This window comes from Mus musculus, chromosome 18, assembly GCF_000001635.26.
Source record: "Mus musculus strain C57BL/6J chromosome 18, GRCm38.p6 C57BL/6J".
In the NCBI taxonomy this organism is placed as follows: Eukaryota; Metazoa; Chordata; class Mammalia; order Rodentia; family Muridae; genus Mus; species Mus musculus.
Window position 1 is genome coordinate 89,787,877 of NC_000084.6, and position 144,179 is coordinate 89,932,055.

The window sequence follows — 144,179 nt, forward strand, 5'->3', positions numbered from 1 at the left end:
GGAGAGAGGGGGGAAACTTGATCTGGATGTAATATATGAGAGAAGAATAAGTAAAATTAAATAAAATAAAGTGTACCAGATTGTCGCAGTCTCCAACCCGCAGAGACAAGAACGACGCAGACACCAATTTTTTCATTTCTAAAAACCAATATTTTGGGGAAATGATATAATTTTAAAATATCATTTGGTATTTCAAGTACATCAAAAAGGCACACATGTAGGTATGAAATGTACTATCTAAGGGAGATACATTGAGATATTACCTTTACTTGTTTTCCTACTTTCTGAAGCTTTATATGGTTTGTTTTATGAATTTAAACTTTTATATATTATTACTGTATATGATTTTATGGTGTGTGTGTGTGTGTGTGTAGAAATATGGAGGAGAGAACATTTCAGGAGTTGCTTCTGTTCTACTTTTTTGTTTCATACATAAAAATAATTAGAATGATTGTGGATTATTCACATATTTATACTTCTCCTTAGGCTATATTCACATTATAGGCAGTCCCCTGAGTTGAAAACTTACAGACCCTTGTGAAATATATATGTGATATGTATATTACATCCATGTCTAAAATAAAATGCCCATATAACTAGGATGATAGTTAAATACTAGCTAAATGTAATTAGTCTGAACTTGAAATGTTATAAATACGACCTTGGTTGTGTTAAAATATTACATTTAAATATTTGAATGCTATACAGTATCATAGAACATTTGAATACTATTTATAGGGTAGAGTGACATTTAATTCATAAAAGTCTGTCATTTAACAATGTAAGAAAAAGGAACAGATAAACATGACAAACAAGGTTTTGTTCCTACAGAAAGAATGTTCCACTTAATAAATGAGAGTATGACACTTAAAGACAGTTTTTCCAAAATTATAAAGTATTGGTTTTAAGGGAAAATAAGACATAATTTTATTGAATATTTTATTTATTTACATTCAAATGTTATTCCCTTTCCCAGTTTCCCCTCCAGAAACCCCCTATTCCATCCTCCCTCCCCCTTTCCCACCCACTCACTCCTACCTCACCACCCTGGCATTCCCCTACGCTGTGGCATTGAGTCTTCACAGGACCAAGGGCCTCTCCTTTCATAGATGCCCAACAAAGCCATCCTCTGCTACATATGCAGCTGGAGCCATGGGTCCCTCCCTCTGTGTGTGTGTGTGTGTGTGTGTGTGTGTGTGTGTACTCTTTGGTTGGTGGTTTAGTTCCTAGGAGCTCTGGGGGAGCTGGTTAGTTGCTATTATTGTTCTTCCTATGGAGATGCAAACCCCTTCAGCTCCTTCAGTCCTTTCTCTAACTCCTCCCTTGGGGAGTCAGTGCTCAGTTCAATCGTTGGCTATGAGCATCCACCTCTGTATTTGTCAGGCTCTGGCAGAAACTCTCAAGAGACAGCTGTATGAAGCTCCTATCAGCAAGCACTTCAAGGTTATTCTTAAGTAAACAGCACAGAGACTTCAGGACCTTCTTTGCTTTGTAAATACCCCCATGTTATTTCAGGTAAGGAGAGACTTTCATTCTTTGTGAGTTCTTAGAGGTTCTATAGACAGCACCATGGAGTTTTTTTTTAAAAATGTTTCCCTAAAAAAGCTACACTTTCAAATTGAAAACTTCTACAGAATTGGATAACTCCATAGAACAAAAATGATTATGAAGAATTTGAATTATTTTGGCTGTCTTTAGCCCCTAAATTAGTTATTCTTTTCCAACCTCTTATTAGACCTGAGATCCTGTGACTAACAGATAAAATCGTTTGGAGTGTATTAATTTAATAAAATCAAATTTTTACAAACTAAAGGGTAGAGTCATTAGCATCTGAAGCCCATAGCTGAGTTTTTTTTTTTTTTTCTATTTTTCTCTAACCACTGCTTATTTGGTGTTTCTACATAGATATTTGAAACCTGCCAGGATTTATACATTTTTTTTTTTGCTATTTTTCTTTACTATAAAAACTTCATGAATTTATGTCACATTAGAACATAGAATTTGGGGTAACTAAATTCTGTATTCCTAGTACATGGTCACTCATATTTGGCTACAGAATGAACTATCTCTTATCCTTTATGTTGTGAACGCTATGTTTTCATTCCAATATTATGTTTCAGAGAAACAATTTCTCACCAAGGCTGTGCAAAACTTGATTTGTGAGTGCCTTTCTACTCTCAAATTCTAACAATATTACAGCAATTGCTTTGACCAAAGAGCTTGTTCAAGCTTTTAGAACTCTAGATGTCAGTTAGAACTAGTTTCTATTAATAGACAGGGGATAGCAAACTCATTGAATAATATACAATGTAAGCAAATAAATGAAAGGTATATATGTGGAATATATCTAGAAAGGGTCTGGGTTTTTTGTTTTTGTTTTTGTTTTGTTTTGTTTTTGGGGTTGTTTGTTTGTTTGGGGTTTGTTCGGTTGGTTGGTTGGTTTTTTCTTTTTTTTGTTTGTTTTTTTGTTTTTGACAATTTTTTTTAATTAGGTATTTTCCTCGTTTACATTTTCAATGCTATTCCAAAGGTCCCCCAAACCCACCCCCCCCCAATCCCCTACCCACCCACTCCCCCTTTTTGGCCCTGGCGTTCCCCTGTACTGGGGCATATAAAGTTTGCAAGTCCAATGGGCTTCTCTTTGCAGTGATGACCGACTAGGCCATCTTTTGATACATATGCAGCTAAAGATAGGAGCTCCCGGGTACTGGTTAGTTCATATTGTTGTTCCACCTATAGGGTTGCAGTTCCCTTTAGCTCCTTGGGTAATTTCTCTAGCTCCTCCATAAGGGGCCGTGTGACCTATCCAATAGCTGACTGTGATCATCCACTTCTGTGTTTGCTAGGCCCCAGCATAGTCTCACAAGAGAGAGCTATATCTGGGTCCTTTCAGCAAAATCTTGCTAGTGTATGCAATGGTGTCAGCATTTGGAAGCTGATTATGGGATGGATCTCTGCATATGGCGATCACTAGATGGTCCATCCTTTCGTCACAGCTCCAAATTTTGTCTCTGTAACTCCTTCTATGGGTGTTTTGTTCCCATTTCTAAGAAAGGGTAGAGTGTCCACACTTTGGTCTTCGTTCTTCAAGACAGGGTTTCTCTGTATAGCCCTGGCTGTCCTGGAACTCACTATGTAGACCAGGCTGGCCTCGAACTCAGAAATCCACCTGCCTCTGCCTCCCAAGTGCTGGGATTAAAGGCCTGCGCCACCACCACCCGGCTGAAAGGGTCTGAACATTCATAAATATTCTATAATATCAGACCCATGGAAACTAATCAGGGGGTGGTGTTTGGTAATTTCTTATGAAATTTTGAAGTATCTTGAAGTAGGTCAAGGATCCAAATAAAAACAACTTAGGCTTTTTTTTTTCCAAATGGCAAGTTTATAATATTTTTTAAAAGTCTTATATCATTCTTGGGAATGCCACCAAAATGACATATCTTTCTGAGTTGTTTGTGCATCAGTATGTTTTCAAAAAAATGTCAGTACTTACTGTAATATACATTATATTTAATCATGCTCATTGCATAAATTATTTTGTGATGTTATCACTGTCTTAAATATTTGATTTAATGTGCTGAGCACTCCTTTAGAACAAGGGTGATGCATAATTTTCCTTTTCATTCATGCAGTATGTGTAGTGACTTGGTATCATACATGTTTAATATGAAATTCCAAAATGAATTATTGTGACAAATTTTATAGCCTCAAAAACAAGAGGGAAAAGAAATCTCACAAAGGAACCAACATTTTTCTCATTTTCTATTTTCTTTTATTTGGCACATATAGAATAACAAAATAGAACTTGAGGGGCTAGAGTATAAACTTATTGGAAGGTGACTCAGTCAGGGTTTCTATTCCTGCACAAAACATCATGACCAGGAAGCAAGTTGGGGAGGAAAGAGTTTATTCAGCTTATACTTCCAGATTGCTGTTCATCACCAAAGGAAGTCAGGATTGGATGGAACTCAAGCAGGTCACGAAGCAGGAGCTGATGCAGAGGCCATGGAGGAATGTTACTTACTGGGTTGCTTGCCCTGGTTTGCTCAGCTTGCTTATAGAATTCAGGACTACCAGCCTAGGGATGGCACCACCCACAATGGGCCCTCCCACCCTTGATCATTAATTGAGAACATGCCCTTACAGCTGGATCTCATGGAGGACTTTCCTTAAGGGAGGATCCTTTCTCTGTGATAACTCTAGCTTGTGTCAAGTTGACACACAAAACAAGCCAGTACAATTGACCCCTTGTCAACTTGACACACAAAAACATCATATTGAGCACTTTTTTACTCATCCCCAAGATATAAATAACTTTAAAAGTTCCACTATCTTTACAAATTCTTACATATTAAAATTTCAATTCCTTTAAAATATCCAATCTCTTTTAAAATTCAAAGTCTTTTTACAATTCACATAAGTGTGGGCTCCACTAAAATACTTTCTACCTTCAAGAGTGAAAAATATCAGGGCACAATCACAATCAAAAGCAAATTCAAACTCTAACCTTCCAATGTCTGGGATATACTCAGGATCTTCTGGACTCCCCCTTGGGTTACTTCTCTCTACCCTTTGTAGCACACTCCTTGTCTTCTAGGATCCATCTACCTGTACTCCACTGTTGCTACTGTTCTTAGTGGCCATCTCATGGTACTGGCATCTTCAAAACACAACTATATTACATTGCAACTAGACTTCACCAATAGCCTCTCATAGGCTCTCTTCATGGTGCCAAGCCTCAACTCCTTTGCATGACCCCTTCAGTCCGGGGCCATCAATTGCAACTGAGGCTGAACCTTCACCCATGGCCTTCCATGGCCTCTCACAGTGTTGAGCCTCAGCTGCTCTTCATGACCCCTTCATGCCTTCAAAACCGGTATCACCTGGGTGACTCATTACCCAGTACACGTTACCAAGTCCAGCTGCAGCACTAGGTACAATCTTGGTCATCTCTGGAACACAGCTTCTTTGTGCACTCAGAAAACACTTCCAGAAGATTTCACCTCAGTGGTGTTGGTCTCTTCTTAATTACCACTAATTTCTTAGTTCCAACTAACCAGAATCAAAACTTCCAGTAATGCAAAGGTTTTATTTTAATAGTTCTGGTATCTTGTTAATCACAGCTGATTCTTCAGCCCCAGCTAACCAAACCACAGAATCTTCAAAATCAAAATAACAATGGTCCTGAACAGGATCTTTAATCTTCCCTCTGAAAAGTCACAAGCCAGGCTTTCATCTTCTGCACTGTTCTCAACATTATCTTCCAAGCTCCTACAGAGCATTCCACAGAGATCTTAACAACCAATGGCTCTTCTAGCCCAAAGTTCCAAAGTCCTTCCACAGTCCTCCCCAAAACATGGTCAGGTTGGCACAGGAATATCCCAATATTCTGGTACCAATTTGTCTTACTTAGGGCTTCTATTCCAGCACAAAACATCATGACCAGAAAGCAAGTTGGGAACAAAAGGGTTTATTCAGCTTATACTTCCACATTGCTGTTCATTACCAAAGGAAGTCAGAACTGGAAGGATTTTCACTATCTCTTCATTATCAAAATAAAAAGGATATTATAAAGGATATTATTTTATCTTGAAAAGAAGCACATTTTTATTTATAGCAGGCTATCTTTGAATATCTATGTAGCCCAAGGAGAATTACCATAAACTCTTGACCCTTTTGCTCCTACCTGTCAAATGCTTGATTAAACGTATGTGATACTATACCTGGCTGAAAAAGAACATTTCTAATATTAAAATTAACATGATTGAGAAGTAAACTGAAGTCCTCATTCCTGTGTGTCATGCTCACTGGCAGTTTTACTTGCTTTTAGAGCCAACATTTTTTTTAAAGTATAGAATAGAGATTATTCAGGACATGGGGAGGGGAGTTAAGATGGTAGTAGAGGCAGAGAAAGGGAGAGAGTAGAGAAGTATAGGCCAGCCATGACCATGTGGAGAGAGGGAGAGGGAAGGGAATGGGAAGGGGAAGCAGAGAGCAAGAGCACAAGAGAAGAAGGAGCAAGAGATCAACAGAGAACAAGAGTAGAGCCACCATTTTTAACAATAATACTGGACTTTGAGAAAATTTGTCATGTTGGGTTAAGCACAGAATTAAACTTTCTTGAGTGTAGTTTGGTGCAGAACACATGGCTTCTCCCTTATGGCTGGGTATCTGGTGTGAATGTTTTTAAAACTATTTTTATTGAGTTTTATTGATTTTGACAAAAAAAACCTTAAGTATGAAGGAGGAGAAAAGGTCTTCCATATGTGTACTATTGGTTGAAATCTAGAAACATTGTCTGTCAAAGAATTGAAACAAAGTTAAAAAAAAAAAAGAATCAGCTGTTTCTTGAAAAAAAAATCCCTGTAGAATGTATTTGGAGTCATGTTCAAGGCTTTGTATAGTAAAACTACTGGTTTATATCTAAAATGTATATCTAAAATGTAATAATAAGTATCACTGATTTCTGATATAAAATATAGACATATAAAAGTAAGTGTATTAAAGAGAAAACCCATGATTGACAGAAACTTTGGTAGAGTATGGCTTGTCTTGTATAGCAAAAGCATCTAGCCAAACCACTATATAGAAATGATCCAGTAAAAAATATACACACAAAAACATATGCTTATTGTAAAAGAGAGCAGTATGAACAAATGAAGAAAACACAGACAAACTAAAGCCAAGGGAAAATCGTATGTGATGTATCTAGTGACGATTTCACTAGCTTAGTCTGTTTTCAAATACAATTTTAGGATTCGTTGTTTCGTTAATTTAAGATTCAATATCATAATGTCAGTACTTGTCTTGTATAGCAGTTTTCTTCCAGACTGAATCATTCCATCTTACAGGGAAGCTGCTTAAGACTGAAAGTAAACAATGTAAAATACATTCAGAAAGTTCTTCAAACTGACTGACAGATTCACTAGAGTTCTCTTTCACCCAGAGTATTTAAGCAGTAAATACTGATGAGAGTCACTGCCAGAAAGCCAAGCTGTAAGAAGACAATATGAGGAGTCAAGAAGCCTGAAAGAAGGAGAGACCTGCTGAAATGCCTGGAAGAAGGTTAGGCTAGCTGAGCCATCTGTAAAGAACACTACAAATGTTTGAACTGCCTGAAGACTGTATAGTAGCTGTTTCCATCTTTTGTGACTTTTGATGGCTTTTGTGATCCAGCTGTCTTTGAGTCACTTCTGCTCCTATAAGTAAGTCCTCATCTATAGTCCTAGAATTTATCTCCCCAGAACAAAGGTCTCTGCCACTTAGGAAATAGTTCTTTGATGTCTTCACCCACCATAATTATCATCTTCCATGTTCCCCTGTTCATCTCTACCAAACCCATTTAATTCACCTAAAACAACACTAGCTCTCACTCCATTTTGGTTCTTGTTTGTTTGTTTTGAGTCAAGGCTTCAAGTAACCCAAACTTGCCTCCAATTCACTGTGTAGCTGAGGATCATAAACTTTTCTTACCTCCATCTTCTAAGTGCTGATATTAGCACCATTTACTACCACAATCAGCTGATTATTCTCCCTTTTAAAACCTTCTCCGAACTTTTTCCCTACCTTGAGTTTGCATGTTGTTGCCTCATGCTTTGTCTGTTTTTACTTATCAACGTATGCAACCCTCTTGCTCCATTTTTTTTTTCTAATTTGGCTTCAGGGTTCAAATAACTCTATTTTCTTAATTCACAGATAAGTAATTAAGTCCATATTCTTAATTTATTACTGATTATGATGAAGCAGAGAAGATATATGATAACACTGTTCATACCTATATACATCTAGACATGAATTGAATTGATTCAATCATAAGACAGTAGCTTTTTAAACTGCTAAAGTTTTGGTGATATTACAGCCATTATTTTCAGTTTATTTGAATATAGAGTTTTCCTTGCTAGGATGATGACTCATTCAGAAACACACACACAGACACGCACACACACACACACACACACACACACACACACACACTAGATACCTGAGTTCAGATGGAGCAAACTCATATTCAAAACATGGGATAATAGCACAGGCTTGTAATTCCAGCACTGACAAAACAGAGTAGGCGTGTGTGTACTCCAGACTTGGTGAGAGAACATCTCCAAGATTATGGTAAAAATGACTGAGGGTGACACCAGCATTGATCAACACACACATGCGAGAGAGAGAGAGAGAGAGAGAGAGAGAGAGAGAGAGAGAGAGAGAGAGAGAGAGAGAGAGAGAGAGAGGAAGAAGGAGGAGGAGAAGGAGGACAGAGGGATGGAGATGAAGCGAGAGGGCTAGGGAACGGGGAGAGGGAGAGGGACAGAGAGAGGGGGAGAAGAGATAATCATCTACTCTGGAACTGTCCACCAGATGAGGCAAGCTAAATGGATATTTCCATGCCCAGCACCCACATTTAAAGCTTTGGGTAATAGCACAGATTGTAATGCTGTAGAAAACTCTGAAAACCTCTCAGAGTTATAGAAGTCCTGGTAAATTGTAGGAGTTAAGGTGTTAAGGAAGCAAAATTTACAGTGCTCTTCTAGTAAGGTATGGTTCCCCAGTTTCCATCTGTTTCTCAGAAAAAAAAAAAAAGCTCTGTCCTTAGAAATATCACTTCAACATTCAATAGTTTGTCAGATGTCAAGATAGACAAAATAATGTCACAACCTGGGTCCTGTGTTTTCCTAGTTTTCAGATATTATCCCTCTAATATATAGCAGGGAAAAGCATTTGATTTACACATGACAGCTAATTTCAACATAGAAAACAGTGATTAGGAAAGGCTGACAAATACCTATCTCTGAAACAAAGCAACAAAAAGGGTCACTTATAGTCCTTTCAAAGCTAAATTTTAGGCCTGCTAAAACTGATGAGTCACAAAAATGTTTTTTAAGTGACTTCTGGTAATAACCTTTGATCTCATCCTGAATCTTATTAAACAGGTTAAAGATTGAAACCTTTGTAAAGCCTAGATGTTCTGAAAGGCACCATTACATCACAGCATACATATTACTGCAGTGGGGACCTTTCTCACTTCTGTTCCACTTTCCACTGATAATTAATTTGTTCCTTTATGATTGTGAATGTATTAGCACTGATATTAGGACAATCTTTGCCACAGTATTAGAGTCACAGGGCAGTTTCTGACTTTTAGCTGAAGGCACACATTCAAATGTGATAGCATGTTACTGTGTAATAGCTACATTACCCACCTTCTAGCATCTTAGTGCTCTACACTAGGGATCATGGACAGTAGTATCTTTGTCTTCTGAAGCACTTCTTGCTCAGCCCTATCTTGTTTCACTTTCTAATAATTCCTGATAGTGTTGGGGTAATCAATACAAACAAGTCAAAACATGCACTAATACAACTTTCTTTAGGAAATGAGAAATAAAAGCCCAAACATCAGTCTTTGCCACTCTGTTCTTGATATTTCACATATGCCTTATTATCTACTTATAAAACTGAAAGTATTATTCCAGATTAATTCAGAGAGTTGATCTTATATGAAATGGCTTGGCCAAAATCTAATTGTGTCTATCATTCTAGCCAGTGTATGAGCTCCTTAATATTTCCCTGCTATTCTCCTCACAGAATGACACCAAGGCAAGTGCAGAGGGCCTGCTATATGGCTATTGTGATCCAGAGAACCTCAAAGGATTGGTAAGTGGTGACTGCTGACAAGGAATGTGCTCTCTCATCTTCTTTTACTTTCTAGCCTGGGTTTAAACCACTTTCCACGTGTGATGTAAAAATGTCTGTATATTTACTCCAGGGATGAAAGGTATGTTTAACTCCACAAACAGTGGCTATTTCCATTATTACTGTTTTGTGGAAAAAGTTCTTACTTAGCATGATCTGTTTGTTATACTCATATAAGGCAAATTTAGATTGGACACAAACAAGATGGTTGACAATAGACCTTTAAGGCAAGTTTAATGTTCAGTTTAAAAGCCAGACTTAGAAACTGTAAAAACAAAGAACATTAATACTTGCTTATCTGGGGCACAAAGGACTGGGAATGAATTAATTATAATTTAGGTTACAAGTGATAGGTCAGAATGACAAGCTTGAAGTAAAGATGGAGAAATGAAGCCCCCATGTTGTGAAATATGAAGAGTGTGGAATCTACAGCATGGAGGTAAACAGACAGTTGGCTATGCATGAAATACCTAGATGGTGTGGAGTTGGCTTATGTTACCTTTATTTTGTTATATGCCTTTTTATTCAGAATTTTAGCACTTGTAAATTAATTATGTGTTTTTTTATTTGGTGCCTAGAATACTCCATCACATAGTAAGTTTCCTATAAACATTTATTTAATTGAACCTTTACTCAGTGTCTAATGCAGAGGCACTCAACATTTAAGCATTTGTATATAATTTTTATACAAGGGGCATTAAATTATAGTAGAAAGAACAGGGTATTTTGACATTGGCAAACACATGTGTGCACTCTTGAAGGTTATTTTTAAAAGCCCATTATCATTTTCTTTAAGAGGGCAGTAAATTCTGAAAGCATTTAGCCTCGTTGTTCTTCCAAATGAAAAAAATTCTAAAAAATAACAAAAACATAAGCAAAAACAAATGATCATAGACTTTGATTTTTCACAACAAAAATAAGAAATTGGCATTTTGCTGGAATCTGTGGGGAAGTGAGTTCTAGATGTTCTATTTTGTTAGTGGGTATGTTTTCTCACAAAATACTGGACCAGTAGGAAAGAGAGGAGTCACATTGAGATAGAAATGTTTATGATGCTGGTAAGATAGAAATGGACTGAGCTGTGTATTCAGGAAGATTTCTGAAAAAAAAAAACTGAACTAAATTCAGGAAAAACATGAAGTGAGAAGTCTCACTACAGTCGTGTTTATATTGTGTAGCCAGGACAAATCATATTTCCAAATTCCCTTAATAAATCCTTGATATATCAAAATTAGCTCCCATCAAGAACTCACCAACATGACCTCTCTTTCTGTCAATATGAAGATCAAGATACATTTCAATATAGTTGACTATAGGTTATTTTCCATAAAAGCCGTTAAGTTGTTATTGAAGGTCAAGGGTTAAGCATGAAACAAGATTCACAGTATGTCACTTTACAATTATATAGCACATTCCAACATTCAAACAGTACAGACTTGAGGGGTTTTTGGACTTTTAATATAGAGACCCCATAGCCTATCATTAGACTATTATTTCTTGTAGAGACTATATATTTTTAGAACCAGCAGTTTAAACTACCTCAAAAATATCTTCCTTTGTTTACTGGTTATTTTATTTACATTTAAAATGCTATACCCCTTCCTGGTTTCCCCCTGCAAAACCCCTATCCCATCCCTGCCCTGCTTCTATGAGGGTGTTCCCCAACCCACACACCCACTCCAGCCTCACCACCCTTAATGACCCTGTGCTGGGTCATTAAGCTGTCACAGGACCAAGGGCCTCCCCTCCCATTGATGCCAGATAATACAATCCTCTGCTACATATGCAGCTGGAGCCATGGGTCCTTCCGTGTGTACTCTTTGGTTGGTGGTTTAGTCCCTGGAGCTTTGGGGCTATGTGTGTGTCTGGTGGTTGATAGTGTTGTCTATCCTATGGAGTTGCAAACCCCTTTACCTCCTTCAATCCTTCCCCTACTCCTCTATTAGGGTCCCTGTGCTCTGTCCAATGGTTGGCTGAGATCATCCATATCTGTATTGGTGAGGCTCTGGCAGAGCCTCTCAGGGAACAGGAAGGGCTCCTGTCAGCAAGCTCTTCTTGGTATTAGCAATGGTGTCTGCGTTTGGTGTCTATATATGGGATGGATTCTTAGGTTGGGCCGTCTCTGGAGGCCCTTTCCTTCAGTCTCTGCTCCATTCTTTGTCCCTGAACTTCCTTTAGGCAGGAATGATTCTGTGTTAAATATTTTGAGATGGGTGAGTGGTCCCGTTCTTCAACCCAAGCCATGCCCCAAATCTGGATATGGGATCTACAGGTTCTCTCTCCCCTTTATTGGGTACTTCAGCTAATTTTATCCTGGTTGGATGCTGGGAGCCACTTGCTTTCCTGGCATATGGAATTACTGCCCTCAGCTACCCACCCCCACTGCTTCGTTGGTCTGTGAGTTGCATTGTGGTTATTCTGAATTTTTTCCTAATATCCACTTATCAGTGAGTACATACCATTTGTGTTCTTTTGACACTGGGTTACCTCACTCAGGATGATATTTTCTAGTTTCATCCATTTGCCTAAGAATTTCATGAAGTCATTGTTTTTAATAGCTGAGAAGTATTCCATTGTATAAATGCACCTCAATTTTAACATCTATTTCTCTGTTGTGGGACATCTGGGTTCTTTCCAGCTTCTGGCTATTATAAATAAGGCTGCTATGAACATAGTAGAGCATGTGTCCTTATTATATGTTGGAGCTTATTTTTGGTATATGCCCAAGAGTGGTATAACTGGGTCCTTGGGTAATACTAAGTCCAATTTTTTGAGGAACCTCTAGACTGATTTCCAAAGTGTTTGTGCCAGCTTGCAATCCCACCAGCAATGGAGGAGTGTTCCTCTTTCTCCACATACTTGCCAGCATCTGCTGTCATCTAAGTTTTTGATCTGACTGGTTTGAGGTAGCATCTCAGGGTTGTTTTGATTTGCATTTCTCTGATGACTAAGGATGTTGAACATTTCTTTAGGTGCATCTCAGCCATTTGGTATTCCTCAGTTGAGACTTCTTTGTTTAGTTCTGGACCTGTTTTTTAATAGGGTTATTTGGTTCTCAGGAGTCTTAACAGTTCAGTTTTATTCAGGTCTATCTTTGATTGCCACATTTATTTACCCAAATTGATAGATTCAATTTTTTCTCATATTTTAAATTCAAATGACTGCCCCTTCCCTGCCTTTCCTATTACAGATGAGGCCATTGGAAACCATGCAAACATCATGACTGATTATTAGTAATGTATTAGGCATTGTACTGGTCTCACACAAACTAGTTTTAAAATTCTGTGCATGACTGACATAACAAAGGTTATAGATCTATTACAATTTTAGGCCTTCAGATGCGAAATTTAACCTGGATTACCTGGAAGAACCCTATCTAATCTTCATTTGCTAAAAGCACAGAGGATAACTGTTGAGATGTAAGGTTAAAAAATGAAATCTACCATTTCTTGACTTTGAGGATGGAGGACAAAATACACAATACAGATGTTGAATTCTTAGAGCCTAGGACTATTTCATACATATATGAGCACCAGAGAAATGGCATCAGTTCTATACTTTGAAGCTCTGAATCTCACAAAAATCATGGCTAAGCTAAAGTAAGCTGAAGATTCCCTGAGTCCTACAGAAAGAAGCACAAGGATGTTGACTCCTGGGTTTGAGTGACATTTCAGGCCTTCTGATGAACAGAACTGAAAGATAATGAATTTACTTTGCTTTAAGCTACTGTGATGATGATTTGGTATTTCAGCATTGAGAACCTGGGCCAACTATAAATCTTTGACTAGAAAATACCTGGGCATATACACAGAAGATGCTCCAACATGTAACAAGGACACATGGTCCACAAGGTTCATAACAGCCTTATTTATAATAAGCCTTATCTATAATAGCCAGAAGCTGGAAAGAACCCAGATGTCCCTCAATAGAGGAATGGATACAAAAATCGAGGTACATTTATACAATGGACCACTATACAACTATTAAAAATAATGAATTTATGAAATTCTTAGAAAAATGGATGGATCTGAATGGTATCATTCTAAGTGAGGTAACCCAGTCACAAAAAAAACACACATGATATGTCCTCACTCTTAAATGGATATTAACCCAGAAGCTCAGAATACCCAAGATACAATTCACAAAGCACATCAAACTCAAGAAGGGAGACAAAAGTGTGGATACTTCGATCCTTCTTTGAAGGGTGAACAAAATACCCATGGAAAGAGTTACAGAGACAAAGTGTGAAGCAGAGACTGAAGGAATGACCATCCAGAGACTGCCCCACCTGGGGATCCATCCCATATACACTCACCAAACCCAGACACTATTGCAGATGCCATCAAGAGCTTGCTGACAATAGCCTGATATAGCTGTCTCCTGAGAAGCTCTGCCAGTGCCTGACAAATGCAGAAGTGGATGCTCACAGCTATCCATTGTACTGAGCACAGGGTCCCCAATGAATGATCTGGAAATAGTACCCAAGGAGATGAATGTGTGTGCAGCCCCATAGGAGGAACAACAATATGAAATAACCAGTACCCCCAGAGTTCCCTAGGACTAAACCACCAACCAAAGAAAACACCTGGCTCATGGCTCTATCTGCATATGTAGCAGAGGATGGCCTAGTCGGTCATCAATGGAAGAAGAGGCTCTTAGTCCTATCAAGGTTCTATGCCCCAGTATAGAGGAATGCCAAGGCCAAGAAGGGAGAGTGGTTGGGTTGGTGAACTGGGGAATGGTGGTGAGGATAAGGGGAGGGGGTTTTCAGAGGGGAAACCAGGAAAAGGGATAACATTTGAAATGTAAATAAAAAATATATCTAATAAAAAATGAAATTTAAATGATGTCCCAGAAATCCTATAGTGGCTTCAACACTCTATGTAACTACAAGTGTTTGATAGATTCTCTCCTCTCAAAATTATATACCTTCTCTTCCATATTCACACACATCCCATAATATCATGACCTTCTACTTTGAGAAAAGAGAGGCATTTAAAGATACCTGGCTGCAGTTTTCATGCTGTATCCACCTACATTCTGGGATAAAGCCTACCTCAGGATTGAAAAATATGTTTCTTTCTGTTAATCAGAAATGCAATCTCAATAAGACAAATTGTTCTCAGGATTTTACTTTCTGTTTTCTCAGTTTCACCTGAACTTCTTATTGAACTTGTGTGTGTGTGTGTGTGTGTGTGTGTGTGTGCATTGTAGAGTTGTAGATGTGCTTTATTTGAATCCCCATTGACAAAGTAGGTTTTTCATTGTCGTCTATCATAAGTAAATCCAGCCAGCAAATCTTAATTTCAGTGCAAAACATCTACCCCAGAATACATGATTTTGGCATCCATGATCTCATTCGTTCCTTGATTTTTCTTGGCCAGGTCTCCCTTCTAGGTATCTCCAGTTTTCATTCCTGAAAAGCAGACAAGATACAGTAGCTAAGGATGCTCAATGAAAAACAAGAAGATATAAATTACAGTGTACCTGCTTACTTCTGTGCTATTTGGCATTTAACTATCTCTTATTTGTGCATTTTTGGTGATACTTGGAGATGACAGTGTTTATCACATCAGGTTAGATAACTCACACTCATCATATGTTATTTATGAATATATAGAATTTATATATGAAAAGCAGCTATACATTTTTTGAGGCAGGATCATACTCTTCTGTCCACACTAACTTCTAGTTTATTACTGTTCTTGTAACTGAGCTTTCTTTTTTTTTTTCATTTTTTATTAGGTATTTAGCTCATTTACATTTCCAATGCTATACCAAAAGTCCCCCATACCCCCCCCACTCCCCTACCCACCCACTCCCCCTTTTTGGCCCTGGCATTCCCCTGTACTGGAGCATATAAAGTTTGCAAGTCCAAAGGGCCTCTCTTTGCAGTGATGGCTGACTAGGCCATCTTTTGATACATATGCAGCTAGAGACAAGAGCTCCGGGGTACTGCTTAGTTCATATTGTTGTTCCACCTATAGGGTTGCATGCAGTTCCCTTTAGTTCCTTGGGTGCTTTCTCTAGTTCCTCCATTGGGGGCCCTGTGGTCCATTCAATAGCAAACACAGAAGTAACTGAGCTTTCTAAGAGCTGGAGTTACAGGTTGTTCTCCAAATCTTTAACGTTTGTTTGGGTTTGTGAGCTTTCGATATATAACTGCCTGGTTTTAGTATTTGTTTTCAAGCTTTAAGCCTTGCCCTAGAACTTCTAAGTCAAAATTTTCCAAGCTTTAATGACTAACAATGATTTCAGTGTTAATCAGCAATCTCCCCAGAACTGTTCTTTGGAGTTCTCAAACTAAATTAAATGTAATTGCAAAATAAATTTTGATAAATCAGTATTTTATCAAATCTTGTTATAGATCTCCAAACTCAATCTCTGTCTTCTGGTAAGTTTTGACATTTTGTGCATCAAAGAAATGATCTTTTCTCATCCTTTGATAGTAATAGTGAATATTTTGATGAAGTCACCATCACTTCTACATAGGATAAAGGTACTCATTATTTAATATTTTTATTACTATTATTATTATTATTAAATATGTTTTGCAGTCCAGTCATTATCCCCTCCCAGTATGCCCTCCAGCAGTTTCCCATCCCATACCTCTTCCCTCATCTCCAAGAGGATGTCCCCACCCCCTCACTCCCACCCCACCAGACCTCCCCACTCCCTGGGGCCTCAAATCTTTCCATTTAGAAGATGTTAGGTGCATCTTCTCTCACTGAGGCCAGACCTCATCTGTATGTGTGTCAGGGGTCTCATATCAGCTGGTGTATGCTTCCTGGTTTGTAGCACAGTATCTGAGAAATCTCAGGTGTCCAGGCTAGTTGAGACTGCTAGTCTTTTTATTGAATCACACTCCTCCTCAGCTTCTCCCAGCTTTTTCCTTTAATGCTATCAAGTGTATTTCTGTTAACTATGAACTTTGAGATTTACGTGTATTTTATGTATCAATATATTAAAATGAAATACTCCTTTCTGGAGTGGGGAAAGCAGTTTTCTAACACTTGTGAAACTCAGAAATCTCTGAAAACTACCAGATTCACAATGACTTTCCCCAAGGTTAAAGAAACAGTAAGCAATTCCAAGGAAAGTGAATAATCTCTTCAGTGAACTTCTACTTGTACACGGAACTCTATTGATACACTTTTTGATTTTTTCACTCATGCTGAAGAGACCTTTTATATGATTTAGCTTTGAGTCTACACATTCCTAATAGTACTCTCTTATCATGTTCTTATATATAATCTCAATGAACTGTTCACCAACTTATACTTGGGTGGGAGGAATAATTAGTTTGCTTTCCATTTCTTATTTACAGTAAATGAAGGTAAGAAAAGTCACACAACACACAATACTAGCACCATAATTAAAAACTATGGAAAACTTTAAGACAAATATCTTAGTAGATCATAAGCTATTTATTTAATGATATATATATATACATATATATATATATATGTATATATATTGAAATTGCAAATAAAATAAAACATTGCTGTGAAGTTTTTCCATTTAAAGATAGATAATAGATGTCCATGCAGTAAGACAAATGATTTGGTTATGTTTGGTGTTTCCATACCCAAGGAATTACAGTTGCAGTGAATATGATGTACATCCCATTCCCACAGAGACTTCTATCTACTCATTTAGAATACATTTTCTTTCTGCTATCCTCTTCCCTAGGTAATGACCATTCATCCTACATTTTGAATAAATCTTCCGATGAACCAAACATGTATTCTTCAGTTGTTAGGTATGCTTTATAAACCACTATCACACTGAAATAGTTGTTTTTCTAGCCTAAATTTTAATTAAATTGTGCAAGCGATTGGGAGAGATTGAGAGAGATTGCTGAAGCATTGTGCCATTATAGCATTGCAATGTAATCTTCATTGCAAAATTCTGCCCATTTTTATTTCACTATTTTGAAGTTTCTGTTAGTACCCATAGACATATTAACATATTGTATGGTCATACAACAACTTATCATTTTTGCCATCATGGAATAAGCCTCTTTATCTTAGGTGAACTACTTCATCTTGTAATCTCTTTTACACAATGGGAAAGTAGTTTTCCCAATAGCTCTAACCTTATACTCTTTTTAAAAAAATGTTTTAATTTATTATTTTCTTTATATACATTTCAAATGCTATCCCGAAAGTTCCCTATACCCTCCCCCCACCCTGATCCCTTACCCACCCTCTCCCACTTCTTGGCCCTGGTGTTCCCTGGTACTTGGGCATATAGAGTTTGCAAGACCAAGGGGCCTTTCTTACCAATGATGGCCGACTAGGCCATCTTCTGCTACATATGCAGCTAGAGACACGAGCTCTTGGGGGTACTGATTAGTACATATTGTTTTTCCTTATACTCCTTTTTTATGTGACATTTTTCTTCACCCATTTACTTCTAATCTGTCTCATTTTATTTAATGCATCTTTTCTTGTAGACAGCTTATATTAGACTCAATTTTTGTTATATCATTACTATTTATCTAAGCTCTAGAAATAAGAATGGACAAAATGACCTTTCATAGTTAATACTTAGAACTATTTACCATTTTAGTAAATTTTGTGGCATTTCACCCATCTATTCAAGATCTACCCTCACTGATCTAGATACTTATTATTTGCATTATATAGACACAAACTGAAAGTGCTAGCGAACAATGTTGCAATATAATATTTACTATTAAATCTTCTATATAGTTTCCTTTTTTGAGACAGGATTTCTCTGTGTAGCTCTAGCTGTCCTGGAATTTGCTCTGTAGGCAAGACTGGCCTCAAAACCTGAGATCTGCTTGCTGGGATTAAAGCATGTGTCACAATCAGTAAATCTATATATTTTCAGGGAGTAGCCTTTTTAAGTAGAGATTATTAATATAGTTTTATTCATCCATTCTTAAATTTCTATATGATATCTTGAATATTTTTCTGTTAGTGTGAAAAAAGCCTTTTATTTATTTTGTTTTTTTTCTTTACAGTGTTTTAGATGGAGAGCCAGTTATGGAGCTTATCCTTGAGAGAGACTAATTCATTCAATGTGGTGCTTGCCTTTCATTTAGGTTTGCTGGCCAGGCAGCCTCTCATTCCTACTGTCTTTGAATCCTTCCTACTACTCCAATATTATGGGTACAAATGTATATGGCCCTGCCTGCCTTTTATTGCAGATTCTGGGGATTTGAATTCAAGTTCTCATGCTTATTTACGCAAGTATCAGTGAGCACCTATTGAGCTATATCCTTAGCCTCAGAATTTTGAAATTTCTTTAGAAGGTTTGGCCATCATTACTATTCTAACAATGAGGTTATGGGATCTATCCTAGGCCAAAATTTTCACTATAAATATAGAAAAGTTACTAACACAAACTCACTCAAATCTGCCTCTTTGTCATATGTTCTTACTAATATTAAATCTCTTGACAATTGACATTTAAAAATATTTGGTCCAGTGTGTTTAGTTTTCATCAACAAGGTACATGGAGTAGTAGATTTAAGCCACTTTGTCAGAACTACCTTGGCATACTTTATAGGATGATAAAACAGAAACAAGAAGTCAGCTGCTGAAAAAAAGAATGAGAAGCCCACTATCCAAAAATCAACCATTGATTCCTAGCCCATTCCTCTGGCTTTATTTCACTTTTAACATGCAACTGTCTGCCTTATATAGTGTGTTTTCCACTATCCTCAATGGTCTTAACTGAAACTCATAATACAGGGATATTATATGGATCTTGTACAGACATGGACAACTAGTAACTTTAATAACTAGACAACTAAAAATGTATTGAGGATGCAAAGAGTTTAGACATTTCTTTGGCAGCATTACTTCCTCAAATTTTTGAAGGGTAATGTCTTTCATATCTCAAAACAGCTATGTGAATTTAATTATAAATGTGTTTTTGAAGCCTGATGAATTTTCTCTTATATTATGTGGCTTATGTTTGCACAGCTTTCTCTCTGCCCTCTTCAATTTAATGCCATTTATTTTTTTGTCACATGAAATAATAAACTCTCAAAAGAGGAAATGCTTAATTAGATGGTTACAATTGGGATGGCTTGGAGGAAATTTTATCTCCTGCTCCTTGGAATATATATCAATTGGCTTTTCCATTCTCATGAACTGTCAATCACTGGACTCTCAGTTATTTTAAATGTCTTTGCCATGAAGCCTGTATTGGCTTTCATTTTTACCAGTGACTAACGAGTCTGGCCTCATCTTATGTTATATAAACAGCCTACACTCAAATGAACTTTTCAATGTGCTAGCTACAAGTTTCTTATCAAAATTTATACTCCCAGTTCACTATTTAATTTTACCTTCAACAGAAATTCATTTAAACTCTTTCTTAACTTCATATTCAATCATATGCTATGTTCAAATATTTCAACTTTAATTAATTCTCAAATATAATATAATTTCTTATCTCCCTATAACCACTTGGACAAACTGTTTTAAAGAATATGGTATGAATGCAGAAGTAATTTACAAAATAAATTATATTTGGACGGACAAAGTAAATTCTACCATAGTCAAGGTATAGTTACATACTATAACCATGTTCTCAGCTTAAAAATAGTCTCAGTTAGCAATTTCCCAATACTGATATCCAAGTGCATAAAATATGAGTGATACATTAATTTGTGTAAGTGTATTTCTAAAAGGATGGACTCTAGACAGTCTTTTATTTAGATTCCATAAGTGACTATGAATATGTTACCCAGCTATGGTAATGAAAAGCAATTGCAACATGGTGACATATTGGTGCTGAGTGCTTGGTGCTATTTTAGACACAAACACTTGCCTATGTATTTAGTGAATTTTTACTTGTGTTGAGTTCTTGACAGTTACACTCTGACACTGTCTGTGTTTACACAGAAAGAAGGTAGACTTGGAAATCATGTCTGATAAGATAGATCCTGAGATGATGGACAGACACATGTGAATATGTACTTTTAAACCAGAGAGTGCTCATGGTAATGATACCACAGATTCATCACATGAAAGGATGCAACATATGGGAGAGTTTCTTTACACGGGGCTGCCAAATCTGACTTTTATTTGCTTGCTCATCTTAATATTTGTATATTTTATTGACAATTATTTTGTTTCCCCTTCAAAAAGCACTGAAGCATCCACACTTTGGTTGTCCTTCATCTTTAGCTTCATATGATCTGTGAATTGTATATTGAATATTCCAAACTTTTGGGCTAATATCCACTTATCAGTGAGTACATACCATGTATGTTCTTCTGTGACTGGGTTACCTCACTCAGGATGATATTTTTAAGTTCCATCTATTTGCCTAAGAATTTCATGAAGTCATTGTTTTAATACCTGAGAAGTACTCCATTGTATAAATGTACCACATTTTCTGTATCCATTCGTCTGTTGAGGGGCATCTAGGTTGTTTCCAGTTTCTGAGTATTATAAATATGCTATGAACATAGTGGAGCATGTGTCCTTGCTACATGTTAGAGCATCTTTTGGGTATATGCTCAGAAGTGGTATAGCTGGGTCCTCAGGTAGCACTATGTCCAATTTTCTGAGGAATCACCAGACTGATTTCCAGAGTGGTTGTACCAGCTTGCAATTCCACCAGCAATGGAGGATACATCCTCACCAGTATCTGCTGTTACCTGAGTTTTTGATCTTAGCCATTCTGACTGGTGTGTGGTGGAATCTCAGGGTTATTTTGATTTGCATTTCCCCAATGACTAAGGATGCTGAACATTTCTTTAGGTGCTTCTCTGACATTCGATTATTTGTAGGCTTAGATGTTCTCAAAACCTACTTTATTTTGGTTTCTTAAACACTTCAACTTCCCTTCTAACCCACTGACCAGATGTAAGAAAAAAAAGTTAATAGGAAAAGGGTGTTGTGGACCTGTTTAGAAGTAGATCCTTGGGGTGACTTCACTCTTCATTGTCAGGATACCATACAATAATAAACACCAAACACACATCAGTAGCAGAGGCACAATTGTACAGAAACAGCAAGACTCCCAAAATCATCAGGAACCAGTGGAAGCTGCCAGAATCAGCCGGGATATCACCAGAAGTTCTTTAACGTGTTTCTCTCTATAAAGTGAAGACCACCGAAGACCAACAAAACCAGAGAAACCAGTGACACATTGCATGGTGTAGCAATGCAACAGCATCCTCTCACTGTTTGTGGGGGTTCCATTTATATTTTTTTCTAAATATTACATGAGCATGTGCTCTCATGAGCTCTCTCAAGTGTCTGTCTTCAGCAAAACACCACATGCCCTTTCACAAGAAATCATCCAGAAAAACATCACATGCTACTACTGAATTGCTAAAGAAACACGAAATTTCCACATCAGTTATTTTAACATATTTTATTTAGAATAAGCTCTTGATATCCTATTCACTAATAATGAAAGTTTTATCTTAACTTTTCACTCCATGGAAGAGGGAGAGAAAGATTGTAAAGTAAGAGAGGATGGAGGACACCAGGAAAGCATGACTCACTAAATCAACTAAAGAGTGATCATAGGGGCTCACCAAGTCTGAAAGGTCAAACACAGACTTGCATGGGTCTGCACCTGTCCTCTGTGTATGTCATGACTTTTAGGTTGGTGTTTTTGTGGGACTCCTAACAGTGGGAATGGGTTGTCTCTGATTCTTTTTACTACTCTTGGGATTCTTTTACTCTTATGGGTTTGCCTTGTCCAGACTTATTGTATCATGAAGTGTCATATTTGGTTGCTGTCTCTCAGAGACCTCTCTTGTTCTGAAGGGAGGGAGGAGAGGTAGATCTATGGGAGAGGTGAGGAGGAACTGGGAGGAGTGGAGGAAAGAGAAACATAGTTGGGATGTACTACATGAAAGGAGAATCTATTTTCAATAGAAATTAATAAACATTAAAAAAGTAATTTTCAGAGAATAACTACTATGTTACAATTTTGTTTCATATTTTCATTGTTTGAAAGAAAGTACTATTTTTTTCTCTTCTCTCTTGCTATGCTTGCTTTTCTAAACTTTATCCATTACTTGCATCAGAGCTTGTCTTGTAATATTTTTAAAATCAGATAACTTCTGTTTAATGGCTTTATTACTTGATATTGAATGCACAATAAGCCCTGATTCTTTGGCTAACAGTCTCTTGCATCACTTGGCTCTATGCCCCTTTATTCATGTCATCTAACTTCCTCTCATATACTGCTAGAGGAAGTGAGATCAGTTTTAACAGAGAAAACAATTTGGCCGGATAAATTAAAAGTGGAAAGCATAAAATTATTTTAGCATATCCTCTTATTTACAAACATAAGTAGGAGTAACTGATCTGATAATAAAGGATGTTTAATGCATGAGTAATTTAGCTCAGTAAAAATCAATTAATGGAACAAAAGATATCCTTAAGTAGTTAATTATTCACAAGTTTAGGTACAAAAGCAACATAGAAATTATTCTAAGAAAATCATTGTTGCCAACTTTAAAATGTATTTGAAGTTGATTTGGAAATGTATTTATATGGGAATCCAAATGGGATTGCCAAGAAAAAAATTGTATGTGAATCAGTAAAATGAAATTGCAACATTATGCTGAATGTTTCTCTGGCTTAACATTTCCAATTTGAATATCTTTTTCCTATTTCCTAAGAATTCTCTGTCAGCCACACAACATCTACGCTAGTGGAGACAGTGATATTCTTTTTAGTGTCAGAGAGTCTCAACACCAGCATCAATAAAATAATGCTAGCTGCTACTGATACCTTGAGACTTGGTAGCAAAAGGAAGCAAAATGAAGAAATGTAGAGAAACAGAGATCGTTTTAAAAGAGAAATGCAAAAATAACCTAAATTAGCAAAAGAACCATAGTTGAATAACAAAGGTTTCAAGTGGATTCAGGTGTGATGTAGTTAAAAATATATTGCTTATTAAGAAAGTCTATGTTATCATTTAGATTATTACTGAATGAGGATTAGCACTTATTGTTAAGTCAAATATGACTTAATTTAATGTCATTGTCCATCTTGGGTTCTTGTAGCAGGAATTCATGAACTATAGGAGTTTATTTGTTTCATGTTTTGGTGAAAATCGAGGTTAAAGGGATCTACATTTTCAGGTATTTCTTGATGTATTATCTCATAGCAAAAGATAAAATGACAGTGTATCAGAGAGAGAGAAAGACAGAGAGACAGACGGAGACAGAAACAGAGAGAAAGAGACATAGAAAGACAGAGAAACAGAGAGAGATAGACAGAGACAGACAGAAAAACAGAGGAAGCAGAAGGAGGAGGAAGGTAAAAGGGAGGAGAGAACACAAACATACTTTTATGTCAAATCCATGCTGTCATCATAATGATCCTTTAATGTTCAGAGAGTGAAATTATGATGATGAGTCCCCTTTAACAAGCATGACACCAGCCACCCCATCACCTAATCACCTCTGTGTAAGTTCCACCTGTCAGGTTGCTTTTACAATTCAATTCCCAACTAAAGAATCTTGAGGTATGCATCCAAACAATATTATGTGAACAATCACAAAACCAAAATTAAATCTGTACTATAGTTTAGATTACCATTGGATCAGGGTAAAGTATACCCAGGTATGTTGATAATTTATGTGTTAACTATATTACTAATCTACTTGATATTTTCCTTAAATCTGAAAAATGTGTTACTTATTTTCATTTTTCCAATGCTCCTTTCCAATGGGAATAAAATTTGATTATTTGTGTAACAGGCTTTATTCTAAAATTAAAATTACAGTTTTGAAGATTGCCATAGCGATTATTAAGGATAAACAAAGGGCAAAGAGATAACAGAGGCAGATTTTATGTGCATTCGACATTGTATTTAGAAAGCCAGGTTAGAATTTTGGCTCAGAAAGACAGGCTGATTTCTGCAAAAGAGTTCCCTGTCAGCTCTGCTTGGAGGCTGTGAAGGGATTCAAGAAATATTTGTTCTGACAGTTGTCTGAGGCTTCAGTTGATTTTTTTTTTAAACCAGGAAAGTTTAACACTCTCTGGGTGTTTCAGAAGTCAGCCTGTCTGAAATTAAAGATCTTATGCTCTTCCCCAGCATCTTGACTAGGGAGAAGCTTCTATTTAATTAGAAATAGCATGGTATACTTACATGTTTGGAGTAGCAAACTGTAATGAATCATAAAATAACCTAGGCATGACTATATATTACTAACTTCCATTCTGAAACCAGTTTTATTTATTTCCCTTTAGTATTTGTTTTAGGATGTGTGCTTTTAAAAATAGAAGTACACAGAAGACAATATCATTAATATATGGGAAACAAATCAAATAGATTATGTGTTTAAGGGAAATGTAACCAGTGAATCTCTGAAAATAATTATGATCAGCAGTGTGAACTTGAGATTTTGGTTTTGGCCATTTTGATCTAGGTGAGTTATAGTGGCTTCTATAAATTTGCAAAACAGAAGAAAATCAAGAAGAAGGAAGACCAATGTGTGGATACTTCATTCCTCCTTAGAATAGGGAACAAAATACCCATGGAAGGAGTTACAGAGACAAAGTTTGGATCTAAGACAAAAGGATGGATTATTCAGAGACTACCCCACCCCGGGATCCATCCCATAATCAGCCACCAAACCCAGACACTATTGCATATGCCAACAAGAATTTGCTGAAGAGACCCTGATATAGCTGCCTCGTATGAGGCTATGCCAGTGCCTGGCAAATATAGAAGTGGATGCTCACAGTCATCTATAGGATGGAGCACAGGGCCCCCAATGGAGGAGCTAGAGAAATTACCCAAGGAGCTGAAGGGGTCTGCAACCCTATAGGTGGAACAACAATATGAACTAACCAGTACCCCCAGAGCTCATGTCTCTAGCTGCATATGTAGCAGAAAATGGCCTAGTCGGCCATCATTGGGAAGAGAGGCTCCTAGGTCTTGCAAACTTGCCCCAGTACAGGGGAACTCCAGGGTCAAGAAGTGGGAGTGGGTATGGGAGCAGGGCAGAGGAGGGTATAAGGAACTTTCGGGATAGCATTTGAAATGTAAATAAAGAAAATATCTAATAAAATAAAATAAAATAAAATAAAATAAAAAGATATACTTGAATTTACTTGACTCCCAACTTTTGCTATAGGCTTGGTGAAATGCTTTGAGCCATTTCTTAGCTTGGGTTGGTAATTATAGTTTATGATGTTTATTTCATTGTTTTTCTACATTAATTTTGTACTCCCATTGGTTATATAGTTCACAACATCTTTGAAACAGGAAGCAAGCTATCATAAAGATGCTATGCAAAGCTTCAAAGAAGCCTTGCTCATGCATGGCAGGACTTGCTCATTTCTGTGTCTAAAAAGCAACTACTGCTGTTTCAGAGCATCATGCAATTAAGAAATCCTGGAGGGAAGCTATCATAGCTTGTATGGATCTAGACTTCATAACATGTATGATTTTCCACACAAGCCAGTAGAGATACAGATACACAGACACATCCCACAGTGAAATGCTTGGCGATTTAATTATAATAGACCCTAATTTTGTAATGTCAAATTAATATAAATGTAATATTTTAACTAAGGTCTAAGTAAGACTAAGTGTATCCCTTTTAGAAAATCATGTTGGTATCACAAAAACACTATGTATTACTCAAATTTTTATTCCTGTGACAAAATCCCACAAAGAAACAACTTAAGAGGAGAAGGATTTATTGAAGCTCAGGGTCCACAGTTCTTGGTTTTGATGATTTGGGGCCATAATGAAGCCAAATACCATGGCATCAAAAGCATACCTCATCAAAGATAAGAATCAGAAAAAGAAAATGCCAAGAAAATCTTTCTCCTTTGTCCTTTTATAAGCATGTGAGCTGCCAGACTATAAAACTACCATTCATTTTCTTAGCAGGTTTTGTTACTTGAAGATCCTCTTAGTCAGAAGTACAAACTGATATGTGATAATGTCCTAGGAATTCATTGGTATGATCAAGTAGATAATTTGAACTTGAAAATGAAAATCAATTATCACCAAATGTAAACAAGTCATGAAAATTAGAAAATACTTGGAGAAGAATAATAATTGAAGGAGTGAAACAATGTAAACAATGAAATGAAAATATGATGTATTGAGTAGAAAGACAGTTTCCCTTGCAAAGAGTAAAAATGCTAAGACACTCTGTCAGTTGAATAAGAAAGCCTCTATAGACTCATATGTTGAGTGCTTGGTCCTTAGTTACTGGAAATGTTTAGAAAAATAGGACATGTGCCTCTTCTAGAAAAAAAGGGTAAGAAGAAATATCAGTGTTCATAGTAAAATAAATCATGATAAAGGGTTCAAGATAAAGTGATTTCAACATGGAAACTGATAAGAGACTGTATAAGACGCACACCTTTTTATTAGGTATTTTTTAATGCTTTTTATTAGGTATTTTCCTTATTTACACTTCCAATGCTATCCCAAAAGTCCCCCATACTTTCCCACCCTATCCCCTACCCACCCACTCCCACTTTTTGGCCCTGGCGTTCCTCTGTACTGGGGCATATAAAGTTTGCAAGTCCAATGGGCCTCTCTTTCCAGTGATGGCCGACTAGGCCATCTTTTGATACATATGCAGCTAGAGTCAAGAGCTCTGGGGTACTGGTTAGTTCATAATGTTGTTCCACCTATAGGGTTGCAGATCCCTTTAGTTCCATGGGTACTTTCTCTAGCTCCTCCATTGGGGAACCTGTGATCCATCCAACAGCTGACTGTGAGCATCCACTTCTGTGTTTGCTAGGCCCCAGCACAGTCTCACAAGAGACAGCTATATCAGGGTCCTTTCAGCAAAATCTTGCTAGTGTATGCAATTGTGTCAGCGTTTGGAGGCTGATTATGGGATGGATCTCTGGATATGGCAGTCTCTAGATGGTTCATCCTTTTGTCTCAGCTCCAAACTTTGTTTCTGTAACTCCTTCCATGGTTGTTTTGTTCCCCATTCTAAGAAGGGGCAAAGTGTCCACACTTTGGTCTTCGTTCTTCTTGAGTTTCATGTGTTTTGCAAATTGTAAATTATATCTTGGGTATTCTAAGTTTCTGGGCTAATATCCACTTATCAGTGAGTATATATCATTTGAGTTCTTTTGTGATTGGGTTACCTCACTCAGGATAATGCCCTCCAGGTCCAAGCATTTGCCTAGGAATTTCATAAATTCATTCTTTTTAATAGCTGATTAGTACTCCATTGTGTAAATGTACCACATTTTTTGTATCCATTCCTCTGTTGAGGGGCATCTGGGTTCTTTCCAGCTTCTGGCTATTATAAATAAGTCTGCTATGATCATAGTGGAACATGTTTCTTTCTTACTAGTTGGAACATCTTCTGGATATATGCCCAGGAGAGGTATTGTGGGATCCTCCAGTAGTACCATGTCCAATTTTCTGAGGAACTGCCAGACTGATTTCCAGAGTGGTTGTACAAGCTTGCAATCCCACCAACAATGGAGGAGTGTTCCTCTTTCTCCACATCTGCTGTCACCTGAATTTTTGACCTTAGCCATTCTGACTGGTGTGAGATGGAATCTCAGGGTTGTTTTGATTTGCATTTCCCTGATAATTAATGTTGCTTAACATTTTTTCAGGTGTTTCTCAGCCATTCGGTATTCCTCAGGTGAGAGTTCTTTGTTTAGCTCCGAGCCCCATTTTTTAAATGGGGTTATTTGATTTTCTGGAGTTGACCTCCTTGAGTTCTTTATATATATTTGCTATTAGTCCCCCATTTGATTTAGGTAAAGATACTTTCCCAATCTGTTGGTGGCCTTTTTGTCTTATTGATGGTGTCTTGTGCTTTACAGAAGCTTTGCAGTTTCATGAGGTCCCATTTGTCAATTCTCGATCTTACAGCACAAGCCATTGCTGTTCTATTCAGGAATTGTTCCCCTGTGCCCATATCTTCGAGGCTTTTCCCTACTTTCTCCTCTATAAGTTTCAGTGTCTCTGGTTTTATGTGGAGCTCCTTGATCCACTTAGATTTATCTTAGTACAAGGAGATAGGAATAGATCAATTCATATTCTTCTACATGATAACTTCCAGTTGTGCCAGCACCATTTGTTGAAAATGCTGTCTTTTTTCCACTGGATGGTTTTAGCTCCCTTGTCGAAGATTAAGTGACTAATGGTGTGTAGGTTCATTTCTGGGTCTTCAATTCTATTCCATTGGTCTACTTGTCTGTCGATATACCAGTACTATGCTGTTTTGTTTTTTTTTTATCACAATTGCTCTGTAGTAAAGCTTTAGGTCAGGCATGGTGATTCCACCAGAGGTTCTTTTATCCTTGAGAAGAGTTTTTGCTATCCTAGGTTTTTTGTTATTCCAGCTGAATTTGCAGATTAGAAGCATACTTTTTAAATACAGTAAAGCAGGCCTGGACATGCTCTAGTGGGTAAAGTACTTGTTTTGAAAGCGTGAGGACCTGAATTGAAATACACACAGAAACACACACACACACACATACACACACAAATAAAAAGCAAACAAGCAAAAGACCACAAAGCCAAACAATAAATAATAAAAACAAGCTCCCCAAAACAGGTCTGGTGGAACAAGTCTACTATACTTTTACTAACAGTAGATGGAAGATCTTGAAATGAGAGGCTCCTGGGAACTAGATCTCAGTCACCCTAGCCAGTGAACTTCATTTAGAGAGGTTGATGTCAGATATTTTCTTCTATTGCTTTCTGCTATATTTCTTCTAAAAGTATGGTAGAAAGTATCTGACATTAATGATAGTCTACTGCACATTAAACATGGAGTAATATGTACACATAAACATATGCACATTCACACATACAAGTTTTTTAATTAGTTAAATTTCAAAGGATTTTAGTAAAACTGGAGAAATCCATGGCTCAGTAGCTAAGAGCTATTGTTGCTTTTACAGAAGACCCTCATTGAGTTGCTCATAACTACCTATGTCACAACTTCCACAGGATCCTAACTCCTCTTCTGGCTTCTGTCTAGACAACAATGAACTTGGTTCATGTTTCAAATATAATTTATTTGTTATCTGTTTATCTGAAATTTCTAGACTTCTAAGGAGCTCATACATATGCTCAAGGATGGGCACAAATAGACATACAATTAAAAAGAAATGCCATATCCAGGGTTCCATTCCATAATCAGCCTCCAAACGCTGACACCATTGCATACACTAGCAAGATTTTGCTGAAAGGACCCTGATATAGCTGTCTCTTGTGAGACTATGCCAGGGCCTAGCAAACACAGAAGTGGATGCTCACAGTCAGCTATTGGATGGATCACAGGTTCCTCAATGGAGGAGCTAGAGAAAGTACCCAAGGAACTAAAGGGATCTGCAACCCTATAGGTGGAACAACATTATGAACTAACCAGTACCCCAGAGCTCTTGACTCTAGCTGCATATGTATCAAAAGATGGCCTAGTCGGCCATCACTGGAAAGAGAGGCCCATTGGACATGCAAACTTTATATGCCCCAGTATAGGGGAACACCAGGGCCAAAAAGTGGGAGTGGGTGGGTAGGGGAGTGGGGGGGGGTATGGGGAACTTTTGGGATAGCACTGGAAATGTAAATGAGGAAATACCTAATAAAAAATATAAAAAAAAAGAAATCTCAAAACAAAATGGTTGTATTTTGTTCAAAATTTATTGGTGCATATTTAAAAAGGAGACACAGAAGTCCAATACAATGATCTAATAATAAACATAAACAGTATAAAGTATATGTAATGTATCCATGTATTGAATAATTAAAGAAACTAAGTTAAAAATAAGATTAGTTTTTTTGGGTGTATGGGGGAAATTCAGTTGAACAGGTAATTTTAAGTAGGGTAGTCATGAATGGTGAGTAAGCAGTTTTCCTCAGCAAGCTGCATGACACACTTAAGTAATTAATACTCTGGTACACTGGTGGTGAAAGTGACACCAGTAGACAGACAATAATATGGAGGGATTATCTAGTTAATGGAAGCAGATAAAGCTGCATAATTCTTAGAATATTTGTGTTTCATTGTAAGGACAAAATATAAAATACTGTTATGAGAAAACATGTTTTATCCATAAAATAGTAAAAATAAAATGTGAAATAGTCCTGGGTTATATTTGTAGCTAGATTTTTCCTAAGGAGATAATAATAATAATTGACAGATACGACAGCAACTAAAATAAAATTAAAAAATCCCAAATCTAGCTTAGAGTAGAATCAGGAGGAGATTATTGGGTTAGATGTAAAAGATCAGTATGCGGTTTCTCACAGTCAGCTGCATATGAAGAAGTCCACCACAGTATGGACAATGACACACAACTGTGTCACTTGAATCCTAAACACAATGTGGAAGATGACTTCAAAAGAGACTTTTTTATCTTGGAGTGATTGTTTCCAGTTTATTTGAACTTGTGGAAGAATCTGTTGCATCTTGTGAATTCCATGAATTTCATACTCTCGGGAGAGACTTTTCCAAGTGTCAGGAAATACTTATATTTCACTTAAAGTAGAAAATTTCACATTGTAAACATGCATCAAAATATCACATTGCTATAACATTAAATGTGGCTGCGTATAAGTGTTCAACTGAAAATAAAATTTGTAGCATCTACACATATTACGAAGTTAAAAATAAGGTGTAAAATGAATTTCTTGGGCATTCATATAATTGGTCTTTAAAAAAGCTATGCAAAACCAAAGTGGATATGTCAGGGGGATGCATTTGATGGTTGCTGCAGAAGAAAAGTAGTAGAATACAATCATGTCCTTCAATATTCAGGGCCTTCAGAAAGTAGACAAAAAGGATGTGTGCTACAGAGAACTTGTGAAAGAATCAGTTAGAGGACAATTAGGCTCAAGTCTCAAAACATCAAATTGCAGCTCCAGATCAGAATCTGAAGGTAATTTTCCCAACTCAAACAGCTAAATGTATAGAGGCGACCCAATTACGAGGAAGCAGTTTTCACTTGATTTAATTTATCCCATAACAAGAAGTAGCAAACTAAGACATTTTGGCCCAGACATGAGAAAACAGCAATAGAAAAGAAGAAGATGCTCTCTTAGATATATGCTAAGATCAGTATAATATACAGTCTGCAGATAATGAAAATCCTACTTTTTGTTCTCAAAGAAGGGAACCTCAAAGACAATATGTTGACTGGTGTCAGATTCATATGATTTTTAGACTTGCAATAAGCCAGAAAATTTTAATGTCTGTGTTTGAAATGGAGCACAGATGTGTAAAGAGACTAGGTAGGACTTTGTAATTGTGTACAACCTAAAAATGATGCCTTGTTGCTTATTATTTCCAAGTCCAAAGCAAATATGTAAGTAAGACATGAACTAGGATTGGAAGGACTCTTAGGAAGATTTTTTGCACCAAGCTTTTCTCTTATTCAGTTTCTGACATGGACTTATGTTAAACACTGGGTTCTGAAACACAAATTTATTTAGGATAACTGTTAGAAGCACTAATTATTGTTCTTTTTCTGTGTGTTATCTAGGCATAGAGGCAGCAGAATGATATTACTCTGTGTTTTGTGAAGATGTTTTAAAAGATTTTAAAATATATTTTAGATTATAATATAATTCCAGCATTTCTACCTTTCCTTTCCTTCTTCCAAATCCTAGAAATATTCCTCCTTGCTCCTCTCAAATTCAAGATCTCTTTGGTTTTTTTTCCAAAAAAAGATCCCCCAGTTAATTATCCAAGACTTAGTAGTCAGCCCTGAAATCCTTTATGTCTAATCTATATCATATGGACAGAGCAGACTGTACACACACACACACACACATACACACACGCATGCATGCACCCATGCATGCACGCACACCAATTAAAAACTTGAGCAATTAAAAAAGTAGAGGCTACAGGCCATGAATTTCATAGAAGGCAAGAAGAGGAAGTATATTGGAATAGGTTGGAGGGAGGAAATGGAAAGGAGAACATGATGTTCTTATATGTTGGTTTAAAATAAAAAAAGAAAGAAAAAGAAATGAAGCAAGGAAGAAGAAAGGAAGGAAGGAAGGAAGATAGAGGGGGAGAGAGAGAGAGAGAGAGAGAGAGAGAGAGAGGAAAACAAACATTGCAGTAAGATAAAATAGGGAGAGGTATTTAAAGAGTGACTTTATGATTTAAATTCCACAAAAAATAGTTACTCTATATTTTTAGCTTTGAAGAACACAATAGTGGGGTTCAATTGCTTTGGACTCATTATGTCTGAATTTTAACTTGAATGCACTTAAATATGTTTCCCTTAATTTCTTCTTGGGATTTTTTTTAAAAAAGCATAGCATTAAAAGAGGGCCAAGGGCAATTGAAATTACTAACTGGGATTTATTAATTTTATCTTAATATACATTGCTCAGGTCACTGAACAGTTTTGCTAAGACATGATTTAGAAAAGAAAAGGTGTAGAATAGAAGTTGGAGTTGCTTTTAGTGAAGATCAGAGAGGTAACACCTGACCCTTCTTGCACAGGTTCAGCAGGATAAGCATTAGGCACAGAAGTCCTCAGCAAAAGTCTCAGATGGATTTTAACAAGGTCTAACTGCTTCTACATCTGTGAAGAGGTAAATAACAAAGTAATGCTCAAAAGTAGCCAGTTGTACAAAGCTCAACTCTCATCTCATTTTCCATCTCGCCATTAATATCCTATGGTGAGGTTACATTTTGTTTTTCTGTCAGTAAGGAAGTAAAAGTACATAACTTTAAAGTTTAATCTCTTTTACTAAGCTGAAAACAACATTTCTGTTTATCTCAAATAATCCATAGCTATTTGACATAAATGGTAAGTTATTTTTAAACTGAATAGGATCTAGTAAAAAGTCAGAATTTTGATTTACAATCCTCCTTGAGAAGTGCTCAACAGTATACATTCTTCAGTTTGCACCTTAAAGCTGAGGGTTAAAATTAAAATGTGTGGGGCATGACTTAGATCAATTTACTCTTACAGTAGATGATAAATTCCTAAGAGTACATTATTTTCCCATTATGGAAACTGTATAATCTGGTATGTGGCAAAAAATGCCACCAACTAGTACTTTCTGTGGAGCTGAGTTGGTGGACAAAATCTGCTTAAATTTGGTTTTATTGTGAAATTTTTTGTTTCGCTTTTGGTTGTATTTGTAGTTTTGCTGGCTATAGTAGTTTACACTAGCATCTGAGAGACTGTAGAACATCTACCCAGGACCTTCTGGCTTTCAGAGCCTTCATCGAGAAGTCAAGTGTTATTCTAATAGTTCTGCCTTTATGTGTGACTTGGTCTATTTTTCTTGTAGCTTTTAATATCCTTTCTTTGTTCTGTACATTAAATGTTTGATTATTATGTGACATGGAGAGTTTCTTTTCTGGTTCTGTTTGTTTTCCTCTTGTACTTTGATAGCTATCTCATTCTTTAGATTGGGGGAATTTTCTTCTATAACATTACTAAAAATATTTTCTCTGCCTTTGACCTGGATTTCTTCATTTTCCTCTATATCTGTTATTATTAGCTTTTGTCTCTTTTTATAGTGTCCCAGATTTCATGAAAGTTTTAAGCCTGGTGTTTTTTTTTTCCTCCATTTCTTTGACTGAAATACCTTCTTTTATCTTTATCTTCAAGACTTTATTCAATGTCCAGCACCCACTTGGTGGCTCACAACCACGTGTAACTCCAGGTCCAGGGTAATAAATGTTCTGGCTAACACAGGTACTGCATATATGTGGTACAGATATACTTGCATGTAAAACATTCACATACATAAAATAAAACTTGAAAATGTAGAAATGTAGAAAAGCAACAATAATAACAAAGAAGTAAAAAAAAAAAAACCTCATGGTGGCCTGGTTAAGACTGTCTTCTTTCTCCTTTTTCTTGAGTTTTAGGAATTTGAGTTGAGTGTTGAGGGCCTTTCTGATTTGCTGATCTAGTAATGGAACTTTCTTTGTGCCTCTGCACACTGGATAAGTTTCTAGAGGATAATATTGATAAATACTGAGGAGAGAATAGAAGGACAGGGTTCTCTAAAACCTTTGACCCACAAAGATCTTCAAAAGTGAAGCAATGAAATCAATTCACTCTCTTTGTGTGAATGCATGATATTCCCAATCTCTAACATCCTGGGAGCTAACAAAAATTTAGGATAGAGACCCAAATCATATGTGGGTTTTCACTACTGAGAATATGACACATGACATTTTTTAAGGCTCAGTCTGTTAGGTTTAACAAGGAAATTAAAAAAAAAAAAATCTGTGGCAGGGCTGGAGAAATGGCTCAGAGGTTAAGAGCAGTGATTGCTCATCCAGAAATCCTGAGTTCAAGTTTCAGCAACCACATGGTGGCTCACACCATTTGTAATGGGATCCTATGCCCTCTTCTGGTGTGTGTGAAGACAGCAATGGTGTTCTAACATTAAATAAACAAAATAAATAAATAAATAACATTTTAAAAAATCTGTGGAAACCTGAGTGATAAAACCCCACATAAATCATAAGTACAAATGGAAAACTGGTGGAAAAAAAGTGTGACTTGAGCAAAGTAATAATAATATCTAATGGATTGTACTGGAGATTGCAAACACACACACACACACACACACACACACACACACAAACAAACAATTTCAAATATATAAAAGTTATTTTAAAATATTAAAGTAAATAGAAACAAATAAATACAGGATTTTCTGCATGTCACTTCTACTGCCCCACACTGCATTCCTTTCCATGCTTGGAAACCGATATGTTTTCTGTCTATCATGTTGGTTCTTGGGATCAATCTCAGGTTACTAGGCTTGGTGAAGGCACCTTGGCCTACTGGGTTGCTGGTCAGCCTCAAGCATTTCTTAAAATATTATGTTGTGTGTGTATAAGTAATAAAAAAGATAAAACTCAGTGCATTGGTTTTAATGAATGTATCTCTTTTGGCACACAGATCTATCATATCTGTATTGCACATAGATCAGGCATATCTGTTCCTGCTTATATAATATAGACAAAATATTAAAATGCATGATAATAATGCAATTTAAGGGTACATGTTGCTTGTTATACTTGAATTAATAATATGTTAAATTTTAAATCATGAAGAAAAGCTAAATAAAACATTAATTATGTCCTCTAGAGTTGAGTTTGGAATAATTATACCTTAGAATTTATGTGAAATTGTTTGGGTGAATTCAAGTAAAACTTCTGTAGTACAAATATACTTACTATAAAACTAATTTTTAAAAACTTAAAATGGGTTACAAAAGATTTGGAAGATAATAATTACTTATTAAATTGCAATATTACAATGGTTTAATTTGTAATGAATTATTATAACATTTTATAAAAATATGTAAGAGAATACAGTCAGAGATGAGAATGAATAGAAGGAGGCAGAGCACTTTACATCTATCTATGCATCCTCCTCTCAAGAATACTTTTTCAGCTCCAGAGCCTCAGGGATAGATTCTTCTCTCCTCTCAGAATACCTTCCAGGGAACAAATATGGAGCAAATCTGGTGGTGAGGTCATCCTCATCTGGAACCAAAGAAGGTCTGATTTGTTCCTAGCTGCTTGGAGGTGGAGATGATTCAAATCCTTACTTGTTCCTGTCCCCAGATCTTTACCTGCTAGTCAGTTACAAAATATTCTAAGAAGAAACTCCAAAATGTAAGCAAGCCGCCTGTTTCTTGTTAGGCTTTACCAACTCTACTATACAAACACCTAACATACACACACACACACACACACACACACACACACACACACACACACACACAGACACAGACAGACACAAACAGACATACACAAGAGCACACACACAGAGACACACACAGGAACACACACACAAGCACACACACATACACACATACACAAATTGGATTTGTACAACCATGGCCATTTTATATTATTTGAATGGATGACATGGATATAAATAACACAAGCTTTAGCTTATGGAAAAGAAGGAATGCTGCTATATTCTAGGCAAAGTGCTCTTCTGCTTCCACTTCTTGACGAGGATGACAGCCTCTGTGTCTCAGGAAACTTACTTTAGTTATATTGTTTGCTTTAGCAGACTGTTTCTGTTTGAATTCAACATGATGCAGACATATAGACAAGCATTTTATTTCTGAGTATTCTGAAGAGCAGATTCAAAAGAGTAAGGAAAATGTGCTAGTGAAAGGGAGTTCAGAGAACAAGGGTTGAATTGCTAATAATTTAATACCACAAACCACTAGGTCTTTCACCTAGGAGATAGAGATGTACGGTACATATTTCTGATATATAGATGGAAAAAGGAGGCACCTAGCATAGGTATTCCCTAATTTTAGTCAGTTATTTCTGGAATATCAGTAGTAAGAGCCCCTTGGATCAGAGAAGGAATGAGCAGTCAGTGAAAACTCTCAGAAATAAGCTTATTATAGCTAGAGTTAGGAGTCATAGGAATGATGAATTCTGAGATGTGGGTGGACCTTTGTTGCATGTGTCCTGGACAGTTCTCTGTCCCACCCTATCTGCCCTTGGAGGTTGGGAGTGAGTTAGAGCAGAGTCAGTGACACAGACTCCCTGGAAGCAGTTGTGAAACACTGCAGCAAACTCATGTTGCTCACTGTTGCAAGCTCCTTTAATACCCCCCCACCCAGGCCTTCATTGGTACCAAGAAAGTATTTATTCTAAACACCAGTTCCTGATTGGCTAGCATTATTTGCACTAGCAATTCTTGGTCTCTCAGGCAGCCTTCAAGTAGGTCCTCCTGCAGGAATGCTGATGTCACTGGCAGTCCTCAATTAGGTCCTCCTGCAGCAGATGCTTTTGCAGCTGCATATCCCCCAATGATTACATTGAGGCAGCCCACAGTTCCTGCTACAGACATCAAGGGCATTTGGTCAAGGTCCTAATAGAAATCATAGGAGTCCTCTGAACTGAGTCATTAGCAAACAGTGGTGATTTGTTACAGGATAATTTTGCCATGTAACTGCCTTTCTTTTCTAAGGCTGTTAAAATAAGTAATAAAAATTGAACAAGTTACTTATATAAACAAAATTAATTTGTTAGTTCTAGAGCTTAAAATGTCAAGTTGATTTGATATCTGATGGGACACAGTGTTCTGATTATAGACAGCAACCTTCTCACAGAATTTTCCTCTCATTCACTTTTCGTATGAAGAAGTTACATCTATATGAAGGCATTATTCTTTGGACACCATCTAAAGTTTATTATCTTCGTAAAGAATCCTCCGAATACTACAACAGTAGGAGTTAGGACAATTTGTGAGTTGGGAGATAGGACCATTCAGTACATAGCCACATCTATTTTTATTTGGACAGGGTAATTATTTGACCTGTCCCCATAAAGTGGTATGTGGAATTATAATAGATATGATCAGTTAAGATGAGGTTGTACTGGAGCTGAGTGGATCCCTAATCAAGCAAGGATAGACATCTCCCAGGAAGATGAGAAGTTAAACAGGAAAAACTACTTGGACAATAGAGACAGAGTTGGGACTGATGGATCTACAAGCGAAGGAACACTGCATATTGCTGGTAAACATTTGAAATTTGAAGCAAAGGGATCCTCGCTAAGCCTCCCTGGACACACATCCATGCTGACACGATTTGGGATTGATAAGTCTCCAGAACACTGAGATGATACATTTCTGTTGTCTTAAGCTACTAAGTTTTGTGGTACATTTTTATAGCATCTCCAGGAAATTGATTCATATAGCGTCTGCTCTACCAGCTTGGCTCTAGTGAAGATAAATTGAAGAAGAATTTTCAGATGTCTTGTAAGAGGAAGCAGCTTGAGCAGAAAACAAATCATGATTTTTGTTGTTATTGTTTTGTTTTGTTTTTTAGAAAAGATCTCATTACATAGGCCAGGCTGGCCTTAAACTCATAATCCTAACATTGTTTTTAAGCCACTAAGATGTTAGTATTTTCTTTTAACTACAAATAATTGTCTTGAATTCCATAATTTGAAATTATAGACTGCTACTTAAAAAAATCAAAAATATGTGACTTGAACTAAACACAAGAAGGGAACAACTAATCACGGCTAAATTGGTATTGATAGGAGACAATAACAGTAGTACAATCAACAACCACATTCCAGCATAAATTAAAGGCTTAAAGTTTACTAAATTCTATTGCACTTTCCCTTAGTATATCAAACCCCATTTAATTATTTATATAGTGTGATCACTTTTAAATGCGTTAGTGTGACTCATGCCTTAACACTTATTGTGCTAATAAACAGTAATTCGTCTGGTTAAAATTTACAGCATTTATAAAGAATTCACCCATGGGCTGGCAGATATTTGTTAGTGTTGTTTTTGCTGTTTTGTTTCACCAAATTGCAGAAAAACACTCTTCTTTTTGAAGGCCATTATGTCTTTCTCATACATTATTCTCAAAGATACAATTCAGCTTACTCAGGTAGAGCCAATAAGTATTTTCTCTTCACTTATTATGGTCTAAAGATACAACAAGAAATAGGGGCAATTACAATTAGTCTTACACAGTCTTGAGTCAATTACATGACATCTACAGTAACAAAACAGATTATTTCTTGTCTTACTAGAAATTTGACAACAGTGAACATAGTAATTGGTCAGTTCAACATTTTCCCCAGGGTTTAGCATGTGCATTACCTTTTGTGGATTATCACATTCCAAACTAATATCTTCTTCAGTTGGCACATGTATATGCTGTCAGCAACTAAGACATAGTTGATATATTATCCCCTCTAGGGTTTTAGTTTTCATAATTGCACCATGCTTGAATCCCATAAGATATCTGGATGAAATATGATTTGAAGAAATGTGTATTTAAGGATGGAAGTACTTCTACGGAATATATTCCTCAACCTTTGCATGTACATTTCTAGCCACCAATACTTACACAGCCTGTGATCTCAGGCAAGTTCCTTAAACTCACAGTGTTTGTTGTCTAAAAAAAAAAAGATGAAAGTTACATTTATTTTCTAGACTTACTAGGATTATTCAAAAGTAAATTGAGAAAACATAAGCTTCCATGAAGGATAGTAGCAAAAGTAATGACATCATTAGTTTCATTTTTCCAAATATACTTGGTAAATGAAAAGTGCTGATTTTACAACACAGTGCTCAGAAGGAACATACCTCAAATAATGTCAAGTTCTGGAGATTATTTGATTGCTTCATTATGTTCCTGATTTTAACTGTAAAGCATAGCCTGAAATTCTTTATCATTAACTATATTTTGTTGCTTTACAGAGAAAATCATTACTTATTATATGAATATCCAAAACCATCTCTAACAAGCAGTATATTGGAATAGTTTATGTGTACTATCATATTTTTGTTTTATTGTGTCCATGACATTAGGTTTTAAATTGATATTTGAAATCATTATATTTATATGCAGAACAGAAATTCAAGAATAATTTTATTTTGCCTAATTGAACCAGGATTTTGCATGAAATGTGTAAAAAAATGCTGTGTGCACTCTTTTTAAATACAATACTCCTGAAGGAAAAGATAAAGTAAAAGACAATGATATAGGAGCCACCAAAAATCAATATAATTTGGCAAATTATGACAAGTATAATCCACTGCATACACAAAATGTGCAACTGCCTTGAGATCCTTTCTGGTTGTTATTATTAAGGATCAATCACTTATAATTCAAATTATAGAGGTAAGAAATAGGAGAGTCATAGTAATTTATAAGCCCTGTATGTAATTTATAATTTTTTGCTTCCATTAATCAGCATGTTTTAAGGGCAGTGCACATTCAATCTAATGCATTATTATATAGATTAAGACATTTAAATGATATTGTAATCATTTCTCAGGAGAAAAAATATCATGAGAAATATTATCAGTTCTCATAAAGCAAACAGAATCCACAGTCTTTAAAACAGAGTTTTCTCAACTGTGCTCTGTGTTTAATGTATTTGTTTTTACAATTGTGGCAAACACCTGAAAAAAACAACCTAAATGGAGGAAGAGTTAATGTCTTATAGTTCCCAAAGTTTCCCATAGGATTGGCTTTCTTGTTTCTGAGCTGTGGTAAGGCAGAACATCATACAGAAATACATAGATGTATTTCTCACTTCATAGTTGTCAGGATGCAGATAGGGATAACAAGGGACCACTGCCCCCTAGAATATCCCACTTCCCAATAATAGTATCGTATTATGAATCTGATTTATTCATTGATTAGGTGAAATTTCTAATGATGTGATCCATTAAATATGAACCTAGTTTTCAACATATTAACCCTTTGGCTCACATTTCATTAATAAAAAATATGCTTCTCACTGCTCCCACATCTATAAGAACTATACCAATTGTTTTCTTTTTAATAAATTAATTAATTTATATCCCATATCTTTCTCCCTCTTCCAAACCCTCCCCCATCAAGTCACATCCCCCAAGCCCCCCTTCCCTTCTACTCTGAGAGGGTGGGGTACCCCCTGGATATCCCCCAACCTTGGCACATCAAGTATATAACAGATTAGGCACATCCTTTAGCATTAAGGCCAGACAAGGCAGCCATGAAGACTAAGCTGTCTTTCTGCTACATATGTGCAGGGGTGGCCGTGTTCCAGCCCATGTATGCTCTTTTGTTGGTGGAATAGATTCTGAGAGCTCTCAGGAATCCAGGATTGTTTCCCCTGTTGGTCTTCCTGTGGGGGTGCCATCTAATTCTGAGTCTTCCATCCTTCCCAAAACTCATCCATAATTGTCCCTGACCTCCATCTGCATCTGCATATGTTTCAGTCTGCTGCTGGGTAGAGCCTCACAGAGGACAGTTAGCCTAGGCCCCTGTCTACATTATAATAGAGTATCATTAATAATGTCGAGGATTATTCTTGGGCATATACCCAAAAGTTGCCCCATCATGCCATAGGGGAACATGTTCCACTATGTTCAAAGCAGCCTTATTTGTGATAGCCAGAAGCTGGAAACAATCCAGATATCACACAACAGAAAAATTGATACTAAAAATGGGGTTCATTTGCACAATGAAATGTAATTTAGCTATTAAGAACAAGGACATCATGAGTTTTGCAGGAAAATGGATGGGACTAGAAAATATCATATTGAGTGAGGTAACTCAGAACCAAAAGGACATGCATGGTATATACTCAATAATAAATGTATATTAGCCAAAAAGTACAGAATACCCAGAATACAATCCACAGAACTCAAGAAAGTTCACAAGCCAAAGGGCCCAAGTGAAGATGCCTCAATCTCACTTGGGAAGGAGAAGAAAGCAATCGGGGGTGGAGAGATAAAGAGGGAGGGAGAAACCTGGGTGGGAGAGGAGATGGGGGGGGAAGGGGAACATGATCAGGTATTGGGAGGGTAACAGGAGTGAAGCCCTGAGGACCAGCAAAAAGAATGGAAACAGGAAATCTCAGAGGTAGGACGTAGGTGGACCCTCTAGAATGTACCAAGACCTGGGAGGTGAGAGATGCTCAGAACTCATAGGGATGAACCTTAGATGAAATGCCCAAGAGTGGAGAGAGGGAACTTGTAGACTCCACCTCCAACACAAGAAAGACAGGCATCAAATGGAGAGATGGGGTTCCCATCCCATAGTCAAAAACAGAATTGTTCCTGTCTAAAAGAACTTCAAGAACAAAATCCAGGAGACACTGAGGGAAAGGAGGTCCAGTGACAGGCTCAAATTGGGATCTAGATCAAAGGGAAGCTCCAAGGCCTGACACTAAGGCTATGGTGTATTTACAGACAGGAGCCTAGCATGGCTGTCTGCCAAGAGGCCCAACAAGCAGCTGAAGGAGTCAGATGCAGATACCTACACCCAACCAATGGACAGAAGCTGGTGCCCCTGTGGTTGAATTATGGAAAGGCTCAAAGAAGCTGAGGAGGAGGGTGACCCCATAGGAAGACCAGCAGGCTCAATTAACTTGGAACCCCAGAGATCTCTCTAACAATGATCCACCAACCAGACAGCATACACTAGCTGATATGAGGCTTCCAACACATATACAGCAGAGGACTGCCTGGTATGGCCTCAGTGAGAGAAGGTGCACCTAACTCTCAAGAGACTTGAGGCCCCAGGGAGTGAGGAGTTCTGGTGGAGTAGAGGAGGTGGGGAACAACCTTTTGGAGACAGGAGAGGAGAAATGGGATGAGGAACTGTTCAAGGGAAGACTGGGAGGGGGATAAGACTGGACTGTAAACAAAGATAAACAAATAATAATATAAAAATAAAGTCAAGGATTGGTGCCTGCCTAATGGGATGGATTTCGAGTTTGGCTGGTTATTGGTTGGCTTTCCTTCAGTCTCTACTCCATTCCTGCATTTCTTTCAGACAGGACAAATTTTTGGTCAAAAGTTTTGTTGGTGGGTTGGTGTCCCTATGCTTTTACTACCAATCCTGTCTGGCTAGAGGAGGTGGCCTCTTCAGGATCCATGTCTCTACTGTTTGGCATCTAACACCCGCATTGACACCTGAGAGCCTCCTCTATCCCCAGGTCTCTGGGACTTCCTAAATATTCTTCTCCCACCCCATCCCAGGCAGCTGCAGATTTCCATTCATTCTCCCAGCAGACTGGGCCTCTCTCGTCTTTGCATACACCTGATTCTGCTTCTTCATTTCCCTCCCTCCAGCTCAGTTCCCTCCATCTATCTGCCTCCCATGACTATTTTTTTTCCCCTTCAAAGTGTGATTCAAGCATCCTTTCTTGGGCCTTCATTATTCTTTAGCATCTTTGAGTCTGTGGGGTATATAATGGGTATCCTGTACTTTATGGCTAATATCCACTTATCAGTGAGTACATACTGCCACTGCCGATGTCCTTTTAGGTTTGGGTTACTTCACTCAGGATATTTTCTAGTTCCTTCCACTTGTCTGCAAAATTCATGATGTCCTTGCTTTTAATAGCTGTATAATATTCCATTGTGTAAATGAATACATTCTGTATCCATTCTTTGGTGGGAGGACATCTGGGTTGTTTCCAGTTTCTGGCTATTACAAATAAAGCTGCTATAAACATAATAGAGTGTATGTCCTTGTGGTGTAGTAGAATATCTTTTGGGTATATGCCAAGGAGTGGTATAGTTGGGTCTTCAGGTAGAACTATTTCCAATCTTCTGAGAAACTGCCATATTGATTTCCAAAGTGGTCGTACAAACTTGTAGTCATACCAGCAATGAATGAGTGTCCCCCATTCTCTGCAACCTCACCAGCATATGCTATCACTTGTGATTTTGATCTTAGACATTCTTGTTGATCTAAGGTGTAATCTCAATAGTTTTATTTGTATTTCTCTGATGATTAAGGATATTGAACATTTGTTTAAGTGCTTCTTGGTCATTCAAGATTCCTCTGTTAAGAATTCTCTGTTTAGTTCTGTGCCCCCCCCCCCCAATTTTAAATTTGGTTATTTGGTTTGTTGAAGTTTAACTTAGTACATAAATTTTAACTTTATACATTTTTAATATTAGCCCTCATTTGGACGTAGGGTTAGTAAAGATCTTTTCTGAATTTGTAGGCTGTTTTTTATCCTATTGACAATGTCCTTTGCCTTACAGAAGCTTTTCAGTTTTATGAGATCCCATTTATCAGTTACTGATCATAGGGTCTGAACCATTAATGTTCTGTTCAGGAAATTGTCTCCTGGACCAATATGTTCAAGTTTTTTTCCCACTTTTTCTTATATTTGGTTTAGTGTATCCAGGTTTTTGTTGAGGTCCTTGATCCACTTGGACTTGAGTCTTGTGAAGGGTGGTAAATATGGATCTATTTGTATTCTTCTACATGCAGACATTCAGTTATACTAGCACCATTTATTGAACATACTTTCTTTTTTTCATTGGCTTCTTTGTTGAAAGTCAACTATCTATAGGTGTGTGAGTTTATTTTTGGGTCTTCAGTTCTATTCTAGTGCCTATCTTAGTACCAATACCATGTTTTGTTTTGTTTTGTTGTTTTTGTTTTTGTTTTTGTTTTTCACTGTTCTTTATTACAGCTTGGGGTCTTGAACGGTGATTCCTCCAGGGGTTCTTTTATTGTTCAGGATTACTTTGGCTATCTTGAGTTTTTTGTTTTTTTCATATGAAGTTTAGAATCGTTCTTTCAAGGTCTGTAAAAAAGTTGTGTAAGAATTCAGATGAGAATTGCAACCAATTGTTTTAAATGCTTACTCTTATAAAGTTTATAATAGCTTAGTGCAATAACCCTTTTAAACACAGTAGCCAAGACGGGCTGTGGTGGCACACGCCTTTAATCCCAGCACTTGGGAGGCAGAGGCAGGCAGATTTCTGAGTTCGAGGCCAGCCTGGTCTACAAAGTGAGTTCCAGGACAGCCAGGACTACACAGAGAAACCCTGTCTCAAACAAACAAACAAACAAACAAACAAACAAAGCACAGTAGTCTGTAAAATACCCTAAATTGTACTTTGGAATATAAGTTTATATTTCCCAAATATTTTTATATTTCTTTATTTTATGAGAGAATACTTCTAGGGCTCTCTGACTTCTTACTAAGATCATCAAAGATGTAAGATCATCAAAGATATATAATGTTGCACTATTTATAAATCAGAAAGTTTCAGTAAAATTGTATAGACTTTCTTAGAATTACCCTGTGACTTGGGTGGAAATATGGCTTAGCTGTTGTCAGGGTTTATATATGTTCAGCCCAGGCAGTGGTACTATTAGAAAATATGGACTTGTTGGAGTAGGTGTGCCACTTTGGGTGTGGGCTTTAAAATCCTCGTCCTAGCTGACTAGAAGTAAGTATTCTGCCAGCAGCCTTCAGATGAAGATTTAGAACTGTCAGCTCCTCCTGAACTATGCCTGCCTAGATGCTGACATATCCCTGCCTTGATGATAATAGACTGAACCTCCAATGTTGAGATATAAGATACAATTTGCAAAACACATGAAACTGAAGAAGAATGAAGACCAAAGTGTGGACACTTTGCCCCTTCTTAGAATTGGAAACAATCACCCATGGAAGGAGTTACAGAGACAAAGTTTGGAACTGAGACAAAAGGATGGACCATCTAGAGACTGCCATATCCAGGGATCCATCCCATAATTAGCCACCAAACAATGACACCATTGCATACACTAGCAAGCTTTGGCTGAAAGGACCCTGATATAGCTGTCTCTTGTGAGACTAGGCCGGGGCCTAGCAAACACATAAGTGGATGCTCTCAGTCAGCTATTGGATGGATCACAGGGCCCTCAATGGAGGAGCTAGAGAACGTATCCAAAGAGCTAAAGAGATCTGCAACCCTGTAGGTGCAACAACATTATGAACTAACCAGTACCCCGGAGCTCTTGACTCTAGCTGCATATGTATCAAAAGATGGCCTAGTCGGCCATCACTGGAAAGAGAGGCCCATTGGACTTGCAAACTTTATATGCCCCAGTACAGGGGAATGCCAGGGCCAAAAAATGGGAATGGGTGGGTAGGGAAGTGGGGGGAAGGGTGTGGGGGACTTTTGGGATAGTATTCTAAATGTAATTGAGGAAAATACATAATAATAATAATAATTAAAAAAAAAAGAATTGCCTTGGTTATAGTGTCTGTTCACAGCAGTAAAACACTAATTAAGACAGAAGTTGGTATCAGGGAATGGAGTACTGTTGTCATAGACCTGACCATGTTTTTGTTTGGAAGAATGTGGATTTGAGTACTTTGGATTTGAAAAGCCATGATTTTGTTTTAGGTGGGGCTTAATGAGCTATCTTAGTAGGACTATGGAAGACTTTGTTACTGAGAGTGATTTGACCTGTGCAGACCTGGCCCAAGAGGTTCCAGTTGAGCACTTCAGTATGTGGTCTAGAGACTGTTTTTATAGTATTTTGTTGAAGAACATGGCTTCATTTTGCCCTTGTCAGAAGAATCTTCCTGAGGCTAAAGTGAAGAGACCCAGATTAATTAAATTGCCAAAGGATGTCTCAGAAATGCCCATTATAGACTTTGTTCTCTGGCTTTGTATTATGAAGAGCCTTTTGAATAAGCATAGCAAGCTTAGAAAGGAAATATATATAATCTATGGTTTGAGTATTAAAGGGGCACCAGGAAGTGAATGGAGCTGAATCCTGTGTTCAAAGATATCAAATTGAATTAAGGGAGTGGTGACTATGGGGTAAGATCCCACATAGCTAAATTTAGGTCTAGGCATGGTGCTATACACCTTTAATCCCAGGAGACAAAACCAAGAAGATCCCTGAGTTCAAGGTCAGTTTGGGACAGAGCAAGTCCCAGATGAAGAAAAGCTTAAATCCAGGCATGGTGGTACATACCTTTAATCCCAGGAGACAAAGCCATGCAGATCTCTGAGTTCAAGGCCAATCTACAGAGCAAATTCCAGGACAGCCAAACTTAGGCCTTGAGGGAGTTTGAAAGCAGAAAGCTGGTAATAGATTAAGGGGTGCCATGTTCCAGCCTGAGCAAGCAGCAGAACATGTCAGCTTTGGCCATGTAGCTCTGGGTTTAAAGTCCAGAATAAAAGGGACTATTGGGACAACTGGTACTGGCTAGCTGGAGCTAAGATATTAGTGGAGATTTAGAACAGATCAGTACCATTGAGGTGAAATCTTCTGGGAAGTGTTTTCTGAGAGCACAAAGAAGCTGTGTTTTAGGGATAGCCAAGTCTGTATCTCGTGCTACAGCTGTACTTGGTAATGTGTAATTGTCACCCAGATGGTACTGGTTTTGATACATGAAGGGGTCATGAAGAACAGCTAAGGCTTGGCACTGTGAGAGGCCATGAAAGACCATTGGTAAAGGTGCAGCCTCAGTTGCAGTTGATGGCTCAGGACTGAAGTGGTCATGCAAAAGAGTTGGGGCTTGGTGCCATGAAGAGAACCTATGAGAGGCTGTTGGTAAAGCCTAGGTGCAGCTGAAGATCCCAGCTTTTTTTAGATGCCAGTACCATGGAATCATCACCAAGAACAGCAGCAGCAGCAGCGGAGTAGATCAGCCTGAGCTTAGAGTGCTACAGAGGGCAGAGAAGAAGTTATGCGAGTCCTTTGGAGGAGCTCAGAAGTTCATGTGTAGATCCCAGATGAAGAATGAAAAATTACTGGCCTCTTGTGAGAACATGAACTTTCACCTCGGAGCCCACCCCCTCCCATCTGGAAAACATACTTGAGAAAAACATTTTCTGGAACAACCACAGAATGTTTCAACAGGCCAGATGTATTGCCAAACACAAGATATGACTCTTTAGTTGAGTAAATTTGTGGTTGTTAAACTTCCCCTATTCCCTCCCCATTCCCCCTCCCAGTTTGTGGTTTTTTCCTTTAAAAGCTTGTGAAAAATTTGAGTCGTCGTCGAGACTCCTCTACCCTGTGCTAAGGTGTATGAGTTTCGACCCCAGAGCTCTGTGTGCTTTCATGTTGCTGCTTTATTTCGACCCCAGAGCTCTGGTCTGTGTGCTTTCATGTCGCTGCTTTATTAAATCTTACCTTCTACATTTTATGTATGGTCTCAGTGTCTTCTTGGGTACGCGGCTGTCCCGGGACTTAAGTGTCTGAGTGAGGGTCTTCCCTCGAGGGTCTTTCATTTGGTACATGGGCTGGGAATTCGAGAATCTTTCATTTGGTGCATTGGCCGGGAAACAGCGCGACCACCCAGAGGTCCTAGACCCACTTAGAGGTAAGATTCTTTGTTCTGTTTTGGTCTGATGTCTGTGTTCTGATGTCTGTGTTCTGTTTCTGTGTTCTGATGTCTGTGTTCTGTTTCTAAGTCTGGTGCAATCGCAGTTTCAGTTTTGCGGACGTTCAGTGAGACCGCGCTCCGAGAGGGAGTGCGGGGTGGATAAGGACGTGTCCAGGTGTCCACCGTCCGTTCGCCCTGGGAGACGTCCCAGGAGGAACAGGGGAGGATCAGGGACGCCTGGTGGACCCCTTTGAAGGCCAAGAGACCATTTGGGGTTGCGAGATCGTGGGTTAGAGTCCCACCTCGTGCCCAGTTGCGAGATCGTGGGTTCGAGTCCCACCTCGTGTTTTGTTGCGAGATCGTGGGTTCGAGTCCCACCTCGTGTTTTGTTGCGAGATCGTGGGTTCGAGTCCCACCTCGCGTCTGGTCACGGGATCGTGGGTTCGAGTCCCACCTCGTGTTTTGTTGCGAGATCGTGGGTTCGAGTCCCACCTCGTGCAGAGGGTCTCAATCGGCCGGCCTTAGAGAGGCCATCTGATTCTTCTGGTTTCTTTTTTGTCTTAGTCTCGTGTCTGCTCTTGTTGTGACTACTGTTTTTCTAAAAATGGGACAATCTGTGTCCACTCCCCTTTCTCTGACTCTGGTTCTGTCGCTTGGTAATTTTGTTTGTTTACGTTTGTTTTTGTGAATCGTCTATGTTGTCTGTTACTATCTTGTTTTTGTTTGTGGTTTACGGTTTCTGTGTGTGTCTTGTGTGTCTCTTTGTGTTCAGACTTGGACTGATGACTGACGACTGTTTTTAAGTTATGCCTTCTGAAATAAGCCTAAGAATCCTGTCAGATCCCTATGCTGACCACTTCCTTTCAGATCCTCAGCTGCCCTGCCTCCCACTCCAACTCCAGAGAGCAGCCAGCGGGTCACAGTGGTCCCGCCCATGGACCTGGAGCCTAGAGAGAAATAAGCTCGGAAATCCGGAGCAAATGAGGAGTGGTCCCTGAAAAGTCAGTGGCCTAGATGCTGTGGCTGCTAAAAAAAAAAAAAAAAGAAGAGGAGGCTGTGCGAGTAGCCGGCCAAGAAGGCTGCAGGTTCCCAGGCAGCTTCTCATTCCCCTGTCCCTTACATCCCGTCTCTTGTTAACAGAAAAACTGCTTTCACTTTGAGATATGAGTGGCCCGATACAGCCAGCTGTGAGAGCTGTACTCCCTTCCCTGCCCCACGTGTTTTCTCTTCTCAGGCGACCCCTCCCTGAGCTGCTGGCAGTGAGTCTGTTCTAAGCTCCAGTGAGGGAGGCATCCGCCCACTTGGGGCTTCTGTCCAAGGTAAAGAGCACCTGTGAGTCTAACTGCCAGGCTCTGATGGGGGTCTCGTCTCTGTGGGACTAGAAAGTGTCCCAACAATCTGAACAAGGTAACAGAAAGTTACAAAAGCAAAGAGAAGGACAGGGTAAGTTGGTAAGAAAGTTAGTGTAAGTAGATAAGAAAGTGCAGAGGAGGAGAAACAAAAGAAGGATAGAGGTCTGCAAAGAAGTGAGCTAAAAGCAAATCTTCAGCAGACTCAGGAGAGATAGATGACAGTGGCAAATAGATAGGTTAACAGTGAAGAGAGGTAAAAATAGAGATGAAGGAGATTAGAGAGGTCTAAAATGAGAGAGATACTCTGAATGAGAAATATTTAGAGGAAGAACCAGTAAATAAGAGTCAGACAAGAAGAAGAGTTAAGGAAACATGAGGCTGACAAAGACAGAGACCAAAGTCAGAATCAGAGCTGTGCTGTGAGACAAAAAGATAAGAGAAATGAAATGCTGGCCACAAAAGTCAGGAAAACTAGAAAACTTAGATAGTACCTGGCAACAAAAGAAAGCTTTTGGCTAAAGATCAACGTGTATACTGTAAAGAAAATGAGCACTGGGTGAGAGACTGCCCCAACAAAAAGAAGAGGAGCCCCCCTCATGACCAAACCCTTCACCTGTTCGTGGCTAAAAGTAAAGAGATAACAAAAGGGGTGCTAACACAGAAGCTGAGTCCTTAAAAGAGTCCGGTGGCCTACCTGTTAAAGCAGCTAAAAAAAGAGACTGTGTTTCATACTCCTCCACCGACCAGTGCAAAACAAGCTAAAAAGTTCCTGGGCACTGCGGGCTTTTGCAGATTGTGAATTCCAGGTTTGCTGAGTTAAAGAGATAAACAGCCCTTCGTATAAAAAAATAAAAAAACAATCTTAGATGGCCTTGGATGCTCTTGAGACTGCCCTAATGTTATCCCCAGCTATGGGACTCCTAGATGTGACTGAGAACAAAGGTATTGCCAAAGAAGTTCTTACTCAGAGATTGGGACCCTGGAAAAGACCTGTGACATACTTGTAAAAAATTAGACCTGGTGGCTGTAGGATGGCCTGCTTGTCTGCACATAGTGGCTTCTGGTCAAAGACGCAGATAAATTGACTCTGAGACAAAACTTGGCACATGTCCTAGAAAGTGTGGTTCAGCCCCCATGACCGATGGCTGACTAACGCTCTTGAAAACATTATCCAACTGTTCCCCTGACCGATGGACACATTGTCAGAGCTTTTTGTTGACTGAACGAGTGACCTTCGCTCCCCCTGCTATCCTCAATCACACTACTGCCTGAGACTTCACCTACTCATCATTGTGCTGACATTCTGGCAGAAGGAACTCATACTCGAAATGATCTGAAGGATCAGATCAGCCTTGGCCTGAGAGTTTGAACTGGTACACGGATGGCAGTAGCCTGGAGGTTGAAGGTGAGCGGAAGGCGGGAACAGCAGTGCAGTGATGGACAGAAAGCACGTGATCTAGGCCAGCAGCCTCCCTAAAGGAACTTCAGCCCAGAAAGCTAAACTTGTGGCTTTAATACAAGCTCTATATATACAGACAAAGAGAGCTGTTGACATCTGCAGAAAAAGACCTAAGATGCTGTGGCTAAAAGAAATCAGATGGCAAATCTAACCGCCCAGGCATCCTAAAGAGCAATGATCCTGACAGTCTAAAGACTATCAAGTTATAGACAAATTAAGACTGGTAAAAGAAACCCTGTATAAAATAGTAAAAACTGAAGAAAGAAAACTAGTCCTCTCATGAGAAGACAGACCTGACATCTACTGAAAAATAGACTTTACTGAAAAAATATGTGTATAAATACCTTCTGGTTTTTGTGAACGTTCTCAAGATGGATAAAAGCTTTTCCTTGTAAAACTGAGACTGCTCAGATAGTCATCAAGAAGATTATTAAAAATTTTCCAAGGTTCGGAGTGCCAAAAGCAATAGTGTCAGATAATGGTCCTGCCTTTGTTGCCCAGGTAAGCCAGGGTGTGGCCAAGTATTTAGAGGTCAAATAAAAATTGTATTATGTGTACAGACCTCAGAACTCAGGACAGATAAAAATAATAAATAAAACTCTAAACAGACCTTGACAAAATTAATCCTAGAGACTGGCACAGACTTACTTGGTGCCCCTTCCCCTTGCCCTATTTAGAACTGAAAATACTCCCTCTTAATTCGGTTTTACTCTTTTTAAGATCCTTTATGGGGCTCCTGTGCCCATCACTGTCTTAAATGATGTGTTTAAACCTATGTTGTTATAATAATGATCTATATGTTAAGTTAAAAGGCTTGCAGGTGGTGCAGAAAGAAGTCTGGTCACAACTGGCTACAGCAAACGAGCCAGGTACCCCAAGGACAACTCACCAGTTCCAGCCAGAGATCTGATCTACGTACACCTGCGTCATGCTGAGACCCTCAAGCCTCACTAAAAGGGTCCCTGCCTAGTTCTGTTTACTAATCTGCCTTATTCTGTTTTTGTTCCCATGTTAAAGATAGAGTAAATACAGTATTCTCCACATAGAGATATAGACTTCTGAAATTCTAAGATTAGAATTACTTACAAGAAGAAGTGGGGAATGAAGAATGAAAAATTACTGGCCTCTTGTGAGAACATGAACTTTCACCTCGGAGCCCACCCCCTCCCATCTGGAAAACATACTTGAGAAAAACATTTTCTGGAACAACCACAGAATGTTTCAACAGGCCAGATGTATTGCCAAACACAAGATATGACTCTTTAGTTGAGTAAATTTGTGGTTGTTAAACTTCCCCTATTCCCTCCCCATTCCCCCTCCCAGTTTGTGGTTTTTTCCTTTAAAAGCTTGTGAAAAATTTGAGTCGTCGTCGAGACTCCTCTACCCTGTGCTAAGGTGTATGAGTTTCGACCCCAGAGCTCTGTGTGCTTTCATGTTGCTGCTTTATTTCGACCCCAGAGCTCTGGTCTGTGTGCTTTCATGTCGCTGCTTTATTAAATCTTACCTTCTACATTTTATGTATGGTCTCAGTGTCTTCTTGGGTACGCGGCTGTCCCGGGACTTAAGTGTCTGAGTGAGGGTCTTCCCTCGAGGGTCTTTCATTTGGTACATGGGCTGGGAATTCGAGAATCTTTCACAGACATTGAAAAAAGAAGCCATAATATTGAAGTTGGCTTGGAGCCCCCAAGATGTTTGAGATACCAGAGCTGTGGTCTATCTGCTGAGGAATGCTGCTTGCTAACAGGGAATGGTACCAGCCCAGGCTAAAGAAATCTATTACAGTCAACAAAGATGAAAGAAGAGTTGGAGAGATGAAGCTGCTTTAACATGAGACATGGAGATGAAGAATGTGAAGTTTGCCCAGGTGGTTTCCTGTCTTGCTTTGGGGATTACAATTAAGTGATTGGGTGACTCTCAGAAGAGACTTTAAGCTTCGGACTTTTAACATTATTAAGATGGCTATAGACTATGGAGACTTTTGAAGTTGGACTAAATGTATTTTGCATTATGCTATGTTTAGGTATGGCCCCCATAGACTCATATGTTTGAACAACCCTATGGGGGCTAGGGAGTGGAGTATCATGGTTTGTATATGATTAACCCAGGGAGTGGCACTATTAGAAGGTTTTTACTTGTTGAAATAGGTGTGTCACTGTGGGCATGAGCTTTAAGACCCTCATTCTAGCTGCCTAGAAGCAAGTATTCTGCTAGCAGCATTCAGATGAAGATGTAGAACTCTTGAACTATGCCTGCCTGGATGCTGCCATGTTCTTGCCTTGATGATAATGGACTGAACTTCTGAACTTGTAAGCCAACTCCAATTAAATTTTGTCCTTATAGGTGTTGCCTTGGTCATAGTGTCTGTTCACAACAATAAAACCCTAACTAAGACATAGGATAAGATTAGTTCTACTTTTGCCAGTGACCTAGATTTGGCTTCATGCAGCCACATGTTGTCTTAGAACTGTCTGTTAACTTTAGTATCAGGGCATCTGGCATCATCTTCTGTTCTCCTGATGCACCAGACATGAAAAAGGTAAACATGCATAACTGCAGGTTAAACACTAGTACATATGAAAAAATAAATCTTAAAAAAAATTGGTACCCCATGAATAATACTTTTTCATATCAGCTCTGCTTTAAGATTCCTGAGGCCAGATGTACACTAATTTTTAAATTTTAATCTTCAGTTTGTCCTTCTGACCATAACAATACTTATGGAGATTGGAAGACTCAAACTTCACCTCACATTTTCTAGTAGATTAGTTAGGTACTCAGAGAAAATTTCTCTAACCATGCCACACACACACACAATTATTCAAGGATCCTTCCAGCCATGCAACTCTGAGCTCTAGTAAATAGAGTCTATGTTCAGCAATAAAGATGGAAGACTCTTGTGGCTAGGAAATATATCTTTCTAGACTTTGCTAATTTAGTGGAAATATAGGAATGTTAGGAATCTTGAGAAATTCAAATGCACAAATAGGTATGTAATCCTCACTGAAAATACCCTCAATGAAATAGAGTTAATTTTTAGGAAAATTAGAATGTTTTATAGCATTATCAAAAAAATGTCAAGGTAAAGAGACAGAACATGAGCCAAGAGGAGGTGGCACATGGAAAACTGGGTCTGAAGAAGAAGCAACCTATTTTATAGTAGAGATTTTACCTATAACATACCCCCACACACACACACACACACATGCACACAGAGAAAGCAGGAGTTCTATGAATATCTGAACTTGAAATAGTAGAAAACATTTTGAGATTACAAACAGCAACATGAAGCTTCTTGTATATGAATCTGAGATGTACACACAGTAGAGGGACAGTGTTGTGGATATCCCTGGGGCTAATTATATTTGGTGTTAATTCAGTTCTCCTGTGAGTGGCTGTGAACAAGGAATGAGTCAGAACTTAGGTGATTTTTCTGTAAAACAGCACATGGCCTGGAGAAACTGCAAGTTCTAAGGGGTCTCATAGATGGAAAAGATGATACTATAGTGGTAGATCTGCCTACTGAGTCATGTTTTTATTGCTGGGGCATATTTGGGTTGGGGAGATTTACTGCAACAGGACAGGATCAATGATCATGGCAACTTTTTGGGGGACAAAGTAGAACTTTGTGGTCTGTGTTATGTTAGCCCCAGCACAATACTCTATTACTTGAAAATTCCATTGTTTTAAGTTAGCAGCACCAACCATACAGCATAAAAGACAGGGAAAAGGAAGACAGAGAAAACTGTAGTGGAAGTAGACAGAATCATAAAAATGTAGAATGAATATGCGTGTCCTTTGTGTATCTTATGACAGAGACACAGGTAATTTGTTTTAACTTGAACAAGACACCCCCTACACTTCTGATTATTTTCCTTAATTTATACTGTGATTGATATAGTGGTTTTACTTTAAATTCTGGAAATTGCTTCTCAGTGTTAATGCCTCTAATAAGTGTTTGAAATAACTTTCTTTTAACTTTGACTGTAAAGTGACTTTTCTCTGTCCTTCAAATTTTCTACTTAGTAACTGAAATCGTGAACATCACTCAAAAGAATCCATCACCCCTTTCCTTGTTTCTTAATGTGATGAGTCAAGAACAACCAATAAGCAGGAAGCCTTACTTTTCAATTGGATAAAAATCATTATTGTGTGCCTGAAGACTCTTCTTCAAGAACAGAGCTATGCTAAATAAATTAGTTAGGGAAAAAAAACAAAAACAAACATACACAAATGCACAAAGAGTTGTGAGTGGATTATGATGAATAACACTGAGACGACATACCTGTACCTTGCTTATGTGCTATACCAATGAGAAGACATAATTATTTTGTCATGAAGTCAATGATAAATAAATATTACTCATTTGTTTTGTGTGTGTTTGTTTGTTTTTTGCTTTTTTGTGTTGTCTTATTTTTTGTTTTTGTTGTTGTTTTGTTTTGTTTTGTTTTGTTTTTTGAGAAAGAGTCTCTTTGTGTATCCCTGACTGTCCAAGAAATCACTCTGTAGACCAGGCTAGCCTATAACTCAGAGATATCTACCTGCCTCTACCTCTCAAGTGCTAGGATTAAAGGCATGAGCCACTAGGTCTGGTTCTAAAGTTTTAATTGACCTCTTTAATAAATTGCCTCTACAAGTCCATCTTAAGTTGAGTATTATATTATGTTTGTTACTATAATCCATTTTCTATTACATTGTATGTGGTAAAAACCAATGATGTGGCTAAGTTTTATTTTTTGTGAAGATTATATATACATATTATGTGTGTGTATTCATATGATTACTATAAAATATTACTAAATATAGAGATGATGGTGTTCTTTTGTGGAAACTAAACATTATTCTTTGAAAATGCCAATCTGAATTGAGGACACATTTATTGTGTCAAAAGTTATAATTTTCACCCTCGATAATGCAGGAAGGGAATTGTATGCATTCTGCCACCAACTGCTAGTTTTGCTGCAAAAATGTAACACTATGATGGCATTTTAGGGTTACTTTCTAAATCCAGTCTCTGCACATTGTCAAGTTATGGATCACATTGCTAATTATTGTCTACTACACAGAGAATTTTCTCTGTGTGAGGGTTGAGTAAGTCACTGATTTATGGATGCAGCAAAACATCATTAGGAGTCATTTTATTGCTATGTTCCTTTAGGAAAATAATAGTATTAGGCCCATGATTTATCTAGTCTCAAGTTCATGGCCAATTTAACAGTGTCAAGTATAGATTTCATCTCATGGAGTGGCCTTAAAGGCAACCCTGAAATTGCTTGGTTTTGTGCTATCATTACACCAATATATCTTACATGCTGGTAGCTGTTGTAGATTGCTAGGTTTGCAGATAGTAGATACTGATGATTGCTTTTTTTCCTCTAGTAGTATGAAAATTACCTTCCAGCAGTATGAATGCTAGTTAGTTTGAGTATTGTTTCTAGTTGGTTAGATTTATTTCTTCATGTTTGATAACATAATTTAAAAGGCACCTTCATCAATAGAGCCTATCAAGAGCCAATAGCTTTAATAATAACCTGTGACATTTGGGTGGTGTATAGGTCATTCATACAAATCAGCAGCCTAGAGAATAGTAAAAGATTTTACCAACTTCACATTTGATAGGGGACTAATATCCAAGATATATAAGAAACTCAAGAAAAATATAAGTATATAAACAATAAATAACACAATTAAAATGGCAAAAAGATCTAAATGGAGAATTCCTAACGGCAGCAACTGAAATTGCCAAGAAACACTTAAAGAAATTTTTCAATAGCCTTAGTCTTGAGGAAAATACAAAACAACAAAAAAGTTCTTTGAGATTCCATCTTTCAGCTATCAAAATGGCTAAGATAAATAATTTTGCTGGCAACGTTGCGGGATTAGATAACACCCATCCATTGCCAGTGGAAGTGCAAACTTGTACATCCAATGTGGAAATCAGTGTGGCAGTTCCTCAGAAAGATAGCAATTGATCTATATTAAGATCCAGTTATAACACTCTGTTGGGCATATACCCAAAGGACAGGACACTTCATCCTACCACAAGGACACTTACTCAACCATGTTCACAGTTGCTCTATTCACAACAGCCAGAAATTGGAAACAAATTAGGTGTCCCTCAACAGATTGGATTAAAAATGTGAAACACTTTCACAATGGAATAATACTCAGCTATTTAAAATGACATTATAAAATTCCCAGGCAAATGAATGAAACTAGAAAAATTCACATTGAATAAGGTAACAGATCCAGAAGGTAAATATGGTTTATTCACTTGTGTGAATATTAGCTATTAAATAAATGATAACCAAATTCAATCTGTAGACCCAGAGGGGTTATGTAATAGAGGAAAAGACTGGGAAGGAGTATAGATGGATTTCCCTAGAAAGGGTAATAGATTCTATATATATTTTTTAAATCCTATTTTACAATCCAGTCTTTAACCCCCTCTGATCCACCCTCTGACTGTTCCTCATCACATACCTCTTCCCCTGTCTCCAAGAGGATGTCCTCAACCCTTCACCCTAACCACACCAGACTTCCCTACTTCCTGGAGCCTCAAATCTCTCAGGATTAGGTGCATCTTCTCTCACTGAGGCCAGACAAAGCAGTCCTCTACTGTATATGTGTCAGGGGCCTCATATCAGCTACTGTATGCTGCCTGATTGCTAGCTCAGTGTATGGGAGATCTCTGGGTCCAGGTGAGTTGAGACTGCTGGTCTTCCTATGTGGTTGCCCTCCTCCTCAGCTTCTTCAGGCTTTTCCCTAATTCCACTACAGGAGTCCTGGCTTCTGTCCATTGATTGGGTATAAGTACCTGCATCTGATTCTTTCAGCTGCATTGAGTTTTGCAAATAAATGTATGGAAGTAGAGTGTATTTTAAAGTTATACTGAAAGCAGACGTATTGGATTTAGAGGACAGGTGGGAAAGAAGATGGAAGATGGGCTTGACAAAGGGAACAAGGGGACTGACACCTAGAATTGAGTGGCGTTTGAGTCTGTGTGGAAACTCACTACCATGGAAACTTTCTAAACAAATGAAGGTGATCCTAATGAAGCTTCTAAGTCATAAGGGAGCTAGATTCATAATTGGCCATTTTTTTCACTTAATGAAACTTATAGTACCACCGTAAAATCCAAATAAATTGTTGGCAAAAGTGTGCCCAAGGAAATCTCTAAACAACCTAAGCTTTTGGCATGATACTAGGGCAATGGAGGCACAAAACTTGTGGGAATAACCCACAAATCTCTGATTTGACTTAAGTTCTACTCCACTAGATGGATCCTGTTTATCTGTTTATAAAATTGTATTGTTTCCCCTTCCTTGAAAAATCCCTCTCCTCAACTCCTGATCTCTGAATAGATACATAATCTCTGGTTGTTTAGATTATAGACTGTATAAGGAAAAGAAAAATAAAGCTAACATCGACATACAATGAAAACATGCAATATTTGTCTTTTGAGATCTGATTTAACTTTTTCAGGATGATTGTTTTTAGTTCAAACTATTTACTTGTAAACTTTATAATATCATCTTTTTTAACAGCTGAACAGTATTCCATTATATAAATGTGCCACATTTTTATTATCCAATCATTAGTTTATGCATACCTAGGCTTTTTCAATTCATGGCTTTATGAACATAAAGTCCATAGATGAGTACATTTATCTGTAGGAAGAAGTAGAGTCTGAGTACAGGCCTAAGAGGGGTATAGCTGAATATTATGGTACATCAGCCAATTCTAACATTTTGAGGGACCTCACAATGATTTCCATAAGAGCTGTACCAGCCTGCATTCCCTCAAGTGATGAATTAGTGTTTCCCTTCCCTTACATCCTTGCTACCATGAGTTGTTATTTATTTTGTTGACCTTGAGATAAAATCTCAAAGTATTTTTAATTTACAATTCTCTAATGTCTAAGAATATTGACCATTTCTTTAAGTGCTTCTCAGCAATCTGTATTTCATCTTTTCCAGATCTCTCTGCTTAGCTCTGTTCTCCATTTCACTTGTGATGTTTGTTACTTTGATACTTAGTTTTATAAGTTATTTGTATATTATAGACACTAAGCCTCTATTACATGTATAACTGATAAAGACTTCTTCCCATTATGAAGATTGTTGCTTTACCTGAATAATGGTTTCCTTTGCTGTACAGACCTATTTAGCTCTGTGAGGTTCTTTTTATTAGCTGTTTCTCCTAATGACTGTCCTATCAGTGACCTCCTCAGAAAGTTCTGTTCTCTATTCCCTACTTTTTTCTTGTATCATATTCAGGATACATAGTTATATGCTAAGGTCTTTAATACATTTTAGTTGAGTTTTGTGAAATGATAAAATATAAGGATCTATTTTGATTCTTTTTATGAAACTTCATAAACTCCTTTATTTCAGATGTGAACAACAGAATGAACTTTTCACTAAAAAAAAAAAAACTCATGTCTGGAATCAGAGCTGGAAGCTGTATGAGCTCAGAGACTGGCCTCTTTCACCTCTTCCTCCCCCGGAACAAGGAATTCAAAAAATACTGTGATTCATGATTTGCCAGCAAGTACAGTTTGAAATGTGGGGGTTATGAGTAATGCATGCTTTTGTCTTTTTCTGCATGCCAGCTATGTAGTTTAGAATCAATTTCTCTCTAATGCTTAATTAAATTCTAGCGTATGAGGGGAAAGCTAATTTTCCACATTAAATTGATTTATTTAAGCCCTACATAATTTCTGCTATTTTATTAATTAATTAATTTATTTACTTTAGATCCTAATCTTAGCTTCCCGTTCATCCTCTCCTCCCAGTACTACTCTCCACCTTCCCATCCCTTCTCTTCAGAGAAAGAGAAGCATCTTATGAATATCAACCTTTCTTGACATATCAAGTTGCAGTAGAACTAGACACATCTCCTATTGAGCCTAGTCCTCACTCCCAGTACTCTCTCCCTCTGTCTTTCCTAGATTTGAACAGCAGATTAGATTCTGCTCTATCCTCACTCCCTATCCTATACTGTTCCTTTCCTCTATCAACCCTCAATGTCTATTTTATTTCCCCTTTCAGTGAGATTTGACCATCTTCCTTGTTACTTAGCATCTTTGGGTCTGTGGATTATAGCATGGTCATTCTGTACTTTATGGCTAATATCCACTTATAAATGAGTAATACCACGTCTCCCTTTTCTTTTGTCTGGGATATCTCACTCAGGATGATCTTTTCTAGTTTTATCTACTTACTTGCAAATTTCATGATGTCATTGTTCTTGGTAGCTAAATGTACCACATTTTCATTATGCCTTCTTTGATTCAGGAACATCTAAGTTGTTTGCAGTTTTTAGCTATTACAAATAAAGCTGATATGAACATAGTTGAGCAAGTGTCCCTGTGGTATGCTGTAGCATCTTTGGGTATATGCCCAGAAGTGGTATAGTTGGATAATGAGGTAGAACCATTCCCAGTTTTCTGAGAAACAGACAAATTGATTTGCAAAGCCATTGTACAAGTTTACATTCCTACCAGTAATGGAGGAGTATTCCCTTGCCCCACATCGTTACCACAATGAGATGTAGCATGAGCTTTTGATCTTAGCCATTCTGATTGAGTAATTTTTCTGTGTCAATGACTGGCAGACATTTTACAACAACAATATGAAATAGCTGGCAGGCATGAAACAAAATAGCTACAGCAATTTTTGTGGTGGGGGTGGGAGTGGGGTGTCAAACCATAACATGTTTGTCTCTGATAGGGAGGTGTTCAAAGGTCCACTGAGTATCACAAAAGAATGTAAAATGTATAACTTTTATTTCCCCAGTTGGAGTGATGAGATGAGAGCTGTATCCAAGCTCTACAAATACATGGCTTGGACTGAGTCCAGAGATTTTCCTTCCCTGTTATAATTATATGTATGCCTCACCCTGGAAGTTTCTAGCTTCCATACAATCTCGTCTTCTAAGCTGACTGATTCAATCTGGCTTTTCTCAGCTTGTGACTTAATTGCTCTGCCTGGCCTCATACTAACTTTGATTATGTGGCCAGGATTGGTATAGCTAGGTCATCAGATAATACTATGTCCAATTTTCTGAGAAACCGTCAGACTGATTTCAAGAGTGACTATACCAGCTTGCAATGTAGGAGTGTTCTTCTTTCTCCACATCCTCACCAGGGCATCTGCTGTCACCTGAGTTTTTTTATCTTAGCATTCTGACTGGTGTGAGGTGGAATCTCAGGGTTGTTTTGATTTGCATGCCTCTGATGACTAAAAATGTTGAACACTTGTTTAGGTATTTCATGACCATTTAATATTCCTCAGTTGAGAATTCTTTGTATAGCTCTGTACCCCATTTTAATAGGGTTATTTGATTCTCTGGAGTCTAACATCTTGAGTTCTTTGTATATATTTAATATTAGCTCTCTATCAAATGTAGGATTGGTAAAGGTCTTTTCCAAATCTATTGGTTGCCATTTTGTCCTATTGACAATGTTCTTTCCCTTACAGAAGCTTTGCAATTTTATGAGGTCCCATTTGTCAATTCTTGATCTTAGAGCATAAGCCATTGGTGTTCTTTCCAGGAAAATTTCCCCTGTGCCCATGTGTTTGAGGCTCTTCTCCAGTTTCTCCTCTGTCAGTGTATCTGGTTTTATGTGGAGGCCCTTGATTCACTTGAACTTGAGCTTTGTACAAGGAGATGAGAATGGGTCAATTTGCATTCTTCTACATGTTGACCTCCAGTTGAACCAGCACCATTTGATAATTCACCATGATCAAATAGGCTTCATGTCATGGATGCAGGTATGGTTCAATATATGGAAATCCATCAACATAATCCACTACATAAACAAAATCAAAGAAACAAAACACATGATCATTTCATTGGGTGTTGAAAAAGCATTTGAAAAATGTGTGTGTGTGTGTGTGTGTGTGTGTGTGTGTGTGTGTGTGTGCATGTGTATAGTGAATTATTTTAATATTAGGAATTTTTTACATACATAAAATGTATCTTAATAAAAATCTGCCCTCATTCCCTTTCCTTAAATTCCTCACTATTTTCCCCAACACTTTACTTTTCCACCTTTATTAGCTCTGTTTTTAAGCCCCCTGAACCCATTTACTGCTGTCTGTATGTGCAGTTTCAAGACTGTGCTCTAAGACCAAGTGTAACTTCTCTGGAGATAAAACCTTGAATAAAAAATCACTCTCTCCAAGCAGCTATTGTCAACAATATGTTGGCTAGGGAAGGGAGGCTTGATGAGCCTCTCCACCATCCATACTGGGACTTTGGCTTGTTTGATTTATTACAACCCTGTGCATGCAGTCATGGCCACTGTGAATTTGTGTGTGCAACAACACATTCATAGCTAGAAATTAATATTCTGTTGTAGACATTCACCAAAGCTGGATCTTATATTCTTAGCCATTTTCTGTGATGATTATTGAGCTATGTAAGAAAGTAGTATGATACAAATGTCCTATGATAGTTGTTATTGTAGGTTGCAAGGCTCACTGCTGTCAATTTTCTCTCACATTAGTGTACATAGCACCTTCTAGTACTATGAAAGCTAGCCTCTAGGGATGAAGTTTCCTTGTTATTACCAACTTTGTTTCTTCTTGTTTTATCAGTAAAGTATCTAATATTGTTAGCCATTTGTCTTTACCATCAAATTATAGAGGCAATAGCAGTAGCCTGTAATCTTTGGGGATATAAGGATATAATATGCAAACAACTACAAAGTGGTAGTCTGTACCTGGCATAGGGCATTTTTATTTGGTAGCCTCTGATATTTTGGAGAGGAATTGTCCCCTGTTATACTATGTGGTGGTTTAAATGAAAATGGCTCCCATTTGCCATTTGACTGGTTGCTTCTCAGCTGGTGAGCCATTTATGAAATATAAGATGTAGCCTTGCCAGAAGAAATATGTCAATATAGTGAGCTTAGAGTCTTCAAAAGCCCATGACAGGACCAATATTGCTCATATTGTCTGCTTGCTGTTTGTGGATCACATGTAAGATCTCAGCTACTGTTCCAGTGCCATGTTGTCTACCTGCTGTGATGCTTCTTGTCATGATGATCATGGAGTAACCCTCTGACACTGCACTCAAACCCCCAATTAAATCATTTCTTCTGTAAGTTGTTCTTGTTATAGTGTCTCTTCACAGCAATAGAACAGTAATTAAGAAATAGGGCAACTCCTCTTAAACTTCTCTATATAAGTACATGTTAGTATTTCTGAAATTTTTGCAGTAGTAAGCTTTCATAGAGCAGCTGCAAAGGTATTTAGTATTAATTATTTCTTACAACACTCTGTCCTCTCTTCTATCCTGCAATTTCTCACCTGCCATCTTTCACCCTAATTAACAGGTCCTATACTGTCATTTATCTCTTCCATCATACAAACTTCTATTCAATGTCACTTCTCTTGAAATATCCCCATACTCCCTTAGTTTTTTCATGACTTCCATTTGTATTACAATCTACACATGCACACACGCACACACACACACACACACACACACACACACACGTGCTCGCGCGCGCGCACACACACACACACACACACACACACACACACACACACACACACACACGTTTTTACAAAAATGCACACAAATGATTCAAAGTTAGCAACGCTATTACACAGAACATGCAGGGTTTGTCTTTCTGGATCTATGTTGTCTAATTCAAAGTATTTCAGTCCACATCTATTTACCTCTACATTCCATAATTTCACTGTTCTTTAAGGCTGGACAGTATTTCATTTTATATATCTACAGTATTTTTATAATTCATTTATTCAGTGGTTGATGGAAATGGATGGAACTAGAAAATATTATTCTGAGTGAGGTAACCCAGTTACAAAAAATCACGAATGGTATGTACTCACTGATAAGTGGATATTAGCCAAAAAGAAGCTCAGACTAGCCACAATACAACTCACAGACCATATGAAACCCAAGAAAAGATAAGACCACACCCAAGTGTGGATGCTGCAGTCCTACACAGAAAGGGGAAGAAAATAATCTCGGGAAAGTAGAGGGAGAGAGGGACTTGGGAAGGAGAGAGAAGGGGGAGGGAAAGGAGAGAGGTTCATATAAGGGAGGAAATGGGGGAGAAGTACAGAGGGTCAGTAATATGAAAGGAGGAGAGAAGCTGTGGACAAGGGGGATCTGAGGGTAGCCACTAGAAAGTCCCAGATGCTAGGGATCCAAGAAGTTCCCAGGACCCAACAGGGCAGACATTAGCTGAAATACCCAACAAAGGGGAGAGAGAACCTGCAGAGACAATATCCAGTGGACAGGCATGGCCCCCAGTTGAGGGATGTGGCCACAACTTACCTCAAAAATATTAATCCATGATTCCTTCTGTCAAAAGGAAGAACAGGGGAAAAGTGTTGAGCAGAGACTGAGGGAAAGGCCATCTAGAGACTGCTCCACCTAGGGAACCATCCAATCTGCAGACACCAAACCCAGACACCATTGCTGATGCCAAGAAGTGCTTGCTGGCAGAATCCTGGTGTTACTGTCCCCTGAGAGGCTCTGCCAGAGCCTGACCAATACAGATGTGAATGCATGTAGCCAAACATTGGACTGAGTGCAGGGACCCCAATGGAGATGTTAGAGCAAGGACTGAAAGAGCTAAAGGGGTTTGCAATACCATAGAAAAAACTCCAATATCAGCCAACCAGATCCCCCAAAACTCACAGGGACTAAACCACCAACCAAAGAGTACACATAGGAGAACCCATGGCTCCAGCTGGATATGTAGCATAGGATTGGCTTAGCAGGCATCACTGGGAAGGGAGCCCCTTGGTCCTGTGGAGGCTCAATGACCCAGGGTAGAGGAATGCTAGGGCGCTGAGACAGGAGTGGGTGGGCAGGTAGGGGAGCAACGTCATAGAGGAAGGGGGAGGGGGAAGAGATAGGGGGATTGTGGAGGTGAAACCGGTAAGGGTGATAACATTTGAAATGTCAGTAAATAAAATAACCAGTAAAAAGATTAAAAAAAGAAAAAGAAAAGAAAAGTGTATACCAAGAAACCTCATTAACTGTTGATGTAAGTACAAAATATTTAGGGTTCTTGTACAGCTAAATACACACATGCACATACATGCACACACACACACACACACACACACACACACACACACACACACACACAATATAAGGGTCAACAACTATGCTCCTTGATATTTATACAAGTGTGATGGTTTGTATATTCTCGGCCCAGAGAGTGGCACCATTAGAAAATGTGGCCTTGTTGGACTACTCCAACAAGGTGTGTCACTGTGGGCATGGGCTTCAGACCCTCACCCTAAATACCTGGAAGTCAGTCTTCCACTAACAGCCTTCAGATGAAGATGTAGAACTTTCAGCTCCTCCTATACCATGCCTGTCTGGATACTGCTACGGTCCTGCCTTGATAATGAAATAAACCTCTGACCCTGTAAGCCAGTCCCAAGCAAATGTTGCCTTTTATAAGAATTGCTTTGGTCATGCTGGCTGTTCACAGTAGTAAAACCCTAAGACAGTTTAAGAGAGTTTAAATATTCTGTACATCCCATGAAAAGTTTATTCACAAATACTACAACTTTGATAGAAATCTTAATCCTAAATGTCCAAATTTAGGAACAGACACTTTAGTTGGTGAATGTATAAGGGAACTAATAAACACAGAAAATTGAATAGTATATTGAGCTAAAAGAAAGGATTTATCAAGTCATAAAATAATCATGGATGAAACTGCTAATTATTAAATGAATGGGGTTTCTAATTTCAACTAAATGGCATTCAATACAGATAGTAAAGGGATTCTTGATTTCCAGGAATTATGAAAGGTGCCAGGAGCCTCTCAGCCTGGAGAGGGTAGTGGTGGAGCACAGAGTAGGACTCTGGTGTGGCTTTAAAGTCTGAGGGTCTCTGGACATTATAGCTCTCAAACTATACTGAAATGCTGATGATAACTTCAAAAAAGTCCTAAATCCTTTCTTGCTCTTTCTGAGGGTAAAAAGCTTAGGCTATTAACACCCATAGCCCAACACTGGAGGATTAAATAATGTGGCCTTTGTTCTATCTCAGCAGGAACTTTGAAGCTCCAACTGCTAGCAGGAAGAAAAAGAGACACTTTGAGAATTTATTATAGTATTTACTGCTAATCTGTAAAAAGTTTTCTATGGAAGCTATCTAAGGGGGAAAGTGGAAAGATCCTAAGCAGGGAAAGGGAAATTTTTTCACCTTTGTCCTCAACGGTTATACATCTTTCAGAATACATGATCACATGTTCATCACAATTTCACACATAAAATCAAATCATAAATTGAGATAGAACTTTACAATAGATAATGTTTACATACATGTCCATTAGGAGTAATTATCTGACTAAACATCTATCACCTGTCACAGTTCCACAGGTTCACTGAAAGTTGAAAACCATAACTAAATTATTAGGGAAGTTTTGTATATATAAACCCCATCAATATTTTATCTTCTGTCCTACAACCTATAATAGATAGTTCCCTTTTTATGACCTTTGGCTACTATCTAAGAGGCAATTAACTACTAATTTGTCTACTATCTAAGAGGAAATTAACTGCTGACACATGGGAGACTGACAGAGTTCTCATTGCAGTTTTGATTATCAGAAAGGGATCTAATAGCAGTCCCACCATAAGAGAGCTTAATAATAATTTTAGGAATTCTTATAGGTCTTCATTAAGAATTAAGAAGTCATCTATTTGTCGATGTAGCATCACTAGAAGACAGTACATCTTTGTAGGTCCACAGAGATCTGCTCAAAGGGGGTTGGTTAATAAATAGTGATTGTTACATATGTTTAATAATAGCAGGAAAGCATATTAATAGCAGGAATGTATCCTAAAGTGAATTCTTTTGGACCTGGATTATGAGAGAAAATCTGTTGTGGATTTATAATCCAAAGCAGACCATCTCAAGAAGATCACCTGATATTATTTATCTTGTCCTACTATGGCTCCTGACAGAAAGGTTTTGAGGTATATGGAAATATGTTTGGGTTGTAAATTTTTTATGTAATATTATAATGGTGGATATATAATAAAATGTCAAATATATAAAATGTATGTAGCCAAGTATGTCCTTAACATAGAATTCCATTTAGTATAAGGTTGTATTAATTAAACCAAATATAGTGATTGTTGGCAATGTAGAAAGTTTTATATATATGGGGGAAACATTCATGAATTCTCGATTTTATTTCCCATATTTTTCTATGAACATAATCCTTTAATCTACTTTATGAACTGTCATAATTAGCTTTTGAAAAAGGGAGTAGAAACCCTTGTTCAATGGATCAAAATGAAAATATATTTAGAAAATTTACAATTAGGCAGCATAAAAAATTTCTGTTATATTCGGGGACTTAGTTTGAATTTTTAGATATGATTCTAAAAGTACCAACAAATTCTAAAGCAAACAATATAGAACCTCTCAAACTTTAATAATTTTCTTTTAGTTGAAAAAGTAAACCCCAAACGAGATGGTAAATTTATAACATAAATATTTAGGTGATAAACATCTAGTAATGTAACTGAATAAAGAAATTTTAGATTTCAATAAAACATATTCAATGTTGTTAAGACAGCTATGCCCCTCACACTAATCACAGATTCTACTTCATCCTGGTCATAGTCTTTTGAGACATTTATGGGAACAGAAGTTGCCAAAAACTCTGCGGAGAGTAGTCTGCACAGGTGAGAGTGTGCACTACAGAAGCTAACAGCTTCTGGGACAGGAAGAAGCCACAGAGCTTCTGAGGTAACCCACTTTTCAGGCCCCAGACATCCAGGTACCTTCCCGGCCAGAGGAGATGTGTCTGCCCGGCCAGGGAGGGCTTTGCCTGAGCATCAGTGGCAGACATCTTGGTTCCAGGACTTTGCCGTAGTTTTCACAGGTAAGAGTGTGGACTACAGAAGCTAACAGCTTCTGTGACAGGCCAAAACAACACAGCTTCTGGGACAGGTCCTGTTTTGGGCCTTCATCTTCAGCCAGGAGGGAGGTCCAAACACTAGATATCTGTGCACCTTCCCTGTAAGAGGAGAGCTTGCCTGCAGGGAGTGCTCTGAACACTGAAACTCAGAGGAGAGAGCTAGTCTCCCAAGTCTGCTGATAGAGGCTAAAAGAATCACAAGAGGAACAATCTCTAACCAGAGACAACTAAATCAACTAACTCCAGAGATTACCAGATGGCTAAAGGTAAACATAAGAATCTTACTAACAGAATCCAAGACCACTCACCATCATCAGAACCCAGCACTCCCACCTCGCCTAGTCCAGGGCACCCCAACACACCCGAAAAGCTAGACCCTGATTTAAAAGCATATATCATGATGATGGTAGAGGACATCAAGAAGGACTTTAATAACTCACTCAAAGAAATACAGGATAACACTGCTAAACAGGTAGAAGACATTAAAGAGGAAGCACAGAAATCCCTTAAAGAATTGCAGGAAAACACGACCCAACAGGTGATGGAATTGAATAAAACCATCCAAGACCTAAAAAGGGAAGTAGACACAATAAAGAAAACCCAAAGTGAGGCAACACTGAAGATAGAAAATCTAGGAAAGAAATCTGGAACCATTGATGTGAGCATCAGCAACAGAATACAAGCGATGGAAGAGAGAATCTCAGGTGCAGAAGATTCCATAGAGAACATCGGCACAACAGTCAAAGAAAATACAAAATGCAAAAGGATCCTAACTCAAAACATCCAGGAAATCCAGGACACAATGAGAAAACCAAACCTACTGATAATAGGAGTAGATGAGAATGAAGATTTTCAAAGTAAAGGGCCAGCAAATATCTTCAACAAAATTATAGAAGAAAACTTCCCAAACCTAAAGAAAGAGATGCACATGAACATATAAGAAGCCTACAGAACTTCAAATAGACTGGACCAGAAAAGAAATTACTCCTGACAAATAATAATCAGAACAACAAATGCACTAAATAAAGACAGAATATTAAAAGCAGTAAGGGAAAAAGGTCAAGTAACATATAGTCAGGCCTATTAGAATTACTCCAGACTTCTCGCCAGAGACTGTGAAAGTCAGAAGATCCTGGAGAGATGTTATACAGGCACCAAGAGAACAAAAATGCTAGCCCAGGCTACTACATCCAGCAAAATTCTCAATTACCATAGACCAAGTATTCCATGACAAAATCAAATTCACACAATATCTTTCCACGAATCCAGCCCTTCAAAGGATAATAAAGGGAAAACAATAACACAAAGATGGAAACTACATCCTAGAAAAAGCAAGAAAGTAATCCTTTAACAAAATTAAAAGAAGATAGCCACAAGAAGAGATTCCCAGTTTTAACAAAAATGACAGGAAGCAACAATTATTTTCTTTGATTTCCCTTAACATCAGTAGACTAAATTCCCCCAATAAAAAGATATAGACTAATAGACTGGCTACACAAACAGGAACTTCCAGTCCACGTGTGCACCAGTGTACCTTGGGGGCAGAGTCTGCTGATACCCACAAGGTACCAGAGGATCCTCCAAGGGATCTTAAGACCTCTGGTGAGTGGAACACAGCTTCTGCTCCAATCCAATCGTGTGGGACCTGAGACTGCATTAATTAGGGAAGCAGAAAACCCGGCCTGATCAGGGTCCCAAGCCCCTTCCAGTCTATGCAAGTGCCCAATGGTACCCACAGGACCCTCCATGGGATATTAAGACCTCTGGTGAGTGGATCACAACTTCTGCCAGGAAGCAGGTTCGAACACCCGATATCTGGGCACCTTCCCTGCAAGAGGAGAGCTTGCCTGCAGAGAGTACTCTGAACACTGAAACTCAGAGGAGAGATCTAGTCTTCCAGGTCTGCTGATAGAGGCTAACATAATCACATGAGGAACAAGCTCTAACCAGAGACAACTACAACAACTAACTTCGGGGATTACCAGATGGCAAAGGGCAAACGTAAGAATCTTACTAACAGAATCCAAGACCACTCACCATCATCAGAACGCAGCACTCCCACCCCACCCAGTCCTGGGAAACCCAACACACTCAAAAATATAGTCCCTGATTTAAAAGCATATCTCATGATGATGGTAGAGGACATTAAGAAGGACTTTAACAACTCACTTGAAGAAATACAGGAGAACACTGCTAAACAGGTAGAAGACATTAAAGAGGAAGCACAGAAATCCCTTAAAGAATTGCAGGAAAACACGACCAAACAGGTGATGGAATTGAATAAAACCATCCAAGACCTAAAAAGGGAAGTAGACACAATAAAGAAAACCCAATGTGAGGCAACACTGGAGATAGAAAACCAGGAAAGAAATCTGGAACCATTGATGCGAGCATCAGCAACAGAATACAAGCGATGGAAGAGAGAATCTCAGGTGCAGAAGATTCCATAGAGAACATCAGCACAACAATTAAAGACAATACAAAATGCAAAAAGATCCTAACTCAAAACATCCAGGAAATCCAGGACACAATGAGAAGACCAAACCTACTGATAATAGGAGTAGATGAGAATGAAGATTTTCAAAGTAAAGGGCCAGCAAATATCTTCAACAAAATTATAGAAGAAAACTTCCCAAACCTAAAGAAAGAGATGCACATGAACATACAAGAAGCCTACAGAACTTCAAATAGACTGGACCAGAAAAGAAATTACTCCTGACAAATAATAATCAGAACAACAAATGCACTAATCAAAGATAGAATATTAAAAGCATTAAGGGAAAAAGGTCAAGTAACATATAAAGGCCGGCCTATCAGAATTACAACAGACTTTTCACCAGAGACTATAAAAGCCAGAAGATCCTGGAGAGATATTATAGGGACACTAAGAGAACAAAAATTCCAACCCAGGGTACTATACCCAGCCAAACTCTCAATTACCATAATTGGAGAAAACAAAGTATTTTACCACAAAACCAAATTCGCAGATTATCTTTCCCCAAATCCAGCCCTTCAAAGAACAATAACAGAAAAATACCAATACAAGGACAGAAACCATGCCCTAGAAAAATCAAGAAAGTAATCCCACAACAAAACAAAAAGAAGACAGCCACAAGAACAGAATGCCAACTCTAACAACAAAAATAATAGGAAGCAATGATTACTTTTCCTTAATATCTCTTAATATCATGGACTCAATTCCCTAATAAAAAGACATAGACAAACAGACTGGCTACACAAACAGGACCCAACATTCTGCTGCTTACTGGAAACCCATCTCAGGGAAAAAGACAGACACAACCTCAGAGTGAAAGTTTGGAAAACAATTTTTTAAGCAAATGGTCTGAAGAAACAAGCTGGAGTAGCCAATCTAATATCGAATAAAATCAACTTCCAACACAAAGTTATCACAAAAGACAAGGAGGGACACTTTATACTCCTCAAAGGTAAAATCCTCCAAGAGAAACTCTCAATTCTGAATATCTATTCTCCAAATGCAAGGGCATCCACATTCATTAAAGACACTTTAGTACAGCTCAAAGCACACATTGCACCTCACCCAATAATAGTGGGAGACTTCAACACACCACTTTTATCAAAGGACAGATCGTGGAAACAGAAACTAAACAGGGACACAGTAAAACTAACAGAAGTTATGAAACAAATGGACTTAACAGATATCTACAGAACATTTTATCCTAAAACAAAAGAATATACCTTCTTCTCAGCACCTCATGGTACCTTCTCCAAAACTGACCATATAATTTGTCAAAAAACAGGCCACAACAGATACAAAAATTGTCCCGTGCATCCTATCAGACGGCCATGGACAAAGGCAGATCTTCAATAACAACATAAATAATGGAAAGCCAACATTCACGTGGAAAATGAACAACACTCTTCTCAATGATACCTTGGTCAAGGAAGGAATAAAGAAAGAAATTAAAGAATTTTTAGAGTTTAATGAAAATGAAGCCACAACATGCCCAAACTCATGGGACACAATGAAAGCATTTCTAAGAGGAAAACTCATAGCTCTGTATGCCTCCAAAAAGAAACTAGAGAGAGCACACACTACCAGCTTTACAACACACCTAAAAGCTCTAGAACAAAATGAAGCAAATTCACCCAAGAGTGGGACCTGAAGAATGGCAGAGAGATGCTAAGAGAAACGCTGCTGCGGTGGAGCTCCACAGGAAAGTATCTTCGTATCGGACATCGGAGCAACGGACAGGTACACATGCTAGCGCTAGCTTAAAATTTCAGTTTTGTAAAGTGTTGCTGAGGATGCGGTAGGATACGAATTAAGCTTGAATCAGTGCTAACCCAACGCTGGTTCTGCTTGGGTCAGCAGCGTGTTAATCGGAACTAGAAACAGAAACAGGCAGGTTAGCCGCAGCTTTTTAGGAAGCTGCTTAGGTGGAAGAAGAAAGGGTTTAAAGTCATGGATCAGGCAATTGCCCATAGTTTTCAGGAGTTGTTTCAGGCCAGAGGAGTAAGGCTTAAAGTACAATTAGTAAAAAATTTTTTAGGTAAGATAGATAGCTGTTGCCCATGGTTCAAGGAAGAAGAAACACTAGATTGTGAAACCTGGGAGAAAGTTGGTGAGGCCTTAAAAATCACTCAGGCAGATAATTTTACCCTAGGCCTCTGGGCGCTCGTAAATGATGCAATAAAAGATGCCACTTCCCCAGGGCTAAGTTGCCCCCAGGCGGAGCTTGTGGTATCTCAGGAGGAGTGCCTGTCAGAGAGGGCCTCCTCAGAAAAAGATCTTCTTAACTCAAAAATTGATAAATGTGGAAACTCGGATGAAAAACTGATTTTTAACAAAAATCACTCAGATAGAGGAGCTGCCCATTACCTTAATGAGAATTGGTCCTCTTGTGGATCTCCCGCTCCACCTGTAGTCCCCACTTCGGGAGGTGCCACACATAGGGACACACGACTAAGCGAGTTAGAGTTTGAGATTAAGCTTCAGAGGCTGACTAATGAGCTTCGGGAACTAAAAAAGATGTCAAAAGTGGAGAAGAGTAACTCTTCTGTAGTTCACCAGGTGCCGCTAGAAAAGGTTGTGAGTCAGGCTCATGGGAAAGGACAGAATATGTCTAATATGCTAGCCTTTCCTGTGGTCGAGGTAGTTGATCAGCAAGATACTAGGGGCAGACATTACCAGACCTTAGATTTCAAGTTGATAAAAGAGTTAAAGGCGGCTGTTGTACAATATGGCCCTTCAGCCCCATTCACTCAAGCATTACTGGACACAGTTGTGGAGTCACACTTAACCCCTTTAGATTGGAAGACTCTTTCTAAGGCTACCCTGTCAGGAGGAGATTTTTTGCTTTGGGATTCTAAATGGTGAGACGCCAGTAAGAAAACTGCTGCTTCTAACGCTCAGGCTGGTAATTCAGGCTGGGATAGCAACATGCTTTTAGGGGAGGGTCCATATGAGGGACAGACAAATCAGATTGATTTTCCTGTTGCAGTGTATGCACAAATTGCGACGGCCGCACGCCAAGCTTGGGAAAGGTTGCCAGTCAAAGGAGAGATTGGTGGAAGTTTAGCTAGCATTCGGCAGAGTTCTGATGAACCATATCAAAATTTTGTGGACAGGCTATTGATTTCAGCTAGTAGAATCCTTGGGAATCCGGACACGGGAAGTCCTTTCGTTATGCAATTGACTTATGAGAATGCTAACGCAATTTGCCGAGCTGTGATTCAACCGCATAAGGGAACGACAGATTTGGCGGGATATGTCCGCCTTTGCGCAGACATCGGGCCTTCCTGCGAGATCTTGCAAGGAACCCACGCGCAAGCAATGTTCTCAAGGAAACGAGGGAAAAATATATGCTTTAAGTGTGGAAGTTTAGATCATTTTAAAATTGATTGTCCTCAGAACAAGGGTGCCGAGGTTAGACAAAGAGTCCGTGCCCCAGGAATATGTCCCCGGTGTGGGAAGGGCCGCCACTGGGCAAAAGATTGTAAGCATAAAACAAGGGTTTTGAGCCGCCCGGTGCCGGAAAACGAGGAAAGGGGTCAGCCCCAGGCCTCGAGTTACTCAAAGAAGACAGCTTATGGGGCTATAAATCTGCTGCCCAGCCAACAAGATCAGTTCTTGAGCTTGTCAGGTCAAACCCAGGAAATGCAAGACTGGACCTCTGTTCCACTGTCCATACAGCATTAACCCCAGAAGTGGGAGTCCAAACTCTGCCTACCGGAGTCTTTAGACCACTACCTGTAGGAACCTGTGGTTTTCTCTTAGGACGAAGCAGTTCTATTGTAGAAGGCCTGCAGATTTATCCAGGTGTTATAAGTAATGATTATGAGGGAGAAATTAAAATCATAGCCGCTTGCCCTCGTGGTGCTATAACTATACCCGCTAATCAGAAAATTGCTCAACTTACTTTGATCCCTTTGCGCTGGTCACTATCTAAATTCTTTAAAAATGAAGAAGGACAAAATAACTTTGACTCCTCTGGCGTAAATTGGGTGAAATCTATCACCAATCAGAGACCTAACCTTAAATTGATTCTTGATGGAAAAAGCTTTAAAGGATTAATAGATACCGGGGCCGATGTAACGATTATTAGAGGACAGGACTGGCCCTCAAACTGGCCCCTGTCTGTTTCCTTGACTCACCTTCAAGAAATTGGTTATGCCAGTAACCCAAAACGTAGTTCCAAATTGCTAACCTGGAGAGATAAGGATGGAAAATCAGGAAATATTCAGTCGTATGTTATGCCAAATTTGCCTGTAACCCTGTGGAAAAGAGATCTGTTGTCACAGATGGGCGTTATCCTGTGCAGTTCTAAGGAGATGGTGACTAAACAGACGTTCAGGCAGGGACCCCTGCCTGATCGTAGACTAATAAAAAAGGGACAAAAAATTAAGACTTTTAAAGATCTTAAACCCCACTCTAACGTGAGAGGTTTAAAGTATTTTCAGTAGCGGCCACTGTCTTGCCTGCATCCCACGCCGAAAAAATTCAATGGCGTAATGATATTCCGGTGTGGGTAGATCAGTGGTCTTTACCTAAAGAAAAAATAGAGGCCGCTTCTTTGCTAGTGCAGGAGCAGTTAGAAGCAGGACATTTGGTAGAGTCTCACTCTCCCTGAAATACACCCATTTTCATTATCAGAAAAAAAATCAGGAAAATGGAGACTGTTACAAGATTTAAGAAAGGTTAATGAAACCATGGTACTTATGGGAACTTTACAACCGGGGCTCCCCTCCCCAGTAGCCATTCCTAAGGGATATTATAAGATTGTTATAGATTTGAAAGATTGTTTCTTTACCATCCCTTTGCATCCAAAGGATTGTGAGAGATTTGCTTTTAGTGTTCCTTCTGTAAATTTCAAGGAACCCATAAAAAGATATCAATGGACAGTTCTCCCGCAGGGCATGGCTAATAGTCCCACCTTATGTCAAAGGTTTGTGGCAAAGGCAATTCAGCCTGTTAGACAACAATGGCCAAATATTTACATCATTCATTTCACAGATGATGTCTTGATGACGGGAAAGGACCCCCAAGATTTGCTTTTGTGTTATGGAGACTTACAAAAGGCCCTGGCTGATAAGAGATTACAAATTGCTTCTGAAAAGATACAAACTCAGGATCCTTATAATTATTTAGGTTTTAGACTCACTGATCAAGCTGTTTTTCCCCAGAAAATTGTTATTTGTAGAGATAACTTAAAGACCTTAAATGATTTTCAAAAATTGTTAGGTGATATAAATTGGCTTCGCCCCTATCTAAAGCTTACTACAGGGGAGTTAAAACCTTTATTTGATATTCTTAAAGGGAGTTCTGATCCCACTTCCCCTAGATCCCTAACCTCAGAAGGACTACTGGCCTTACAGCTAGTGGAAAAGGCTATTAAAAAACAGTTTGTCACTTACATAGATTACTCCCTGCCGCTGCACCTGTTAATTTTTAATACGACTCATGTGCCTACGGGATTGCTATGGCAAAAATTTCCTATAATGTGAATACATTCGAGGATTTCTCCCAAACGTAATATCTTGCCATATCACGAAGCAGTGGCTCAGATGATTATCACTAAAAGAAGACAGGCATTGACTTATTTTAGAAAGGAGCCAGATATCATTGTCCAGCCTTACAGCGTGAGTCAAGACACTTGGCTAAAACAGCATAGTACAGATTGGTTGCTTGCACAATTAGGGTTTAAAGGAACTATAGATAGCCACTACCCCCAAGATAGGTTGATAAAATTCTTAAATGTACATGATATGGTATTTCCTAAGATGACTTCCTTACAGCCTTTAAATAATGCTCTATTGATTTTTACTGATGGCTCCTCTAGAGGGCGAGCTAGATATCTTATTAGTAATCAACAGGTTATCGTAGAGACTCCTGGTCTCTCGGCTCAGCTCGCCGAATTAACAGCAGTACTGAAGGTTTTTCAGTCTGTACATGAGGCTTTTAATATTTTTACTGACAGTTTATATGTTGCTCAGTCAGTACCCTTATTAGAAACCTGTGGTACGTTTAACTTCAATATGCCGTCAGGATCTTTATTTTCAGAATTACAAAACATCATTCTCGCCCGGAAAAATCCGTTTTATATTGGCCACATACGGTCTCACTCTGGTCTTCCTGGACCTCTGGCAGAGGGTAATGATCGCATTGACAGAGCTCTAATAGGAGAAGCCTTAGTTTCAGATCGGGTTGCTTTGGCCCAACGTGATCATAAAAGGTTTCATCTCTCTAGCCATACCCTAAGGCTCCGACATAAGATCACAAAGGAGCAAGAGAGAATGATTGTAAAACAATGTCCTAAATGTATTACTTTATCTCCAGTGCCGCATCTAGGAGTTAATCCTAGAGGCCTTATGCCTAATCATATTTGGCAAATAGATATAACCCATTATGCAAAATTTGGAAAACTAAAATATATACATGTTTACATTGATACTTGTTCAGGATTTCTTTTTGCTTCTCTACATACAGGAGAAGCTTCAAAAAACGTAATTGATCATTGCCTACAAGCATTTAATGCCATGGGATTGCCTAAACTTATTAAGACAGACAATGGGCCATCTTATTCCAGTAAAAACTTTATTTCATTCTGTAAAGAATTCAGTATTAAACATAAAACTGAAATTCCTTACAACCCCATGGGACAAGGAATAGTTAAACGTGCTCATCACACCTTAAAGAATTGGCTTTTTAAAACAAAAGAGGGGCAGCTATATCCCCCAAGGTCACCAAAGGCCCACCTTGCCTTCACCTTATTTGTCCTAAATTTCTTGCACACCGATATCAAGGGCCAGTCTGCAGCGGATCACCACTGGCATCCAGTTACTTCTAATTCTTATGCATTGGTAAAATGGAAGGACCCCCTGACTAATGAATGGAAGGGTACAGATCCAGTTCTAATTTGGGGTAGGGGCTCAGTTTGTGTTTTTTCACAAGATGAAGATGGAGCGCGGTGGCTGCCAGAGAGATTAATTCGTCAGATGAACACAGATTCTGACTCCTCTGGTAAGTATCATTCTAAAGACTAAAATTCCTTTTGTGCTTAGAATTCAGCTGAGAGCGAAAGCTCCCAAAGCTGTTTTCCAGCTACTCTCTGAGCCAGCTCCCGACAGGAGGCAGGAGACTAGCCTCAGCTTTACAATTTGCACTTAAATAAAGTACCTAGACTTCCCCGAAAGAAGTTCTGCTTTCCTACTTTCTCACTGTCTTTCAAGATTTTGTCTTTCAAGCAGGTAAATCAACATTCTCGAAGTGGACCAGCGGATGTGCATCCCTGCCCTCCTAGAGCACACAGGTGGCTGCTGTTATCTCCTTTCCAAGGACATTTCCAGCACGTGGCTTTCAGTCTGAGTTAAAAATTAGGTTTACCTAGAGGGCTAGAAGAGTAGATATTTCTATATTAATAAAGATAGGTTTTTATTTTGATAGACAGGCTTAGCCCCTTAGCTGACCTCTGGCTTTTCACCCTTGCTGTTACTGCAAGGTGTCCTTAGGCTGTGGAAAAAACAGGGATGAGGAGAAACGACTTCCAGCTCCTATTTTAGCCACAAATCGTGGTGTTACTAACGACATAATTCTTGCTTAGGCTTTGCTAATTCTGAGGTTGATAATTCTCCTTTAGGAGCTGCACAGCACTCAGAACTGTGCATACTGGTTTGTGATTGTACAAATTCAGTATGGGCATTGCTTGGTGCAGAGGTATTGCAAGGGAAGGTCCAGCTTGACCATTTCTGAGTTTCCTGTGAGATAAACCCGGTTTAAAAGAGGTTGGTATCATATTTTGGTTAAAAATCAAAAATATTTTCCGGCTCTGCCTCGCCTTCCCAAAAGATACCCAGAGCCACATGTGTGGGTATTACCAGTACCCACGGGAGGAATCGGGTCCATGTCCACCCAAGCCAAGGTTAAAAGCCCACTCATCTACGGATGAGAAAATCATTTGATCACCTCAGTTAAGCGTTGCCTTATTTAACTTAATTAATAGGGGGGAGAGAGATTGGAGACGTACTATTGAAAGGGCAAGCCCTTCACTGCCTCCCACCCAAATAAAAAAGCCAATTGGCCTTGTACTACAAGAGCCAGTCGAACTCCTTCTCCCTGTTTCCCACCTATCATCCAAAAATGCGGACCATTCATGTTGCGAGCTGCTGGCGGCCGCAACACAAGAGGAGTAGACAGCAGGAAAGAATCAAACTCAGGGGTGAAATCAACCAAGTGGAAACAAGAACTTTTCAAAGAATCAAACAATGGAGGAGCTGGTTCTTTGAGAAAATCAACAAGATAGATAAACACTTAGCCAGACTCACTAGAGGGCACAGGGAAAGCATCCTAATTAATAAAATCAGAAATGAAAAGGGAGACATAACAACAGATCCTGAAGAAATCCAAACACCATCAGATCCTTCTACAAAAGGCTATACTCAACCAAACTGGAGAACCTGGATGAAATGGACAAGTTTCTAGACAGATACCAGGTACCAAAGTTAAATCAAGATCAGGTTAATGATCTAAACAGTCCTATATCCCCTACAAAAATAGAAGCAGTCATTAATAGTCACAAATAATATAAAATACCTTTGTGTGACTCTAAGTAAGGAAGTGAAAGATCTGTATGTTAAAGCACTTCAAGTTACTGAAGAAAGAAATTAAAGAAGATCTCAGAAGATGGAAAGGTCTCCCATGCTCATGGATTGGCAGGATCAATATAGTAACAATGGCTATTTTGCCAAAAGCACTCTACAGATTCAATGCAATCCCCATCACAATTCCAACTCAATTCTTCAACGAATTAGAAAGGGCAATCTGCAAATTCATCTGGAATAACAAAAAACCTAGGATAGCAAAAACTCTTCTCAAGGATAAAAGAACCTCTGGTTGAATCACCATGCCTGACCTAAAGCTGTACTACAGAGCAATTGTGATAAAAACTGCATGGTACTGATATAGCAACAGACAAGTAGACCATTGGAATAGAATTGAAGCCCCAGAAATTAACTCATACACCTGTGGTCACTTGATCTTTGACAAAGGAGCAAAAACCATCCGGTGGAAAAAAGACAGCATTTTCAACAAATGGTGCTGGCACTACTGGAGGTTATCATGTAGAAGAATGTTAATTGATCCATTCCTATCTCCTTGTACTAAGGTCAAATCTAAGTGGATCAAGGAACTCCACATAAAACCAGAGACACTGAAACTTATAGAGGAGAACGTAGGGAAAACCCTGGAAGATATGCATACAGGGGGAAAATTCCGGAATAGAACAGCAATAGCTTGTGCTGTAAGATCGAGAATAGACAAATGGAACCTCGTAAAACTGCAAAGCTTCTGTAAGGCAAAAGACACTGTCAATAAGACAAAAAGGCAACCAACAGATTGGGAAAGGATCTTTACCTATCCTAATTCAGATAGGGGACTAATATCCAATATATATAAAGAACTCAAGAAGGTGGACTCCAGAAAATCAAATAACCCCATTAAAAATGGGGCTCAGAGCTAAACAAAGAATTCTCACCTGAGGAATACTGAATGGCTGAGAAGCACCTGAAAAAATGTTCAACATCCTTAGTCATAAGGGAAATGCAAATCAAAACAACCCTGAGATTTCACCTCACACCAGTCAGAATGGCTAAGATCAAAAATTCAGGTGACAGCAGATGCTGGTGAGGATGTGGAGAAAGAGGAACACTCCTCCATTGTTGGTGGGATTGCAAGCTTGTACTACCACTCTGGAAATCAGTCTGGAGGTTCCTCAGAAAATTGCACATAGTACTACCAGATGATCCTGCAATACCTCTCCTGGTCATAATCCAGAAGATGTTCCTACTGATAAGAAGGACACATGCTCCACTATGTTCATATCAGCCTTATTTATAATAGCCAGAAGCTGGAAAAAACCCAGATGCCCCTCAACAGAGGATTGGATAAAGAAAATGTGGTACATTTACACAATGGAGTACTACTCAGCTATTAAAAACAATGAATTTGTGAAATTCCTAGGCAAATGGATAGACCTGGAGGGCATCATTCTGAGTGAGGTAACCCATTGACAAAGGAACTCACACAATATGTACTCACTGATAAGTGGATATTAGCCCAGAAACTTAGAATACCCAAGATATACGATACAATTTGCTAAACACATGAAGCTCAAGAAGAAAGAAGACCAAAGTGTGGACACTGCCCCTTTTTAGAATTGGGAACAAAACACCCATGGAAGGAGTTACAGAGACAAAGTTTGGAGCTGAGATGAAAGGATGGACCATGTAGAGACTGCCATATCCAGGGATCCACCCCATAATCACCATCCAAACGATGACACCATTGCATACACTAGCAAGATTTTATTGAAAGGACCCAGATGTAGCTGTCTCTTGTGAGACTATGCCGGGGCCTAGCAAACACAGAAGTGGATGCTTACAGTCAGCTAATGGATGGATCACAGGGCTCCCAATGGTGGAGCTAGAGAAAGTAGCCAAGGAGCTAAAGGGATCTGCAACCCTATAGGTGGAACAACATTATGAACTAACCAGTACCCCGGAGCTCTTGACTCTAGCTGCATATGTATCAAAAGATGGCCTAATCGGCCATCACTGGAAAGAGAGGCCCATTGGTCATGCAATCTTTATATGCCTCAATACAGGGGAATGCCAGGGCCAAGAATTGGGAGTTGGGGTGGGTGGGGGAGTGGGTGGGGGTGTGTGTGGGGGAATTTTGGGATAGCATTGGAAATTAAAAAAAAATAAATACCCAATTAAAAAAAAGAATTATTCTGGATAAAAAAAAAAGAAACACTAAACTCATATGTAAGTGTACAGATAAAAATTTGATAATGTGACCTTGAACAAGAAGACTATTTGAGAATTTTTTCTTCAAAATTTCACAAACTATATCAAATAAGAACACTTGGCATCTAACCAATGGTAAATGTGTACAGATGCCAAGTTCAAAGATAATACAGGCATCAACTTTTAGTTTATCATCAGTTTATTTTCAACATAAGTGACAAGATAATTAAATGGAATAATAACATTTATAACAAATGGTGACAAGACAACTGGATATCCACATGTAAAAGAGTGAATTTGGAAAACTTTTTGATACCACACACAAATCTCAACTCAAAATCAGCCCCAGACTTCAACGTCAGAGATAATAAATATTTTATCATAGGGAAGCAGACTCTATTATTATTAGTCAATTATTTCTTAGATATTACTTCAAAAACATATGCATACATGAAAAAGAGATCAAGTTTACTAAAATTAATCAAAACATTCATTCAGATCATTGCTAAAAGTGACACAAAGTAATAGAATGGAAGAAATATGTAATTTTATGTAATTATGTAATTATGCATTTAATAAAGGACATATACAAGGAAAATATTGAATTTTGAAAACACATTTCTAAAAGACAAATAATCCAATTCAATAAGAAGAACTTGAACAGACCTTTCTTCAAAGGGGATGCAAAAGTGGGCACTGATTACATCATAAGATTTTTATCATCAGTAGGAACAAGGATACTGGAAACTTAGTCCATGATGCAGCAGTGATCTATTTATGATCAATGCCTAGAATAAGATGGTAGGGAGTTTTGATAAAGACCATCTAAATGGGAATTCTTATGTATTGTTTCAGGGTAATAGAATATGGCAGAATCAGTTTTGAAGACAGACTGTGCATTACTGGAAGCTTAAACAAATAATTACTGTAATACCCATGAGTTTCTTTCCTGCATATAAAGCCAATATAACAGCATGTGTGTGCCAATAACAACAAAAATAGAGATTTTAAGTATGTAAAATGAAAATGATATGTAAAAGTAAATAGAAGTCATAATGATTTATAGCAAGATTATATTCACTAGTTGACATTTTGTTCATTTGAAAATGCAAAAATGTGGTTTATAAGGTTTCATAATATGTAGAAAAATAAGAAATATGATCCGCAGTACTAAATAATCATATAATTAGATGTATAACACCTATCAAATGATCATCAAATCTATGCATAATTTAAAATTTTGTGTAAATTAATGATTAAAGAGACATGGTTTGAATAACTTAACATACAAGGAATCAGAAGCATGATGTTTAACTAAGGAGTGTGAGGGCTCTCGTGTGAATCTGTGGATGACTTGTGGTAGAAAAGGTGTACATTGAGGGAAAAAGCTGTAAATAAAAGTGAACTCATACTCTCCTACATTGTGTGTAGATGTAAGCATGTTTTATTTTGTTTCAACTTCAGGTTGATATAATTAAAAAGAGGAATTTATTTAATTTCCTGCCAGATGAGATTGTCTCAAACAAATGGTTTTATTTCTGTCAGACATACATATTAAAGAAAACATAATCTTCTGTTCTGAAGTCACTTTTCCAATGACACAGATATCTGAGCATTTCACCAGGAATTGATTCTTCTTACTATAATACCATCACAAGGACTGGTGTAGCATCTGCATATCAGATACATGAGTAATCTGAATTGGATGAGAAACTATTAGAAACTATCAACTAGACATTTGTTTTTGACAAGTTGAGGCTGCCTTTGAATGAGGGTTAGCCAGAGGTGACCAAAAGGATGCTCTAAATAACCAAGATATAAATGTTAAGGAGATCTCAGCATGAACTGCACTTACACAAGTCTACCGAAATCTACTATGTCTAATTTTTGGTGACAATTTATGTTCATTACCACTAACATAAAATGAGTGTCTGTGAAATATTTTTAAGATATCTGACGTTTGGCATTGAAAAAGAATCATGCTTGTATTTCTGAGAATCTCACACTCAAGCTTACAATACAGAAAATATTGTAAGTGAAAAATGACATGTAATGGTAATTTCTGTGAACAAAACATATGAAGGAAGATGATGATTGTGGAACACAGATTGTTATTCTACGAAATCAGAGAGTAAATGCCTCTCTAGTGAGGGGTACCAAAGAGATGCCTATTGTAAGTAAGGCAGTACTTTGGGTAATGCTTGGAAAATATCAAATTCAAAGATGTCAAATTGTGAGGTATGTAAATTTTTTCAAGGAACATCAGCAGGCCAATGTTTTCAGTGATAAGAGATCACAGTATGGACAAGCAATATGAAGGCTGATAATATAAAATTTATGGATTAACACTCAGGGCATTTAGTAGTACATAATACGAATATTTTTTTAATTATTCTGATTGAACTCAGAGGCTACTGAGGGATGGTAATTTACAATAGAGATAACTATAATGTGAAGTCTTCCTTATATCTGTAATACTTCAAACTAGAGATTATAGCTGTTTATCAATGTATGAGATTTGGACTCAATTCTAGACTAGAAAAGCATTATCTAGGGGAAAGATAAATGGATTAGTGGTGAAAACACTTGTTCTAGCTAAAGACTATATTTTGGTTGTTAGCACCCATGTGGTCATTCACGACCATCGATAACTCCAATTTCAGCAGATTCAACAACCTCTTTTGAACTCTGTAGGCACAGCACATGCACAAACATGGGTCACATATATACATGCAGGCCAAACACTCATCCACCAAAATAAATAAAAAAACTGAAGTCTTTAAAAATGAAATGAAACAACAAACAATATAAATCTGCCCACATACTAAGCAAGTTTCAGAGACTAAATAGACAATCAGGAGTTTGTACAGGTCTGAGCCTCTCTATATATTATAGTTGTACAGCTTGGTGTTCTTGTGGAACTCCTAACAGTGCTATTAGGGGCTTTCTCTGACTCTTTTGCTTGTTTTTGAGACCCTTTTCCTTATACTAGGTTGCCTAATCCTGCCTTGATATGAGGTTAGGTGTCTAGTCTTCTTATAACTTGTTATGCTGATATCCCTGGGAAATCTGTCCTTTTCTGAAAAGGAGGAGGGGAGAAATTTGGGGAGGAAGAAGGTAGGGGGAAGGACTATTAGTGTACAGGGAGGGGAAATTGCAGTCAGAATATAATATATGAGAGAAAAATAACAAAGTAAATGAATTAAATAGACATTTATAGAGGTGGGAAAGACCTCAAATCTCTGATGCTTAATGTTATTTTTAAATGCTAAATTGTTCAGAGCCATTAGATTCCCAGACAAATTAGGTACTGGATTCTGAAATCTTTTTATAAAAGTATTTTTTTAACTTTAAAGGAATTTTATACAACATTCTTTGATTATATTTATTCATATCTCCAACATCTCTCAGATTCAGCCCCATCTCCTTTTATTGAACCTACATTCCTCCTTCAAACAAACCTATTTGAAAGTACACTTACAAATAAGTATAGAAGTGTGTCTACTCTAGTATTCCAAATTTGGTCAATTTTAAAATGAATTAACCATCATATTGGCTAAGTGAAAAATTAAGTTTGACTGTCTTAGTTACTTTTCTTCTTGTGATAAGACCCTATGACCTATGCAACATATATAAGAAAAAATTTAATTTGGTTCATGGATTCAGGGCTTTAGAGGGACATAGATTTCATAGTGTCAGAGTGGACTTAAGTCAGCAAGTACATCTGAACGCTTACATCAAGTATGAGTCAGAGAGAGCACACTGATAATGGCACACATTTTTGTTCATTGGTTGATTGGTTTTGTTTTCTTTTTTAACCTCTTTAAAGCAATCGCCTAATGACACATATCCTCCAACAAGGCCACATCTCCTATCCTTCTCAAATGATTCCACCAACCAGGGATCAAGGAGACAATTGTGACCATTTACTTTCAAACCACGACATTTCAATCTCTGATCCTATTTGGAGAATGGCCATACCATAATGAAAAATATGTCTGGTACAACCTCAAAAGCCTACATAGTCTTTCTGGTACTACATAGTTTAAAAGTTTAAAGTTCAAAATTACATACTTACGAATATATATAATTTAATTAATATATAAATTACGTATATAATTTCAAAACATAGGAAATAGGAATTGGGGCATAGCATAGAAATACTGTGCTAAAGCAGGACTGAAACCCTTGAGAGAAAACTCCAAATATCATGTATGATTTCAGAGGCCTTGCATGGCATCTTTATGCCTTTGATGACTGTAACAAACTTCTCTCCCTTCCCTATCTTCAGGTTTCCTCGGCAAATGTCTCATGACTGATATTACCCACATTTTGTGTCTCTACCACAACACAGATCTCATTTTCACATCTTAATTCATTGTGCTCTCAGGGCGTCCATTCAGCTACTTCCCTGCTATATGCTTAACCTTGGAGGTTTTCCCTAGCTGCAGAGGAAGACATTGTGACCCTTTTATTCTTTTATCCTTCATGACTTGAAAGCCACAGCCATGTGGGCAATTGTACCAAGTTTAGGTGACTGTTTTGAACGGACTTTGACCTATCTTTGAATCATGTTCACATAAGATTCTCTTTGTTGTGTTATAGGACCAGAAAATTAATTCCTTAAGCATTTTCATTGTAAGCTTAGCTGGGTAGGGACCTACCCTCAGGATATAGAAGGTTAATGGACCCAATCTTTGAAATAAACTTTAAAATATTGCTATCCTCAGTTTTACAAATAAATGGAATAAAGAGTGCCCCGGTAGGCATGTACTTGAGAATCACAACTATTTATAATGTGGCTATGGTGGTTCACTTTTCTGCTACCTCAGCAGATATTAATAACTGGTACCCATTTATGTTTCTGTAAACCATCAGTCTACATGTGACTCTGTGATTTTTATGGATGTAATTATCTCAGTGGTGACACAAGAGTGAACATGTTGGATTCTTGAAAATTGCTAAGATAGTAATTTTAAAGTTCTCATCATTCTCCCCAAAATACATAGATAAGTATATGAGGTTGTAGACATGTTAATTGTCTTGATTTAGAGATTCCAAGGTTTTATATATCCCAAGATATATAGCTCATTTAATCTTTCATCTATAAAATGTGCTTTATGAGATGATTTTATAGGTATTAGCCTAATTATCTCTGCATCAATAATTAATGTCCTTATTTCCATTCATTTAAAATGTCATATTTTATTATATTAAATAATCTCATATAAGAAATACTACAAATAATATTCCTAGAACTTATGTTTCTGTTATCGATGTATAAAATAGTATTTAAAAGCATTTAAGCTTTACTTTTTAAAAGTCTTTATTTCTTTGAATATATTAAATTTTAAAAGAATTTCATACATTTTATTTTGGTCATATTTTGACCCCTCCCTTTGATTCTTTCAAGATCCTACTCAATTTGATATCCATCCAACTTTCTGTTCTCTTTGCTTTATAAATTTATCAAATTCCATTAGTCTTGCCTACATTCTTTTAAGTGTGGCAACACACTGTTACATGTTAAGTCTCCCACAATATTAAGAACATCATTAATGATGACAAACTTTTCCTCTCCAGTTCACTGTCAGTTTCTAATAGTTCCTCATAGAAGGGTGATACTTCATGCCTATGACTTTTCATGCTGAGGCATTTTGTGGATTGAACTTCCATACAAAAGATTTTATGCATGCTGTCACAATAGCTGTGGGTTGATAACATGTTTGACATGTAGTGACTTCAAAAACAATGTTTCTCTTATAATCTTTATACACCCCTTGCTCTTTTACAATGATGTAAGCCTTAGGTAAATGGATTGTGACATAGATTGTGACATCCATTTAGGGATGAGTACTCTGCAGGCTTTTATTTTCTGTACTTTGACCAGTTGAGGGACTCTGTGGTAATTGCTATCTACTTCAAAAGAGAAACTTCACCAAAGAGGTCTAGAAGATTCACAAATCAATGAGTACAACAATAATTCAATAGGAATTGATTTAAAACTATATCTATTCAGCATAGTAATAGTAGTATGTTCTCACTTAGGGTCTGTGACCTGTAGCCAAGTTTCTTGGCCCAAACATCGGTGCCAGTACAGATTCCAATCCATGGCTTACACACAAATCCAATCAGAAAGTGGTTGGTTTCTCTGATAATGTTTGTGCCACTACTGAAAGAATAGGGATGTCTTGTCAGTCAATCATTATTGCTAGCTTGCAGGATTCACATCTGGATAAAGTTGATAATTATCTGCGTCCCCCCCCCATATGCATAGTGCCTTCCAACACTCTGAAAATTAGCCAATAAGGAAGAAGCTTCCAGCTCAACACCAATTTTATTTTTCATGTCTAATGACTTAAGAAAGTGTATATGTCAGCTTTCTACAGGATAAAGAGTAGTAACTTTTCCAATTTATCAAGATATGAAATATTTTAAAAGTTTACATAAACTGATATTTTGTTTTTTGCTAGTAATAAATTTGGAGGCTAGAGTTAAGAATTAAATAATAAACATTGAAATGAAGCATTAATCAGAATTAATTGATATGTTGCACTATTACTGCATCTTTGGAATACAACTGACTTGATTATGATAGATAATCTTTTTAATGTATTCTTGGATTTAGTTTGCAAATATTTAATTGGTAGTTCTTGTATCAATGCTAATAAAATATATTTGTATTATATTATTTTTATTGATTATTTGTTTTTTTCATTTTTTATTGGATATTTTCTTTATTTACATTTCAAGTATTATCACTGAAAGTTCCCTATACCCTCTCCCCGCCCTGCTCCCCTACCCACCCACGCCCACTTCTTGGCCCTGGCATTCCTCTGTACTGGGGCATATAAAGTTTGCAAGACCAAGGGGCCTCTCTTCCCAATGATGGCCGACTAGGCCATCTTCTGCTACATTTTCAGCTAGAGACATGATTATTTGTCTGGTTTTGTTGTCAACATAATGATGGCTTCATAAACATAACTTTGAAAATAATTTTTTTTCAATTTCTAGATTTTTGAAAAATTTGAGTAGTATTTGTGTTGGTTATTCTTTGAAGGTCTGGTATTCATCTTGCCTTGGACTTTGGATTATTTGTTTGTTTAGAGGATTTAATTTTCAGCTTATTATATGTTGTGACCCTCCCTGTCCTGGGAATCATTAGCCAATATTGGTCCATGAAGGTAAAGGGAGCAGAGATGACTGACATGGGGCTTAAAAGCCCCATGAGTACATAAGGAAATGGCAACACTAGGATCAGCTGTGGGGAGGCAGATCAACTTTACTTGGGGTGATTCAAGGCTTATATAATTTTGAGGATGGAGGTCAGAATATCCAGGAAGGGCAAAAACCATTGAGTGAAGGCTTATGGTACTGAAATTCCTTATTAGCAAGGGAAGGCATTTTAGGAGTTTCAGAAGCTAGCTGAACAGGTTATTATCAGGGGAAAGGAAGTTGAACCTGTAATCTTAAAGGAGGATATGTGACATTTTGCAAGTAGAGTTGGGGGGAGGGTTTGAACTCCCCAGACAAGGTTAGAGAAGGGAAAACCCTACCAGTGAAGGGAGATCTCATATTGTGCTGAGCTCAGAAATCTATCCAGGCAATGGTAGACTTTGACTTTAATTATCTGGGCAACAATGTGTTTTAGATTCATTCAAATTATTTACTTATTCTTGATATAATATTGGTAGGTTGCATATTTAAAGACATTCACCTACGTCTCTTAGGTTTTTCCATTTTGTGGAATAAGGTTAAGCTTTTAAAAAATAACTTACTTTATGTATCTGTGTGTGCACCTGAGTGTGTTGTGTGAACCATGTACATGCAGGAGCAATGAAGGCAAAAGAAGGCATTCTATCTTCTGAAGCTGGAGTTACAGGCAGTTGTCTGTAACTCTGATCTGGTACTAGGAAATGAACCCACATCTTCAGAAAGATCAGCAAGTGCTCTTAACCAGAGAAGCATCTTTTCAGCTCCAAGGTTAAACCATCTTTAAGTGCATAGTTAAACATTAATTTGAAATGATGAATTGCAAAACAGCTAAAATATAAAATGTTTTAAATTAGCCTTTGATGTGGTTATTACAGGAGTATACCTACAATTGGGTGCTGAAGCTTATGAATTTGAGTCATATAATTACTTCATGTTTGGATTTTAATTTACTATATTATCTCAGTATTCTGGTTTTTTTTTAACTTTAAATGAGACAATAAATTTGAATCTATGAAACAAACATTGGTTGCTAAATTTAAAATAGGGTTTTCTTTAATTATCTAACTGAACTTGTTTATCATTTAGATGCTATCAAATAGATGGAATTTCATCAAAACATTGCAGCTCACTGCAAGCTCCATGGGCAAACTTCTGCTTCCATCCCAGCTCATCTCCTGTTAAAGCTGGGCTTGCGTCTCTGGCTTCCTTATTTGTAGATCTTCATCGTGGAATTTAACATACGCATTATCTCAAAAGCCTATTCTCTTTTCATCAGAAGTTCTGATTGCCAGATTTACTTTCTTGGAGGGTGATATTTCACAGATGTCACCTATAACACCCCGTTTCCTCTTATGAAAAAATTTTATCCTGCTATTAATGAGACAGCCAGTCATTTACCTCTCTGAACCTCAGCACTGTGGTAAAATGCCTGGCATTTATAAAATCTAAAGTGTCCTGTAACAGTAACTTCCAAAATGTGTACTTTCTGAAGGTCTGGTTATCCTAACAGTAACTGGAACAAAAGTGTTTGTATGCCATTGGAGCTAGAGAAGCCTGTCATATCCAGTAAGGAGTGAATTCTTCTAGAACTTTTCTTCATCCTACTCACCATCATCACCATCATTATCAGCTTATCATTAACAAGCTGAAATAATCATGTACATGCTGTTTCAATGAGAATTCTTGAATTTTACATTCAGATAATGCATCGTGATATGCATTCATGTATAGTAAAAGCAAGCAATATCTTGCCTGTTTAAATTAAATAAAAATGTGATAATGTTGATAGTGGAGTAATTGTTGTAATATAAATATAAAACACATGTAAAATAAAATTTTCTGCAACTTTAAATACTTTCTGATATCATGGGGTACTTTAACATTTGTTACTTAAACATACATTGATTTTTAGTTCCTTCCAAGAATCAGAATTAATTATATGGCCTGTAGTTTTATTTTTAATTGAGTATATAAGCATATCTACTTTCTTTCTTTGTAATGAGTTTTTTAAAGACATACTTCTTTTCTAAATGAGCTTTAATTTTAGTTTTTAAAAAATGGTTACATTTTAATAAATGAAATGGTTTTTCTGAAAACAGAAGTCATCTGAGAGTTTTAATTAAAGAAAATAAATCTCTGTTTCATGTTCCCCCTAATGTTATGATTTCCTTTCTCAATGAACATTAACTTTGTGCATTTCAGAAAAATATTGCTCTTGAAACTTATTAGTTTTTTTGTAAGAAGAAAAGCTTTGTTGTTGTTGTTGTGTTCTGGTTAGGTTTTGTTTGATTTGTTGTTCTTTTTTGTTTTTGTTTTTGTTTTGTTTTGTTTTCAAGACAGGGTTTCTCTGTTTAGCCCTGGCTGTCTTGGAACTCACTCTGTAGACAAGGCTGGCCTCGAACCCAGAAATCTGCCTGCCTCTGCCTCCCAAGTGCTGGGATTAAAGGCATGTGCCACCACCACCCGGCTAAGGAAAGCTTTTTTATCTGCATGGAAATAAATACACATTAAGAAGCAGCAAATGAACACACAGAATCAGATGGAAACATGAGAGTAATCAAGTAATGAGACAGTGCTTTCTTTTCAATGTGAGACAAGAATTGCTTGAATTGAGATACCCAGAAAACACATTAAGTAATATTTAATTCATTTTATTTTTTTAAATGTCTTTTAGGAGTCTTTTTAATTTTATTCCATGTATAAGTTATGGTTTTCTAGAATCACAGAACTTATGGAATTTCTCCATATATTAAGGGAATTTGTTGGAATGACTTACAGTCTGCAGTCCAGCTAACCCAAACATGGGCATCTGTGAATGGGAAGTACAAGAATCTAATTGTTGCTCAGTCCCACAAATCTGGGTATTCAGCTGGTCTTCTATATATGCTGGAATCCTGAAGAAGTGGGTTCCAATAGATGTGTTGGCAAGTAAGTGTAAGCAGGCAAAGGAGAAGGAAGCCTTCCTTCTTCCACTGTCCACATGTAGGCCTCTAGAAGAAGGAATGGCCCAGGTTAAAGATGTGTACCACCATGCTTGAGCCTAAATTCTTTTTTTTTTATTATTTTATTTAGAACTTGCTCTGTCCCATGCTGGCCTTGCACTTCGAGATCTGCTTGCTTCTATTTCCTGGGATTAAAGGCATGTAACGCCTTGCTTAGACCTAGGCTTTATATGGCCACTATACCTGAAGATCTAAATAAAAACTCTTTGTCTTCTAGCCTCAAGATATGGTTAGAGTAGTGCCCTCCATTTCTGGATTATAGTTCACTGCAGATTAAAAGTCCAAATGAAAACAGTAATTAGTTCATTATAATTCCTAACATAATCCTTTTTTCAGCTGGAAACATATAAACAATAAGCTTACCAGGGCAGGATCTTGCTCTGAGGTCACTAGCCCTGTAATTTGTTTATCTTCTCAAACACAGAATTTAGCTCTATTCTATTTCCTGGTGCACCTGTAATCATTGAACCATACATTTTGTATTTTTCCTTTCTAAGCTATGCTCAATCAAAATGCTCTTCATGAGAGTAATCCAGAGGCTAAGTCTAAGCACCATTATTTGAGACATGTTTGTCAATTCAGTTATTATGAATCTCTTCCCATTTGCCTCATGCAGACTCTTCACACAAGGGCAATAAGCAGCCATATTTGTCACTAAAACATCACAAGAACAGTTTTTAAGGCCAAATACTAAAATTCTTCTCTTCTGACGTCTCTTTAGCCAGAGGACCTCCACGGTTCTTTTTATTTTAATTTTTTTATTAGATATTTTCTTTATTTACATTTCAAATGTTTCCTGGTTTCCTCTCTGAAACTCCCCCAGCCCATTCCCCATCTGCCTGCTCACCAACGCACCCACTTCCAATTCCTTGTCCTGACCTTCCCCTACACTAGGACATCGCGCCTTCTCAGAACCAAGGGCCTCTCTGACAAGGCCACCCTCTGCTATATATGCAATTAGAGCCATGGGTCCCTCCAAGTATACTCTTTGGTTGGTGGTTTAGTCCCTGGGAGCTCTGGGGATACTGGTTGGTTAATATTGTTGTTCTTCCTATGGGGTTGCAAACCCCTTCAGCTTTTTTAGTCCTTTCTCTAGCTCCTCCATTGGGGACCCTGTGCTCAGTCCAGTCCAGTGGTTGGCTGAGAGTAACCACCTCTGTATTTGTCAGGCACTGGCAGAGCCTCTCGGGAGACAGCTATATCTGGCTTTTGTCAGCAAGCACTTGTTGGCATCCACAATAGTGTCTCGGTTTGGTAACTATATATGGGATGGAAAGGCCTCCACAGTTCAAATCACCCTTGGCATAACCATCCTCTGTATTCCTACTAGGATGGCCCATTAATCCCCACTAGAAGCATTCCACTGCTTTCCAAACTTCCAAGATCCACATTCCTCCAAACAAAAACATGCCATATCTATCACAGCAATACCCCACTCCTTGGTACAAATATCTGTCTTAGGGTTTCCATTGCTGTAAAGAGACCCCATGACCAAAGCAACTCTAATAAAGGACAATATTTAATTGGGGCTGGCTTACATATTCAAAGATTCAATCTATTATCATCATGGTAGAGTCCAGGCAGACATGGTGCTAGAGTAGTTGAGAGTTCTACATCTTGATCAGAAGGCAACCAGAAAACTGTCATCCTCAGACAGCTCAGGGGAAGCTCTATTCTGCAATGAGTGGAGCCTGAGCATAGGATGAGACCCCCAAAACCCATCCCCAGTGACCCAGTTCCTCCAACTAGGCTCCACTTCATAACAGTACCACTCTGTATGAGTCAAGTACATTCAAACCAGTATGAGGTATATTTGTTTTGATTCACTAATTTGAAAACAGTTTCATAAAGATAAACATTTCAAGAATTTTATCTTTTACAGCTATTTAATTTCATTACAAAACAAGGTAGCAAAAGGGAATACTATTCCCATTTGTTAAAACTAAACAACAGTATAAGTCGAGGAAAGTTTTACTAGCTAACTCAGGTGACAAGGTCCCTGGATTAAAGCAGAAAACTGCATGATTAGTAAAGTCTTCCCAACTGACCCCCAACCCATTTTGCTTTTGTTAGTCTACAAAACCTATGTGGACTTCTTCTATGTAGCTGCAATATTCAGTAAGCTTCAGGGTGAAACTGTGCAGTCATCAAATCAGAGCTATATATACTTTACAGAAAAAGTATTGCTCACCTATGGTTTAAACTCACTAGATTTCAAACTCAGGGCCTAATGCTCGCAAAGTTATCACCCCTTCCCAAAGAGACAGTTTCAATACCATAAGTTTATGGGTTAGTTTGCCTTTTCAACATTCAAATTTTTGATAATTTTATTATAATTTTGTTTCAAGGAAAAAATCAACTTTTTAATTCTTAACCTTAATAAATATATATATATATATATTATATATATAATATGATATATTATATATAATATAATAATAATAAATAATAATAATAAATATATAAATATATATAAATAAATATATATAATAATATATATTTAAAAAATAATAAATAATATATATATATATATATATATATATATATATATATCTTGCTTAATACACACAGAGGTATATACACACATGCACACAATTTTTTGTTTCTTTTTTATATGAAAATTTTATATGAAAATTTTATTTTTTCCAGTTCCCAGTTTATAAAAAGAAACCAAACCAGTCTTTAAAACATCCAGCTCTTCTAGAGAATGTCTCCTGCCAAGTGGTTTCAAAAATCTAAGTGCTTTTTAATCTATCATCAAATGGAGATGGAAAATGGAAAATAATTTTTTATTATTACTTTTATTTTTTTACAGTCTGGCCATTGTCCCTCTCTCAGTCCCCCCTCTCAAAATTCCTCATCCCATTCTTCCTCCCCCCTGTTTCTGAGAACTACATATGTTTCCTCTGCTATATATGTGTCCAGGGCCTTGGACCAGTTAGTGTATGCTATCTAGTTGGTGGATCAGAGTCTGAGAGATCTCAGGGTCTGGGTTAGTTGAGACTGTTGGTCTTCCTATGCATTGCCCTCCTCTTCAGCTTCTTCCCTATTTTAACCACAGAGCAAACTCCAATAGCTGAGAAGCACTTAAAAAAATGTTTAAAGTCCTTAATCACCAGAGAAATGCAAATCAAAAGGATCTTGAGACTCCACTTTATACCAATCAGAATGGCTAAGATCAAAAACTCAGGTGACAGCATGAATGTGAAGAGAGAAGAACACTATTTCATTGCTAGTGGGATTGTAAACGACTCTGGAAATCAATCTGGCAGTTCCTCAGAAAATTGGAAATAGATCTATCTGAAGGACCAGCTATACTACTCTTGGACATATTCCCAAAAGATGCCCCCACCAAAACACAGTGACATATGCTCCACTATGTTCATAGTGGACTTATCTGTGATATCAAGAACCTGGAAACAATCCAGATGTCCCACAAATGAAGAATGGATACAGAATGGAATATATACAATGGAATACTATTTAACTATTAAGAATGAGGACATCATGAGTTTTGCAGGCAAATGGATGGATCTCAAAAATATCATCCTGAATGAGGTAAGTCAGACCCAAAGAGACATGCATGAAAAATATTTTTTTAAAGGAAGAAGGAAAAGAAAGTGTGATGGTCTTAGCCAAACCAAGAGTGTCTTAAATCTGATGGTTCTCCTTCTGCTGTGATAATCAAGACCACATGTTTGAGTTTCATTACCACCCAAGAAGGGGGGGTCAGTTATATCTATCTTTTGTAAGTCTGCCTTTAGATACATAATCAGGAAAAATCTTGGAATTGTGCTTATGTTTGAATCCTGTATGCTAGCATAATATTTCATATAGTTTTGATCATTTTACATTTACTGAGAGATATTATACTAGGTCTGCTAGATGTCTGATAAAGGCTGATGAGTTTGAACACTTGCTTCCTAGCTACTAGCACTACTTCAAAAGGTTGGTAATCCCTTAGGAGACAGAGCCTTGTTAAAGGAAATGAGTCAGGGGGACAATCCTTCTTGACAATTCTCTGCTTCCTGACTTTAGACATAATGGGATCAGAGACCAAATTTCTTGCTTTTTTTCCATGGAATGTATCTTCCTATAAGCACAGATAAATGCTTTTTACCTTCAGTTTGCTTTTGTTGGGTATTTGACAATGAGAGGAGTAACTGATTCTCTACAGTAAACTGTCCACAAACTAAAAGGATGTTAATGATTACATTTTTAGTATTTTGAGGTCACCTCTAGTAATATTATGTATTGTGTGTTTGCTCTTCAAATTATGCAAAGATAAATGTTTCATTTCACCCACTATAAATTTTTCTCCTTCTAGCTCTCTTAGATTGTTTATACATAGAAATACATTTTTATACATTTTTACATTATACATAAAAACAAATATTTCACCTACTTTCAAATTCCTATAGCAGTTGGGGAGGGGGAACTTAGGGTAGTCACTAGAAAGTTCCAGATACCAAGGACCCAACAGTTTCTCAGGACCCAACAGGGAGGACATTAGCCAAAATACCCAACAAAGGGGAGAGAAAACCTGTAGAGACCATATCCAGTGGATAAGCACAGCCCCAGGTTGAGGAATGGGGTCACTCACTCACCACAAAAAAATTAATCCAGAATTCCTCCTGTCAAAAGGAAATGCAGGGACAAAGAGTGGAGCAGTGACCGAAGGAAAGACCATCCAGAGATGCCCCACCTAGGGATCCATCCCATCTGCTGACACCAAACTCAGACAATATTTCTGATTCCAAGAAGTGCTTACTGATAGGAGAATGGTATAGCTGTCCCCTGAAAGACTCTGCCAGAGCCTGACCAATACATATGCGGATTGTGCAGCTAAATATCAGACTCAGCATGGGGACCCCAATGGAGAAGTTAGGGCAAGGACTGAAGGAGCTGAAGAGGTTTGCAACGCCATAGGAAGAACAATATCAACCAAGCAGACACCCCAAAACTCCCAGGGACTAAATCACCAACCAAAGAGTACACATAGGGGGACCCATAACTCCAGCTGGATATGTAGCAGATGATTGCCTTAGCAGGCATCACTGGGAGGGGAGCTCCTTGGTCCTGTGGAGGCTCGATGACCCAGGGTAGGTAAATGCTAGGACACTGAAGCAGGATGGGTGGGCAGGTCAGGGAGCACCCTCATAGAGGCAGGTGGAGGGGGTAAGGGGATTGTGGAGGGGAAACTGGAAAGGGAGATAACATTTGAAAGGTAAATAAAGAAAGTAACCAATAAAATGAAGAAAAACAAATATTTCTCATTTGTTTATGTATATAAAAGTTGTCTTGTCATTTTACTTATTGACTTATAATAATGATCTTATTAACCTACTTAATGTTTTGTATTTAAAATGTGTTTTGTTTTCTATCAATACAGTTACTAAAATTTTTGTTTGATTGGTGTTTTCAGGGTAAAGCTTATATTACCACAGTTTTGGCACATATCTGCCATTATGTTCAAATGATTTTCTGACAGCTGATTCTTTCCCAGACAAAGTGTCAATCTAAAGAATGCTTTAAGGTATTTGAAATTAATGTTCTTCCCAGTATGGTTTATGTTTGAGTTTAGCATTCTGCTGTTATTTTCTATTTTCTTTATGTCCTTTTACTGTTGCTTTACTATATCATGCTTGGTATGTTTCTTACATCTTTTAGAATTCCATCCCTATTTGCTGTGATTATTTTTTTCCTTACATTTTACTATCGTTGCCTTTATAATATATCTGATACATCACAGATAACCTCTCATTATTATTATATCAGTTGTGCTTGTATTTCCACATTCTTCTCATTTTGAATATTTTGGTGTTATATTTTGTCACTGATAAAGTGTAGAACTGAATGTGAAAACAGAAGTGATGTTCTAGAGGGCAGACATCACCCCAGTCTTTTTTACGATTTATTATATAAATTGTGTTTTTACATAATGCATTATCACTTAATCAAAAGACTCATCCTCTGCCTCTGACTGGCAGAATGTAATTTCTTTACTTCCAAACTATGTTAAAGAAAAACTTCTTCATGCTATAAACTACATATATAATTTGGACAGAAAACCATGACACTTTTGACATATTGAAATAACTTTTCTATCATTAAGACATTAAATAATTTAGCTAATTCTGCATGTAAAGTTAGGTTAAGGCTCTTCAAGTGATCAAATTGCTAAAACAAATTTCAGAATGCTTAATGTGTCAAAAATCTTTTATGTTTTCACTATTCTATAATTTAGTTTGTTAATGTCCTCAAATTCATGATTGTTGTAGTATTTGCATGCTTCATTATGACTGGAAGCACAAATGGAAAATGGGTTATTTCATTTTTACAGGCTCTTCTAAAGGATACATTTGCATAATTTGCCTTTTTAAAGGAAATTACTATTTATACAATGCAAATTTATTTGTTTTTTATTATTATTAGGTGTATATGTATGCATTTGTGAATGTGTTTGTGTGTGTTCCTGTGTGTTCGTGTGTGTGTGTGTGTGTGTGTGTGTGTGTGTGTAGAATTATGAGCCCAAACTACATGTCAAAACTCTGTTCTCTTCTTTCCCCTTCAAGTATGTCTAGAAGAATAAACACATATTTGGTTTTTTATCTCTAGGTAAGGAACAGCTGAGTTTGCACTGCCAGGTTTACATAAATGTGGAAGGAGAGACAGACTCCACCAAGTTTTGTTGGAAAAAACATAAATAGATTTGGAAGAACTAAATGAAATTGAAATTTATCTGTGTGGTGGGTTAAATAAAAATGACTTCCATAGCCTCATATATTTGAATGATTTCCTATAGGGAGTGGTACTATCAAGAGGTGTGACCTTGTTTGAGTAGCTGTTGCCTTTTTGGAGGAAGTGTGCCACTGTGGAGGTAGGCTTTGAGGTCTCATATACTCAAATTAGGCCTAGTGTGGCAGTCTCCTTCTGGATCAAGATGTAGACATCTCAGCTCCTTCCCCAACACCATGTTTACCCACATGATGCCATCCTTCTTGTCATGACAGTAATGAACTAAACTTCTGAAACTGTAAACCAACTGCCCCACCCCCATTAAATGGCTTTCTTTATAGAAATTACATGATTATGGACTATCTTCATAGCAATAGAATCCTAACTAGGGCAATGTACAAGACTTTTAATGCAAAATTTTGAGGTGTTGTAGATATTAATGAAAATAGTGAATAATAATATTTCAGGGAAATTAATTTAATAAAACACATACAGAAACTAACTGACACAATGCCAGTACCAAATTCTGTACCTAAATATAAAGTATGAAATAACAGTAAAAACTTTGATATGTTGCCTTGGTTAAAATTTGTGATGGAAGAGTAGCCCCCAAATTTTCATCATTCTTTATACTGTGTTTATAGTATAATGTTATAAAACATATATTAAGAAAAGAACCTGGGCTAATATCCACTTATCAGTGAGTGAATATCATGTGTGTTCTTTTGTGATTGGTTTACCTCACTCTGGATGATATCCTCCAGATACATCCATTTGTATAAGAATTTCATAAATTCATTGCTTTTAATAGCTGAGTATTACTCCATTGTGTAAATGTACCACATTTTCTGTATCCGTTTCTCTGTTGAGGGACATCTGGGTTATTTCCAGCTGCTATGAACATAGTGGAGCATGTATCCTTATTACAAGTTGGAACATCTTCTGGGTATATGCCCAGGAGAGGAATTGCTGGATCTTCTGGTAGTACTATGTCCCTAGCTCAGAAAAAATACCCAAGATACAATTTGAAAAACACATGAAACTCAAGAAGAAGGAAGACCAAAGTATGGATACTTCGTTCCTTCTTAGAATGGGGAACAAAATGCACATGGAAGGAGTTACAGAGACAAAGTTCTGAGCTGAGATGGAAGGAAGGACCATCCAGATACTGCCCCACATGGGGATCCATTCCATAAACAACCACCAAACCCAGATACTATTGCATATGCCAGCAAGATTTTGCTGACAAGACCCTGATACAGCTGTCTCTGTTTCTTGTGAGGCTATGCCAGTGCCTGGCAAGTACAGAAGTGGATGCTCACAGTCATCTATTGGATGGAACACAGGGCCCCCAATGAAGGAGCTAGAGAAAGTACCCAAGTAGCTAAAGTGGTCTGCAACCCTATAGGAGGAACAACAATATGAACTAACCAGTACCTCCCAGAGATTGTGTCTCTAGCTGCATATGTAGCAGAAGATGGCCTGGTAGGCCATCAATAGGAGAGGCCCTTGGTCTAGTGAAGATTATATGCCCCAGTACAGGGAAATGCCAGGGGCAGGAAGCAGGAGTGGGTTGGTTGGGGAGCAGGGCAAGTGGAGGGTATAGGAGACTTTCAAGATAGCATTTGAAATGTAAAAGAAGAAAATATCTCAAAAAAAGAAAAGAAAAAAAGGAGAGAGAAGAACCTGTAGATTTCATTTCCAGAAAAGGTTTTCATAAGGTTTTGGTAAAAGGGAAGAAGTGATGCCTTATGAAAAAAAAATAGTAATATATTTTGAAAAACTGAAAATAAGTGCTGTCTGATGGTGAACCTAACTTGAAAGTTTCAGGGAGTAGATGAATGAATTTTCTCAAAATGGTAGATATGAGGAACATAAGAATTCATAATATAAAAATGCAAAAATCTACAGCAGATGCAGGTGAGGGTGTGGAGAAAGAAGAACACTCCTCCATTACTGGTGGGATTGCAAGCTCGTACAACCACTCTGGAAATCAGTCTGGTGGTTCCTCAGAAAACTGGACATGGTACTACTGGAGGATCCCGCAATACCTCTCCTGGGCATATACCAGAGGATGTTCCAACTGGTAATAAGGACACTGCCCCACCTGGGGAATCCATCCCATAATCAGCCACCAAACTCAGACACTATTGCACATGCCAGCAAGATTTTGCTGAAAGGACCCTGATATAGCTGTCTCATGTGAGGCTAGGCCAGTGCCTGGCAATACAGAAGTGGAGGCTCACAGTCATCTATTAGATGGAACACACGGCCCCCAATGGAGGAGCTAGAGAAAGTATCCAAGGAGCTGAAGGGGTCTGCAACCTTATAGGTGGAACAACAATATGAACTAACCAGTACCCCCAGAGCTCGTGTCTCTAGCTGCGTATGTAGTAGAAGATGGCCTAGTTGGCCATTATTGGGAAGAGAGGCCCCTTGGTCTTGCAAACTTTATATGCCCCAGTACAGAGAGACACACCCAAGAAGTGGGAGTGGGTGGGTAGAGGAGCAGGGTGGGGGGAAGGTATAGGGGACTTTTCAGATAGCATTTAAAATGTAAATGAATAAAATATCGAATAAAAATAGTTTTTCATAGAATCAGGGGGGAAAAATGCAAAATCTGACAAACCAAGGCCTATGTAGATAATAGACAACCAACCACTCTGAAACCCCCAAAGGTGAGATAAACAGTTAAAGAAAACATTCGAAGTTCAGGAAGGACTGTAGAAGTCAATACTGTTGATGATTTCATAAAGATTTAGACTTGACTCGGGGAACAAGCTGTCAGCTGACTACTGAGCTAGGCAGTGGCAGTTTAGAGGCTTACTTTAGGAAATGATCCTCTACCACATAGAGTCAGTGGATATATATATATATATACATACACATATATATTAATATATATTAATGTTATACTGGTGCTTCACTCAGTTCTTCGATTTTTGGTGTAAGCAGCTTAAACTCCATTAGAATACATGATTTTCTCATCAGTCAGATTAAAGTAAAATCAAATCAAATCTAAAGACACATGGATATTATATTGTTCAGTGAGGAGAATTAATCCTAAGATCCATAAATTCCAGAAATGCTTGAAATTATTTTCTGTTCTTAACATTACTAGTCATTGGAAACAGTAACTTAGGACAGTTAGTAAAGTAATAATATAAGCCCTCTAGTCAAAGAAGATAAATTTCAAATTCATTTCAATAACTTTTATGCTTCTGCCCAGTTGCATCCAACCATAAGACTATTCTTGCTGTCAAAGTGATAAATGAATCCTAATGCTACAAAAATTTATCATATCTTGACTTAATCATTATAATGCACTTTATCTGAACATTAATACAGCACACAAATAAAGCTGCTATAAGCACAAAATAGAATGGCCCACATCCTGGTAGAAGCAAATCACGTTTAAATGGAAAGGCACACATTCATTGCTATTGTGAGCACAACCAGGGCTACCATGCATAAGAGTTCTATATAATCAAGGGTCTCTGTTGGCCATTTCCCAAGTGCAATGTCCTTACTTCCTGTTCATATAATCCTCGGTCATTTGTTGTTAAAGTACAAATTCAGATCTCTTACTCCAACACAATTTATGAATTGTATCATGAGGTGGCAATTATTTTGGAAAAATGTGAACCATGGTAACGTTAAAGAAATTCCTCTGGGAAAGGGGATAACATTTGAAATGTAAATAAATAAAATATCCAATTTAAAAAAGAAAAAATTATGAAAAAAAGAAAAAAAAGAAATTCCTAGATTGCAAGAGTTAAATAAATAGCTAATGTTTGTTCTATTAAAATTTTAGCAAAACATACAGCATAAATTATTCCTATCCTGTTATTTGCACAATTCAAAATGCGTCTTTTAAAAGGAAACAATATTTCTTTGCTATTATAAATCATGAACATAGAATTTATAAGCCAAATTTCTTCTGTGAATAATGCCATTACCCAATCTATAAATCAAAGTATTTTTTCTGTCAAAAATTAGACTAACCTCTACACAATATAAGAAATCAAGCATTAGCAAACACTTTCATAGGAATTTCTTTTTACCTATTAATTACTTTTGAAACATTTAATCATATTTCCTGGCCCTTGAGAGATTAGTGTTGTGTACACTTTATTATATTATGATGGATGTCCATAGACTCTAGGCAGGTATTTGGTAATGAGTTTAGTATAGGCAGCCACTGATGAGGGTAAAATCCACATCTGGTTATATAAAATAAGGTTCTACAAGGCAAGAGAATTGATAGAATGAATACTTAAGTTAATTCAGTCACATCTTCTCACACCCCAAATTAGCTGGCAAATATCTATTGTGAAATTCTAAACTTTCATTGTACAAATTGAATAAACAAGAGTGTTAGCTAAGATTTTATAAAAATGAATATGGCTTAATTTTAAGGGCCAAATATATTATTGACATGTGTTCTCTAGCTTAAAATATACTTAAAATACAATTATGGAGTCTGGAATAATTTTAGATTCAAAATATTAACTAGCTATACATGGCATAGAATATTTGTGTGGTTTTGTAAGTTCCACAACATAAATATTACCCAAAAAGATCAAAGTAATTTTCATAATTTAATATTATATACTCTTGATAAAAAGCTTTTGGACAGATCTCATTGAATATTAACCACAAAGTCAGGTAAAGAAGCCATTTTAAGAACTTACTAAAGCAAAATAACATATTATCTTCCTATTTTTCTTTTTTTTAAAATGTTTTAAAAATTTATTAAATTATTCTTTTACTTACATTCCAAATGTTGCCCCCTTCCCAGTCCCCCCTTTCAGACTTCTTTACAACCCCCCCAAACCTTCCCCTTTTCCTCTGCAAGAGTGCTTCCCAGCCTTCCCACCCATGCAATTCTCTCACTCACACATCCCCGCACCTCACCCACCCTAGCATCCTCCTTCCCTGGGGTATCAAGTATCTAGAATATTAGGCCTATCCTCTCCCACTGAGGCCAGAAGGCAGGTCTCTGCTACATATGTGTGGGGAACCATGGGCCAGCTCATGTATGGTCCTTGGTTGGTGGCTTAGTATCTGAAAGCTCCCAGGGGTCTAAGATAGTTGATACTGTTTGTCTCCCTATGGGATTGCCATTCCCTCCAGTTTCTTTAATCCTTCCCTTAACTCTTCCATAGGGGTCTCCAACCTCAGTCCAATGGTTGGCTGTAAGTATTGTGTCTGTCTCAGTCACCTGCTGGTAGAGTCTCTCAGAGGACAGCATGTTAGGCTTGTGTCTGCAAACACAACATGGCATCAGTCATAGTGTTAGAGTTTGGTGACTGCCCATGGGATGAATACCAAGTGGAGCTCGACATTGGATGTCCATTTCTTAAGTCTCTTCTCCATTTTTGCCCCTGCATTTCTTTTAGACAGAAACAATTCAGGATCAAAAAATTTTGAAGGTAGGTGGGTGTCCCCATCCCTCTACTGGGTACACTATCTACTGGAAGTAGTCTCTTGAGGTTTCATGTTTCCACTGCAGGGCATTTCAGCTATTTTTCTTTAATAAGAAGTATATTTGTTAGTAGTTTAGTAAATTTTGACTACTTAATTAGGTTTTAGATATTGTAGAATTTATCCTTCCAATCTTCTACAGTAGTAGAATGCTACAGGTCAAACAGCAGTCATTCTACAATTAGAAAATGTATTTTTTTCACATTTTCCAACATGATTGCATGAGAGAGAGGCTATTATATATAGTTCACTTGAAAATAATTAGATGACTTGTTTATTCATTTTGTAATCATTAAACAGAATTTTATTTACTGTTTAGTGTTATGGTCACTGAAAAATGACTCTTAAAAGAGGCTTAATTTTCATTGTCTGAGTCTTCTTCCTGGAGTCAAATACTGTAGTAATAAAAAAGAACAGAATCATAACTGTACACATCACTGTAGATCTGAAAACTCATAAAAGAATTGAAGAAGGGAGAAGTAGTTTGAACTTACATAGAGAAAAGAAACTACAATATTTGCATAGAAAGCAGTGAGTAATCGCTCTCGTTTGTATTCTTAAGTATATCCCCAAGAAGAATTGAAGACCCAGAAATGAACTCACACACCTATGGTCACTTGATCTTTGACAAAGGAGCTAAAATCATCCAGTGGAAAAAAGACAGCATTTTCAACAAATGGTGCTGGCACAACTGGCAGTTAACACGTAGAAGAATGCAAATTGATCCATTCTTACCTCCCTGTACAAAACTCAAGTCCAAGTGTATCAAGGACCTCCACTGAAAACCAGAGACATTAAAACTTATAGGGGAGAAAGTTGGGAAGAGCCTTGAACATATGAGCACAGGGGGAAAATTCCTGAACAGAACATCAATGGCTTGTGCTGTAAAATCAAGAACCAACAAATGGGACCTAATGAAATTGCAAGCTTCTGTAAGGCAAAGGACACTGTCAATAAGACAAAAAGGCAACCCACAGATTGGGAAAATATCTTTACCAATCCTAAATTCGATAGATGGCTAATATCCAATATATACAAAGAACTCAAGAAGTTAGACTCCAGAGAACCAAATAGCCCTATTAAAAATGTGGTGCAGAGCTAAACCAAGAATTCTCAACTGAGGAATACCAAATGGCTGAGGAGCACCTAACAAATGTTCAACATCCTTAGTTATCAGGGAAATACAAATCAAAAGAACCCTGAGATTCCACCTTATACCAGTCAGAATGGCTAAGATCAAACACTCAGGTGACAATAGATGCTGGAGAGGATGTGGAGAAAGAGGAACACTCCTACATTGCTGGTGGGATTTCAAACTGGTACAACCACTCTGGAAATCAGTTTGGCAGTTCCTCAGAATATTGGACATAGTTCTACTGGAATATGCAGTAATCCCACTCCTGGGCATATACTCAGAAGATGCTCCAACATGTAATAAGGACACATGCTCCCCTATGTTCATAGCAGCCTTATTTATAATAGCCAGAAGCTGGAAAGAACCCAGATGTCCCTCAACAGAGGAATGGATACAGAAAATGTGGTACACAATGGAGCACTACTCAACTATTAAAAACAATGAATTTATGAAATTCTTAGACAAATGGATGGATCTGGAGGATATAATCCTGAGTGACATAACCCAATCACAAAAGAACACACATGATATGCACTCACTGGTAAGTGGATATTATCCCAGAAGCTTGGAATACCCAGGATACAATTCGCAAAATACATGAAACTCAAGAAGGAAGGCCAAAGTGTGCATACTTTGATCCTTCTTTTAAAAAAGGGGAACAAAATATCCATGGAAGGATTTACAGAGACAAAGTGTGGAGCAGAGACTGAAGGAATGACCATGCAGAGACTTTCCCACCTGGGGATCCATCCCATATACACCCACCAAATCCAGATACTATTGTGGATGCCAACAAGAGCTTGCTGAAAGGAGCCTGATATAGCTGTCTCCTGAGAGGCTCTCAGAGGCTCTGCCAGTGCCTGACAAATACAAAAGTGAGTGCTCACAGCCATCCATTGGATGGAGCACAGGGTCCCCGATGAATGAACTAGAGAGAGTACCCAAGGAGCTGTAGGGGATTGTAGCCCTCTAGGAGGAACAGCAATATGAACTAACCAGTAACCCCAGAATTCCCTGGGACTAAACCAACAACCAAAGAAAACACATGGTGGGACTCATGGCTCTAGCTGCATATGTAGCAGAGGATAGCCTAGTCAGTCATGAAGGGAGGAGAGGCCCTTGGTCTGGTGAAGGTTCTCTACCCCATTGTATGGGAATGCCAGGGCCAGGAAGCAGGATTGGGTGGGTTGGTGAGCAGGATGAGGGAAAGGGGATAGTGGGTTTTTGGAGGGGAATGAGAGTTTAGCCCCTGAGATACATTTCCAGTTTAGTTGAAAGAAATAAAACTTCAACTGTGTTTTTTCTTCTAGACCATTTTCCATGCTTTGTATCTCTTCCAAACCACAGAAAATTTTCCACCAGGTACCATCAATGTCCATATAAGCTGTAACTCATTAGGCAACATTTACTATCATTCCTGTCCTCCATTCCTCTCTCCAGACCTACACTTAGTCCTTCAGCGTCCTGCCTGCAGGAGCCACTTCTCTTACCCCATCTCTAATACTTGGAGAATATGCCTCTTGATGCAGACCTGGGATTCACCTAGTTCTTTCAAAGAACATGTTAAGACTCTCATTCTAGCCTATATCCATTCCTATGTGATACCTACAGATACTCTCTATCATTAGCCATACCTGGCTGGAATTAATTAGGCAACTTTTAGTTTGCTTTTTTTTTTTTTTTTTTTTTTTTTTTTTTTTTTTTTTGTTCTCCATCCCATTGTCTCTAGACTTACTTTCCATGTGGGTGCAGTTGGCCAGCAAGAACCTTCCTTTCCACCACACCTTTGTCTCTGGGACCACATCTCTTGATGTGGATCTAGGACCCCACTATTTCTTTCTTATCACCACTTTCAGCCTTTCCTAATAAATCATCTCCCTTCCTTTGAGATACCAGCTGCCTTACAGAAACACACTCTGCCAGGGACTCCACAGTCATTACATTTGGCTGTGATTCAGAGTGAGAAACAGCAATCAAAGAATGAAACACCCACACAACAAAGATGTGTCCAGATGTTTACAGAAAAAGAACACTTCACATGCCATAACTCCAGATGCCTAGATCTTAGTGCAAAAACACAAACAAAACCACAAACAATATACATCCTCTAGAAGCTGAAAACCTTATTGAAATAGACCACAAGCAAAGCGATTTAGCTGAAGCACACAAAACCAGACTTCAAAATAAAAATTATGACTATATTTAAATACCTTGAATAGGATACAAATAAATGACTTAATGAAGAGCATGAAAACACTCAAATAGTTTCAGTAGAATAAAGAAAACATTTCTAGCCATGAAATTAGAATTTAACAAGGAAACAGAATCACTAAATTTAAACTGAATTAAATATGGGAATAAAAACTAAGAATTCTAATAAAAAACTTCCGAGTAAGACTCAACAATAGATTACAAAGAAGACCGCATATCAGATCTTAAAAATAAGGTAGAAGAAATGGATATCTCAAGCTAAGAAAATGTTAAGTCTGAAAATCTCCAGGCATAAAACATAGAAATTTGGAACACTGTGAAAGGACAAAGCCTGTGAATAAAAAATATTGAAATAAAATAATCCCAGGTTAAAGGCACATAAAATATTTTTGACAAAATCATAGAAGAAAATTTCTCCAACATAAAGAAGGAAGGAGGTGCCTAATTAAGGCACAAGAAGCACACAGAACACCAGATGGACTTGAACCAAAATAGAAATTCCCCATGATGCTTAATAATAAAAATGCTAAATGTACAGAACTAGTGAAGAATATTAAAAACTGCAAGGAAAAATAACCAGCTGATATAATTGTATATAGCAGTTCCAGTATAATAACACTTTATTTTTTATTGGATATTTTATTTATTTACATTTAAAAAGTTATCCCCTTTCACAATTTCCCCCCTAGGAATCCCCTATGCCATCCTCCCTCTTCCTGCTTCTATGAGGGTGTTCTCCCATCCACCCACCCACTCCTGCCTCCCTGCCCTCACATTCCCCTACACTGGGGCATTAAGCCTTCACAGGACCAAGGGCTTCTTCTTCCATTGATGCCCAACAAGGCTATCCTGTGCTACAGATCCGACTGGCGCCTTAGGTCCCTCCATGTGTACCCTTTTGTTGGTGGTTTAGACCCTGGGAGCTCTGGTTGTTTGATATTGTTGCTCTTCCCATGGGGTTGCAAATTCCTTCGGCTTCTTCAGTCCTTTCTCTAACTCCTCCATTGGGAACATCCTAATCAGTTCAATGGTGGGCTGTGAGTATCTGCCTCAGTATATGTCAGGCTCTTGCAGAGCCTCTCAGGAAACAGCTTTATCAGGCTCCCAGGAAGCACTTCTTGGCCTCCACAATAGTGTCTGCACTTGGTGACTGTATATTGGATGGATTCCTTAGTGGGGCAGTCTCTGGGTCACCTTTTCTTCAGTTTCTGCTCCACACTTGTCTCTGTATTTGCTCCCATGACGATTTTGTTACCCCTTCTAAGAAGGACCGAAGCACCCACACTTTTGTTTTCCTTCTTGTATCTTGGTTATTCCAAATTTGGAGGCTAATATCCACTTATCAGTGAGTGCATACCATGTGTGTTCTTTTGTGATTGGGTTACCTCACTCACTGATGATGTTTTCTAGTTCCATCCATTTGCCCCTAGTGATAATTATTTAGAAAGATCCCTGACATTCCATTCCTATGCAGAAACAATTGCTCTCTGTAATCCTGATTTTAATAAATTTATGCATGTGTCATTTATTTCAATCAATCATTTAATCTCTGTTTGTATTTTACAGAACTGAATTAAGGAAAGAAAAGCCAATATTCCCTTTGTAGCCAAAATCTGAAAACCATGGTCATTCTCTCTCTCAGTGGCTATTGAATTTGATATTCCTCAGATAATGGATGGAAGAATTTTTGTTTAAAGTGATCAATTGCTAAAGCCATATTTTGGTTTTCTAAATTTGCTTTAATTTGATTCTTATATACCCAATAGCTTATCATTTAATTACAGTAATACTTTAATTACCTTAGCCAAGAAACATTCTTCTACTTAATTGTATTTTAGACTGTTTAATAGTTTGTTTCCCTCAAACCTTGCAAGCATAAGGTAGTTACTTAGAGAAGAGAAATCTGAATTTCTTGCTTAATCATTGATTTCACCATACTCATGTACTTAATTTACACTTGCTTACTTGTCTTATAATAAAATTATTTTAAACATGCTATGTATTTTATAGCAAATAATCCATTCTTCTGCAAAAACTACATCAAATGAAATCTTTGTATATAAAATAAATCTTAAACTTGAATTTTATTTATTGAAGAGACTAGAAAGCTTGTTTATAAACCCACTCACCTGATATACAATTTATTCTCTTTGGAAATATTATACTAGTACTCTGGAAAACCAAGTTAGAAATGGTCAGGGAGTAAGTTTATCTTGACATTTTTGTAAAAATGTGAAACCTTGGTAGCTTGCAATGATTATATCCTCTCACTGTAGAATACCCAAGTTATGAAATTTAATTATATAATATTAACTTGAAATGTACACATATATTTTATGATTAAGGCTATATCTATGTTGCCATGGGGATTTTACTTTAGCTCAGCACTTGGCCAATTTATTTTGAGAAACAGCACAGCTGCTGCAGTATGATAACTTGTCATGTGGATGTGTGCTCTGCATTGAGTGTGGTTAGCAAAACACACTGGAATTACTGTTCAAGGTGACAAGCAGTTTGCAATCTTGTTATGTGTCATCCTAAAAACACACTAAATGTTGTTGGTGTTTATTTTTAGTGTTAGATACTGTAATAAATTATGATCACTTGAGCATTCTGGTTTAAGTAGATGATGAACAGAGGATCTATTTAAAATGATGGATTAGAGTACTCCATGATGATGGTCTTTTATCACTATGATTTATCTCATTTTTCCACTAATACAGTCAGCACTCTAACAATACATAATTTTCAGAAAAAGTTGCATGTTTTTATCATTTTTAAAGTAAGAAAACATCATTTAATGCTAGATGGTATCTTTTTCATTGATTCTCTTTGAATTTCACATCATGTACCCTGCTCATACTCAACTCCTAGTCCTTCCTTGTTTGCCCCCAACCCATGTAAACTTTCCCCCAAAAAAAGTGACATTAAAAATAAGAATTAAAAAAAATCAAAAGAGAGAACAAGCCCAATTTGTTTTATTCCTGTACTCATTGGTGCTTGGCTAACTCCTTCAGATATCAATGTGACTTTAGTTAGTGGCAACATGGGCCACAGACCTCAACAAGGCCCCAGTGATGAGGCATTAATCATGGCTGGCTAGATTACATCTTTTAGGCTATGAAGAATAGGCATTATTTTGTCGTGAGTGGATTGCTATCCATTGAAACTCTATATTTTATTTTTCAGGATAACTCTATTTTTGTTTCACTGAAGATTTCAGCTAGAAAAAAAAAAGAGCTGGTGAATTAATTTTGTCTGTATATAACAAGAATCTTTAAAAGACTTTAGGTAAAATTCTCTGTTTTAAATATCTTGTAATATTAACATATATCCCATAGCTGTTCCAATGGTAAGTTATATAACTATTAAATCTTCTCCTTATTTGCTTGTCTGAGACAAGGTATTACTCTATAGTCTAGCTTGAGATTGAACTACAATTGTTCTATCTCTACACCTGAATGTGGGACCTTGAGAATAAGTCATCACCAATCCCATCAAATTAAGCATTTTTCATACAAATTTTATAGTCCATAAATTTTATCCTCTGATCTCTGTTGGTGCCATTTGCAACAAAACTTCAATTGAAATTAGTGTCAACTTGTTTATTCCAGTTTGTACATCTCAGCCTTAAGTTTATTTATTAAAAACAGCTTGAGACATTTGGATATTGTGGATTTTTAAAAAATATTTATTTTATATGCATTTGTGAGTACTAGCATGTGTCTGGTGACTGCAGAGATATGAAGAGTGTGTCAGATCCCCTTAAACTAGAGTTACAGCAGTTATGGGCTCCCATGTAGCTGTTGGGAACCACTCAGGTTCCTTACATGAGTGGTGAACCATTTCTAAGCATATGATACTATGGACTTTTACTTGAACTCCTAAGTGTATAATTTCTCAAGATGCATATAAAAGCGTGAACTATCTAATGAGTATGTTTACTCATTGTGTGGATATATATGTTTGTTTTAAAGATTTAATTTACTCATAAAAATAGAAAGAAGGAAGAAATCATACAATCAAGAACTTTATCAATAATAAAGTAACTGAAATTATACCAACCCTTCCTTCAGCAACAATATAAACATTGTATACAACATACTAGTAGACACTGACAGGTGACTAACATAGGAAGTACAGGAGTCACTACCAACAGAAGGCAACACAATAAGCCCCATACAGTGCCCATTTTCACTACTGTTTGGATTCTCCTGAGAGGGAGAGAGCAGTTAGAGCACAAGAGAGTTACTGCATAGGGTGGTGGGGTGGGGAGGAATGTGATCCATGTCAATAGACTAAAGAGCTCAAATTTTTAGTAAAGAAGAAATGAAAGAATATGAGTACAGATAGAAAATTCTCTAAAAATTTACAAGGTTCTTAGTGTTTGGCTGGAAACAAAGCTGTAGAAATTCTAAAAAATATAATGTAAGACCTAGCTTAGTAATCTAATCAAGGGAGGAACAAAGATGTTAGTTACCAAAACAACCTCAAAACACAGGGGCATCAGCAAGGAAGCCATAGAGGAACAACTAGGAACTGACAGACACAAAGTTTAAAGTGGGGCCTACACTAGTACAATCCTGTAGAATGTATGAAAAGCATATTGAAAGATAAATGTTTCACTGCTACATTAACCACTCACCAGTACATTATCAAACACCAATTAAAATGATATAGCAGAATATTACTTATAAAAATTCATCCCTTTTAATGTTCTGTATTAAGAAGTTTTTGCCAAAATAATAAGCTTCTCCAACATAATAAGCTAGATTGAACCTAATTTAAATGTGTAAAAGCATGTTTTGGGGAGCAACTCCCTGGAGGGTTCACAGGTCTCAGAGAATGAGACTAGAGAAGTCTCCATACTAGGCTAAGGCAAGGGGGATTTATAGATCCCGGGAGAGGGGGATTATGACATGTCAGCTGGGACCTAGGGTTGTGCACATATATGGTCAAAAGCTGAGCTCCTGACGGGGCACTCTTGGGTGGTTTGACCAGTTGCATCAGTTGACAGAGACAGGGAACTGAGCTTCTGGCACCATTCCTTTGTCTGAAATTTTTCCATACAAGCAGGGGTGGGAGAAAGACAGTACAGGAAATAGCTGGAAGTTCTAACCTAACAGGTATATTATCAGCAATACTAGAGTTAAAGAAGCCTGATTGGGAAAATAAGATTGGTGGCAACCAGTGGTGATGTGATACAGATCACAGAATTAGTGGTAAAAGACAGTGAATGATTGTAGATAGTATAAGGATTTAAAGGAAAATTAATAAAGAAAATATATAAATAAAAATATTGATAGAGTAAGTACAAAATAGATTCAAGAGGAAAAATATACTACATAAAATGAATATTTCATCAGTTATCTGAAACAAATGGGATGGAAAGTGAAAGACCTAGAAAGCCAGAAGCAACTTAGTCTGAATAACAGACTCCACGGATGAGAAAGAAAATACTAAATTATTTGATGAGTGATAAATTAGAGCTTGTAAGGAAATAGGAGGAAAAATGGGGAGGGGGAAAGAAAGATGAAGAGAAAAAGAGGGAGAGGATTGCCAGAGAATTCTCTTAATTTGATAAAATAAAACTACACATCTGGACTGTAAAAAAAAATAAAATAAAATTTAAAGAAACTACACATCTATGAATATCAATAACTGTCGAACTGGATGAACATAATGAGAGTCATATTTAGTCACAACAGAATTTAAACATTGGAAGCTACAGAAAAATAAAAGAATCTTGAAACAGACTGGAAGAAATATGTGCAAAGAACTATGATACAAATAATTGCTAATTACAGCATGAAACAAGTCCAGAAGATGGTGAAGTGATAACTTATCACAATGCAACTAAACACATTCTGCCTGGAATTCTCTACTCAAGATCTATTTGCACAAAACAGGGATGGAGTCACTTTTAGAGAGTTCACAGAATTCATTTTCAGCAGAAAAGAAACACAAACAATGACGAATTTATTTTTGGTTGAACTAAAATGACAGAACAAAGTGAAGTACAGAGGGTCAGGAAATTGAATGGAGGTGTGTAGCAGTGGGGGATGGTGAACCAGAGGTAACCACAAGAAAGTCCCAGATGCAAGGAAAGCAAGAGGTTCCCAAGACCCAAGGGAGATGACATTAACCAAAATTCCCAACAAAGGGGAGATAATATCCAGTGGATAAGCTCGGCCCCAGGTTGAGGGATGAGGCCACTCATCCATCTCAAAAATTTTAATCCAGAATTGTTTCTGTCTAAAGGAAATGCGGGACAAAACTGAAGGAAAGGTTATCCAGAGACAGCCCCACCTAGGGATCCATCCCATCTGCCCACACCAAACCCAGACACTATTGCTAATGCCAAGAAGCACTTGCAGACAGGGGCCTGGTATAGCTGTCTCCTGAGAGGCTCTGCCAGGGCATGACCAAGTGGAGAGATATGGATTCTCATAGACAACCACTAGACTGAGTACAGAAACCCCAAGTGGAAGAGCTAGGGGAAAGACTGAAGGAGCTGAAGGGGATTACAACCTCATAGAAAGAACAATATCAACTAACTAGAACTCCCAGAGATCCCAGGCACTGAACCACCAACCAAAAAGTACCCATGGCTCTAAGCTGCATACATAGCAGAGGATTGCCTTATCTGGCATCATTTAGTCCTGGATAATAGGGTGGTATGGCAGGAGTCGGTGGGTTGGGAAGCACCCTCACAGAAGCAGAGGGAGAGGGGAAGGGATGTGGGGCTTATGGAGAGGAAACCAGGAAAGGGGACAACATTTGAAATGTAAATAAATAAAATAACCAGAAATAAAAATTCAGCTTTTCAAATAAGAATGAAAAGTATCCAAATGTTTTATCATGGCTGGTAGTTATATGTATTTGTATAAGTTTGGATGCACACGCATTTTTATATACATCTATATGCTGAAGTAAACATATTCATCATTTTTCTTATATATTTTTAAATTGTATGTATATATCATTCTTCACTCTTCTCTCATTATTATTAAAAAATTCATATACCATAGCTTATTTCTTAGATGAATGTTAATACATATTGGGTTATTGCTGGTATTTCATTTCTTTTATATATTGAGTATAAAGCATAATTATATGTATTTTCTGTATATCCAAAATATAAAATGTATGTTTTCAGTCAGTCACATGTGCAAATATGTATATATGGAAAGTGTTTTATTGCTTTAAAAGTAGAATCATAACAATTGCTTTATATATGTTTAATAAAAATATTTTATAAATATTCTTTCAAGTGTATTTGTAAGTAGAAAATTAGTCCTTTTATTGGGTACATAATATCCCAAAAAAAGTTGAATAAATATCTGTGCAAATATTTCAAGGTTTTTGTACCACAAACAATTTGTATTAAATAACATATAGCTATACTTATATAACTTATTACATATTTCTATGCACACATTATTGTTTACAAGTTATTATTATGTACAATAACATGAACCATGTATTGTAGATATGGCACATTTAGTTATATGTTAATACAGTATACTATAAAAATTTTGTTTTTAAACAAAATTTGTAAAACAAAATACAAAATAAAATTTTGTAGTGAAGGACTCGTATTTATTTTAGTATGTAAGACAAGCCATCTATGAGTCATTTAGTATATCCCCATAGTTTTACTGGGTTGCTGATTTTTTTTTTCTTTTTTTCTTTTGGTTTTTCGAAACAGGGTTTCTCTGTATAGCCCTGGCTGTCCTGGAACTCACTTTGTAGACCAGGCTGGCCTGCGAACTCTGCCTCCCGAGTGCTGGGATTAAAGGCATGCACCACCACCACCACGCCTGGCTGGTTGCTGATATTTTAAAACATTTTATCAAGTGTTATGAAACTAATAATTGTGTTTTTATCATGTGAATGGAAAATTCCTTTTTCTGATTATTTTCTCAAGTAAAACTTTGGAACATCTGGTCAAATACTTTAGCTTGGTATTCATGTATTTGTGTGTGTGTGTGTGTGTGTGTGCGCGCGCGCGCACACGCGCACGCAAGCTCTTACCAGCTAATGAGCAAGGGAGCAAGAGAGAGAGAGAGAGTAGTGGGGAGAGATTGAGATTACATATTTTGTGTGTTTTAGGTTTTGGTAGGTAAACTCTTCTAGTTAAATCATTAAATCATCTGAGTTTATTTCTTCTGCTCTGTGTGAAAAAATACTGTTACAATTATAGAAGGAAGACTGCTTGTGCCTAATCTTTTACATACCTGGTGCTTTTTCTACCAAGGTACTGATGATTGGCATGCAGTAATTCGTTCTATACAATGCATTAGTTCTTGATTTAATACTAGGACCTATTAGTCCTCTTCCATGAGAATATGTTTATTTTATTGTATTAATGTCTGGTGTTCTTGAAGAATGGTTCCTTGGTATTCCTTTTACTTTCCCTACACAGTGCCTGATTTTCATAATTTCATTGCAGTATATAATGCAATATTGTCTAGTTCTTCCATTTATATAAAAATAATGAAACTGTTCTTACAATTATTGGTTTACTTATAAACGAACTACATTCTGTAAATTATGCATGATATTCGACCTTCACATCTTTCCACAATCAAGTCATGAATCCTAAGTGAGCACCAGGGAGTCTGCTTGAAACATCCAAAGGCTGCATTTTTTTTTTTCTTCTCCTTTTTCTTTTGCCCCCGGCAGTAGTTCAGGCTAGCTCCTTGACTTTCTGTTTCCAACCTTTCTTATGTCACATAAGCTGAAAGGCTGCAGTTGTGGCCTCTGCTTGTGTTTCTTGGCTCCTGTCCCAGGGCTGCATTTTGCTGTCCTGCTACTGACATACAGAATCCACTTCTTCCTGACACACTGACACTGTTTCTACCTCTCTTCTGACATGTGATTACAGAACATGACAGGTCAGCACTCTGCTTCCACTCCTGTACTTAAGCTCATATTCTTAGAAGAATGGTTCTTAAATGTGGTAATTGAAATAACATCTGTGAATTCACTTAGAAAACACCCAGCCTTTCCCTCACAGCTTTATTTCACATTATAGAGCACACGCAGAATAGACACCCTCAAGGCAGGGCCTGTGGGGTTTTAGCCTTTACATCCTGAAGCACACAAGGTGTTGTTATTTAATTAACAATCTGGGCGTATAAACCAACATTTTCCTGTGAAAATGATAAATCAGAATTTTACTAAAAATTGCACTGAACTTAATTACACAAGTTTTGGAAATTTACATCACAAAAAAGTTCTGATATTCCTGAATTTCCTCCCATTTATTCTTATTCTTTGGTTTAGGTTTTGCTTAATTTTGTAAATTTGTTTCTGATTATAATATATACTGTCAACATTATTGAGCAGCTTTCTCTTTTCCATTTATAGATATGTAAGTTGAGCTAGTGGAATATCTTTGATGGTCCAGAGGCTTGCCTCAAAGTCTGGCAACCTGAGGTGGAATACTGGGATCCACATGATAGAACTTTTCTTTAAGGCTTTTATAGATAAAACATTAGAAACATGATTTCTACAGTCAGTTTGTTTTCTTAATGGCATATAGTATTACATTCATGACCCAGGTACTTCATGTGGGAAATGCCAGACATCATGTAGAGTGAGATCAGTGATATCACAGATCAATGATAAGACTTCAATCTCTTCCACTGAGTATGCATACAGGTATACCCAATGCATTATGGAACAGTGCTGAAATGGAGGAAATTCTGGCACATAAAAAAATTAGATAATGATTGATAGGGTTGTGTTCATCATAAAGAAAAATAAAGTCATGACACTTACAGAAAAATGGATACAACTGGAAATCATTATGCTAAGTGAAATAAGCCAGACTTAGGAAGACAAACACTATAAGCCTTCTCTCATATACAGAAACTAGATGTGTGTGTGTGTGTGTGTATGTGTGTGTGTAGGTTGTAAATCTAGAAAGGACATCAGATAGCTATTAAGAGAGGTGAGAGGGAGAATCAAATAATGGCATCCATGTGAGTTGGAAGCTTTTCCAGGGAGTGATCTTGCAGAGAGGGAGGGAACACATAAGAAGTGGGTAGTGGTTAAGAAAGAGGAGGAAACCAATATGAACACGAAATATACACATTACTTTATGTACTAACTTAAAAAATAAATTATAATATGCACTCCTTAGACTACTTGATATTAACAATAAGCTAGGTGATTACTATAAATGAACATGAAAATAATAGTGTGACAAATTATTACAAAATATTGGAACAAAAAAGCTAAAAGTTGAGCCAATTTCCAACAAGATTTTTAGAGGTAGCTGTAACACAGCTACCAGATGGCATGGTTACAGTAGTAATCAAAATTTTATGAGCATGTAGTTGGAACTTTAGGAGCTGCTTATTGCTATAACGGTGCTGAGATTTTAGCAAACTGTTAATGATAGATGTGAAAATAATTTTAAAGAATCAAGAAATGTATCCCTAAGGGTTGCATCTTAATCTTAGAGTAGAGTTAAACTTTAAAACATCATTCAGTATGATATTAATAATGTCTTTTTTTTTTAGAAAAAATGACTAATAGAAAGAATTTAATGCCTTTAAATTAAGAAACTTCTCTTTACAATGGTGTTCTGGTCCCTTGATGCTTATTGTATTATGATATATGATGCTCCTGCTGTTAATTACTAAGGCATTTAACCGATATGAGATGGAAAAATAAGTCATGTCTTATGTCAGAACTCCCTGTCCCCAGGCTGTCCTTCTCCTCAGGAGCCCTGTTATTTTACCCAGTTAAATGTCTGGCCTTTTGTGGTTCAGCGGGGTTCTGAACTGATCACCCACCTGTGTCCTCTCTGCTGCCCTGCAGCTGCTGTCAGCTGATGTGATCAATCTAGTTAATTTTATATTGTCAAGTCTCCTTGGGAATAAAGTCCACTTAGGTTATTTCATTAGAGTAAAAATCCTCTTTGTCCTTAGTAGATCAGAGTAAAGTGTTCATATCAGCATGAATAGATTAGTACATTTTTTGTAAATATATTTTCATTATAAGTTCTTATAAATAAACATTTTATGAGCTATTCCTTTGTGAAAGTTAACTGAGGAAATTACCAGGAGCTAATTCAAAAGACCACTTTTCTTACATGAGGGTATTTAGTTGAGAGATTCTTTTAGACTTTGTGTTAAGAATTTTTTTATTCCATAAAGTTGTAAAGAAAAATGTAAGAAATTTTCCAAGTTTCATGCTGTGGCTGTGATAAATGCTACAAATGAAATCAACTCAGAGGAGGAAAGAGTTTCCTTCAGCATACAGGTTATGGTTCATCATCAATTCATTGCACAATTCCATCAAGGGAAGTCAGGACTAGACATCCTACATCAACTGAAAATCAGGACAGCCTCCCAAAGACATGATCACTGGCCAATATTTCATCAATTAAGACTCTTCCAAATGGTGGTAGACTATGTAAGGCTGACAGTTGAAGCTATTAGGACAGAAAGTAAGAGAAAGAACCGGGGACAGAAGCATGGAAGGATGAAGGAATACAGACAGAGTAAGTCACATATGCACACACAGAGAAAGAGCTCTCTCTCTCTCTCTTCCTCTCTCTCTCTCTCTCTTTCCCACATACACACACAAAATAAACCCAAACTGTTGTCTTTTTCACCTGTGAGTTTCTGGCCACATTTCTACCCAAGGTCATAGATTTGACTTCGATTTTCATAGTAATTGGACTAACTTCTGTAGAGGAATTTTAATTCAGCAACATAGCTGATCTGATCATATCCAAAGACCCTGTACATCTGTGTGATCCAACTGGGATGCAGACATACCCTTAGTATATACCTTTAATCTTATATGACTTCTAATTGAAGGTATGACAAAGTAACAAATCAGAGAAAGATTTGACAGAATGAATCAGAGGTATGCCTAGCTCTCAGGAGAAAAGCTAAGAGTGGCACAGAGAAAGAGTCATTTCTTCAGTGAGTTGGGAGTTGACTTGGGAGTCAGTGCAGGCAAAGCAGTATAGTGGAGTTGAGTTCATTCTTTTTTAAAAATTTTTTATTAGATATTTTCTTTATTTACATTTCAAATGCTATCCCAAAAGTTCCCTATACACTCCCCACGCCCCGACCTTGCTCCCCTACCCACCTACTCCCATGTCTTGGCCCTGGCATTCCCCTGTACTGGGGCATATAAAGTTTGCAAGATCAAGGGGCCTCTCTTTCCACTGACGGCCGACTGAGTTCATTCTTTTTTTTTTTTTTCATTTTTTATTAGGTATTTAGCTCATTTACATTTCCAATGCTATACCAAAAGTCCCCCATACCCACCCACCTCCACTCCCCTACCCGCCCACTCCCCCTTTTTGGCCCTGGCGTTCCCCTGTACTGGGGCATATAAAGTTTGCAAGTCCAATGGGCCTCTCTTTCCAGTGATGGCCGACTAGGCCATCTTTTGATATATATGCAGCTAGAGTCAAGAGCTCCGGGGTACTGGTTAGTTCATAATGTTGATCCACCTATAGGGTTGCAGATCCCTTTAGCTCCTTGGGTACTTTCTCTAGCTCCTCCATTGGGAGCCCTGTGATCCATCCATTAGCTGACTGTGAGCATCCACTTCTGTGTTTGCTAGGCCCCGGCATAGTCTCACAAGAGACAGCTACATCTGGGTCCTTTTGATAAAATATTGCTAGTGTATGCAATGGTGTCAGCGTTTGGATGCTGATTATGGGGTGGATCCCTGGATATGGCAGTCTCTACATGGTCCATCCTTTCATCTCAGCTCCAAACTTTGTCGCTGTAACTCCTTCCAAGGGTGTTTTGTTCCCACTTCTAAGGAGGGGCATAGTGTCCACACTTCAGTCTTCATTTTTCTTGAGTTTCATATGTTTAGGAAATTGTATCTTATATCTTGGGTATCCTAGGTTTTGGGCTAATATCCACTTATCAGTGAGTACATATTGTGTGAGTTCCTTTGTGAATGTGTTACCTCACTCAGGATGATGCCCTCCAGGTCCATTCATTCTTGAGTTCATGCAGCTCAGTGCAGGTCAGCAGAGACAGCTGACGCCAAAGAATAAGAAGGAGCCAGAAGACTAGAACAAACTGCCAGATTAGTTTGAGGCCAAGTAGTGCAATTCAATGAGAAGCTTAGAGATGAAATATTGAATCAGTCAGCTTAGAGAGGAGTTTGAGTCAAAACAGTTGAGTTGAATCAACCAGCCAGAGTTCAGAAAGAACTTGAAAGGATGAACTTATTTAGCAGTAAATCTTGGAGGCTGAAACATTCTAGGAATAGGTTAGCAAAAGAAAGCTGAAGCATTTAAGGTCTGGATTTGTAGAAGATTAGATTGTATGGAGACTAGAAGCTTCCTGTTCTAGGACTAGAGATAGAACAGAGAAGGAATTTCTCTGTGCCGAGCTCAAGCAACGCATTTGTAATGCTTCAGTATGGCTTTCATGTCATCACTTCACCTGAGCAAACGAAGTTGCATTTACATTTACAAACTTGATTTTTAAATTATAATTTTTTATAATTTAAAAAAATTACATTTTTTTATATTTTTATTATATGTCACTTGTACAGCATCTGGTTCTTTTATATTTTTCCTGACCACCTATTTAGGAACTGACAACTTTTAAGACTATTAAGCCATGTGAAGTCCTAACCCGTTGTCAGTGACTACTGCTGTCTGTGCAGGTCTCATTTCTTTTGAAGCATAACTGTCTGTGGTGTTGAGCTGTCCTGTGTAAATATCCTAGGTGGTTTGTTTATCTTATTCACTTAGATAACTAAAATCTCCATTCATCTACTATAGATATTTGAAGTTCAATAAAGAAAAACATGAAAAATTGAAATATATTATAAATTTTTCATCCCAAACCTCAAATAAGGTCTCAAACATCTGCTAACACAAGTATAGTTGGTTCCTTCCACATGCCAAAATAACATTTAATAATTACTCCCATCAAACTCCTACTATTTCATCTTTACATCTATACTACTCTGAATTCAAAGAAAAATTATAAGCAGTTATCTGGCATCACTGGGAGGGAGTCCCTTGGTGGAGGCTTGATGACCCAGGATAGAGATAGGCTACTGAGGCAGGAGTAGGTGGGCCAGTGGAGAAGCACCCTTAGAGAGGCAAGTGGAGGGGGAAGGGATAGGGAGCTTGTGAAGGGGAAGCTGGGAAGGGGGGTAACATTTGAAATGTAAATAAATAAAATAACCAATAAAAATAATTACAAATTAAAAAAAGGATTAGGAGGTGTGGCCTTATTAGAGGAAGTGTGTCACTGAGAGTGGGCTTTGAGTTTTAAAGTCCATGCCAAACTGGGAATCTTTCTCTCTCTTCCTACTTTCTGTGGACCCAGATGTAAATCTCTCAGCTATTTCTCCATTACTATGTCTGCCTATTTGCTTCCATACTTCCTGCCATGACAATAATGAACTAAACTTCTAAAATTGTAAGCAAGCCCCAAATAATTACTTTCTGTTATAAAAGAGTTGCGGGGGTCATCATGTCTCTTCATAACAATAGGACACTGATTAAGACAGTGGTGGTGGCCAAGATATAAGATACAATTTGCTAAAAACATGAAACTCAAGAATAACGAAGACCAAAGTGTGGACTCTTTGCCCCTTCTTAGAATTGGGAACGAAACACCCATGGAAGGAGTTACAGAGACAAAGTTTGGAGCAGAGACAAAAGGATGGATCATCTAGAGATTGCCATATCCAGGGATCCATCCCATTATCAGCCTCCAAACGCTGACACCATTGCATACACTAGCAAGATTTTGCTGAAAGGACCCTGATATAGCTGTCTCTTGTGAGACTATGCCAGGGCCTAGCAAACACAGAAGTGGATGCTCACAGTCAGCTATTGGATCACAGGGCCCCCAATGGAGGAGCTAGAGAAAGTAACCAAGGAGCTAAAGGGATCTGCAACCCTATAGGTGTAACAACAATATGAACTACCCAGTACCCCCGCGAACTCATGTCTCTAGCTGCATATGTATCAGAAGATAGCCTAGTCGGCATCAGTGGAAAGAGATACCCATTGGTCATGCAAACTTTATCTGCCTCAGTACAGGGGAATGCCAGGGCCAAAAAGTGGGAGTGGGTGGGTAGGGGAGTGAGGGGAAGGGTATGGGGACTTTTGGAATAGCATTGGAAATGTAAATGAGGAAAATACCTAATTAAAAAAAAAAAACACTAAGAGGGATGTCTCTTTACTTCTTTCAGAGAAAGGGCCCTGATGACCATTGTCCAACTTTCTCCACTGGGTAATAAAAGCGCCTTCTCTAGAAAGGATATCAGAAATGGGTTCTCCCTTTTTCATTGATAAGACCAATTAGGTAACACAAAAACTCAAAGGTATATTTGCCTACATGTACAGTCTAGTTCACTACTTTGAGGTTTGTTTACGTTACTCCTGTAAAATGAATTGTTCCTGGATTATTAAACAAAACAGAAAGATTTCTATCTCTGAAATTCTTACTGTTTTTTTTTTCTGATGTGTAGAGTCTGATTTACATAATAACTGGATAATTATCGATAATAAAACTGTTTGATTTCTCTGCTACCTTTGCAGGAGATGGCACTATTTTTTCTTTTTTTTTTTTTTTTTTTCCATTTTTTATTAGGAGTTTAACTCATTTACATTTCCAATGCTATACCAAAAGTCCCCCATATCCACCCACCCCCACTCCCCTGCCCACCCACTCCCCCTTTTTGGCCCTGGTATTCCCCTGTACTGGGGCATATAAAGTTTGCTAGTCCAATGGGCCTCTCTTTCCAGTGATGGCCGACTAGGCCATCTTTTGATATATATGCAGCTAGAGTCAAGAGCTCCGGGGTACTGGTTAGCTCATAATGTTGTTCCACCTATAGGGTTGCAGATCCCTTTAGCTCCTTGGCTACTTTCTCTAGCTCCTCCATTGGGAGCCCTATGATCCATCCATTAGCTGACTGTGAGCATCCACTTCTGTGTTTGCTGGGCCCCGGCATAGTCTCACAAGAGACAGCTACATCTGCGTCCTTTCAATAAAATCTTGCTAGTGTATGCAATGGTGTCAGCGTTTGGATGCTGATTATGGGGTGGATCCCTGGCTATGGCAGTCTCTACATGGTCCATCCTTTCATCTCAGCTCCAAACTCCGTCTCTGTAACTCCTTCCATGGGTGTTTTGTTCCCAAATCTAAGGAGGGGCATAGTGTCCACACTTCAGTCTTCATTCTCCTTGAGTTTCATGTGTTTAGCAAATTATATCTTATATCTTGGGTATCCTAGGTTTGGGGCTAATATCCACTTATCAGTGAATACATATTGTGTGAGTTTCTTTGTGAATGTGTTACCTCACTCAGGATGATGCCCTCCAGGTCCATCCATTTGGCTAGGAATTTCATAAATTCATTCTTTTTAATAGCTGAGTAGTACTCCATTGTGTAGATGTACCACATTTTCTGTATCCATTCCTCTGTTGAGGGGCATCTAGGTTCTTTCCAGCTTCTGGCTATTATAAATAAGGCTGCTATGAACATAGTGGAGCATGTGTCCTTCTTACCTGTTGGGGCATCTTCTGGATATATGCCCAGGAGAGGTATTGCTGGATCCTCCGGTAGTACTATGTCCAGTTTTCTGAGGAACCGCCAGACTGATTTCCAGAGTGGTTGTACAAGCCTGCACTCCCACCAACAATGGAGGAGTGTTCCTCTTTCTCCACATCCTCGCCAGCATCTGCTGTCACCTGAATTTTTGATCTTAGCCATTCTGACTGGTGTGAGGTGGAATCTCAGGGTTGTTTTGATTTGCATTTCCCTGATGATTAAGGATGTTGTGTGGGGAGCGGGTGTGGCGGCAGTCCCAAAGGCGCCAGGGACTGCAGCTAAGTCATATGACTTGCACCTGACTTCCTCATATAAGACACAAACATCTTGAGTGCTGCGCAGGTGTACCAGGATACAGGTGAATCCAATTTGGTGGAGATTTGCCCCTGCTGCCCTGATTAGCTGAAGCTGTGTGCCTGGTGAGGTGGCGTGGCCTGCTGTGCGTGGATGGGAACTGAGAGTATATAAGAGTGAGAGGCCCGGGTTAGAGGGAGGATTATTATTCGAGAGAGGATTGTTATTATTGGGAGATATAAACAGGGGAGATATAAAAACAAGGGAGATATATAAACAAGGGAGATATATGGAGAAAGAAGAAACAGGACTGAATAAATGTGTGCAGAAGGATCCTGTAGCAGCGTCTTTCCTGGCCAGTTGAGCAAGCGCAACAATGTTGAACATTTTTTCAAGTGCTTCTCTGCCATTCGGTATTCCTCAGGTGAGAATTCTTTGTTCAGTTCTGAGCCCCATTTTTTAATGGGGTTATTTGATTTTCTGAAGTCCACCTTCTTGAGTTCTTTATATATGTTGGATATTAGTCCCCTATCTGATTTAGGATAGGTAAAGATCCTTTCCCAATCTGTTGGTGGTCTTTTTGTCTTATTGACGGTGTCTTTTGCCTTGCTGAAACTTTGGAGTTTCATTAGGTCCCATTTGTCGATTCTCGATCTTAGAGCACAAGCCATTGCTGTTCTGTTCAGGAATTTTTCCCCTGTGCCCATATCTTCAAGGCTTTCCCCCACTTTCTCCTCTATAAGTTTCAGTGTCTCTGGTTTTATGTGAAGTTCCTTGATCCACTTAGATTTGACCTTAGTACAAGGAGATAAGTATGGATCGATTCGCATTCTTCTACACGATAACAACCAGTTGTGCCAGCACCAATTGTTGAAAATGCTGTCTTTCTTCCACTGGATGGTTTTAGCTCCCTTGTCGAAGATCAAGTGACCATAGGTGTGTGGGTTCATTTCTGGATCTTCAATTCTATTCCATTGGTCTACTTGTCTGTCTCTATACCAGTACCATGCAGTTTTTATCACAATTGCTCTGTAGTAAAGCTTTAGGTCTGGCATGGTGATTCCGCCAGAAGTTCTTTTATCCTTGAGAATACTTTTTGCTATCCTAGGTTTTTTGTTATTCCAGACAAATTTGCAAATTGCTCCTTCCAATTCGTTGAAGAATTGAGTTGGAATTTTGATGGGGATTGCATTGAATCTGTAGATTGCTTTTGGCAAGATAGCCATTTTTACAATGTTGATTCTGCCAATCCATGAGCATGGGAGATCTTTCCATCTTCTGAGATCTTCTTTAATTTCTTTCTTCAGAGATTTGAAGTTTTTATCATACAGATCTTTCACCTCCTTAGTTAGAGTCACGCCAAGATATTTTATATTATTTGTGACTATTGAGAAGGGTGTTGTTTCCCTAATTTCTTTCTCAGCCTGTTTATTCTTTGTATAGAGAAAGGCCATTGACTTGTTTGAGTTTATTTTATATCCAGCTACTTCACCGAAGCTGTTTATCAGGTTTAGGAGTTCTCTGGTAGAATTTTTAGGGTCACTTATATATACTATCATATCATCTGCAAAAAGTGATATTTTGACTTCCTCTTTTCCAATTTGTATCCCCTTGATCTCCTTTTGTTGTCGAATTGCTCTGGCTAATACTTCAAGTACTATGTTGAAAAGGTAGGGAGAAAGTGGGCAGCCTTGTCTAGTCCCTGATTTTAGTGGGATTGCTTCCAGCTTCTCTCCATTTACTTTGATGTTGGCTACTGGTTTGCTGTAGATTGCTTTTATCATGTTTAGGTATGGGCCTTGATTTCCTGATCTTTCCAAAACTTTTATCATGAATGGGTGTTGGATCTTGTCAAATGCTTTTTCTGCATCTAACGAGATGATCATGTGGTTTTTGTCTTTGAGTTTGTTTATATAATGGATTACATTGATGGATTTTCATATATTAAACCATCCCTGCATCCCTGGAATAAAACCTACTTGGTCAGGATGGATGATTGCTTTAATGTGTTCTTGGATTCGGTTAGCGAGAATTTTATTGAGGATTTTTGCATCGATATTCATAAGAGAAATTGGTCTGAAGTTCTCTATCTTTGTTGGATCTTTCTGTGGTTTAGGTATCAGAGTAATAGTGGCTTCATAAAATGAGTTGGGTAGAGTACCTTCTACTTCTATTTTGTGAAATAGTTTGTGCAGAATTGGAATTAGATCTTCTTTGAAGGTCTGATAGAACTCTGCACTAAACCCATCTGGTCCTGGGCTTTTTTTGGTTGGGAGACTATTAATAACTGCTTCTATTTCTTTAGGTGATATGGGACTGTTTAGATGGTCAACTTGATCCTGATTCAACTTTGGTACCTGGTATCTGTCCAGAAATTTGTCCATTTCGTCCAGGTTTTCCAGTTTTGTTGAGTATAGCCTTTTGTAGAAGGATCTGATGGTGTTTTGGATTTCTTCAGGATCTGTTGTTATGTCTCCCTTTTCATTTCTGATTTTGTTAATTAGGATTTTGTCCCTGTGCCCTTTAGTGAGTCTAGCTAAGGGTTTATCTATCTTGTTGATTTTCTCAAAGAACCAACTCCTCGTTTGGTTAATTCTTTGAATAGTTCTTCTTGTTTCCACTTGGTTGATTTCACCCCTGAGTTTGATTATTTCCTGCCGTCTACTCCTCTTGGGTGAATTTGCTTCCTTTTTTTCTAGGGCTTTTAGATGTGTTGTCAAGCTGCTAGTATGTGCTGTCTCCCGTTTCTTCTTGGAGGCACTCAGCGCTATGAGTTTCCCTCTTAGAAATGCTTTCATTGTGTCCCATAGGTTTGGGTACGTTGTGGCTTCATTTTCATTAAACTCTAAAAAGTCTTTAATTTCTTTCTTTATTCCTTCCTTGACCAAGGTATCATTGAGAAGAGTGTTATTCAGTTTCCACGTGAATGTTGGCTTTCCATTATTTATGTTGTTATTGAAGATCAGTCTTAGGCCATGGTGGTCTGATAGGATACATGGGACAATTTCAATATTTTTGTATCTATTGAGGCCTGTTTTGTGACCAATTATATGGTCAATTTTGGAGAAGGTCCCGTGAGGTGCTGAGAAGAAGGTATATCCTTTTGTTTTAGGATAAAATGTTCTGTAGTTATCTGTCAGGTCCATTTGTTTCATAACTTCTGTTAGTTTCACTGTGTCCCTGTTTAGTTTCTGTTTCCACGATCTGTCCTTTGAAGAAAGTGGTGTGTTGAAGTCTCCCACTATTATTGTGTGAGGTGCAATGTATGCTTTGAGCTTTACTAAAGTGTCTCTAATGAATGTGGCTGCCCTTGCATTTGGAGCGTAGATATTCAGAATTGAGAGTTCCTCTTGGAGGATTTTACCTTTGATGAGTATGAAGTGTCCCTCCTTGTCTTTTTTGATAACTTTGGGTTGGAAGTCGATTTTATCCGATATTAAAATGGCTACTCCAGCTTGTTTCTTCAGTCCATTTGCTTGGAAAATTGTTTTCCAGCCTTTCACTCTGAGGTAGTGTCTGTCTTTTTCCCTGAGATGGGTTTCCTGTAAGCAGCAGAATGTTGGGTCCTGTTTGTGTAGCCAGTCTGTTAGTCTATGTCTTTTTATTGGGGAATTGAGTCCATTGATATTAAGAGATATTAAGGAAAAGTAATTGTTGCTCCCTTTTATTTTTGTTGTTAGAGTTGGCATTCTGTTCTTGTGGCTGTCTTCTTTTTGGTTTGTTGAATGATTACTTTCTTGGTTGTTCTAGGGCGTGATTTCCGTCCTTGTATTGCTTCTTTTCTGTTATTATCCTTTGAAGGGCTGGATTCGTGGAAAGATATTGTGTGAACTTGGTTTTGTCGTGGAATACTTTGGTTTCTCCATCTATGGTAATTGAGAGTTTGGCCGGGTATAGTAGCCTGGGCTGGCATTTGTGTTCTCTTAGTGTCTGTATAACATCTGTCCAGGCTCTTCTGGCTTTCATAGTCTCTGGTGAAAAGTCTGGTGTAATTCTGATAGGCCTTCCTTTATATGTTACTTGACCTTTCTCCCTTACTGCTTTTAATATTCTATCTTTATTTAGTGCATTTGTTGTTCTGATTATTATGTGTCGGGAGGAATTTCTTTTCTGGTCCAGTCTATTTGGAGTTCTGTATGCTTCTTGTATGATCATGGGCATCTCTTTTTTATGTTTGGGAAGTTTTCTTCTATTATTTTGTTGAAGATATTAGCTGGCCCTTTAAGTTGAAAATCTTCATTCTCATCAATTCCTATTATCCGTAGGTTTGGTCTTCTCATTGTGTCCTGGATTACCTGGATGTTTTGAGTTAGGATCCTTTTGCATTTTGTATTTTCTTTGACTGTTGTGTCGATGTTCTCTATGGAATCTTCTGCACCTGAGATTCTCTCTTCCATTTCTTGTATTCTGTTGCTGATGCTCGCATCTATGGTTCCAGATCTCTTTCCTAGGGTTTCTATCTCCAGCGTTGCCTCGCTTTGGGTTTTCTTTATTGTGTCTACTTCCCCTTTTAGTTCTAGTATGGTTTTGTTCATTTCCATCACCTGTTTGGCTGTGTTTTCCTGCTTTTCTTTAAGAGCCTGTAACTCTTTAGCAGTGCTCTCCTGTAAATCTTTAAGTGACTTATGAAAGTCCTTCTTGATGTCCTCTATCATCATCATGAGAAATGTTTTTAAATCTGGGTCTAGATTTTCGGTTGTGTTGGGGTGCCCAGGACTAGGTGGGGTGGGAGTGCTGCGTTCTGATGATGGTGAGTGGTCTTGATTTCTGTTAGTAGGATTCTTACGTTTGCCTTTCGCCATCTGGTAATCTCTGAAGCTAGCTGTTTTAGTTGTCACTGTTAAGAGCTTGTTCTTCAGGTGACTCTGTTAGCCTCTATGAGCAGACCTGGAGGGTAGCACTCTCCTTAGTTTCAGTGGGCAGAGTATTCTCTGCAGGCAAGCTCTCTTCTTGCAAGGCAGGTACCCAGATATCTGGTGTTCGAACCAGACTCCTGGCAGAAGTTGTGTTCCACTCACTAGAGGTCTTAGGATCACGTGTGGAATCCTGTGTGGGCCCTTGCGGGTGTCAAGCGACTCAGCTGGCAAGGTAGCCGGGGCTCGAGTGGAGTGGAAGGGGTTTGTGCCCCAGATCAAGTCCGGGTAGCCTGCTTCCCTATGTACCACAGTCTCAAGTTCCGCGCGATTGGATTGGAGCAGGCGCTGTGTTCCACTCACCAGAGGTCTTAGGGTCCCGTGGGGAGTCCCGTGTGGGCCCTTGCGGGTGTTGGGCAAGACTCTGCTGTCAAGGTAGCCCGGGGCTCGAGTCTCGAGTCGAGCGGAAGGGACTTGTGCCCCAGATCAGGCCCGGGTAGCCTGCTTCCCTATGTACCGCAGTCTCAAGTTCCGCGCGATTGGATTGGGGCAGGCACTGTGATCCACTCACCAGAGGTCTTAGGGTCCCGTGGGGAGTCCCCTGTGGACCCTTGCGGGTGTTGGGCAAGACTCTGCTGTCAAGGTAGCCCGGGGCTCGAGTCTCGAGTCGAGCGGAAGGGACTTGTGCCCCAGATCAGGCCCGGGTAGCCTGCTTCCCTATGTACCGCAGTCTCAAGTTCCGCGCGATTGGATTGGGGCAGGCACTGTGATCCACTCACCAGAGGTCTTAGGGTCCCGTGGGGAGTCCCGTGTGGACCCTTGCGGGTGTTGGGCAAGACTCTGCTGTCAAGGTAGCCCGGGGCTCGAGTCTCGAGTCGAGCGGAAGGGACTTGTGCCCCAGATCAGGCCCGGGTAGCCTGCTTCCCTATGTACCGCAGTCTCAAGTTCCGCGCGATTGGATTGGGGCAGGCACTGTGATCCACTCACCAGAGGTCTTAGGGTCCCGTGGGGAGTCCCGTGTGGACCCTTGCGGGTGTTGGGCAAGACTCTGCTGTCAAGGTAGCCCGGGGCTCGAGTCTCGAGTCGAGCGGAAGGGACTTGTGCCCCAGATCAGGCCCAGGTAGCCTGCTTCCCTATGTACCGCAGTCTCAAGTTCCGCGCGATTGGATTGGGGCAGGCACTGTGATCCACTCACCAGAGGTCTTAGGGTCCCGTGGGGAGTCCCGTGTGGACCCTTGCGGGTGTTGGGCAAGACTCTGCTGTCAAGGTAGCCCGGGGCTCGAGTCTCGAGTCGAGCGGAAGGGACTTGTGCCCCAGATCAGGCCCGGGTAGCCTGCTTCCCTATGTACCGCAGTCTCAAGTTCCGCACGATTGGATTGGGGCAGGCACTGTGGTCCACTCACCAGAGGTCTTAGGGTCCCGTGGGGAGTCCCGTGTGGACCCTTGCGGGTGTTGGGCAAGACTCTGCTGGCAAGGTAGCCCGGGGCTCGAGTCTCGAGTCGAGCGGAAGGGACTTGTGTCGGCACTATTTTTTCAATACCGCTTCCCCAGAAATTGCTAATAGGTTTATAGACCTCACATAAACCTGTGTTAAGAGCTCATGTGTGTTTGTGTGTGTGTGTGTGTGTAACTTTCATAGAACACAGAGTAACTTATGAGGTAGCTAGGTTTGCCCCTAGAGTCATTCTTGTAAAACGTTTTCATCAGGTGATCAGTTTCACATTATTCCACAAATTTAGTCAAATTTAGTATCAATTTGGAGCATGAGGTATAAGGCTCAACTGAGGCTGGGTGAGCAGTGATCAATAACACAGGAGAGAAATTGCAATCAGAAGAGTTGTATTATTACTTGCATATAAAGAAGATGGAGTTGAACTGTTTGTATTAGTCCATAAAATCTTCTATGCATATATGATTGGTCATACTATGCTGTCTCAACTGAATATAATTTAGTGCCTAATGATGAGCATATACATATTTAAGATACTGAAGACTGAATTCCAAGCGTCACATATGCTAGATAAAGGATGAACTACTGAGCTACACATACAGTTCTAATTGTACATTTTGAAGGTTCTATATTTAAAGAAAATTCTTTCAAATAAACTACTACTCTTTATATATAATTGTATAAATGTTTCATATCATATTGATATTTAATCATGTGACTACATTCTTCCTTCTGCATTCAGAAAGTTTCAAATGCTAGAGCTATCAAAGTATATAAGATAGAAGATGCTGATTGTGCATTATGAAATCAAAAACACCAATTTTCATAAATTCACTTCAGATCTCAGGCTTTTTGGAGCACATGGAACTCAGCCACAGATATTTCTTGGTAGAGTATTAGAATAACCCAGTGATATCATTTACAAAATATCTTCTGATTCCTCTCCATTTGTACAGGTTGTTCTCTTCAGTGTGTTTGTTATTTAGTGTTTGGATATATATATATATATATATATATATATATATATATATATATATATATATATATATACACACACATATATATATGTGTGTGTGTGTGTGTGTGTGTGTGTGTGTGTGTGTGTCACTATGGGCTGCTCAGATGTCATCAGGAGGGAAACCAATGAAGCATGAGTTTTCCATCACAGTAGTAGATGTGATTCTGAGAATATACCTATTGACAAGAAGCAGATGTGAAATGAAGAAATAATAGCTTAGGTTATGCTCACACTCCAAAATTATGAAATCTAAGCAATTTCAGACAAGCTAAAAAAGATGTCAGTTAAAGAAGAATTTTGAGAGAATTAGTCCATACATAAATGTCAGACCATAAAAGATCTCTTAAAAATGAATTTTTATTCAGAGGAGAGGTTTATTTGCTACTCCAATCAAAAGGGATAAAGGAGTTTAAAATGTGCTTGTGTCACAAAATAGCTTAGATATATACAGATATTATTGAACAACCTCTGCAAAAAATGATGGTATAGTAGAATAGAAACTGCAGGCTACCCACTAAACTAGTGTCCTTTGTTATTAACCCCTTCCACCACCACGACGTATTTATTACAGTAGGGGACATTCTTGGGCTGATGTGGCTACCGGCATTCCATGTTTTACTCAAATTTCTTTAGTTTTTGCTGAAAGTCCTTTATTTGTTGAGAATTTCTTCCACATACACGAGCGTAATTTTGTCCACGTTTCCTTGGCGCTCTCTGATTTCTGAGTTTCTCTGATTCTCCTCATTTTTGATGTTTCATGTAATTGTTGAGTGTAGTGGTCAGATATTTTATCGAATATTCAGGTTCAGGTTTCCATAATGTTTTCCTATATGGATAGAGATTTTGTTTAGGGAACAGAGACTCCCAGAAATATCTTGTCATCCTCATCTCAAGCTTTAGGTCATCAATGTGATTGCTTGCTGTTAAGATTAACATGATTGTGAGGTAGCACCTGGAGAGCTTTTCACTATTAAGTCACTGATTTCTTTTTCCTATTCTTCCCTTTGGAAGCCCATAATGACATTCTTTGTAGTTAAGTAAGTGGTATGTTAATGTCCTGAGAGCCAAGGGTAGAGCATATTTTCAGGGTTTGTTGTCTACATAACAGCTTTCTATAGTTATGAAAAATCCCCACAGTGATGAATTGTAACTGTGAGCTCTGGTAAATAAAAACAACACACATGTTAGTGATAAAATAATCCATTGTGTGTGACTATTGAAGGCAAAGAAAATAACTCTTCCACTGGAATACTTTTGAGAATTTACACATCGTTTTCCATTGCAGTTTGTAAAATATTAGCAATTGGGGTTGGATACACTGTCTTTCCTTCATTAAATATTTTAGGATAGTTCTTCAAAATTTATAAAAACTCCATAGTATGATTGTTGGTATGCATAAAATGTTATGTATCTTATGAGATTTTTGACTGCTGTTTCGTTTAAATAACTGATTATTTGTTGTTGTTTTTTTGAGGCAGTCTCACTCTGAAAACTAATATTTTGACAATATTGGCACTTCATACCATAAACATGGAATATCTCTCCATTTCTTTTAATATTTGACTTCTATCATCAAACTTAATAGGTGTTTTACTGATTTTTTATAAATATTTATAAGATTTATATATAAACACTCATTTTAATATTTCTTTTAATAATAAAATGAGTATTTAAATAACTAGTTTTTGATATGAAAGTGGAAGACTATCCTTATCTCTGTGTATAAGAACAAATTTTAGTTTGTTGTAGTTAAGGATTCATCTGTTTTAATAAAGTAGATGGTTGTTGATTTTTCTGAGATCTAATAGGTGTCTTTTAAGCTTCCAAAAGAGGAGAGCAACCATTTGTGCTACTCAGCTATGATATTGTGTCACAGTAACTCTAAGAGTGCAATAATGGCATATCTATGCTGGTGCTAACCATCAGTATTCTAATGGGTTTAAGATCTATCTGCTCAACAAAGAGTAAAGCCTATCTAAACCTGGAAACCTAGCCAATAGCCCAAGGCTAATAAAACCATGGATCTAGGAGGAGAATCAACAACAACTACTTCACTAAAACAACAGAATCACGAACTATAACATGCTAAATGTTTGTCCTTATACTCACCTGTGGGGAGCGGGTGTGGCGGCAGTCCCAAAGGCGCCAGGGACTGCAGCTAAGTCATATGACTTGCACCTGACTTCCTCATATAAGACACAAACATCTTGAGTGCTGCGCAGGTGTACCAGGATACAGGTGAATCCAATTTGATGGAGATATGCCCCTGCTGCCCTGATTAGCTGAAGCTGCGTGCCTGGTGAGGTGGCGTGGCCTGCTGTGCGTGGATGGGAACTGAGAGTATAAAAGAGTGAGAGGCCCAGGGTTCGGGGGAGATATAAAAACAAGGGAGATATAAACAAGGGAGACATAAACAAGGGAGATATATGGAGAAAGAAGAAACAGGACTGAATAAACGTGTGCAGAAGGATCCTGTTGCAGCGTCGTTCTTCCTGGCCAGTTGGGCTCGCGCAAGACTCACCAATAACAGGAGTTCTTATTCCTTATCAGGGAAACTTCTTTTTCCAGAAGATGGAGACATTACAGAAAACAACAACCAATCAAAATGCAAAACTATGGTTCCTCTGATACATTCATTTTTGGGAGGCGGGGAGGTTGGGGGGTGTGAACCAAGCAACCAAATGTTGCACTATATTATTGCACAGGAGCTGTTTGGTACTGCATGTTAACTCATTAACGTTTTTTTTTAATTTAATTTAAACAATTTTTATTAGATATTATCTTCATTTACAATTTAAATGCTATCCTTAAAGTCCCTTATACCCTCCTCCCACCCGGCTCCCCAACCCACCCACTCCTGCTTCCTGGCCCTGGCATTCCCTTGTATTGGGGCATATAATCTTTGCAAGACCTAGGGGCCTTCCTTCCCAATGATGGCTGACTAGGCCATCTTCTGCTACATATGCAACTAGAGACACGAGCTCAGGGGGTACTGGTTAGTTCATATTGCTACTCCATAGGAGGAACTCATTAACATTTAAAAATTGTTATGCAGCAGGAAAATAACTATGTCCTTTAACTGTTGAAACAGAATCCATTTTTCCAAGCATACTTTTTTTTTAAGGGGCATAGTGCTGAAACACCAATTGTTTTACAAGTATAGTAATCATGTTGCTGTTGAGTTTATTGTGTTTTGTTAAGATACACTTTATAATGTGGAAAATGCATTTTCAAGTCATTCTTCTGGACCCAGTTAGGGAAAGAACTTTTTTTTTTCCTCTGATACATTCATAACACAACTTCTGGACTTAAGGATCAGGGTTTATTTTGGAAGAGGGGTCAGAAATACTTTAAAATCCAGAATATCATGGAATTTGCTGTGAATTTGTATCTCCTAAAATGTTTCATTAACATGACTGCCTAAACATGAGCAAAACAAGTACACCAAGAATAGATATGGTTAAAAGGGCATGGGAAAGCCAAAGAGGCTTCAACCTACACAAAAAATTACAGGTAACAAAGAAATGCTGAGAGTAGGAGAAATAATTTTCTCAGGGAAAAATATGTCAATTCATTACCTGATAACAAATGATCATCCCTGTAAAAATACATACACCTGATATTATTAAGACTGATCAGGTTGTATTTATATTTTTAGGGATATGCATGGACAGGAAACTCAAATATATGTATGTTTATGCTACAACAATTTATGCTAAAACAATCTATTTATGCTACAACAATTAATGATGAAAGAGGCCTGGAATTTGCAAGAAAACAAGGAAGGATACAGGGAAGGGTTTGGAGGAGTTAAATGGAAAGAATACATGTTGTAATTATATTATAATCTCAAAAATAAAGCAATTTAAAATACATTATATAGATATTTGAATATCAAATAAAATCTTTCAATGAGAAGATAAAATGAGGATTATATGAATTTCATGTACAAATGAAGTACACACAATACTAGCAACTCATTTTTCTTTTTTTTTCCATTTTTATTAGGTATTTAGCTCATTTACATTTCCAATGCTGTACCAAAAGTCCCCCATACCAACCCACCCCCACTCCCCTAACCACCCACTCCCCCTTTTTGGCCCTGGCGTTCCCCTGTACTGGGGCATATAAAATTTGCAAGTCCAGTGGGCCTCTCTTTCCAGTGATGGCCTACTAGGCCATCTTTTGATACATATGCAGCTAGAGTCAAGAGCTCCGGGGCACTGGTTAGTTCATAATGTTGTTCCACCTATAGGGTTGCAGATCCCTTTAGCTCCTTGGGTTCTTTCTCTAGCTCCTCCATTGGGGAACCTGTGATCCATCCAATACCTAACTGTGAGCATCCACTTCTGTGTTTGCTAGGCCCCGGCATAGTCTCACAAGAGACAGCTACATCTGGATCCTTTCAATAAAATCTTGCTAGTGTATGCAATGGTGTCAGCGTTTGGATGCTGATTATGGGGTGGATCCCTGGATATGGCAGTCTCTACATGGTCCATCCTTTCATCTAAGCTCCAAACTTTGTCTCTGTAACTCCTTCCATGGGTGTTTTGTTCCCAATTCTAAGGAGGGGCATAGTGTCCACACTTCAGTCTTCATTCTTCTTGAGTTTCATGTGTTTAGCAAATTGTATCTTATATCTTGGGTATCCTTGGTTTGGAGCTAATATCCACTTATCAGTGAGTACATATTGTGTGAGTTCCTTTGTGAATGTGTTACCTCACTTAGGATGATGCCCTCCAGGTCCATACATTTGGATAGGAATTTCATAAATTCATTCTTTTTAATAGCTGAGTAGTACTCCATTGTGTAGATGTACCACATTTTCTGTATCCATTCCTCTGTTGAGGGGCATCAGGGTTCTTTCCAGCTTCTGGCTATTATAAATAAGGCTGCTATGAACATAGTGGAGCATGTGTCCTTCTTACCAGTTGGGGCATCTTCTGGATATATGCCCAGGAGAGGTATTTATTGCTGGATCCTTCAGTAGTACTATGTCCAATTTTCTGAGGAACCGCCTACTGATTTCCAGAGTGGTTGTACAAGCCTGCAATCCCACCAACAATGGAGGAGTGTTCCTCTTTCTCCACATCCACGCCAATATCTGCTGTCACCTGAATTTTTGATCTTAGCCATTCTGACTGGTGTGAGGTGGAATCTCAGGGTTGTTTTGATTTGTATTTCCCTGATGATTAAGGATGTCGAACATTTTTTCAGGTGCTTCTCTGCCATTCGGTATTCCTCAGGTGAGAATTATTTGTTCAGTTCTGAGCCCCATTTTTTAATGGGGTTATTTGATTTTCTGAAGTCCACCTTATTGAATTCTTTATACATATTTGATATTAGTCCCCTATCTGATTTAGGATAGGTAAAGATCCTTTCCTAATCTGTTGGTGGTCTTTTTGTCTTACTGACGGTGTCTTTTGCCTTGCAGAAACTTTGGAGTTTCATTAGGTCCCATTTGTCAATTCTTGATCTTACAGTACAAGCCATTGCTGTTCTGTTCAGGAATTTTCCCCCTGTGCCCATATCTTCAAGGCTTTTCCCCACTTTCTCCTCTATAAGTTTCAGTGTCTCTGGTTTTATGTGAAGTTCCTTGATCCACTTAGATTTGACCTTAGTACAAGGAGATAAGTATGGATCGATTCGCATTCTTCTACACGATAACAACCAGTTGTGCCAGCACCAATTGTTGAAAATGCTGTCTTTCTTCCACTGGATGGTTTTAGCTCCCTTGTCGAAGATCAAGTGACCATAGGTGTGTGGGTTCATTTCTGGGTCTTCAATTCTATTCCATTGGTCTACTTGTCTGTCTCTATACCAGTTTTTATCACAATTGCTCTGTAGTAAAGCTTTAGGTCAGGCATGGTGATTCCACCAGAGGTTCTTTTATCCTTGAGAAGACTTTTTGCTATCCTAGGTTTTTTGTTATTCCAGATGAATTTGCAAATTGTTCCTTCTAATTCGTTGAAGAATTGAGTTGGAATTTTGATGGGGATTGCATTGAATCTGCAGATTGCTTTTGGCAAGATAGCCATTTTTACAATGTTGATCCTGCCAATCCATGAGCATGGGAGATCTTTCCATCTTCTGAGATCTTCTTTAATTTCTTTCTTCAGAGACTTGAAGTTTTTATCATAGAGATCTTTCACTTCCTTAGTTAGAGTCACGCCAAGATATTTTATAATATTTGTGACTATTGAGAAGGGTGTTGTTTCCCTAATTTCTTTCTCAGCCTGTTTATTCTTTGTATAGAGAAAGGCCATTGACTTGTTTGAGTTTATTTTATATCCAGCTACTTTACTGAAGCTGTTTATCAGGTTTAGGAGTTCTCTGGTAGAATTTTTAGGGTCATTTATATATACTATCATATCATCTGCAAAAAGTGATATTTTGACTTCCTCTTTTCCAATTTGTATCCCCTTGATCTCCTTTTGTTGTTGAATTGCTCTGGCTAATACTTCAAGTACTATGTTGAAAAGGTAGGGAGAAAGTGGGCAGCCTTGTCTAGTCCCTGATTTTAGTGGGATTGCTTCCAGCTTCTCTCCATTTACTTTGATGTTGGCTACTGGTTTGCTGTAAATTGCTTTTATCATGTTTAGGTATGGGCCTTGAATTCCTGATGTTTCCAAGACTTTTATCATGAATGGGTGTTGGATCTTGTCAAATGCTTTTTCTGCATCTAACGAGATGATCATGTGGTTTTTGTCTTTGAGTTTGTTTATATAATGGATTACATTGATGGATTTTCATATATTAAACCATCCCTGCATCCCTGGAATAAAACCTTCTTGGTCAGGATGGATGGTTGTTTTAATATGTTCTTGGATTCGGTTAGCAAGAATTTTATTCAGGATTTTTGCATCGATATTCATAAGAGAAATTGGTCTGAAGTTCTCTATCTTTGTTGGGTCTTTCTGTGGTTTAGGTATCAGAGTAATAGTGGCTTCATAAAACGAGTTGGGTAGAGTACCTTCTACTTCTATTTTGTGAAATAGTTTGTGCAGAACTGGAATTAGATCTTCTTTGAAGGTCTGATAGAACTCTGCACTAAACCCGTCTGGTCCTGGGCTTTTTTTGCCTGGGAGACTAGTAATAACTGCTTCTATTTCTTTAGGTGATATGGGACTGTTTAGATGGTCAACTTGATCCTGATTCAACTTTGGTACCTGGTATCTTTCCAGAAATTTGTCCATTTCGTCCAGGTTTTCCAGTTTTGTTGAGTATAGCCTTTTGTAGAAGGATCTGATGGTGTTTTGAATTTCTTCAGGATCTGTTGTTATGTCTCCCTTTTCATTTCTGATTTTGTTAATTAGTATTTTGTCCCTGTGCCCTTTAGTGAGTCTAGCTAAGGGTTTATCTATTTTGTTGATTTTCTCAAAGAACCAACTCTTCATTTGGTTAATTCTTTGAATAGTTCTTCTTGTTTCCACTTGGTTGATTTCACCCCTGAGTTTGATTATTTCCTGCCGTCTACTCCTCTTGGGTGAATTTGCTTCCTTTTTTTCTAGGGCTTTTAGATGTGTTGTCAAGCTGCTAGTATGTGCTGTCTCCCGTTTCTTCTTGGAGGCACTCAGCGCTATGAGTTTCCCTCTTAGAAATGCTTTCATTGTGTCCCATAGGTTTGGGTACGTTGTGACTTCATTTTCATTAAACTCTAAAAAGTCTTTAATTTCTTTCTTTATTCCTTCCTTGACCAAGGTATCATTGAGAAGAGTGTTGTTCAGTTTCTACGTGAATGTTGGCTTTCCATTATTTATGTTGTTATTGAAGATCAGTCTTAGGCCATGGTGGTCTGATAGGATACATGGGACAATTTCAATATTTTTGTATCTTTTGAGGCCTGTTTTGTGACCAATTATATGGCCAATTTTGGAGAAGGCCCCGTGAGGTGCTGAGAAGAAGCTATATCCTTTTGTTTTAGGATAAAATGTTCTGTAGATATCTTTTAGGTCCATTTGTTTCATAACTTCTGTTAGTTTCACTGTGTCCCTGTTTTGTTTCTGTTTCCACGATCTGTCCATTGATGAAAGTGGTGTGTTGAAGTCTCCCACTATTATTGTGTGAGGTGCAATGTATGCTTTGAGCTTTACTAAAGTATCTTTAAAGAATGTGGCTGCCCTTGCATTTGGAGAATAGATATTCAGAATTGAGAGTTCCTCTTGGAGGATTTTACCTTTGATGAGTATGAAGTGTCCCTCCTTGTCTTTTTTGATAACTTTGGGTTGGAAGTCGATTTTATCCGATATTAAAATGGCTACTCCAGCGTGTTTCTTCAGTCCATTTGCTTGGAAAATTGTTTTCCAGCCTTTCACTCTGAGGTAGTGTCTGTCTTTTTCCCTGAGATGTGTTTCCTGTAAGCAGCAGAATGTTGGGTCCTGTTTGTGTAGCCAGTCTGTTAGTCTATGTCTTTTTATTGGGGAGTTGAGACCATTGATATTAAGAGATATTAAGGAAAAGTAATTTTTGCTTCCTGTTATTTTTGTTGTTAAAGTTGGCATTCTGTTCTTGTGGCTGTCTTCTTTTAGTTTTGTTGAGGGATTATCTTCTTGTTTTTTCTAGGGCGTGGTTCCCGTCCTTGTATTGGTTTTTTTTTTCTGTTATTATCCTTTGAAGGGCTGGATTCGTGGAGAGATAATCGGTGAATTTAGTTTTGTCGTGGAATACTTTGGTTTCCTCGTCTATGGTAATTGAGAGTTTGGCTGGGTATAGTAGTCTGGGCTGGAATTTGTGTTCTCTTAGTGTTTGTATAACATCTGTCCAGGCTCTTCTGGCTTTCATAGTCTCTGGTGAAAAATCTGGTGTAATTCTGATAGGCTTGCCTTTATATGTTACTTGACCTTTTTCCCTTACTGCTTTTAGTATTCTATCTTTATTTAGTGCATTTGATGTTCTGATTATTATGTGTCGGGAGGAATTTCTTTTTTGGTCCAGTCTATTTGGAGTTCTGTAGGCTTCTTGTATGTTCATAGGCATTTCTTTCTTTAGATTTGGGAAGTTTTCTTCAATAATTTTGTTGAAGATGTTTGCTGGTCCTTTGAGTTGAAAATCTTCATTCTCATCCACTCCGATTATCCGTAAGTTTGGTCTTCTCATTGTGTCCTGGATTTCCTGGATGTTTTGAGTTAGGATCTTTTTGCATTTTCCATTTTCTTTGATTGTTGTGCCGATGTTCTCTATGGAATCTTCTGCACCTGAGATTCTCTCTTCCATCTCTTGTATTCTGTTGCTGATGCTGGCATCTATGGTTCCAGATTTCTTTCCTAGGGTTTCTATCTCCAGCGTTGCCTCACTTTGGGTTTTCTTTATTGTGTCTACTTCCCTTTTTAGGTCTAGTATGGTTTTGTTCATTTCTATCACCTGTTTGGATGTGTTTTCCTGTTTTTCTTTAAGGACTTGTAACTCTTTAGCACTGTTCTCCTGTATTTCTTTAAGTGAGTTATTAAATTCCTTCTTTATGTCCTCTACCATCATCATGACAAATGCTTTTAAATCCAGGTCTACCTTTTTAGGTGTGTTAGGATGCCCTGGACTGGGCGAAGTGGGAGTGCTGGGTTCTGATGATGGTGAGTGGTCTTGGTTCCTGTTAGTAGGATTCTTACGTTTACCTTTCGCCATCTGGCAATCTCTGGAGTTAGCTGTTATAGTTGTCTTTGTTTAGAGATTGTTCCTCTGTTGATTTTGTTACCCTCTATCAGCAGACGTGGGAGACTAGCTCTCTCCTCTGAGTTTCAGTGGTCAGAGCAGTCTCTGCAGGCAAGCTCTCCTCTTTCAGGGAAGGTGCACAGTTATCTGGTGTTTGGACCTCCTCCTGGCTGAAGATGAAGGCCCAAAACAGGATCTTTCCCAGAAGCTGTGTTGCTTTGGCCAGGAATGTGGCCGGTTGTCTGGAGCCGAAGATGGTGCCGCCTCAGAAGCTCTGTGGCTCTCGCCTGTCCCAGAAACGGCTGGCCTCTGTATTCCCCACCGTCACCCGTGCAGCCTGCCCCTCTGAGGAGTCCTGGAGCCAAGGAGACTCCCGCCGCCGGGGCCTGAGGCACAAACCTCTCGGGCTGGCAGATCCCTGTGCAACTCATTTTTCATATGCAAAGAAAGAGAGCTCATGAATGCCACAAATGGTTTAGTTGGAAAACTAGTATTTTAAAAGCTTACTGGAAAAAAGACAGAGGGTAGGAGATGATAAAATAATGAGTAAAAAATATATCTTTAACTAAATGAATTAAATTTTGGATTCAATGGGTTGGATTTAATAGTTTTATTATGATGTTTGTGTCAGGTAAATATCTAGGGATTATGCATCTCAAGTTTGGGACTTGCATTTATTTGCCCATTATTTTAATAACTTGGTGGATATGTAAGATGTCTAAATCTTAACACAGTAACAATGATCTAACTTTCTTACTGTTATTTTTATTCGTCTGTGATGCAACAGGAATAAATCTCACTGAGGTAGTATTCAGAACTACTTGCATGGGAGGAGAACTGCTCCACGTAATATTATTGCAGTGACCCTCTGCAATGGCTTGATCCTGCAGGACTGAGGAACATATTGGAGGTAGTTTTCTAATTCTGTTGTATCCATGCCCTTCATATGAGACGATAATGTGAAGCATAATATACTCCTGATTTTAAGTGGTCATATCAGATTCAAAACAAGAGTTGTATTACCTTGAATTACCATTTCTAGATGAGCTTTGCAGCTGAATTTCATTATTCTTCAGTAATCTCTAATAAATATGAGAGCTCATGCACCACACAAAATGCCCCTTTGAAGGAAGACAAATATGTTATTTTATATCTCTTCAAAATAATGAGGATTTTGTAAGAATATTTACATTTCCCTTAATATCACTGAGACAGTGTCTAAGCATTATGAAAAATTGATGTTTTACCCACATTTTTATTAGTTCTTGAACAAAGGAGTGCTTCTTGTGATTGAATCCTTAAAGCAGTTTCAAGTGACAAAACCCCTCATACTTAGGTGCTGATGTAAATTCACCTGTGTCATAAATCCTCTTACTATGATTTTCAAAAGACATTTGGTGAGCATGTTTGTCAACTCTTGCTCGTTATGCTCATTCATAATTATGTTTATAGAACTCAAAACTGTCTATTCTAACAACAAAGAAACTAGTATATGCTTTCCAAAGAAACATTACGTGTTTTAATAATGTTTTAAAGGCCTCTAACAATATTTATTGGGGATAATGAAATTTTAAAGCAAAAGCTTTAGATTAAGAGCATAATGATTGCCTAGAATCTATAAGACTCTGATTTTAATCACTAGAATTCCAGACATTTATAAACTAGCATTGTGGGCAAGGCTTTAATAATTATACACATGGGGTATTGAGTTCAATCAAAGTAAGTTACAAAGTGGCTAAATACCAGCCATGGTTTCATAGCAAGACTCTCAAAAACAAAAACAATCCACAGACATTTTGAAAAAGGGTTCACTGACAAAATAAAGAAATTTTTTCATTTTTTTTGAAAAATTTTTATTAGATATTTTCTTTATTTACATTTCAAATGTTATCTCCTTTGCTGGTTTACCTCCAAAAATCCCCTATGCCATCCCCCTCCCCCTGCTCACCAACCCAACCACTCCTGCCTCCCTGTCCTGGCATTCCCCTACAATGGGGCATCTAGCCTTCACAGGACCAAGGGCCTTTCCTCCCACTAATGTCTGACAAGGCCATCCTCTGCTACATATACGACTGGAGCCATGGGTTCCTCCATGCGTACACTTTGGTTGGCGAAAGTCATAGAATTCTACTAATAATTTGGTTCTTTCAACATTTATTAAGGATATAAAGTTAGTATTGCAGCAGATTTTTCATGAATTTGAATAATTTTATTGTTTAAATGTTAAAAAAAAAACACATTGTTTTTTTTTCCCCCAGGGGGCAGAAGAAAATCCAAGTCCAATCTCATTTACACAAATAGTAAAGATATTTGGCACAATAGCAGTAATTTCCTTAAAAATATAATAGAGAACTTTTATTCCTTTAATAGCAAAGCACAAAAAAAACCTTAACTTCAGTACTAGGAACTGAGAGAAAATGTCTAGAAATAATGGTATAGCAATATGCTGCAGACAGAAAAAAACAAAATCTTGCCACCAACAATACAGAAATCTTCCTTCATCCTTTATTTGGATTGTCTGCCCTTAAATGCTTCCACATAGTTGACTCACATTGATCATAAGGTCAAGGCTTAGAATTGAGAAAAATACAGATAACAAATAAGCAGTAGAAATGGAAATAAATTTACCATATAGCTTACCTAATCCATTTATAAGCAATAACCACAGCCAGGTCACTAAAGCATTCAAGTAGCTCCAAACAATTAGGTAGAGACATTTATAGAAAGTATATGGAAATTATGAGGAAGCAGAGGTCCAGACATATGTGTACTATTTGGTTAATGAAAGTTTTAATTAAATGCAATTGGAAATAGAGGAAAAGGAAGACACTATTTGGAAACAAATTTGTATTTTCTTGTGCATAGAGAAATGCATATAGCTATTTAATCATTTGCCTGGAAGAACTATGGTAGATAAATTTGGATAATTAATATGTTATTATTTCTCTCAAATTTTCATACATATAAACATAACAACCCAATACTATAGTATAACTGAAAGTTTTCAGAAAAGTATGCTGCTGCGACTATGTATATCTAGATATAGAATTAAGTTCATAAATGATTTAGATTATTTCATCATGATCTGGGTTCATATGATTTTCAAAAAGTCATAGATATTGATTTATGATGAGAATGACTGATGACAGAGTTATACAAATTTTTAGGTAGAGTCTCAACTAAGACCTACCACAACAACACTTTGTTGTGATCTCTTGTTTCATTTCACATTTACTGATTCTTTGTGAATTTCACATAGTGCAC

At 38.0% G+C, this 144,179-nt stretch overlaps 1 long non-coding RNA gene across 3 annotated transcripts; it reads right to left on the minus strand.

Annotated features, from left to right (window-relative positions):
- Nucleotides 1–15,055: 15,055 nt before the first annotated feature.
- Gm41800 lies at nt 15,056–64,769 on the minus strand. 3 transcript variants are annotated; one of them, XR_877649.1, is made up of 3 exons: nt 64,742–64,769; nt 39,511–39,558; nt 15,056–15,106 (listed from the first exon to the last, which is right to left on the minus strand). It is a non-coding gene; the product is annotated as a predicted gene, 41800 (long non-coding RNA). The 3 variants fall into 3 exon arrangements; XR_877648.1 differs by lacking the exon at nt 15,056–15,106 and adding an exon at nt 38,997–39,083; XR_877647.1 differs by lacking the exon at nt 15,056–15,106 and adding an exon at nt 39,281–39,405.
- Nucleotides 64,770–144,179: the final 79,410 nt, after the last annotated feature.